Source organism: Podarcis liolepis, assembly GCF_965112155.1.
Source record: "Podarcis liolepis genome assembly, chromosome: 6".
Classification (NCBI taxonomy): Eukaryota; Metazoa; Chordata; class Lepidosauria; order Squamata; family Lacertidae; genus Podarcis; species Podarcis liolepis.
This window is the reverse complement of record NC_139559.1, coordinates 29247904-29392082: the sequence shown is the minus strand read 5'-3', so window position 1 is coordinate 29392082 and position 144179 is coordinate 29247904. Positions and strand designations below refer to the sequence as shown.

The following is a 144179-nucleotide window of genomic DNA, read 5'->3' as shown; positions in this document are numbered from 1 at the left end:
GACGGACAGATGTTACCTCTCCAGTCTCTCATACAGAAACTTATCTGATCTCTGCAACTTAACCTAAACTATGGCCACAATCAGCAGCTCTTCTGTGTAATAAGGAACCTCTCATCATTCTCATTGATACTCCATAGACATTTCTTGCTGCAATTGCCAATCCAGTGGTGAGGTGCTGTCGAGGCTGGGGCAGAGCAGGGCAGTGATGTCAGGGCTGAGCAGGCACACTGGCAGAGCCAATCCAGCACTTCTGCTGGTGCTCCCATGCAGCTCGATCTATCAAATTAGAACGAGTTCATGTCAGAAAGTTGATCTCCATGTTCTCTGTCAGATTATATAACTTGCCACAATGTTCCTTGGTGACATTTTCATTGTTTTTTGCTGACAGAGACCCCACCAACAGTTAACTCATCAAGAAGTGCTTTCCAGCCCACTCATCTGGAAGAAAGCCTCAGCCTGTCCACCCCATAATGTAGCAGCTGTGACAATATTTAAAAGCCAGACTGACATCTCTCTAACTCAGATACACATTCATGTCAACTCCTGTAAAGTTGGTACATCAGGGGATGTGCTTTTATTCTTCTTTGCTTTAGCAGATGATTTCCTTACATGCATATAACTCTTGCCTTTAGTCTCTTACCAATATGATACAAACTCTTTGCTTTTTAAATAGCCATTTGGTATTTTGTTGATTAAGCAGTATATACATCTTGTTATGAAATAAGCAAATACGGTGTTCCTTCTTTTTTCATTCTTGGTTCTTGATTGGCTATTTTGAAAGAAATGGCACCAAAGTTACAGTTCTGCAAGAGAAGCCTACTATGTGGAGGCAACTAAGAGTGAGGAAACTCCAAACAAACATTGGTTTTAAATCAGTTTAAACATGGCTTGAGGAGGAGACAGTAAAGCATCTGCAGGTTAAAAATTTTGGGGATGAATGGATGGATCTGTCAGTTTTGGTTCTCTCAGTTTCTTCCTTTGGTTCTCTCAGTTTCTCCCTTACCAATTTTAATTCATTTCTCCACAGTGAGATGTGATTTTTTATAATTATCATGGAAGCATAGAATTATAGAGAAAAGGATTGTGAGAGGCATTTAGTCTAACCCCCTGCAATGTAGCCACAGCTATCTCTGGGTGGGCTCAAATGACCAATCTTCTACTTAACAGCCAGAGGAACTGTTTTTGTTTCAAATCCATCAGCACTTTAATGCACATTTCACATTGTATACACATTGTTAAAAATAAATTCTCCCTAATACAAAGCATTTTTGTATGTGAGTTTTACTAGCATATTCATTTTAAAACAAATTTTACCCTAATATTTGTATTCTTGAACATATTAATACTTGGTTGGAGAACTGCATTGCAAAATTTGGAGAGGTGTGACTTCTCAAGGATTGAACCGACAACCTTGGCATTATCAGCACCATGCTCTAACCAACTGAGCTATCCAAGAAACAATTGTGGTGTTTTGTGGTTATGGTATCACCCTTGCCAGGTAAGTATAGTCCCTTTTAAATGCTTGTCTTTTGTTTCTATCTGTTTTAAGTTTATGTGAGTTGATAATCACTTTTAACTATTAGCATTTATCCCTTTCTTCTTTAAAGTCTTATGTGCTGTATTTTTTTTTGCATGTTTTTATCTTATGCTATTCTGTGACCGTAACAAAGTCTGATGATGATGGTGAGGATGGTTGTGTTTTGTGTATTGTTTCATAGAGTGTGAGTTTGGTAGCTTTGCATTTAAATGCAAACCAAATCAAATTTCTTCTTCATCCCTAAGAGGAACACAGCCTAAGCCCCCTCTTATGATCATCACTTTTGCAGGAGCCTGAACTTGGATCCTCATGTGCAAGTGGTGTTGTACCTGATATTTTTAGGATTAGCAGGAAAATAGAGTTTTCAGGGGAAAGAAGAGCAGGGCTAGTTCACTAGCTTATCATAGGATGCTGCTTTAAAATTGAAGAACCTGAGAGCGTTATATATAGATTTGTTGTAAATTTCTCCCTAATAGGTTATTTCAAAGCTGAATCTGCTATCTACATGCTGGTGCATGTATGGCAGAAGTAATAGTGGTATGTGTTTAAATCACTGGCAACAAGCAGACTCGTTTATATATATCTCTGTGTAACCACAGCAGAATTAGATTTAGAATTTGAATGAATCAGTGTTGGCTTTAGGTTTTTAAAAATAAACCTTGAGGATTGAAAACCGGCACATTTATTGCAAAGGATTGTATTTCTTTTCAAGATAAATGGAATAGGTCCATGCAAGTTCTCACTCTTCTTGTTATTATGTTAAAATCTGGTCTATTTATATATCGCTTTTTGGCTCTAAACCCTGCAAAGTCGTGAACGGAATATTAGTACAAGAGAAAACAAAAGTATAATGAAAACAGTAAATAAAACTGAACAGTATAAAATAGCAAAACTACCAAATAGCCAAGACTCACGCTGCATCCATGCCCTCATCACAGACCCAGCTCCCCAGCATTCCACCTCCCACCTCAAATACAGCTTAACTCACACCCTGTCTCACCTCTGGCTATTCCAGTCTCCCACCTAGGAGCAAGTCATGGGCAGATGTCCTCACCCCCATCACATCCCAAAGGAGAACCCAAAGGAATGTTACCCCCAGCAGGAACAGCCTTTGTACATGGAGTCATTCAAGGTCCAGCTACACCCAAACCAGGTGGAAATGGCTCAGAGAGCAGGGACCAAATCTTGCAAGACTTCCAACTAGATGGACCCAACTGCCCTCACTCAGCAGCAAATTAATAATAATAATAATAATAATAATAATAATAATTTATTATTTGTACCCTGCCTATCTGGCTAGGTCTCCCCAACCACTCTGGGCGGCTTCCAACAGAATATTAAAATACAACAGTCCATTAAACATTAAAAGCTTCCCTGAACAGGGCTGCCTTCAGATGTCTTCTAAATGTCAGGTAGTTATTTATCTCTTTGACATCTGATGGGAGGGCGTTCCAAGGGCGGGTGCCACTACCGAGAAGGCCCTCTGCCTGGTTCCCTGTAGCTTTGCTTCTCACAGTGAGGGAACTGCCAGAAGGCCCTCGGCGCTGGACCTCAGCATCCGGGCAGAACAATGGGGGTGAAGATGCTCCTTTGGGTATACAGGACTGAAGCCATTTAGGGCTTTAAAGGTCAGTGTCCCATTGTGCCAGAAGTGATTTAGTCATGCTGGCCACATGACCCAGAAAGCTGTCTGTGGACAAACACCAGCTCCCTCGGTCCAAAAGTGAGATGACCGCCGCAACCTCATAGTCGCCTTTGACTGGACTTAACCATGTAGGGGTCCTTTACCTTACCTTACGAAAGTTACTGTATCATAAATGCTTGTACATACCTCCTCTTTTCACTTTGCTGTTTTCTGGATTATTCAGTTCACACAATGAAAAGAAATAAATCTCCACCTGCTATAAGAAACAAAGCAGCACCTGATGAAGCAATGTAATTGTTGATGTCGGATCAGGCAATCATTTCGGGAGCTTGCTGGCAGGCTGACAATGAAAACATGAGACCTTTCAGAGCTGCCATTCATGCTGGACATATCAATAACTAACAAACAAACGTTAGTCTACTGGGCTCCCAGTCCAACACTAAAGCCAAGTATTTCCACTAAATCAGCCTGATCGGACCCACCAGGCTATTTCTTCTTCTGTGGTTGAGGTTTTCTAAAACATTTTGATGTATTTGTATGCACTCCCAGACACATTTGGCTTCTTAGGAAATAATGTCCTTTTTAACTACAGCTACTACTCCTGGCCAATTCTCTACTTTGCTGAACACTGCTTTAGACATCCTGGAAAGCTCTGGGATATTTGGCTCAGGCAGCTGGCATGACAAATTGGTATTGCAGAGCAACACTCAGTCTGGTTCTCCACCACCTTCCAGGAAAATTGATGGACAGAGGAAGGCGAGAGCACAAATAAAACCTTGCTTCCAGTAAAGGAGGTAAACAGGTGGGAAAGAGAGAGGAGGCCAGCAGCAAACTATCAGCAGGGAGAACTGTGGATCTAAGCCACATGTGTCAGCCATCGCCACGCTCTCTCATAGAGAGAAGCTATTTGCACACCTCCTTTTTTCAGAATGGAAGGATGGATGCCAAATCCTGGCATCAAATTAACCGTGGGCATGTTTAAGGCGGTATGCTAAGTCCAGGAGAAGCCAAGCCAGTGCAAAGAGGAGTTCAGCAGGAAGAGCAAACATTCTCTTGTGCAGTGTAGATTTTTGAGGGCAAATAAACTGAGAACTTTCACAGTTGCTGTAAGAAGTACTGGCAAACACAGTGGTGCCTGCAGGCATCATGCTGGTGATCACTGGGTTGGCACACTAAAGCTTGGCATGCAATGGCACTGTGTCTCCTATTTGTTAACTATGCAAATAACTAACACAAAAGTTCTCTGGGCAGCTTACAATAAATATTTATTTTTAGAAATTTCAATGCACAATAAACCATAAAACATTTTTTTTTTAAAGTGCATGCCATCTTTTATTCTTTTGAATGCTTTCCAATAACTAGACACAGAGATACTAGTTTCCTCAAGGAAAATGGGGCTTAAGAGCAAGATATTCACCCACAAACAGAAGTGGGGAAATGGTGAACATTTTATTGCATACTGGACATTTTTAGGAGCAATGGATTCCAGGCACTGCTTAAATGATAGTTTTGTTAACACAGCAGAGAACGTAGCTTAAGAACCCTATTGATTTTAATATAATAATTGATTGAACAGATTGATTTATGTCCTGCATAAAGTTTGCTTCCTAGAATTCTTGAGTCAGAGGTGGGCTGTGATTGAAATAGCAAAGGAGCTTATCTGAAACCTACAGTGTAGAGCCCAGGCAGAGAAGTGCTGCAGCTGTATCCCAAATTTAGTAGACAGAGTTTTAGAAATCAAGTTTCTGATCAGAGAAAGGAAGATTTGTAATTTTGTTTTAAGGAAAGATTTGCAACACTGTATAGGCCTATGGACATTTGTACTTAATACGATGCCTAATAAGGAACTGAACCTGAAAAAGGTGCACTGGAAGGATCTGCACTGATTAGAATTATTTTACAATATTATGACTGTACTGTACAGTTAATAGACTGGACTGCCCATTGCCTCAGGTTAACCCACAACACTGACTAGCCAAATTCCACAGTCAAACTGCATAACAGCATCAATAATCTTGTTTTATGAATGTAAATTTATTGTTGATGCTGTATTGTTCACCACCATGATATTTCTTAATGTTCACCCCAACCTCTCTCTCTGATACATTGCTGAGGTAAGACCAGCAACTATTGAGTTAAAACCATAGAGAAAAAAGTTTCCCTCAGCTGGCAGACAGATGGGAAAGAGCGAGAGATTCATAGAGTTATTCAAGGGAGTTAAAGCTGATGCCAGAAAAGTGGGATGAGGGGAGAAGACAAGAGAGTGGCCCAACTGGGGGGCCACTAGGGGCGCATTGGAAGATGGCCGACAATAACATCTCTCCGGAAGATGGCCGACAATAACATCTCTCCGACCCACACGAGGTAATTAAGAGGCTGTGATGGGAGTAAACAGCCTCCCTGCCCCCCCCAAGGGAGTGGGGGGACTGTCCTTGCCTGTTGTGCCCTATACCACCCCCGAATTCGAGGGGGTGGGGGCACTAGGCAGAAAGCCCTTGTGCGGACTTCAGCTCTCCTGGACGCTGTCTCTGATTCGCGCCTCTAGCTGCAGCAACTTCAAAAGAAACAATTAGGTGGAAGCAAATGCACATATTTCAAGGAAGAATGGGGAGTAAAAAGACTGCTAATTGAAGAGATCTCTGATAAAGAAGATGGGTCGGATAAACAAGAATATATCATGAGAAGACACACCAAGGCTTGGTATGTCGGCAACGGGACTGGATGGGGGGGGGACTTTCCTTTCTTTTCTTTATGTGATTAACCAAGAATCCCCCCCACAAGTCAGAAATGATGCTTAAATGACCTAAGCTGATGATTTAAGACTGTTAGATAATCTCTAACCAAAAGTGTGTTTTAAGGAGATCGTGGAAAGTTTAAGAGCTTTGGGATGACACAGTAAAAAACAGTGTCGCCATTTTGGCAAGTTCTGTCATAGAATCATAGAATCATAGAATCATAGAATCATAGAATTGGAATAGACCACAAGGGCCATCAAGTCCAACCCCCTGCCAAGCAGGAAACACCATCAGAGCACTCCTGACATATGGTTGTCAAGCCTCTGCTTAAAGACCTCCAAAGAAGGAGACGCCACCACACTCCTTGGCAGCAAATTCCACTGTCGAACAGCTCTTACTGTCAGGAAGTTCTTCCTAATGTTTAGGTGGAATCTTCTTTCTTGTAGTTTGGATCCATTGCTCCGTGTCCGCTTCTCTGGAGCAGCAGAAAACAACCTTTCTCCCTCCTCTATATGACATCCTTCTATATATTTGAACATGGCTATCATATCACCCCTTAACCTCCTCTTCTCTAGGCTAAACATGCCCAGGTCCCTTAGCCGTTCCTCATAAGGCATCATTTTCAGACCTTTGACCATTTTGGTTGCCCTCCTCTGGACACGTTCCAGTTTGTCAGTGTCCTTCTTGAACTGTGGTGCCCAGAACTGGACACAATACTCCAGATGAGGTCTGACCAGAGCAGAATACAGTGGCACTATTACTTCCCTTGATCTAGATGCTCTTTTGATCTTCTGGAGGCTATTGCTTGGAGTGTCATTGGTTCCCACATGAACCAAGAGGAAGGGGTATTTGTCAGTGGGTTTTATGATTTCTTGCAGTCGTTCAGTTACATCTTGGATCTTAGCCCTGGGGAGACAGCACACCTCCCGAGACATCTTGTCAGGCCCACAGATCACTGCTTCTGTTCCCCTCAGTAGGGAATCCCCTATCACCACTACACGCCTCCTCTTAGGTTTGGTCGGGGTTCTTCCGTGAGCTGTCCGTACCGAGGTCGCCTGCACATTCCCTGAGGACTGACTTTGCTGCTCGTCTTCATATACCTGATCGACTGTAATGAGGGAGAGATCCTCAAATGGAGTCTGTTATTTGTCTTCCATGCTAGGGGAGAGGACTTCAAAGCGATTGTGTATTTCTAAACAATCAGAGCGAACCCTGGGCCTCCTACTTCTTTGAGTAACGTTTCTCCATATATCTGGCACCTGTGTTGGTGAACTAGCCTCCTTCTCAGGGGTGTCCCCTGTCTCCTCCTTGGTGGAGACGGTGTTCTCTGTTGCTTCCAAGAAGAGCTCCAGCTCTCTAATTCTTTGGAGCGTAGCTACACGTTCCTCCAGTTGCTGGACTTTGTCTTCTAAGAGGGTAATCAACATACAATTGCTGCAGGTAAAGCTGCCTGCAACCTTTGGCAAGATGGCAAACATTGCGCAGGAACCGCAGGCGACTGCAGCTGTTCCCTCACGCTCCATCTTGAGAACGTGTCATTGGGGGTGGCTACAGTGGTCCTCCATCTTAAAAAGCGTGAAGACAGGACAAATAGCCCCCCCCCCAAAAAACCCTAGGTCTCCCCCAACAAACGTTTGAGGCTAGCTCCCCTAAATCTTAAAGATGGATCAAACTGCTCCTTTTTCAGCTGCTGCCCTGCAAGCTCTGATAAGCTGCTCTCACAGCTAATCACCAGACTCAACAGAAACCCTGCCCCCTCTGACCTTTGCACAGGGAGAGCAGCTAATCAGCCACAAAGAAACACACACACAAGAAAACCCTTTTGCTCCTCCTTCAGCTGCTGCCCTGCAAGCTCTGATAAGCTCCTCCCACAGCTAATCACCTGACTCAACAGAAACCCTGCCCCCTCTGACCTTTGCACAGGGAGAGCAGCTAATCAGCCACAAAGAAACACACACACAAGAAAACTCTTTTGCTCCTTCTTCAGCTGCTGCCCTGCAAGTCGAAAGACTTATGTCTGGGAGGAGGAATGGATCTGTTTTCATATTGCAGGCGGCCTCCTCAGGGACTAAAAGAAGGCGACAGATTTGCGAAGATGAATGATGGAAAGAGTGCTTTTATTTATGGAAGTGATGATATATGGAACCATCTCGATATGGTGATTGGACAAACGGAAAAATTCACACATGATTATAACTGGTGTTTATCTGCTTAAGGAGATTATCAGAAGAGATCATAAAGAAAAAAGAAAAATATATGAATAAGATGAGACGTGGGAACAGCAAGATAGGACTGGATAGAAATATGAACATTATTTGGACAGATTTGTGGATATTAACGCAGCAGCAAGAAGATGGTTGGAATCCCCTTCGGAACTTGAAATATGGATACCCCCAACAAAAAATTTAAAATTTGGCTTTGTAATTCGGAACTATGTGATGTGATGTGATTTGATTTGATTGGTCGGTTAATAATTATTATTTTTTTTAAAAAAGAGAGAGAGACTGGCCCAACTGGGAAGACCATGATGCAAATATTGCCTTTCCTAGAATAGGTAAACTGTGAGAAATGGCTTGCTACATGCCAGAAGGAAATGGTGCAAACAATAAAGGAAGAATATAAAGATTTGTCTGAATATTGTAATACAACGTCAACTTTTTATATGTGTTTTGATAAACATATATATGACATGGATTTACTCACAATATGCACTATAGATACCGAGTGGCATTTAAAATGAAAACTTCAAAGTATCAATTGAATGGAAAAATTGAGATTTGTCCAATCATACTGAAAGATATTGGTCAACTAGGGACCTGGAAGATGAAACTTACAGCCTCATATAAGGACCATTTCTTATACGAGTGGAAGCTGGAAGGGATAACTATGGGACAATCCATAGGGTGAAAGGCTAACTGCTGCATGAAGACATCAGCAGTGGTGGGTGGCTGGGTGTGTTGTAGGCAGCAGTAGTGTAGGAAGAAGTCTTGTGCCTCTCTTATTTATCTGGCTAATTTGGTGCTCTAATGAGTTATATTTTAATAAATATAACCTTTTTTACCACATAATAATATGCACGGAGTCTTCTTTTTGGATGTGAGGCCCATTGCCATTGCTTGCTTATACTAGTTCATTTAAAAGTGCATTAAATATAAACCTTTCTCACTGGATGGATATACATTTTGTCTTGCAATGCATTCTGCCTTTTTATTTCTGCTGTTCCATGAATGCACTTCAGCTGTGAAGCCCATTCCCAAAGCTGCTATTCGCCCCAGTTGAGATAAAACAACACACCATGTTTGTCTGTCCCCCCCCCCCCCCGAATGACAAATGGCAGCTTTGAGGAGAGGGAAAATACATAAGATTGGGGAAAACAGTGTGGCATATGCAGTTGCACTGTCAGGCTTCCTGTGATGGGATTTGGGTTTTGCTTAAAGGTATGGTGAATTCTCCTCATTTGCAGAATCGCCACAAAAGTGGAGTGTATATTGCTTATTTTGGGGGCAGTTTTTAAGAAAATGGGGAGAAGATTTTATAGACAAGATAGCTAAGGGTGTTTTCGTAACCTTTCCCCACTCCCCAAGCCTTCTTGCTGTTTTGAACAACAGCTTGTTTACTCCTGGTTGTGTTTCAGGAATGGAATATACCTTGGAAGCATTTCCACAAACAAATGGATTTGTGTGCTCAGTTGGCACTGATATACACATTTTTGCATCTGGGCCATCTGGAGCAAGTGCTAACCCACAGGAAAAGACAAAAGTCATGTCTGAGGAAGCACTTTCGAAAGCACTGAGTAAAATCAATGAATCTTTGGATCAGTTAAAAAAGCAAGGAGCGGAAACAAGTAAACAAGTTGCTGAAACAAATAAGACTGTTGCTGAGATATCAGGGAAAATAGACTTAAATACTAAAAGTATAATTGATTTGGGAAATAAAGTTAACACCAATACAGAATCAATTGGGAAACTACTTGAGGAAGCATCAACTACTCGAAAGATTGCTGAAGAGGCGAAAGAAATTGCAACGGCTACTGACGAAAAATTTTCCCCGGTTTTTAGGAAATTGGGAGAACATGATTTGGCATTGTCCATGATTGAAATGCAGAGGAAGGAGAGGAATCTTAGGATCCGGGCAATACCTGAGAGTGAAGGAGATAACTTAGTGGAATTTCTAACAAAAGAGTTCTCCGATTTCTGGAAACAGGAACTGGAACAAGAAGAATTTAAGATAGAGAGTGCATTTAGATTGGGTGCAAGACAAAGAAAGAACAAAGTAAGAGACTGTCTGGTAACACTAAGATCTAGAGAAGAGAGAGATAAAATTTTGAATCTGCACTACCAAAGAACTCTGCGAATTGAAGATTCCTTTGTGGAAATTTTTAAAGATATCCCTAAACATATTTTGGATGCAAGAAGTCAATACAAAGATTTAGTGATACTACTGAAAAAGAACAGCGTGCCCTTCAGGTGGGAATACCCTCAAGGCCTTTCCTTTAAGTACAAAGGGAAAAAAAGGAAAATAAAGACTGTAGAGGAGAAAGATAAATTTCTAGAGCAACACAAAGAGGATCTCTACAAAGGGGCGGAATCAGGACAAGACTACCCAGGAGGAGGAATTTTGGACAAAGGCAAGCCACGGTTGAGAGGGACACCACCGACAGAGGAAGAAGAGCGACTTGGGGCAGTAGGAGGAGAAGATAAATAATCCCATCATGGCTTTGCGACTGTTAAGCTGGAATTGTAACGGTTTGAACATCCCCCGGAAAAGAAAAAGTGTCTTTCACATTTTGAAAAAAGAACAATTGGACTTGATATGTTTACAGGAGACACATGTGACGAGGTCACACAGGAAATTACTTATAAATAAAAGACTGGGTCAAGAATTTATCTCCTCAGATAAGGTAAAGAAGAGAGGAGTGGTGATTTATGTAAAGGAAAAATGGCAACCGAAATTGATTTTCAAAGATGACCACGGAAGATATATAGCTGTTGAAATTCAAGTTCAAGGAGAAAAATTTTTGATTGTGGGAATTTATGCACCAAATGAGGGGAAAGTGGAATTCTTTAAGACACTTCATGAGGCTTTGATGGACTTTATGGACTTAAATTTAATTTTGATGGGAGACATGAATGGAGTTGTTTCAACCAATATGGACAAATCTCAAAGACAGATAGTTACTAAAGAGGGAAGACTACCAAAAATCTTTTTTGAAATGACTGACAATATGGATTTAATGGACATTTGGAGGATAAAACACCCACTTGAAAGAGAGGGAACCTTCTTTTCGGAAGCTAAAATGACTTGGACACGAATTGACCAAATTTGGATAACTAGAGGAACGGCGCCAAGGATAAAAAAAGTGGAAATCTGCCCAAAAACTTGTTCCGACCATAACGCGGTAAAGATGGTAATGAACTTAACAACAACTGGTACCTTCAGATGGAGGATGAATGACACTTTGTTTAGGGATGAGGAATTTTGTAAGAAGGCTATGAAAATTTTGAAGGACTATTTTGAAATTAACATGAGGACCAATGTAGAAAAAAAGAATAATCTGGGACACATTTTTGAATGCATTATTTCACTGCAGAACTGCATTACAAAATTTGGAGAAGAGTGGATTTTGAAGGATAGCTGTGTTTCAGAAAGTGAAAATTCAGTAATGTAAAGGGACCCCTGACTGTTAAGTCCAGTTGCAGACGACTCTGGGGTTCATCTCGCTTTACTGGCCGAGGGAGCTGGCGTTTGTCCGCAGACAGCTTCCGGGTCATGTGGCCAGCATGACTAAGCTGCTTCTGGTGAACCAGAGCAGCGCACGGAAACACCGTTTACCTTCCTGCCAGAGTAGTACCTATTTATCTACTTGCACTTTGATGTGCTTTCGAACTGTTAGGTTGGCAGGAGCAGGGACCGAGCAACGGGAGCTCACCCCGTCGCAGGGATTTGAACCGCCGACCTTCCGATCGGCAAGCCCTAGGCTCTGTGGTTTAGACCACTGCACCAATCCGAACTGAACGAAATTTCTCCTCCATCCATATCTGGGTGCCATACTCTTAGAAGGATGTAGAAAACTAAATTAGGACCAGAGAACTATCACATGGGGAAAGGCAAAGACTTGTTCTGTTCTACCCCAGAAGATGGCACTTGATGAAATGTTCTTAAGTTACACGAAAGGAATAGATTTTAGCTGAACTTCAGGAGATGGTAAGAGCACTTCAACAATGGAACCAATTACCTAATGCAGTAGGGACCATTCTCTCACTGGAAGTCTTCAAGCCATCTGCTGAGGATGCTCTATCCTTATGCTGGATGGATTTCCTCCATCAAGCAGAGGGTTGGCCTACAAGGTGCTCTCTATATCTGTGTCTCTAAGTTGTCCTGACTCTGCTTTCACTCAGTTGAGACACATTTGGTCTCAGGAGCAGTGTTTGTGGCTAAACTGGCACCCTCAGTATATTGCCCAGATGGCTAGCTGAGACACACTAAGCATTTTTCTCCTAGGAACAAAACCTTGGGGTATGGAAAAGTGGGAAACTGACTAGCTGGAGGACATTGAAACTGCAGCATGTCAGTAAAAAAAGGTCTTAGCCATCTGGTGGGACATATAAAATTGATGCCCAGTTTTTGATGCAAAAAAGCTCTTCAGCTTTCCATGCCTTCCAAAAGGCCTCTGGGTTGCACACATCCAAGCTTTGTGAGTGTCTGATGGTGTGGCAATAATTTTAGCCTTAATATATTAAAGAATATATACTTTTTCACAAGCTGCTTCCCAGCTGTCATTGTGATCCTATCACTAGAGGAGGCCAAGCAATGTAATCATATCTCAGCTGGTTCTTGCTAGGGTGCCAGCACAGTAGCTGCAGTTTAGCTTTATTATGTTGAACATTTCAACTAAGTTATTTCCAAATGCTTGCGAGGGGGCTTCTGATTAGAGAGCTGCTCTAGCTTTTGATCTAGGAAACTATGCATTCATCCCAAACGTCTCCTCATTTGGTGTGATTTATTCTGCCATATAGCTGGTCGTGCTGCTTTACTACTGATGATTCCTGATGGGTTGGACAGATAAAGAGATCCAAAATCATCTGTTTTTAATATCAAGCCTATTTTCCGCAAATGACATTTTTGCAAAGTGAAAAGCAGAATATAAAATTTTAAAATTAAAAATAAATGAACAATAAGAAGTTGCACATTCATAATTTACGCTGCAATCTTAACCCAACTACCTTGGAGCAAGCACCTTTGCAATCAAGTAGACATGTTTGGATAGCAGCCTTCACAGGGCTCTATTTAAATGGTCTACACGGAGCTTGTTAATCTTAAAACTGGAACTAGTTCAAGTTCAACACACCCACAAAACCCTAGCTCATGTTTTTCACTTTACAAAACGAATTAGCTCAGTTCATATTCAATTCACACTACAAGAAAGAATCCTCTGCAATTTTTTCAAGCATTCAGAATGATACAAGCTGCTAAGCTGAAGTATAAAATATACTTAAGGAAACTTAGAAATATCAAAGCACACACAGTGGAGTGTGAATTATTTAATATATTTTCCTCAACAATTATTATTTTTAAACTTAAAGGCCCAAAGAGAAAACACAAGCACACATGTAAGAGAATGAACTTGAAGATGAACTAGACAATGTGCAAAGTTCTATCCCAAAATGAATTTATTTCATGTTCAGTTCACACAGTGATTTTAGGTGTAGTGGGTTTTTGAACTAAACCAGTGAAGTTTATTAAACTGAACTAGTTCATTGCAAACACTGAGGCTATGTGACCAGGGCCAAATTTAGGTTTGATGAGAACCTAAGCTACTGAAGGTAATGGGGCCCTTTATATGTCCAGCTTTCCTTCGTCAACAACAAATTGTCGCTGTTTTTTGTGTTGAATATATGCTATATGGTAATTTATGGACCTAATAGGTCCATACACAACACAAAACACTGTTGCTGTATGTAGGTTTTATTTTATTTGTTTTTTATCTTTTATTTTGGAAATGTACATCCATTGTTTTTTTCTTTAATTTTTTGGGGGGGCCCAAGAGAGTGGGGCCCTAAGTTATAGCTTGTTTAGCTTATACGTAAATTTGGCACTGTATGTGACTAACTGATGAAGGTGCATTTGTTTTGGGGTGACTTGTTGGGTTTAGGAAACTCAGAATCACCAACCCTGTGATACTTGTTATACTGAAATTAGCTAAACTTGGAAGGTAATCAAAACAAGATTTCATTTAGTGCACCCCCCCCCAATTGGGAATGAATCAGGTTGCTAATTTGATCTAGGCCACTATGCTATGTCAGCCTGGAACTGATCCCCCATTCCTGTCTGCCATGACAAGTAGGAACCGGCAGGACAGCGGAAACAATGGAAAATCCACCCTTCTGCCCATCTAGGATTGCTGTGAGAGTCAAGTGATCCTCCTCTTATATCAAGTTACCCGCATGAGTGCATTTTGGGGATTTCGATAGGACTGCTATCTAGGCACATTTCATTGAGAGCATTTGTATTGGAACCCCTCTTTACACATTTGTAAATCTCCTTCTACTTTATTAGCAAGTGAACAGCACTGGCTGCCTATTGCTGGCATAACCCTTGGCAGATGCTGAAGTGAAGGAGCATTGCTCAAGCCCATAATAATAAATGTAACCCCATATTATAACTGCTTCGAATCCCATTTTGGATTTAAGTGGCACAAAGAATAATAACAATAATAGTAATGTCAGCTTATAGCAGAGGTATGGCCCATTGAGCTCAGTAGGCCTCACTCCTGAGCAAAGTGCTTCGGATGGTGTTTACGCAATTGTTGATGGTCAACTGCAAATTTTCAGCTGCTCAATGCAGCACATAAGAAGCACTTTGAAGACATTGTTAACTTTCCATTTTCTGTATCTTTCAGGTGCAAGGATGAGTTCTTTTTGTGGATCTTTCCTATAATTTCGCTAAGATTTTTTTAATGCTGTCACATAGAAGTGCCTGTTGCACTATCCTTAATACATTATTATTCCATTAGGATCACTTCAGCTAACAAATGCTGAGGTGTCCTGGTATGATGCGCATTAAAGAATAATGGGAGTGTGTGTGTACAAATTGTGTTCTATATGAGTGACACAGTATGATTAACTGGGTGCAAAAAGTGCCATGAAGTTATAACATTTATCTCCATGGACGCTCCAGATTACTTTTTCCTGTTGCATGCCTTAAAGGCTAAACATCTAGTCTTCAATTTATGCAGGGCTGTTAAAATTTTTAAACCTTTGTAAATGATGAACAGTTTATCAGTGTAACTGCATTTTTGTGGGCATCAGCCTTGGCTGCGAAGGATAAAGAAATATCGGTAGCTTTTTAGTGGTCATTTTTCCCCCTGTTGAATGTGCAAGCAGACTGGAAACAGAATCCATTATTAACAGATACTGTAGTTGTTTTATTAAATATATCAAGACCATGAAGATTTGTAACTTTAATAATCCATTTTCTTATTTTAAATTCTATAACATTATTATATGCTGAACAACTGAGGATATTTCTTATAGGATTGTGGTCAGGAAAAACCTCAGAAAATTGATAATTTTGCTGTCGGCGGGGTGGGGGGAGGGAATTTCCAGCTGTAAGAGCGCATTGATAGGGCATTTTTTAATAATTCAGGTCTCAATAGTGGAGTCGGCTGTACAGTTTTTATTTCCCATTAGCAAATGTGGTTAAAAAACTTGAAAGCTACATAGGAGGGCCAGTGTGCATATCTCTTCCTTAAGGAAATAGAATTATTACAGCATGCACATTCTGTGTCCTGAGAACATAAGAGGGGCTCCTGAAGGAGCTGTCACTCTGCTCCTTTGGGTATAGACCTGCGATGGCAGAATCTGGAGAAAGATGAGGAGGCATCTGAGGAGGAATAGGGAGGCGAGGCCTAGAAAACAGAGGGAGCCTGCCTGAGGAAAGCCCTTCCCTAAAAGACGGTAATGGTGGAGCAGGAGTCTCACTGCCACTTGCCTCTCTTTGGGAGAGGGAGCACTGATGAAGGCTGTGGAGAGCTCAGAGTACCTAGTGTGGCTGAACAGGACTGAGGGGAGAAGGTGGTCCAACATTGCCTCTCAGGGCTAGATTCTGCTTCCGACACCTCCTCCTCCCAGTCTGCTCCTTCTTCTGCCGCTGAGCACTCATCATTATTCCACCACCGACTCACTGGTTCTGAGCCTAATTCCCCTGGAGGTACCCAGATGGTGCACCCAGCCAGTCCATGAGACAGCCACACCAGTTTTGTACTATGTGGACAAACACTGACTCCCTCGGCCTGAAGTAAGATGTCCAGTTGTCTTGGACTACAAGGCAAACTGCCAGACTGCCAGGGGTCAAAGATGATGGAGATCACTAAGTTGAGGAAGGCTGAATTAGTCTAATCCAGGGGTTACCAGTGTGGCATCCAGGGAGCACCTACAGAGTCCTTCCCTGGTGCCCATAGCATCCCCTTCCTTTGCTGAAATTAAGCTTGAAAGTAGAATTCTTTTGTAGCCTATAGAATAAATGGTGGTGCCTGCTTGGTTGTGATGTTTGTGTGGTGCCCAAAACAGTTTCTCCAGTTTGTAAATGTACACACAGGCCAAAAACAGATAACCTCTGGACTAATCTTTTTAAAATGTCACATAACCTAGTTACTATCATCATGTATTAAAGCAGAGGATTCCATAAGGAAATCAGTGGCATTTGACCTTTCTTTTGGCAAGAGTTTGGCAGATGGGAGCTAGTGCGGGGGGGGGGGATTAGTCTGGGTACAGGGCAAAAGTAAGTGATGAAAAAAAAATTAAAAACTAAGTGATGAACATTTATGGTGGGGTTGATAGACCCTGTTTCCCCAAATGACTAACACCAAGCATAAAAAAAGAACAAGTCTTGTTGAAGAGTAACCACTATGAATTCTGAAGGAGGAAGTCCTGTCACTATGGATGAGGTGATCTGCTCTGGGTATATGACTAATGGTGGATACCACCCTAAATAAAATGGAAGGTAGAACATAAAAATGGATAATACTCTAATTATAAATAAGAATTCATGGAGGGGGGAGGGAGAAACAAGTTGAGGGGCATCTTCTGTACGCTAAATGTCATACCAGTTTGAGGAAGGAAAGGATAACATTGCATTTGTTGATTTCATTTTCTACAAATGGCTTTATAAATGCAGGTCTGGAACAATTTATAAAGTATGTGCCCTATTTGAAAACATTAGTTGTCCTTCCAGCAACTGCAGGGAAATTCAGGACTGGAAATCACTGTCAGACACCTGCCAAGAACATAATTATTTGCTTCCAGCCAGACTAACTAGTCACTGTCATGTCAGTGGAGGATGTCCCTTGAAGATCTGATTGAACATGAACGTAATATGTCTTATAGGTCAGGTAAAATAAATTTGCACTGTCCTGCAAATCCATGTTTAGTGAGGACATAACAATTTGTGCAGACAGTGCACTTTCACATTTAATGAAGGAAAGAAACAATCCTGAAAATACCACCATAAACATTGTAGCACCAGTCACTTATTTAAAGTAAAGTGATGATTTAAGCAAACACCTGTGTAAGGGAAGCCCATTGTGGAAGAACTTTGTCTTTCAATCAGATAGGTTAATTGGCCTGCAAAATTATTCCTCCAGGCTTATCGGCACATCTGTCAAGGGTTTTTGGTTTGCTTTGTTGTTTTGTTGGCCCTTCAGGGATAAATGCCATCAGGATGTGGGACTATCTGGCAGTGATGTAACATCCCTCACACAATCCCAGTAATGATTTCTGGAGCAGGTGGGAGGGATTTAGATATCAGGCCAACCAGCATGTAGCCACTAATGGTCTGAACTCTGGTTCAGAATCTAGACACGTATAATAAAACATTCTGAAAATGCTTTTTTAAAAAAGCATTTTAAAAAATACATTGAATTTTCCATAAGACTCGCTATTGCCACCTAGTGTCACATTGTATATTGCACTTGAAACACACTTAAAACATTTTATTTGCAGCTGTACAGCTGAGTCCTCTGAAGTATATAAATCTCCCAGATGGGGGGGGGGTCTGACCTTTGAGCTTTGGCATAGGCCCATATTGGTAGGGTGCTGCATGCTGTCCTCTGTTGCTTTTTCCTGGGGCTGAATGCCCTTAAAATCTTCCTTCAGACCTTCTTTCTCAATGTGCTCCCAAATACATTCTGCACCAAAAGGAGTTTCTTGGGCCCAGTGACAGCCCAACAAAAAGCATATTACAGCCATCAGTCTCAATATTACCAGTGGCTATATTGGCCAAGTGATTCCAATCTTTTATATTAGAAGCCTATCAGTGGAAAAACAGGAGAATTTTATCCTAAGAATCACGGGGGCACAACGGAAAGAGGTCTTTCAATACATAGACAGGGGGATGAATTTTTGCAGTTTTTAAAAATTCTCTGTGCATTAAGACATTATTAAGACTCTATGAGGCAGATAATGCTCTTTCTAAATATAAAGATCTGTGTCTGCTTTTCCTTGAAGTTGCTTATTATTTATTGGGATTTTTAGGGCTATTAAATGAATCTTATTTAAGGGTCTGTCAGGCACCATTACTGTCATTTATTAAAGTAACAAAAGTATTTGCTTTTGTGCTAATGTCACCTTGCAAAAATACTGCATAGTCTTCTATAGCTGCTTGAGTTTTTCCTAGAATTTGATCCTACAGTGCCTAATTTGACAAACTGTTTAATGCCGTGTTTTCTTTATAACACTCATCAGAATTGCTAGTGCCTTCTGTAATGTCTCCAATGTGAGCCAACATATGTCCCGGCGTTCACACAGGGCCCCCAGTCATTTCACAGACTATGGACCCTGCACCACCACGGCTTATCTCTTCCACTGCCACCAACCAGGTTCCCCCGGTAATATATTCAGACTCAGTCAGGTTGTAGCGTATTAACAAAGATTCGAGTTTATTGTGAACGCAAACAAGTTTTAAATACTTTGAAACACTGTAATTCACTCTCTCTGTCTGCCCTCTGTCTCTAACTCACTCTGACTCCTATGCCTCCCACCCACGAGAAACCAACCGAACTAACTGCCAAAACCCCTGTGTTGAGCCTTAAACACAGTTAGGCTCTGCCCCTGGGCTTTCTTATTGGTCAGCCTATTAAGCCTTTCTCTCCCCCAGTACGACATCTCCATAATGAGTGGGCAAACGCCACAGTCACCTTGCAAAAATACTGCATAGTCTTCTATAGCTGCTTGAGTTTTTCCTAGAATTTGCTGCTACAGTGCCTAATTTGACAAACTGTTTAATGCAGTGCTATCTTTATAACACTCATCAGAATTGCTAGTGCCTTCTGTAATGCCTCCAATGCGAGCCAACATATGTGTCATGTAAAAGTTAGCAGTGCAACTTTTTGATAGACAAACACATGGTGGGAAGGATATGGCAGAAATTATTTCTTCCCAAATAAATAAAAATACCGTAAATAAAGCTGCTTCTAACAGTTTGGATCTCAGCCGGCTATGAAGGCCTCACACTTCAGTTTAATTTCCCCTGCATGTGTGTCTTTGATGTTCCCATGATAAGGAACATTTGTTTTGTTTTTTAATATAAAACATTCTTTACCAGCCATTCTTCAGGAGAATCCAAGGCAGCGTACAAAAGTCTGAAAACATTTCAAACAATTTGCACAACACATATATTTTTAAACAGACAACACGGCAAACCAACGAAATAAAGGGCAGGCAAAAACATGAAACTAAGGCTGCATCTGCACTATATATTTAAAGCAGTATCATACCACTTTGAATAGTCATGGCTTCAGTTTGTTAAGAGTGCCAAGAATTGTTAGGAGGTACAGAGCTTCCATTTTCATAGTGGTTTAGTAGTCAATCCTTCTTTCCAGGGAATTATGGGAATTGTACTGTTTTCTGCGGGAAGGAGGGGGTCTCCTAATGGCTAAGACGTCTTGTGAGGAGAACACAGGTAAAGTGGAGAAAATGGTTTTAATGAGCAAAGCCGGATTTTGTTGAGGTGCCTTCCAGTTAAAACTTATCTGTGCTCTAACACTTGCCTGTGCTTTGAGTTCCTTGGAAATTCAACAAACAGCCTGCAGTAGCTCCAGATTTTGCCACCAGCAGCTGAAGTCCTTTGAGACAAGCTTGCTCTCCGTGAATGTAAAATTCATTCAAATTAGTTATGTACAAACCAGTTTGATTTTTTTAAAAATAAAAGAATAATAATAATTGACCTGAATTTTGAGCATAAACTCAAACAAACTCAGAACATGCCCTGAAGCCTGCTTAAATTGCCTTGCCTTTCTAAGTTATGTGTAATGTCATTTTCAAGTTCTGCCAGCCTGGGATAAATTATTGAAATCCCCCCCCCCCCCGCCACCCACTCTCTTCCTCTCCAAATCTTGGAGCAAAAGCTGTGTGAACTTAGGGCTATTAACAAAACTGTTTGATAATAATTTCTGCAAGTTCATCCAATTCACTTTCAATCTTACATTAAAAACAACCTTGGAGTAAGGTGTTTTGCTTTTTTAAAAACTAAAAATGCAAAATAAACTTTGCATTTTTGTTACAAAGGAAGCCTATAGCTTTAAAAAAAACTTAGCCACTTCCATCAACAATTGTTTCAGGCTAGGTAGAGAACTGCCAAGAGCCAATATATAATTTGCACTGAAATGAGAAAACACTAGATTTTGAGAGAGTGCTTCACATATTGGGATGAGTGGGGGAACATGGCAGAAGTACTATTATACCATTTAGGCTGCAATCCAAAACTCACTTACAGGAAGGTAAGACCTACTGAACTCAACAGGTCTTACTTCTGAGTTGATGTGTACAGTATTTTTTCTTTAAAATATAAGGTGACGTAGAAATTGAATAGCAATCATTATAATTATAATATTTTACTTACCACTGCTGGATCAGCTTTTGGTGCTGCATTGAGCACTCCTAGAGCACTTTTGTATATTATTATTAAAAAAAGAAAAGAAAAATAATTTAATATATTATTATGATAATATTCTGGGTAAAATGCAGGAATGGGAAGAATGGGAAAACCACAGCAGACACATATGCCATATCAGAAGCCGCACGTCTGCTCAGAAGTAAGTTTCACTGATACCAATAGGACTTACTCCTAGGCAAATATGTATATGGCTGTGATCCTTGAGAGACACCCTTCAGCATCTAGAGAAGTTTGCGATTTGGCATAGGGGAGTTATTGCTTGACAAACATCAGCACAGACATTCCTTAAGCATAATATCATAAGAAGAGACCTGCTAGATCAGAACAAAGGCTCATATAGTCTGCTAATCCTGTACCACAGCAGCCAACCAGATACCTATGAGAAGCCCACAACATAAACATGAACTGCGTTTTCCCCACCTGTGATTCTCAGCAGAGACATACTACCTCAACAATGGAGGTAGGACACAGGCATAATGCCTAGTAACTATTGATGGGATTATTCTCTGTGAATTTATCTGATCCTCTTTTAAAGCCATCAAAATTGGTCACCATCACCAATTATGTAGTTTTAACCATCTCATACTTAGGACTTAATTTGTGAGACAATTTGCCAAAATGGTTGCCGATGCCTTCCCATTACAGTTATACCTCTTGTTACGTTAGCTTCAGGTTATGTCTTTTCAGGTTGCGTCCAGCAGGCGACCTGTAAGTACTGAAAAAGGTTACTTCTGGGTTTCGCTGCTCGCGCATGCGCAGATGTACAAAATGACGTCATGCGCGTGCGCAGAAGCTGCGAATCACGACCTGCGCACGTGCAGACGCGGATTGCATTCTCTTCAGGTTGCGAACAGGAACGGATCCTGTTCGCAACTAGAGGTACCACTGTACTGTGAGCAGTGCTATTTTTCTAGTAAAAGAGGTCCGGAACTCACCATGAACTCCTCCCTTATTCTCCTAAAATAGCAGTGGTGCCCGCCTGAGAGGTGCCGGCAAGTTCCAGCTGAAAAAAAAGCCATGACTGGTGAGTAAATAGGTGGCTGCAATCCTATAGCCTCTTTTCTGGGAAAAGAGCCCACTGAACTTGATGGGGCTTACTTCGGAGTAAACATATAGTGGTTAGGAAGATGAAATATCACAAATACAAAGAAAAACTCATCCATGTTTTTTAAGTAGAACATTCTCATCAGGAGATAAATAATAATAATCAAACGTCTCTGCGTCTCTCCCATGTTTGCATGGAGTTTGATGTGTTCCAGCCATCTGTGCTGGCAGGGGAGGAGGGAGAGGGCAGCATCAAATGTTTTGCCAATGTGCTGTTGCATATGTGCACATTAGTAAAATATTGCATTCAAAGTATCTTGATGTAATCAAGATCACATCAATATTGCTTATTGCCTCCCCCCTTTTTTGCAGTGATAAATCAGAAACTCACAGAGGAAAGAACACACAACTGAACTGAAGGTACTGAGACCTGAAACTAACTGCATGCACATGTTCCAAAATTAATTTTATCTTAGTTCAGGAGCAGTGGAAAGCAGATCCAAGTAAAATGGAAAACCCAACAAAGAAACAGAGTTGGTGAAATCCTTTTGTCCTTTCTTTCTTTTGCTCTATATGATATTTGTTGCTGAATTAACCCAAGATGAATATCAAGGTAGGGGGACTATATGCTCTTAATGCAGACTTCACATTGGCTAGGATGAATAACCATTCTTCAAGCCATGCTTGACAGAAAGGGATCAGAGCTGCAGCTTGACTCAATAGTAGGATTACTAAACCACAACAAAGGGCTAGAGGCAACGCAGCAAGCAAATGTCTGATAGCCTGGGGCAGGTATAACAATAAAGCATACATAAATATAGCCACAGAACAATTTTGCCCCAAATAATGCCTCCTGAGTGGGACGGTATTGCTCCAAAATTCCTCTTGCATCAGTAGAAAGCAATGTTACACCAGCATTGTGGATATATGCCAATGCAGTGACACAGCTGCAGCATTGAATTGGGTGTACCAATTCCTGTGCTGATGGGACACTGCCACTACCAAGGGGAAAGTGGGTGGCACTGGTGGCATGTTGAGAGTCAGGTGAATTAGTTGGGTTCTAATGCTTGCTGAGAGGCAACTGAGCATCATATTGTGCCACCAAAACAGGGGCTGTAGTAAATCACTCATATTAGATTTTATGGGAGACAGTACTTCCTTGCTGACTGGTTGATGCTCCCCCTTCTTACTCAGCTCAATGGCCTTCATGATGAGTCACACTATTATTATTATTTGATTGTAATACAGCCTTTCATTTTAATAAGTACCAAGGCAGGCTCACAAAGAAGTAAAAACTGACAGAAGAATAACAAGTATAAAGCTGACGATAAAAATATAACTACCCATAATTATAATACATAGTAAAACAATTTCACCAAAACATTAAAACATCCATAATTAAAATGCATAATAAAGAATCTCATTAAAACAGTGTAGCAGTTAAAGTTACAATTAAAACAGGAGGTTCAAGTCAGGAAATCAGAGGAAACCTTGTCTAAACAGGTGTGTCCTCGAGAGCTGGTGAAATGCCAGTACTGCTGAACTACTCGTACATTTCAGCCGGGAGAGCTTTCCACAGCACTGGTATCACCAGTGAAAAAGCCTACCTCTGTGTTATCACAAGCCAAAGGAGGTACCATGTACAGAGGTACAGTGAGTCTAGTCCACATTTTACCAGCTCTCTGCAGGAAAATCATGGGGGAATTTGTCAAAAGTCTTACTAAAATCACGATAAACTACGTCCACAGCATTCCCATGATCCACTAAGCTTGTAACTTGTATCAAAAAGGGAAATGAGATTTGTCTGGCATTACTTGCTTTTGAGAAACCTGTGCTGGGTTTTATCAATCGCAGCATCCTTTTCTAACTGCTCACAGACTGAGCATTTAATTGTCAGTTCTAGGACCTTTCCTTGTATCAATTCAAGCTGACTGGTCAGTAGTTACCTGGGTTTTCTTTCCCCCCATTTTTGAAGATGGGGACACATTTGCCCCCCTCCTGTCTGCAGGGAACTCACCTATTTGCCAAGAATTCTCAAAGATTATAGACAGAGGCTCTGAGATTACATCCAGAAGCTCCTTTAGTACCCTTGGGTGCAGCTCATTCCATCTTTTCCTATCTTGGGCTGCAGTTTCCTGCTTGCATAATTTGTTCTGTTATCACCAGGAACTCAGCTATACAGCTGCAAATAAAATGTTTTAAGAGTGTTTTAAGTGCAGTATTCAATGTGACACTAGATGGCCTTGTGGAAAATTCAATGTATTTTTGGGGAAATGCTTTGGGGGGGGAGCATTTTCAAAATGGTTTTTATATGTGTGTAGATTCCACCCAGGTTAGGCACTGCTTTCCTTTTTTTTGGTGAAAACAGAAGCAAAGTAGGTGTTGAGCAATTCCACCTTCTCTCTGTCACCCAGTAGCATTTCTCTGTCTTCTCCATGCAGAGGACCTCCTACTTGCTTGTTCTTTCTCTTGCTTCAAACATAGCTGAAGAAACCTACTGTAGTGAAGGACAGTAGAGTAGGGGTAAGAGCCAGCTTCTGTTAGAACACTGGTAAGCCACCAACCATGAGAGATGCTTGCCTTGATGGATGAAGGGGGTTGGACATTGTGAAGGCAGGATTGAGGCAGACAACTGAATGAAGCCCTTGGTTGAGAACAGTAGTTCTCCTAAGCTCTCTATCTGAAACCATCTCCAGTGCCAATGGGATCATGAAAACAATTCTGATAACCATTCAGATAGTGATCCATATAGATAGATAGGAATACTGATGTCATACTACTTAGCTCCTCATAATTCCTGTGCACCTTTGAATTATAGATCTGCACTTTTAAATGCCCTGTTGTGAGGACATTATCCAGCCAAATCCTAATGCAAAGAAACCAAACCAAGCCATTAACAGTTAAATAAATTCTGGAACATTGTTAGAAAATGTGACATGCAAATGCCATTTGCAATCTAATTTAATGCATTACCCTTTAAAAACGAAAATGACGCCAAAATTCATTAATATCTCAAAATGTCAAGATCCTAAAAGAGGATCTTACCAGTGTTTCTTCCTTACAACAACACATGTACCCGAAAGATATCCACAAATTATACCCATGTTCAGCTGCATTCATCCATTTATGATTAGACCCAAACTGTTTAATAAGTGAAGGAAGCTTTTCATTTCCCCTTCTTTTCAAAGGACGCCCAGTCCCCCACTCTCCTTGATTAGGCTCTCCATGCTTGTGTGTTGAGTAGCAGGGTAAAAGCCATTGGAAGCATTATTTTTGGCCAGTCTCCTATTGCTAGGCCTATCTAGTTGCATTGGACACTGTGGAGACTAAAGCAAGCAGCAATGCTTACCTGTTTCCCACACTCCTCACCTTTTCCAGCATCTCTGATTCTGTCCTTCTCATCTGCCCCGTTTCTTACGAGAGAAGTAAATGCCATCCTATGACTCAGCAAGAGCAAAAAATTTGCTAATAGCTTGAGTCTCTTATTTGTCCAGCCATAAACAACCCAATTATTTCCTGTAAAAGAAAGCACATTTCAAGCTGCACTCTTATGGATCAATTCATCTCTTCTAATTAAGTTTTACATTAAAGGCAGAGTTCTGGATTTGATGCCTTCATGGGCTATAGCATTGGCCTTCTGTTACCAGTAGGGATGGAGGAGCAACTCAATTCAGTTCGCATTTAATGGAGAATGTACTTAATTTGCACTTTCCAAAACAAGAGGTAAACTGAAACACAGCCTTCCAAATTCTCACATCCTTGAATTTTCCAGTGCAATTTTTCAGCCAAGCAAAGTGTAAAAAAAAAATCACATACAATGGTAAACTGTGCATAATAATAATAATAATAATAATAATAATAATAATAATAATAATAATTTATACCCCGCCCTCCCCAGCCAGAGCCGGGCTCAGGATGGCTAACACCAGTAAAATTACAATAAAAAATAAAAATAAACCAATTTAAAATTGGTTAAAATATAATTTAAAGTGCAGCCTCATTTTAATAGTAGCCCATAGATCAAAACCATAAGGAGAGGGAAACATAAGGGTCAGACTGAGTCCAAACCAAAGGCCAGGCAGAACAGCTCTGTCTTGTAGGCCCTGCAGAAAGATGTTAAGTCCCACAGGGCCCTAGTCTCTTGTGACAGAGCGTTCCACCAAGTCAGGGCCAGTACTGAAAAGTACATATATATCCATATATTGGAGAAAATAGTGTACAAAAATGGATTCTGTTGGAAAACATGCAGGCAAAAACAGTGTCGGCATGTAGAAAGTAGCATCTGTGATGTACCTGCTGACTCAGATTGTAACAGTGTAGACAAAAACTAGAACAGAGTATGTTTCTCGAGTAAATAAGTGAAAGAAAAGTGAAAATCTAAATAGGGCTTTTATTAAAAACAAAACTTCTCTTTAGTAGCAACTTTTAAGAACATTTTACTTTGGATAGTGGATAGAGTTGTTTCATAGCATAACAAACCTGGTAGCAATCATCCCAGGTGCATCTGGATTCTTAAAAAATATATATCTTTGTTTCTTATAGCATTCTAGGTATAGGAATTAGGCAACAGATGCTTCTGTTTCTCATTTCTACATCATATATTAGCATAGGCAGTATTGAACTGCTTTATTCACTACATTTTTAGGTGTAAATCTAAGACGCTTTAAGTAAGGGCTGGGAAAACTATGGTCCTCCAGATACTGTTGGACTACAACTCCCATCATCCTTGACTACCGACCATGCTGATGGGAGTTGGAATCCAGCAACATCTGGAAGCTCACAGGTCCCCCCAGCCCTGTTTTAAATGTACACTTGAAAGGGTTATTGCCCCAGAGGCACATTTTTAAAGCATGTGAATCGTACAGGTACACTTGCCAGGGTGATTGAAATGACTACACATCAGCACCCAAACCAGGATTTGCTGCTGTATAACTTGGAAATGGTCCCTGTTTTGGTACTTTTCTAGACTACTAGAATCTCAGGTGTCCTCTAAGATCACTAAAGATGATGGCTGGTATTATAGCAAGCACTAAAGTTTGGTTAATGCTTCATAAGTGCAATGGGAATTCCGGGGCAGAAGGCACATTCTGTGATATTTGACTACAGCAGCTTAACTGTGGATCTTAGCCTCACCCGATGCCATAATTAGCACAATCTAATCAAGTGTTCAGGGGGCCTGAGCAAACTAAGCACACACAGCTGGCCTGCCCTCAGGCTCCAAGACAACTGAAGAAGACGACAAAAAGTAGCTTATCCATTTTGTGCTGCCAGAGGCAATTTTTTTTGCCTGGTAAAGTCTGCTCAGAACTCCCCTCTGCTGTGTTTCAAATGGAAGTGTATCAAGCTGGGTATAAAAGCAAGTTCAGTTTTCTTTGCCAGCCACTTCCACTATTTATTTCTGCAAGGAGGCAGCTCCCTTTTCCAAATTGAGAATCCCTATGTAGAAAAATGGTCTTCTGTAGGCCATTTGTTATTTGGAGCTGTGTGAAACTCACAGACTCTTCAATTAAAGGATCCATCTCTGCATTAACTGTCTCCATAGATAGAGGTGATGTATGTTTAACACAGAGAGAAGGAAAGAAATGCATTGTGTGGTGGCAAAGACCCAGCACTTGGCGAGCATGAGAAGCAGATATAACCCCGTACACTTGGCTTAGCTGCAAACCAGTGACTCAACCCATCACACATCTGTGCACCAAGCATGGATCACACATGTGACAGAGGCACCAACAGTAAGTTCTCTCCATATTATTGCCCTCAGCCTTACCAAACCCTCTGTCACATGGTGGTAGCTCCATGTGACCTGGAAGGATGCATGCCTACCAGTGGTGTGCATCCACTTCAGACAAAACTCAGCTCTAGAACCGAATCAGATCAATTTGGAATGATTCAGACTTTGTCCAAGGTAAAGCAGGGCTTCCCTAAAAGATGCTCAAAGCTCATTGGATGGTCTGCCACAGAGATTCAGTCGGCACAGACTGAGTCAGCCTCAGAATGTTTTAGGTCATTCCCAAACTCTCCATAAAAGGGGAACGTCTGGGATTTGGAACAGGGAGTTATTTGACTGACAACTGTGGCTTCCAACTATTTGTGTGTGAGATTTCATTTTTTAAATTATGAATAACTTCCCATGAAATATCACAAAGTGATATACAGTGGTACCTCGGGTTAAGAACTTAATTCGTTCTGGAGGTCCATTCTTAACCTGAAACTGTTCTTAACCTGAAGCACCACTTTAGCTAATGGGACCTCCTGCTGCCGCTGGAGCATGATTTCTGTTCTCATCCTGAAGCAAAGTTCTTAACACGAGGTAATATTTCTGGGTTAGTGGAGTCTGTAACTTGAAGCGTATGTAACCTGAAGCATATGTAACCCGAGGTACCACTGTATACTCAAAGCAAATGCACAGAGGGATTAAAAATCTCCATCTAAAAGGCTTGTTGAAAAAGGAAGGGTCAAACAGACAATAGAGGCAGGACTTGTCTGATATGTAATGGGAAAGAGTTCTAAGGGGTAGGAGTCATCACAAGCTCTGATGATCTCCTAAAGATGAGCTTCTGTCATACCTTCTTTGCAAACTTTTTTTAAAAAAAAAATGGTTTGGGTGTGTGCTGTATGTACACACATGTGCAAAATAGCCACAGGAAAAATCTGTCATATCTGGTTATTGTCTTGTACACCTGCAAAAGCAAACAGTATACGAAAAAAGGAAAATAGTGGTTTTGTTGTTTCATATTCAACCCACAGCAGAAGAGCAGCAGAAAGATTTGTATTCACTGTGAGGCATTCCCTCTAGCATGTTACCTCTGTTTGGTACGAGTTACTAGGTGCCCGAGGGCTCATGCCAAAGAGCATATCTTGTTCCTTGACCTCTTTATTCCCTGAGCCTCTGCTACTTAAATGCCAAACAGGAGTGCATTTAAATTTTCAGTGAGGGATGGACAGGACTGACAGGGGTCTTCCTTACCCTCTCTGCAGGAGCTGGATAAGGTGCTCTGTGCCACTCAACTAGTGTCCAGTTTGCATCCTAAAACTATACACAGAAACAATGTGCTAGAAATCTAATTAAAATTAAATAAAGCCATCTGTGTGGGCAAGAAATCAGGCTTTACAGATCAATGTCTCCCTACCACGGCTCAGCCTTTCCCTTGAGCATTGTAAGGACTAGTTGTGGCCTCCTTTCATATATGGAACACATGAAAGAGGTTTATACGTTTAGCAATTCTACAACAAAGCAATGCTTTCTGCCAATTTTCATTGCACAGTCTGTCATTTCCCAGATACCCCTTGGGTCCCTTAAAAAAAAAAAAAGAAAACTACACTAGCCAGCTTTCAGTCTTCTGGTAAGGAAACTGATATTTATGAGCTGCATCTCTCTTTTTTGATAAAAGGTCAAGAATTTCCCATTTCAGCTTCGAAAGAATACTCAAGAGAATGCCATCTGGCCCCGATGACTTATTAATTTGTACTTTTCAATTAGGTCTAAAACTTCAGCTTTTGGCACCTTTATTTGACATGGCTCCTCAGATCCTATCTCTGAGAACAACGCAGTGAAAATCCATGTGAACAATTCATTTAGCTTGTTTCTCGTCACTGGGATGCAGGTGGCACTGTGGTCTAAACCACAGAGCCTAGGGCTTGCTGATCGGAAGGTCGGCGGTTCAAATCCCCATGACAGGGTGAGCTCCCGTTGCTCCTGCCAACCTAGCAGTTCGAAAGCACGTCAGAGTGCAAGTAGATAAATAGGTACCACTCTGGCGGGAAGGTAAACGGCATTTCCGTGCGCTACTCTGGTTCTCCAGAAGCGGCTTAGTCATGCTGGCCACATGACTCGGAAGCTGTACGCTGGCTCCCTCAGCCAGTAAAGTGAGATGAGTGCCACAACCCCAGAGTCGTCCGCGACGACCTAACAGTCAAGGCCCCTTTTAGCTTTATCTTTAGCCACTGGTATCCAGAGCTTTGCTGCTTCTGAATTCTGAGTCTGGAAGTTCCATTTGACAGTCATATTGAAAGCTATTGATTCATCGAGAATTCTCTGTATTAGAACTATTTTTTGCTTACCTGAGCATTTAGTGCAGGGGTGGGGAACCACAGGCTCAGAGGCCAAATGCAGCCCACCAGGCCTCTTTATCTCACCCTTGGGAGTCTCCTCAGGCACCCCCTACCTCAGCAACACCCCTTCTCTCACAGGCCGCATCCTTACTGGTCTAGCTTTGGACCCTCTTGAGTGTTTTTGAGCCTGTCTGGAATGTGCGTGTGAACCTTGTTAAAACCTCTTGGCTGCCCAAATGGAAGATGGCATGGGCAGTGTCAGAAGTGCGGAAGATATAATGTGGGAACATTGGGGGAGCATTGCAGAACAAATGATAAAGTCAGGTGGTGTGTGGACAGTCCAGTATAAATCCACTTCAGATGTACTGTTAATGCCCATGACATGTTGCTGCATACACCTGCAAAAAAAGCAGAGGTCTGGATGTGTCCTGCATCTGCTGACAATGAATTTCAGTGGGTGAATCCAAATTCTAGTGTTATTGGGGAGTGTGAGGGACTTTATCTCTTTGGCCTTTACAGTGTATCACTGAATGTGGGGAAAAGGGCCTCATATATTAATGGGGTTCTTTTTGTCTTTCTTATCCTAGCTTAAACAGTAACATGATGAAATGTTGAAATGTGATGACATTTAATATCAGAAAGTACGTGTTAGGAAAACTTGAATTGTTAAGTGTCTCGAGCACATTTCCAGGGGGGAGCCCTGCCCTGAGCGTCAAAGCATAAAAATAATTTAATCCTCACCTGATAAAAGGAATTGTTAGAAATAACTCACTTCTTGTCTTATTGCATATAGACTAATTCGGGAGTTCATTATTTATTTGGCAGGTATTTAGCATAACAAATCAATTTAAGGTGACATCTGAGACTACGTAATTTATATTGAAAGTCAAAATCAAGATTAAAAAGGAAGATTAAGCGCTGTGTTTGTATAAGCAGGACGTTTTGATCCATAACAAGGTCTCCAACGGCTGTCTGGCAGCTGCACGACAATGGATGATGGCACAACCACCACAACCATTTGTTGCTTCTGTAGTTGTTTGCAATCTGGAGTGGAAGATTAGAAATAGATGTTAAATGCTGGGAGATAGTTTAGCATACATTCAACGGCTGTCTTTGGACAAGACCAGAAGTGCAGCCGTACATTCTGAAGGCCAGAAGTCTCCATAGCTTTGTTTACAAAGAAAGTCCAAAAATGCAGGTAGGGGTTTTGTGTAGGGACTCCATGTCGGGATTTTGTAACTGCTATTTATGTAATTGCTATTTCTGACTTGGAAATGAGCCAATCTGCGGAAAGAACCATAAAAGAATTACCGTGCTTTTCCATGTATAAGACTAGCTTTGTTTGTTTTTTTACTTTAACATAAGGTTAAAAATCTGGGAGCGTCTTATACACAGATAGTGCATAGGCCCATTTTCTAAATTTGGGGTCCCCAAAAGCAGGGGGTGTCTTATACATGGGGGTGTCTTATACACAGAAAAAATACAGTACCTTTCAATTTGAGATGGTCTGATCACATGCTTTCTACATAATAGTCATTACATCCACATTTCTATGTATTCTGAAGGTTCTGAAATAATGATATTTGACCATAATTCCTTTTATTAGTGTGTTTTGGGGTGAGCAGCCAAAATGGCACCACCTATGAAGTAGAGATCATAGGTCGTGAAGCTAAGGCTACAATACTTTGGCCACCTCATGAGAAGAGAAGACTCCCTGGAAAAGACCCCGATGTTGGGAAAGATAGAGGGCACAAGGAGAAGGGGACGACAGAGGACGAGATGGTTGGACAGTGTTCTCGAAGCTACCAACATGAGTCTGACCAAACTGCGGGAGTGCAGTGGAAGACAGGAGTGCCTGTCGTGCTCTGGTCCATGGGGTCACGAAGAGTCGGACACGACTAAACGACTAAACAACAATGAAGTAGAGGGGGTTTTCAGAATGTTCAGGGGAATTCAGAGGATTGTAGGAGTCCTTTACAGTCATACCTTGGGTTACGAACACTGCGGGTTGTGCGTTTTTGGGTTGTGGACCACACCGAACCCAGAAGTACCAGAACGGGTTACTTCTGGGTTTCAGCGCATGTGCAGAAGCACAACATTACATCACATGCATGTGCAGAAGTGCCGAATCATATCACCCACGTGCACAGATGCGGTGCTTCAGGCTGCGAATGCTGCGGGTTGCAAACATGCCTCCCGCACGGATCACGTTCTCAACCCGAGGTATGACTGTACTATGGATTTTCTTTGCAGCTGATTTTTATGTGGCAATGTTGTTGTTGCTTTTATACTGATGAGGATGCTCTATTGAGTTAAGCTTTATAGAATGTAGAAATTCTCTCCTTTTTGTTTTGGTATTTGCTGTTTATTTAAGTTGTTTTAACCTATGTCGTAAACCACTTAAGAGTTTTCTTTAACTACGAGCAGTATATAAATGGTCCAAATAAATAATAAAATAATAAATAAGTATACTTTTCTAAAAAGTAATGGAACAACAGCAAGAGCAAGAGGAAAACAGACTATGCAAGCTTGTGCTTGGAGAGCGAGGAAGAAAGGAACACAGTCCAATTTGGCTTCACTTGGATTTACTGTACATTTGGCACCAACTGAAGCAGGCTTTACTTGCCCATTGTATTCTGCCAACGTGGGCATGGATTCAGAGCACACATGAAAGCCCAGGAATCAAGTACACACCCTCAGGTTCATAATATTTAATTGCTAATCAGACGATCAGTTTCCTAAAGACTGGCAATTCTTTCTTTTCTTTCTTTTCTTTCTTTTTGTTGTTGTTCCAATGAAAGGAACATGGAGATGGTCTTTCAATTTCAAACATCCAGGTCCTCTCTAGATAACTACACGAGGCAAAAAAAGTTCAACCATTCATTTGTAAAATGCAATAAGTAACTAAAAGGCAAAAAAGGGGGGGCGGTTTGCGGGTCTTTTTATCTCGACTACACTCATTATTTGTGTCCAGAACTTTTGATTAAATTAATATATGAAGGATCAGGGTATGTTATGAATTAATTTAAGTGGCAAATCCTGTAATCAACTGCAATAATCAAAGTGCATCTCCACTTTCTTCCAGCTTTTACTTACATTTCAGCTTCAAAAAGGAAAGGAACAGGGGGCTGAGCAGAGAAATTTGCAGTCTGTCTCCATTGACCAGGCACATAATCCAGAAGAAGTTGTAAAATACAACAATGAGTCTTGCGGCATCTTAAAGACTAACGAATGTATAATGGCATAAGCTTTATCATGCTAATCCACTTCTGAGTTGCAGGTACATATACTGTATATGTTAGGGATAATGCAAGTTGAGAAGTTCATGTGCATAACAGGCCATTGTGCACATTCAGCAGACTTTATGGACAATGTGCACATCACCCAGCCACGAAGTAACAAATGTGCACATTTCTTAGTCCATCTACATAATCTTCAACAAGCCTTAGGGAATGTGCATATCTCAACTGCATTACCCCACTACTTACTGGTTCGTCAGGATTTAAGAGCAGCCTTGTTCAAAGATTTAAATCTCCAAATTGGGAGATTGACTGGGTATTTGATTAAGTTTTTATTAGGGGACAGGTCCCGCTACACCTCTGAAAAGTGGCCTGTTTTGCCTTTAGAGTGACAATTTAAGGAGAGAGGTTTGTGGGAATGATAAGTTATATTCTTCAGGGGAGCAAACTCTTATCTGACAGAATGTCTTGTCTTAATAATTACTTTAACTATGTAATGTCTTTTATTCCGTTTTCATTCTATTTTATGTATTTTATCTTTTGTAATGGCTTTGGCTAGACAAAACAATAAACAAACAAACTGGATTTTATACATTCCCTGAGCATCGTGCAAAATCTCCAACAGGCCTTGGACAATGTACATCACTCCACTTATATTACCTCGAACATATATAGTACGTGGCATGTGGTGGTGGATGGAATTGTAAGCAGTAAAGTTGGAAGAAAACGGGGTGCTGAAAAGAACAGGCAGTGACCGATAATTACATTATTAGTAGTTAGGGATGGGCCAATCCATTGATTTCAGTTGCTCTCCATTTCACTTTTTTTCAACCATAAATTCAGTTCTCCACATTTCCACATCAGGTTGCTTTTAATTTTTTAAGCCTCATGAAAATTCACCAGCATTTTAGTGTGAATTCCTCCGTGTGTGTGTGTGTGTGTGTGTGTGTGAGTGTGTAGTGTAGATCCACCTTCCAGGAAGCATTCTGAAGGACCTTTGCTACCCCGTTCCATTATTGTCATTATGGTTATGATTAAGGTTATTTTATAAATCGCTTAGCTTTCCAAAATGGCTTCTAACCGCTTTACAAGTGTAAAACCAATTATAAAAATATAACTATGCATAATTAAAATACACGGTAAGACCATTTCATCAAAACATTAAAAACCACAATTAAGATGTAAGATAAAATAAGCCCGTTAAAACAGGAGAACAATTAAAATAGTTAAAATTGCAATTATAATGATTAGATCAGGAGGTTGAGGTCAAGAAACCAAAGGAATGTTTGTCTATACAGGTAGGTCTTCAAGAACTGGCAGTGCCAATGGAGCCTCTCACATTTCAGCAGGGAGAGCATTTTGCTGCTCTGGAGCTACCAGTGAAACAGACAAGCTGATAATCATCAGGCCATGGCAAAACTAACTGGGTTCCATTTGCTGACTTTGATGCCCTTACTTTATTATTATTACTTTTCCAGTAAGCAGCCTGGCTGACCACAGATCCTGGGTGTGAGAAAGGTATGTTTTTAGTCATCTTTGGTCTATTTCGTAACTACTACTTCGTAGTTGCATACTAGGTCAAAATGATCCTGGGAAACAGGCTGATTTACAGCTCTTTGTATTGCTGAACTCCTTTCCCCTTCATAAATCATGAAATTAGCTACCCTCGAGTATGAAAAAGAGAGACCAACTTTTTAAACAACTGTGTGTACCCTGTGGAGATCCAAAGATATTCACCATGGCTCCCCACAGTATGTGCAAATGAAGGATTCAGCTTTAACAAATAAAACAAAAATAGTGGAATTTTGTGACCATGATGCAACTAATTTGTGTCATGACAAATCTTTGGCTGGGGCTTCCTTTATTATGGAGGGAGGAAGCTCCCATCAATCATTCTTGTCTAGGGATGAACAAATTAGTCTATCTCTGGACCACCTCACTTTTCCTTATCTTCACTCATAAGTCTGTCACCATAACCTGCATTACACACACACACACACACAGAGAGAGAGAGAGAGAGAGAGAGAGAGAGAGAGAAAGTATGTATTTAAATAAGTTGTTCTTAATCTATTTCTCTCAAAATACACATTCTTAAATGCATTTCACTATGTTTATTGAGGGACACGGGTGGCGCTGTGGGTTAAACCACAGAGCCTAGGACTTGCCGATCAGAAGGTCGGCGGTTCGAATCCCCGCGACGGGGTGAGCTCCTGTTGTTCGGTCCCAGCTTCTGCCAACCTAGCAGTTCGAAAGCACAAAGTGCAAGTAGATAAATAGGTACCGCTCCAGCAGGAAGGTAAACGGCGTTTCCGTGTGCTGCTCTGGTTCACCAGAAGCAGCTTAGTCATGCTGGCCACATGACCCGGAAGCTGTCTGCGGACAAACGCCAGCTCCCTCGGCCAATAAAGCAAGATGAGCGCCGCAACCCCAGAGTCGGTCACGACTGGACCTAATGGTCAGGGGTCCCTTTACCTTTATGTTTATTGAGCTAAGAACAGCATTGGGACATTTAGCATTGGATAGGTAGGTTCCAATATTCACATTAGTTCGGGAGGTCCTTATGTTCCTATGTTTTTCCTTAATATGTCTAAAGCTGCGCTGGGTTACCAACTCTTATTGAAATTAGAAAGCTGTGTGCAGATGATCCTCTAGACTTGTCAGATCTAGCCCAATGCATCTGAACCTTCCTCTGACTAAGAAACCACATGAGAATGACTTTCCAATTACTCATCCCTTGCCATTTATTATAATGGATGTATCAGTACTAGTGTCATTTATATGAAATGAATATACAGCTTTGCTGCTCAGAACACTCTAATTATCATGTCTAGGGTATTAAGGTCGCATCAAGCACACACTCTAATATTAGTGAAATGTACCACACAGCTCAGGTTAATTAGGTGAAAGAGCAGCTCACTGGCCTTTTTATTTACCATGGAAGTATAATAGTGTGACTTCTTAATAATATAAATTGGAAGTCTCATAGGCTTTCAAGTGCCTAGGTTAAGAGTTAGAACCAAAGCATAACACATCACAGGAGGTAACAAATAGCCTATCGAAACATACTACTATTTATCAGCTCACCTGAGATTAAAATATGTTAAGGAATGTTTTAAAAAGAAAGAAAAAATCAGCAGCACATCTGCCGATTAATATATTTTCGTGTAAACCAAATCAAGATCTTCATGGTTCCTTTAATCTGTCAGTTCACCTTCAAGGATATAATGAACTTGTCTAGGTTAAAAATGTTTTATTCAAGGCAAACACCGATGCTATCATTTAAGATGTAAATCCTAAACTAATAGAAGCCGGGGCTGATGTAAAACAGCAATTAATCCACACCGAGAGTAACCAAAATTAACAAACTGCTGTTCAAATATTTATACGGAGAAAGTTCTGTTATACATTCATCACTGTGATTTGGGGGACCAAATTTGTGGGGGAGGATGTCTCGTTTCCCACAATGAAATTTCCTTCCTCTCGGGAGGAACTTCCCCAATGGGGACATGTGGGTGCAATCCTGCTAGTCATACATGCATAAAATCCATTACAGAACAGCCCCAAGTGAGACTCGCCTCACTTCCCAACAGTGTGTTTTCTCTGTGCCAACCTGCCTGCCACCTCTCACCTGGGAACTGACAGTGTCCCAGAGGCCAGGAAGCTACCATAGCAGTTGTGCTCCACTGAATGAGCTGCTTCTGCTGTGCACAAAGACCCTGGCAAAAAAAAAAGGGCTGCTAGATGCTATTCTAGATGCTAGGTTCTGGGTGGGCAGAGTGCTGTTGGACCCAGGTCCTCCTTGCAGGCTTTCCATAGGCATTTGGCTGCCCACTATAATAATAATACAGTGGTACCTTGGTCCTTGAACTTAATCCATTCCAGGAGTCTGTTCAACTCCCAAAACTGTTGAAAACCAAGGTCTGGCTTCTGATTGCCTGCAGGAGCTTTCTGCACTGAAGCGGAAGCTGTGTTGGACATTCGGCTTCTGAAATATGTTCACAAACCGGAACACTTATTTCCAGGTTTGTGGCATTCGGGAGCCAATTTGTTTGACAACTAAGCCATTCGAGAAGCAAGGTACCACTGTAATGATAATAACAATAGCAATTAAAAAGCTTCCCTGTACAGGGATGCCTTCAAATGTCTTCTAAAGGTTATCTAGTTACTTATCCCCTTGACATCTGATGGGAGGGCATTCCACAGGGTGGGTGGTACTACCAAGGAGGCCCTCTGCCTGGTTCCACGTAATAATAATAATAATTCACTATGACAATAAGTTGTTGGATTAGGTGAGCCTTTAACTTGATCCACCCGGACTTCACTTATATCCTTATGGTCTCAGGAAAGTAACTCAGGACACAGCTGGATATTAAAAGATGTTCCACCATTGTTATGAAATTAAAAACAAAGATGTGCTCTCCCATATTCCCAGCATATTCGCACTCCTGTTTCAGCAACATCTCTGCTGGCTTGGCCATGTGCACAGAATGGAAAATGGCAGGATCCCCAGGGATGTGCTCTACGGGGAGCTGGCTTCAGGCACCAGGCCCGTTGGCAGACTATCTCTGCATTACAAAGATGTCTGCAAGCTGGCAACATCAACCCCACCATGTGGGAATGCCTTGCAGGTGACTGCAGTGCCTGGAGACAGACAGATCATGTATCCATAGCAATGACCAGAGGAGGAATGACCGCTGGAAGGAGTACAGAGAGAAGAAACACCATGGTGCATCTGCAGTTGGGTGGGTGGCCAAGAAAGTGTTCCATTTTCATTCCCCCCACCCCAAAGAAAAAAAGACCTGTCCTCTCCCTTCTTAGCCACCCCCCTCCCACCCGTGGCTCCTCCTCAGGTAGTAGCAACAACCCACAATGACAGCCGTCCGGACAACTTTTCTACCTTGTAGGAAGAGGGCACACTGCTGCCCTCTTCGGTTCTCAGAGTGTCTCTGCACCCACTATGAGGCAATCAATCACTAGTGGGTAGCAACTCTCTGGAGCTTTGCTCCAACTGCAATAGCATGCCAGCTTAGTAAAAAGTTTAAAAGGGGGGAATAGAAAAGTAGTGGGAAGTGCCACAGTCCAGGAGGGTGTGTGTGCTGTGGCTCAGGGATTTCCACACTGTGTTCCAGCCTTAGCATTGCCATTGCACCCAGGCCTTCTGCACAACTTGGGTGGGCGACTCAGCAATTAAAACCTGTCTTTTTAATCTTGCAGGTGCGAAAATAGCTTGACATTCTCATGCTCACTTCACTCCCCACTATCAGCCAGCATCTATAAGGGAAGAATGATGCCTACAAAGGATATAGATGTAGAATAGCAGCTGTCGCGGGACAGTTAATTGCCGAGCAGAGGCGATGTCTTGGCTAGCCGCCACACCTAGACTCTTGAATACTTTAAAGGTCTCGCTTAAGACACAGGAGCAATGACTGCATCAGCCTTTCATGCCCTGCACTTCTTTTCCCCCTATGCTGGCCTGCAGCAACATTTCCCAGCGAGGCAGCTAGGAGGATGAACAAAAAATATGCAAACAGGGATCTACAAAAAACAGAATTAATAAAATATTATCTGTACATGCATTATGAAACACATCTGCCTGCAGAGAGAAATGCCAGCTTTAATTTTTGCTAAGGCTGGAACTTGGAAGAGCTGGTAGGGGAGGGAAATCAATGCTTTATGAAAAGTGGCCTCCAAGTGCCCATAGCCATAATGAGGTGAGGAGTGGGAGAACTGTCACTGGCCTGGCTTGAATGGCGGATGGGAAGGAAATTGCAGCTTTATGATCAGGAGGCACACAGGGGGACCAAAATATATGTTCTCTACAGTGCAGTGGAAAAGGAGATGGCAAAGAATTGGGACTGAGAGGATTGCCCGAAGCTGCTTATTGCTGTGTCTCTTCGGAAGGCAAAGCAAGTCATATATTTAATTATTCAGTATACCTGAAGGAGTGTCTCCACCCACATCGTTCTGCCCGGACACTGAGGTCCAGCTCTGAGGGCCTTCTGGCAGTTCCCTCACGGCAAGATGTGAGGTTACAGGGAACCAGGCAGAGGGCCTTCTCAGTGGTGGCTGTACTGTGTTTTTAATATCCGGTTGGGAGCTGCTCAGAGTGGCTGGAGAAACCCAGCCAGATGAGCGGGGTATAAATAATAAGTAGTGTTGTTGTTGTTGTTGCTTTTATACTTCACATTTTTCTCATTGGAGCTCAAGGAGGCATACATTGTTCTCTCCCTTTCTCATTTAATCCCCACAGCAACCTTGTGAGGTAGGTTAGGCTGAGAGGCAGTGAGAGCCAGTGTGGTGTACTGGTTAAGAGCGGTAGACTCGTAATCTGGTGAACCGGGTTCGCGTCTCCGCTCCTCCACATGCAGCTGCTGGGTGACCTTGGGCTAGTCACACTTCTTTGAAGTCTCTCAGCCCCACTCACCTCACAGAGTGTTTGTTGTGGGGGAGGAAGGGAAAGGAGAATGTTAGCCGCTTTGAGACTCCTTCGGGTAGTGATAAAGTGGCATATCATATCCAAACTTCTTCTTCTTCTTTGGCCCAAGGTCACACACCCAATGAGCTTCATGTCAGAGTGAGGATTCAAACTCTGGTCTCCCAGGTCTAACACCCTAACCACTATGAGTTCATTTCTGCTAAGTTCTTGGATGGGACACCAGCTGAGAACCTTCTGTCTGGTGTTACAAGGGTCAAATCGGATGGGATGGCTAGGAAACAAAAACAAGCTGTGTATAACACATTTTTTCTGTGGGCACAGCCTGCCCCCTCTCCTGTTTTCCTAGACATGGGAGCTGAAATCCTAAACCTTCATCATTCCATAGTAACCATGGGAACTCGCCCCTCTGTCCACAGGCAGAGAATCTCTTGCCCTCATGATGGTTTTCACTGAAGTGTTAATGATTTGCTTCCAGCACCTTTTCTCATTCTTAATGACTTCTTTCCCAGGTGAGGTCCTGGCTTGGCACCTTCCCTTTAATGCTCAAAATATTATCAAAAATCTACCATGTATTAATTTCTAACATTCACTAATTCTAGCAGTTAGGATTGCCCTTGCATCCTCAAATTTTGTTGCCCCAGACCTGCAAGAACATGTATTGTGTTGTTAGCAAGCCAACGAAGACTTGGGTGCACAGACATAATATGTAGTAAGGCTTGAACTATACATGATATGGAATTCCATGAGTTTATCTGCCATGTTTTTGTAACCCAAAGCAGCCCTTTCCTGGGTCTATACATGCAGCAGAAAGAGGTAGCAGAAATTCCGCCCAAGGCAGCAGATTAGACAGTAACACTTTGGCTTCTATGTGGGGTATACCAATTTTAATCCCAGCTGTCCCATAAAAAGAACTCTTTGTAAATATAGGCCTAGTAGCAGATCAGGGAGAAACTTGATGAGGCCTTTACCTGTTATGTTTGGGGTGTTTTTCCCCTTCTGGAAATTTTATAACAAAAATGAACATTGGAAAGCACACCTTGAAGTGACACAGCCTATTCTATGAGCTCATTCTACTGCATATGAAGACCAGGGCAAGGGAAATAAGTTTCTAGGGTGGCTCCAATCTATGACAAACACATTTAATAATTATGGGGGGGGGGACACCTCTGCAAGCAACTCTGCCCACATAGTTGTGGGGGTTTAAATGTTACAGCCATGGCATGAGATCAACCCATGGATCCCACTGTGGGGCTGCAATATGTGAAGGAAAAAAGAAATGTCCCAATTGGGAGTTGGTGACTGAATCACAGCATCAGTTGCCTGCACACCAACATCATGATCCCCTGCATCCTGTAACCTTGAGTTCCATCTGCAGATTGTTTAAAAGCACAGCTTCCAAACTCTAGTTTCAAATGGAGCTTCAGCTAATAACTAGCGGACCATTTAGAAACAAATTTAAAATGAGACCTTCTACTGATGCAGGCCTCCTGGGATCTGAATTTATTTAAGCTTGCGGTTGTGGTGTCAAACCTCCCTGTGCATCTGAGGCTGGATGAGAGAATAATAACAAAAGTGGCTATTCGGCAAACAGTATTTCTGAGCCTCTAGTCTAAAATCCTCTGGGGGCCTTTGAACTGTCTGTACAAGAGCAGAGGCTGAATGGACCCGCTTTGGTCCCTTTTTTCACTCATCATGACATTCCATCTGCTTATGAGGTCGGAAGAGGCACCGGGTGCAGCAGCCTAAATGACTTGAACAGAAGCTATCAGAGAGTAAATAAGCAAAGATTAAATCAGTTGCACATGGGAGAGAAGCTGACGATACAGTTGATAACAGAGGGCAAAAAAGGATAAAAAAAACCCCTGTCACATCAGGACGTAGGATTCCAGGATCAAAATTTCCCATGATGCAGCTCAGTGCTCCGAATCCCAAGTTATATTTGCACACATAAGTTCCAGAGTAAATCATTCCACTGTTTTTCAATGACAACTTATATCTAGTACGTGTCTGTGCAGCTGAAAGGTGTAGTGCATTAATGGTACTACTTTTTTTGGTTCAGAAGTTTGGTGGAACCCTGGAGGGTGGGTACACTGGGGGAGGAGAGTGAGATAATGTTTCATTGCACCAGCGCAAATCCTTATGTTCATGGAATGTTTATGGAGCACTGTGATGGATACAGTCCATGGTAAAGCTCATACACTCCCCCCACCAGCTTTTAGAGGCCCATGAACTTTAGCAACAACTGAAAGTCTCAAGTAGACTGTACTGTACTGCTAGTACAGGAACTATACTATCCTAGCATAGGATCTGATTCAGAATAAATACTTTGGAGTTATTTTTTTCCTTTGAGCAGCAGGCTGAAATAAATTACTATGCAGGATATTCTACCAACAGCCATTCACAGTGCTCTTTATGTAAATTCCGTTCATGAGTTTTAATGCTAGATTACAAAACAGATGTAGAAGTAGATAGAGGATGGGCCTCCAAAACAGCCTTCCTGTGTCAGAATTCCCCCTCTTCCTGTAATGTATAGTCTCATGGGGAGAGGAGTCACTGTAAATTGTTGGCAGGAGAGAATGAATTGAAAAGGGATGAATTTTGCATATTGATTCCAGGGAGAGAGAGACTGACTGTTGGCTGTCCCTCTTATTTTGATACAATGTCAGATACAGCCCTGATCCAATAAGAGAAATGAAATCCCACAAGGTGGTATAACAGCCAACATGATTGTCCATTACATCTGCTCTACACCATTTGAGGTTGAAGGCAGGGCTTTTTTCCCAACTGGAACCCAACAGAACTTAGTTCCAGCACCTCTCAGGTTGGCACCATTGTCATTATAAGAAAACAAGGGAGGTGTTCATGGTAAGCTCTGACACATCTTTTTCTAGAAAAATAGCACTGCTTCTAGGGTACCTATCTGGTCAATATTTTATGGGTTTATAACAACATGGCAGCATAAAAACAATATTCCAGGTTATATGGGAGTGAGCCCCACTAAAAGCACAGCACTGTGGTGTACTTCTGATTAGACATGTGTATGAATGCACTGCTTGAGACCTGATCTCTCTCTTTGGACTCAAACAAGGCTTAGTCCAGTCATGTATGTATAATGATGCTGATTATATGGCTGTAATCCAACAAAGTCATCTTGTTCGCACAAACACTTCAGTTTTAGCAACAAAACCTTTCCTTCTCCCCCTGCATGCCCCCCCAAATCGGTTCTGGAGTTCCCTCAACCTTCTGGTGAGGTTTTGGGGACACTCAATAGGGAGAAGAGTGGGAAAGGAATTTCCTTTGCACAATCAGAAATCCTTGCATGAACAGTGCGACATCATCAGATACAATCCTTTTTGTATAATAAATATTCAAGCCCCATACTATAGTATTTTTCTACAGTTGTATGCATTGTTGTAAGTATCTGTTTATCTGCTGGCTACTTGAGAAAGCCAGGAGTGTTTAGGTGTATAATTTGCATATAATATTATGCATATAGTAATACAAATATTACTATATTTGTTTATAGTGGAGTGGGGGCTAGATGCTCAGCAAGATTAAGGAGCGAGAAAGAAATAATAATAAAATTGTGGATAAAGCTTGGCATTGAGATTTTCAGGAAAATGCCATCCCTAAAAATGAAGTTGCTTCTAGCAGCTGACTCATACTGGTCAGGAATGAAAGCTGATCTGATTAACTATTGTGCTTTGCAATGCTTTGAGAAAATTCAATAGCATGCTATCAGATAAGAACATACAGAGAGCCCTGCTGGACCAGGTGAAAAGTCCCATCCAGTCAAGCATCCTGTTTGCACAGTGGCCAACAAGATGCCTATGGGGATCTTGCAAGCAGTGCCTATCACCACTTGTGATCCCCAGCAACAGGTGTTCAGAAGCATAATGCCTCCAACAGCAGAGCTGGAGGATAGCTGTCATGGATAGAAGCCACTAATAGCCTTATCCTCCATGAATTTGTCTAATCCTCTTGGAAAGCCATCCATGTTCATGGCTATAACTACAGCTGGTGGGAGCAGATTCCATATTCTACCAATGTGCTGTGTGGATAAGTTCTTTTGTCCTGAATCTTCCAACACTCGTGATATCAATAGTCTGATGTGCTGGAGCAATATTATCCTACAAACATGCTGCCTGGGTGCTCTCAATTACCTTTGGACAACACTTCTTCTAGCCCATCATTTTGAGGAGAGTGCACAGACCTTTCTTTGGCTGAGTTGTCTCCATTGTCTGATGGCTTTCACTTAGTCCCATTATTAACAGCTAGTCAGTGTCATGCTCAATTTAGCATTATTTAAACAACTGGGACAGAAAGTAAAATGCCCAAGCACTGCCACTAATTGCCATATGCTCATATATTTCATGACTTTGATTACAGTCACAAAAGGTTCACTCTAATAGGAAGGTATTTATTATTTCAAATCTATCTTCAGCTTTTTTCTTTCACACATTTTAATAGTTTCTTCCCTCCCCCCTCTTCCTAATCAGTGATCATGATGAAGAGAAGCAAGGATACATAAATGCCCTTCAGACACATGTCCCTGTATGTCTCGTTCATTTACTCCGGAACTACATACAGATGAATATTTTGTTTTGTTTATTAAATTTGTATACTGCCCTTCATCTGAAGCTCACAGGGCATTTCACAACATAAAAATAGAAAGTGAAACAACAACAACCAATATTCCTCCTTCCACAAACACATTTAAAAGGCCATAGAATGTCAATCTGCCAAAGACCTGTTTATAGAGAAACATTTTCATCTGGTGCCTAAAGATCTATAATGAAGTGCCAGGGGAGCCTTCCTGAGGAGAACACTCCCCAGAGAACCATCACAGAAAAGGCCCATTCTCGTGTTGCCACCCTCTTATGGAGAGGGCACATAAAGAAGGGCCTGAGATTATGATTGCAGGGACTGAGCTGGTTCATATGTGGAGTAATGGTCCTTGAGGTATTGTGGTCCTGAGCTGTTTGAGGCTTTAAAGGTCAAAACCAGCACTTTGAATTGGGCCTGGCGAATAATAGGCAGCCAGTGCAGTCAGGCTAGGATATGTTCAAACTGTCTTGCCCCAGGAAGCAACCTGGCCACAGGATCCTGCACCAGCTGAAACTGTCTCCAGAGACATGTACAATATGTTGCAGTAATCTAACCTAGGGGTTATTAGAGCATAGATGACAAAAGTTGGGCTATCCTTGTCTGCAGGGGCGCAGCTGGGCCACCAGCCGAAGCTGATGCCACCGAGGCCACCTGAGCCTCAAGTGTCAGCAAAGGACCCAAGCTATGTGCCCATTGCTTCAGAAGAAGTGCAACCTCCTAAAGAGCAATAACCACCTGGGAGCTTTCCATGGTTCTGATTTCTGTGAACCTGCTTAAAGCGTCTTTACTGGATTGGAAGCAAATATATCGGACCAGAAGGAAAGAAACTTTGCCTGATGTGACTTTGCATAGCTACAACTTCCCCTTTGGTGGAATAGGATAGTGGAGGCCGCATGGGTTCATTTTCTCTTCACCTCTTCAAACATTCTTAGAGCATCTGATTAGGTATCCCTTGCTCCATCCACTGTCTCTGTGCAGTACAGCCCACAAAATGTGAGTCCATTCCTTTACCATGTGATGGACTTTAAACTTCTGCCACTTTTGCATTGTGTAGATGAATGGATGTAGAATCATAGAATCATAGAATCGTAGAGACCGCAGAGGTCATCTAGTCCAACCCCGTGCAATGCAAGAATCTTGTTGCCCAACATGGGACTCGAACCCACAACCCTAAGATTAGGAGTCTCATGCTCTACTGACTGAGCTTTCCAGGGATGGCTGCCTCTTAAATTAAGACTAGTTAATTTCACAACCATTATTTTCAAATGCAGTGACCACATGTCTATATGTAATGTGAACTACGTTATACGGCAGGGATGAGGAATCTGTGGCCCTCTAGCTGTTGCTGGACTGCAACTTCCATCATCCCTGACCATTGGCCATGCTAGCTAGGAGCTGGAAGCTGGAAGCCAACAACTTCTGGACAGCAACAGGTTCCTTATCCCTATTGTAAGGGCAAGAAGACACAACGTTAAAGCAGCTAGTTATTACACAGCATTAAAGCAGATATTTGCACTGTCCAGACCCAAGGCAGTTTCCTCACATACCTGCAGCAACCTGTCTTGCAAAATGGAAGTGCAATTTTCTGACCAATTCATACGAAAGTTGGTTTCTCACCTAGTTGCCTTAATTTTCATGAATATATGCAGTATAAAAGATCCTCCCTTTCATGCAGAGATATTGTGCGCATTAAGCCTTTGTTTCTTGCGGAGGTCTTTGAACATGACAGTTCTCTTACAATAAGAATTGTAACACTAAATTTGACATTTCCATGACAACATGCTGGGATATTGTAGAGAATTCCAGCTTTCACTGTCACAAAAGAGTCACTGACATTAAACTAAAAGCAGCCCTATTCAGACACAAACATCTTTCACGGAAATAGTGGCGACTGGGAAATGAAACATCTATATTTCTGCTCTACAGTACGCAGGCTATCTCATCAAAAGTGTGTCTGGGGTGAATATCCTTCTTTAAGCAACTTGCTTAGATCATATATCCAGAGGCATAAAATGCTGAAACAGCCTCAGTTCTATTGTGAGAACAAAACAGAAAGCATCCCTCTTTTGCCAATGACAAAAAGATGAATTTTCTTTACTACATTGTTCTGCCACACTCTTTCTCCAAGGAGCCCAGGATGCCATATAGAGTTTTCCCTTCAACCATTTCCTCACAACAAAACTGTAAGGTAGTTTAGGTTGAGAAACAGTGACTGACTCAAGAGAACCTAGTGAGCTTCATTGGAATTTGAACTTGGTCCACAGGAATCTGCCTTTCATCATTTGTCCATCTAGCCTTGTAAGGTTTATGAGTGGCAGTGGGCTTACAACACCTCAAGCTAAGGACTTCCCCATCACTTGCTACCCAGTAGCTGGTGGCAGGATGGGCCATTGGCACTCACCTGACTTCTGGTTGCCTGAAGCAGTGCTGCATCCTGGGACAGAGAGCAGGAGGGGTGAAGTGACGGTGAGGTCAGTGCGGTACAAATGCACCAGCAAGCACAGTGGATTTGCTCTGCCGGTGCATTTGCACTGCACTGACTTCACCTCCTCCTCACCCTTCTCCCTCTCCAACCCAGTGTGCAGCAGTGATGCAAGTGACCAGAGATCAGGTGAGCACTGCCACTCCATCTCACCAACTGCTACTGCAACTACCAGATCCGTTGACCTAAAAATGCCAATGACTGAACCTGGGACTTTCTGCATGATCTCTACCCCCGAGCAATGGATCCTGCCTTAAATCCTATTTTGTTAAGGATCATTTTATCCCATGTCAGGCATTACCAGAGCAAGAACCAAAATCCCCCAGCTGTCTATGGGGTGAGCAAGCGGCTACCATTTCCCCTCACAATGCCCAAAAAGGTGTTAGGCCTGAGGGATTGTGAGGGAATGCAAAATGGCAGCCAAGACTGCTTTTGCATTTGCTGCTGCTGCTGACAGTGGCAGTAGCAGCAACAACAAAACCCTTAGGATAAAAGAAAGATGGCATGTCACTGTCACTGCTACAGGTCAGCTTCCCCCAGCCCACATGGATATATTTCGCCAAATGCCCACCACACAAATATGTTGTCATCTGAGAATGGGGTGAAGAATTTCAGGACACCATTTTCACTCTTCTCTGAATACAAGCACCTTATTTTGATATATTTCAGAATACATCAGACCCTCCAAGTGTTCCTATTTTCCTAGGATGTCCCTGATTTAGAGAAGCCGTCCCAGTTTTTTCTTTGATCCGGGAATGTCCCGCTTTTCCCTAGGATGTCCCTATTTTCATTGGAGAAATATTGGATGGTATGGCACGATGTCCCTATTTTCATTGGATAAATGTTAGTGGGTATTAAGTTATCCGACCCCCAAGCTGTCTGAAGGCAACGCTGTATAGGGAAGCTTTTTTAATGTTTAATGTTTTAGTATGTTTTTATATATGTTGGAAGCTGCCCAGAGTGCTGGGGCCACCCATTAAGATGTGTGGGGTATAAATAGTAAAATTATCTTTATGGGATGGGACATCCCTTTTTTCATCAGAGAAATGTTGGAGGGTATGGGATACATTTGGATAGATTTGTGTGTGAGGGACTTTCATAATCAATGAAAGCAAGAGCTATAAGTCACTTTGTGTGGATTTTAACACTTCAGAAGTAAGCCTAAGAACTAGGCCAAAGTATTTGCCGACAGGGCACAAGGAGAAGGGGACGACAGAGGACGAGATGGTTGGATAGTGTTCTTGAAGCTACCAACATGAGTTTGATCAAACTGTGGGAGGCAGTGGAAGACAGGAGTGCCTGGCGTGCTCTGGTCCATGGGGTCACGAAGAGTCGGACACGACTAAACGACTAAACAACAACAACATCCTTTTAAATATGTATATTTAACAGAAACTTTTTTTATCTGTTTCCATACAAAAGGTCAAAACCTTCAAGGGCTGGGGGAGAGACGGACCTACATATAAACCTTGGATCCAAAGGCCTGTATAGTAATCTCTAAATGTACAGCAGGGCTCCCAGTCTATTACCTCAGAAACAGCCCACCACTCCCAGTGGCTTACATGGCACTCTTAAAAGTTATGGGGAAGACTTTATTCCAGAATACAGTAACAATAACAACAGCTAGATGAACTGTGTGCACTTGTGCATGATAAAGGAGTGGGGGTGTTTTTGTTTTTAATCCTCTGCAGTATCATTTCCCTGAAGAAAATGCCTAACCTTAATTCAAGCATGGTAATTGATGAGGGTGTTGCATATGCAATTATGAAGAAGTGAAAGACCCATTACATTTTATTTGAGAACACATTCATGGCACTGTAATTAAGGAGTTTCAAGAAAGAACTCCACTTTTTAATTGTCAGGTAAACACATAAAAACCCTGCTATTGTACTGTAGAAAACCAGGTGAACTGGAGAGGTGGTGGCAGCAAAGGTTGCTATTTTAAATCTGCTTATCCCAATAGCAATTACTTGGGGAGGGGTGGACTTGTATGTTTTAATTTCAAAGAAACTGTGTCATGAAAAATATGAGTGGCCTTTAGAAATGTGTCAGGTTTCTCTGACTAATCAGTCGGCTGTGCAAAATCCTTTGCAAACAAGTGTCTTATTAGCTGCACATTTAAGTTTGCACAATTAATTTCTTGTAACTGAAGACTGTGTTCAAGGGATGTTACACTCCTCATGAAAAATAGCCACACCTCACCCAAACTTCGATTGCTGAAAATTTATTTTGGTGAACAGGCAGAGTAAGGGCCTAGGGTACTACACATGATATGATACCAATCACATTGTGTGGATTTAAAAATTATACACAAGATTTGTGCCAAATCGTTGCCAACTGGAACTTGCCCCCTAATACTAAATGCTTTGGGGCAGGAGATTTTGCAGCTATTGCAATGGAGAGTGAAGGCTTAAATCTCCCTCCACATGTACTGCAAAGCTGATTACAGCCCCACCCAGCAAAATTGGTTACCTAATACTTAATTTAAGAAATGTAGAGGGAGGTTGCTAACCGTTACTTAGTCTCAAAGATTGTGGATATCATAGAGACATTAGCTACCTTCGGCAGACCTCCAAGTGTCCCTATTTTCCAGGGACAGTCCTGGGTTTACAGAAGCCATCCCCATTTCTGACTGGATCCTGGAATGTCCCTCTTTTCATTAACACACCCCTATTTTCATCAGAAAAAAATGTGGAGGATATGGTAAGGTAAAGGTAAAGGGGCCCCTGACCATTAGGTCCAGTCGTGGCCGACTCTGGGGTTGCGGTGCTCATCTCGCTTTATTGGCCAAGGGAGCTGGCATACAGCTTACGGGTCATGTGGCCAGCATGACTAAGCCGCTTCTGGCAAACCAGAGCAGCACATGGAAACGCCGTTTACCTTCCCGCCGGAGCGATACTATTTATCTACTTGCACTTCATGCTTTCGAACTGCTAGGTTGGCAGGAGCAGATACCGAGCAACGGGAGCTCACCCCGTCACGGGGATTCGAACCTCCGACCTTCTGATCGGCAAGTCCTAGGCTCTGTGGTTTAACCCACAGCACCAAGCGCATCCCTCAGGAGGGTATGGTAGGCTACCCCAAAAGTGGTTGAACTTTTTCTTAGGAAACCACCAAAATGGTTGAGCCCCGATGTTAATTCTGCCTTTGAAATCCCAGACCTTAGACTTGCATGAGAAGAACAAAAAGTCACCCAGGAATTGCTGTGGGCGGCAGACATGCTGCTGCTCTTCACGTGCATTGCTTGCTTCTGCACCCCCACACCTTGTACCAGGTGCACTTGTACACTCGTAACACCCTCCACCTCTTGAGCCCAACCCAGTCCCTTTTCTTCCTCTGTGCTCCCGCCCACCACTGAGTCCTTGAATCAGAGGTTAACCGAGAGAGGAAAATAGGGCAGATCCCTTGGAGAGTGTATGCAATAATTTGCAGAGATGGAGCTTAATTGGGAGAGTAGAGGATGAAGGGAAGAAGGGCAGTCTATGCAATATTTTGCAGCTGGCTCCTGCTGGCCTGAAGCTTCCAAGCTGCATGCACAGTCTTCTTAATAAATTTATTTTATAAAGGCACTCTTGTCCACCTGGAGAGTCAAGCCCTCCACCTGCCACTAGGAGGGGTAAGCAAACCAGGAGACTCCAGGTCAGCTCTGGGGATCTGGCAACCCTAGACTGGAATGTGTCTTTGAACTCTGATAATGCCTTTGAATTCTCTGGATGGAGGATAGAAAGTAGAGTAAGTGTATACAGAAATTAGCCTACTATACAATATTAACCTTTACATTCATGCCCCTGGAAGGTTGCCCAGAAGGGAATGCAGTTCTTGGGCTGAAAAAGGTTCTCCACTCCTGACATAGGCAATGTACTGGTGGAAAAAAGCTGGCAGCAGTGGGTCAGTCTCTGGCTGAGCAACAGAATGCCTGAAACCCACATGTTCCAGGTTCAAATTCAACATGTCACAGAAGGTAGATACTATAAACCTAAATTCATTAACAGCCCTTTAGTTCTGAGGCAGCTTCCTAGAAGCATGGAGGTCTGATTTATTCTGCAAGGTGCCAAACTTCTCAACACATTGAGACACATTCGCAAGATTCTGAGAGATTAACAAGAAATGGAACATGCCATTGATGAAGTGACGCATGTGTCAGTCTGGCACATCTTAACGCTAACATCTGGGCTCACTTTTAACCCAAGTCCCTCATCTACATAGTAAATTGTGTGTCTCTCTTTTATACTGATGCATATACTGGAACAAAACCAGCTTTCCTGTGGATTCAGCAACACTCCCTGCTGCACAAGGCAACATGGTGTTCCTCAAGGTCTCCATAGGGAGAGTTAAATTACAAGAAGCAGCCTTGGCTTCTGTCTCCAAGCTTTTCTCTTGGCTTAACAATAGTAACACAAAGAGAGTGTTGTGGGGGGAGCATTTGTTGTGCATCTGCCACAGCGCCAACTTGTTGAAACTTGTTTTATGCCTGTGGATGAAATAACTAAGCAAGTTGCTCCAAAAGAATATTTTAAACTCTTGTTGTGATCACCACATTTTGAGGGAAAAAATCCTTTCCTTTCATTATCTCCTCACATGTGGTTCAGGTTTATGAGGCAGCATACTGCAGAGCCTCAAAGTCCCATCTCACAAGCAGAAATAGGGCAATGGGAAGTGAAATGGGGTCCTTCTGTTTCCAAAACTGACTCAAGGGTGCCCCACCTTGTCAAGGTGACCCAGTCTCTAGCACCAAATGTGACGTCTGCAGGATGGGGATACAGTCAGGCTTTAAAATAGCTGCATATATCAAAGTCTACTGGTGTCAGTTAATGGCACTGATCCTGAGGGGATAAAGAAAGCAATACCCCACCCCCCAATTGCAGCAAACCCTTCAAATCGGCTTTTATATGGGACTGTCTTCAATACTCCCAGTGCTGAGGATATTATCTTAGAAGAGATCATGGAAGCCACACTCCTGTTCCTCCACTCAGTGGCAGACCTATATTTTTTGGGTCCTGAAGCCCGAGTTGTTATGGGGATCCCTTTCCAACCAGCAGCGAGGTCTGGGTAACCACTGTGATCTTTTTCAATGGGCTTGTTCCATGGCAGATCACCAAAACTTTACAAAATCTATGCTTTGTTGTTATTGCTGTTTAGTTGTTTAGTCATTTAGTCATGTCCGACACTTCATGACCCCATGGACCAGAGCACGCCAGGCACTCCTGTCTTCCACTGCCTCCCACAGTTTAGTCAGACTCATGCTGGTAGCTTCAAGAACACAGTCCAACCATCTCGTCCTCTGTCGTCCCCTTCTCCTTGTGCCCTCCATCTTTCCCAACATCAGGGTCTTTTCCAGGGAGTCTTCTTTTCTCATGAGGTGACCAAAGCTACTGACTCTCAAATATATACATATTTTTCGCTCTATAAGACGCACCAGACCACAAGACACACCTAGTTTTTTGAGGAGGAAAACAAGAAAAAAAATATTCTGAATCTCAGAAGCCAGAACAGCAAGAGGGATCACTGCGCAGTAAAAGCAGCAATCCCTCTTGCTGTTCTGGCTTCTGTGATAGCTGCGCAGCCCGCATTCGCTCCATAAGACGCGCCCACATTTCTCCTTACTTTTTAGGAGGGAAAAAGTGAGTCCTATAGAGCCAAAAATACGGTATATACGATAAAAAAATAATCAAATTATGTTTTCTAGACCCAAATTTTTTAAGTAATGTGGACTGAATTCGCTTCTGGGGCCCCTCCAGGATTAGAGGCCCTAAAGCTTAAGCTGTTAGTTTCATAGTAGATCTGCCCCTGCCTCACTCCCACCCCAGTTTTGGTCCCGACCAGCCATATTTCTGCAGACTCTGCCCCTGACAGGCCAGGTTTGCTGCCACAGCCTTGCCCATCCCCAGGCAGGTATGACTTTTCTGAAAATATCAATGCAAAGCTTATCTGCAGAGATATTTTCTAATTTCTGCCTCACACCTTGATCTTAACAAGAAGCAAGCTTCCCCCCCCCTTCCATCAGACCCAATAAAAATACAAACAACATATGCATCCTAATACATACAATGTTACGCACATATGCACTCCAGGTTGCTTAAAGTAGCCAGCACATTAAGCGATAAATACAATAATGCATATAACTGATTAAAAATGCTTATATATTATTACTGATATAAAATTATGCTGCAGAAATATAGTGCCTCATGGGGGCTTGACTCTTTATAATTGTATAAATTGAATTATGAATAATATATGCATTTGAGGGAGTATAATTTTGCATATAATTACAATGCACGAGCAGTGGGTGCTCAGCACAAGAGGTGTCCCAATGCGGGCAAAGCTTGATTGCCTCAGAAACAGCAATTTCCCGATAAAACGCCATTAAAAATGAATTACTCCTCCAACCCTAACACCAGGCCTGATCCAAAAATCAAAATTTGGTAGCTGTATAATCTGCCTACAAATACCAGAATGCTGCTGTACATAAAGTACAGTTTATGTCACCTTATATAAAAGCAGTTATTCCCAAACAATCTTCACTTGTTGGTTATCTTACTTTACATGGTTAACCATTCTCCCAAGCAATATTTTTTTTTTTTGTCACTGGGGTTTTGCCAGGCCCTGGCACAAGTACAGTGGTACCTCGGGTTAAGTACATAATTTGTTCCAGAGGTCCGTTCTTAACCTGAAACTGTTCTTAATCTGAAGCACCACTTTAGCTAATAGGGCCTCCTGCTGCCGCCATGCCGCCAGAGCACGATTTCTGTTCTCATCCTGAAGCAAAGTTCTTAACCCGAGGTACTATTTCTGGGTTAGTGGAGTCTGTAACCTGAAACGTATGTAACCTGAAGTGTATGTAACCCGAGGTACCACTGTATCTGTAAAACCAGGAGGGTTTCTTTCTTTCTTTTTTACTAACTACAGTTGGGGGCATTCAATTCTAGACCAATATGGGCATTGTGCATAGACAACACTGAGAATATCTACTCTTCCCAGTGCTACACATTTGCTTTAAAATATGGATAATATACCAACTCACGTTGCAGGCATGTTACGAGGCTCAGGTGGTTAATATTCCAGATGCTTTATACCACTGATATCTAATTTCCTGGCCCCATGGTGAGTTTAGAGTATGCCAAGGCAGTTCTCATTTATTCCAGCTGAACTGAATATGATCCTCCGGGGATTCTGCACCGACAGAGGATTGCCAGAGTGCCATGTTACTCTCTTTGCACCTTCTTTGAAATCTCTAGCATGCAGCGTAGTCTGAGACAGGGGAATTGATGGTGTACTAATAGGCCAACTGTATTTTAGTTAGGAGAACTGAAATACAGAAGGGGTTTTAACAAGGCTTATTTAATGTGATCACAACACACAAATAAGGAGCTAGCAAACTGTAAGACTTGAATATCGCATACCCTCCAACAAAACAAAGGCAAAAACCAGGATGCCATCTTCTGGGAAACCATCTTCCCATTTTTCCCCCTCAGTGAGAGGCCAGCGGCCATTTTGGGTTTTGTGATCTTGCTCAATTTCACGCAAAATCACGGCACCCCAAATGGCTGCCGTCTTGTCAAGAAACGGGATGTCCCAGTTTTTCTGGAACACTTGCAGGCTATAAAATTGTTTCAATGGGAAGGAGGGGTGAAGGAATGTGGCATTGCTGAGCAGTGGGAGCCTGCCCAGCCCCTAACTTGGGGCTTGGAGAGAGGTGCGGGGTTCCCATAAATCCCCTATTCAAATGCATATTTTTTCACAGTGTTCACATTTATGAACGCATTTCATCCCAAAATACGCATTTTTAACACATGCTGATATATGTCTTTTTGAGCAATTCAGAGAAGCTCACAATCTGAAGCATAAATGTTCTCATCTGTGTTTTCATCTGGGAGATACAAATTAGGTCATTTCACTTAAAAATGCAGACCGAAGGAAATTCTCTCCCACCCTTAAGTAAGCCGGGGATCGTGGTTTGTTTCTCCTCTGTGTGAGAAGGAAGGAACAAAACAGCCCAGCACAGCACATTCACCATCAGTTGTTAACTACTGTTCACAGCTGTTAAGTCGTGGGTTGACATAGCAGCCGGCACAGCGATTTCTTCAAGTAGCTCTTTATTGTGGTAAGCTGGAATAGAACTGAGAGCGAACAGCTCAGCCGGCCTGTATTTATAGGGAGCCGGCTGTCAACATTGTAACCACAACAGCCCAGAGTTCCCGCCTAAAATAACTGCCGCGGACCTGAGTGAAAACTATCTACAGTATCCCCCTGTTGGCCCAGGGTGAAACTACACTACATAACACCCCTCCCCACCGAGATAAGGCGTTAGTTACAATCGTAATGGTTTCCTTATATACAGCACTACGCGTAATGGTTCAATTAAGCACAAAAGCATATCGGTTACATTTCCCATACTTAGACCAACAGTGATACCTGTCCAACAACATAGTCCTTTAAATAAGTTGGGCGCTTGGAAACTCTGCCAGACCGCCGGGGACTGGTAGCCAAGTCCGGAGGGCCACACAGTTCTCGCTGAGGCTGTGGTGCGACCCTAGGTGGCGTTGGGACCAACTCCCCTGGATCCGCTGCTGTGGGTGGAGCCTCCGCAAGTGGAGTGGTCTGAGTCTGTTCTGAAACGGCTTGGTTCGGCTCCACGCTGGCAGTTTGCGAGGGAGGTGTAGGTGGGGCCTCGCCATCTGTACGTGTCTCTTCTGGAGCCGCAAGCGCAGTTGGGGGCACCTCGGTAGTGTCCAAGTCCCCAACCCTGCGCCTAAGCTGGTCTATGTGCCGTCGCCACAAGCGTCCGTCTTCGAGTGCCACCTGGTACGAGCGAGGTCCAGTGACTCCCACTACTGTGGCTGGCACCCAAGGGATGTCCCCCACATAGTTCCGGGCAAAGACCTGGTTTCCTGGGACAAATGACCGTGGTGCGTTGGCACAGCCTGGGGGTTCAGCCACGGCAAAGTCTGGGTGTAGCCGGTCGAGCGGTGACCTGAGGCGGCGGCCCATAAGCAGTTCAGCAGGACTCCTCCCTGTGGCCGCATGAGGGGTGATGTGTTGCACGAACAAGTATTCGGCGACCCGCTCATGCCATTCTCCCCGGTCCAGGCGCGCCAGTGCCTCTTTTGTCGAGCGCACCATTCTTTCCGCTTGCCCGTTGCTGGATGGATGAAAGGGTGCCGTTAGGGCATGGCGGATGCCCAGTCCCAAAAGATACCGCTCAAACGTGCCTGACGTGAACTGCGGTCCGTTGTCAGAGACAAGGACATCAGGACACCCATGCGTTGCAAACAGGCCTCGCAGCACCCGGATGACAGCTTCGGTAGTGGTGGAGGGCATCAGGGCGACCTCCAGCCATTTGGAATAGGCGTCCACCACTACCATAAAGGTCCGGCCGTGAAAGGGGCCAGCCAGATCGATGTGCACCCTCGACCAGGGTGTCTTTGGCGTCTCCCAGGTGTGTCCCTTAGCTGCCGGTGGTGCAGGCCTCGACTCCTGGCACGCTTGACAGGCGGACACCCAGGCAGTGATGGCATCGTCCATATTAGGCCACCAGACGTAACACCGAGCCAACACCTTCATTTTGACAATTCCCGGGTGGCCAACGTGCAGAGCCTCCAGGACGCGCTGACGGAGTCCCTGGGGAATCACGACGCGGTCTCCCCACAGCAGGCAGCCGCGATGAGCTGAGAGTTCATGTTGTCTGGTTGCGAAGGGCTGGAACTCCGATGCAAAAGGCCCTTGTGGCCACCCCCTCCACACCCAGTTGAGCACCCGGCTGATGGTGCGATCCTGGGCAGATGCGGAGGCCACAGTGGCAGCCGATACAGGCGCTGCCGGAAGATCCTCAATCAGAAGGAGCGATGAAGCTGGAGCCGGGTCTTCCACAAATGCTGGAAGAGGGCAACGGCTGAGGGCGTCGGCATGGCCCATCGATTTCCCCGGGCGATGGATGAGCCGGTAGTGGTAGGCAGCCAGGAAAACAGTCCATCGCAGCATGCGTGGTGAGAGGACCGGTGGAGTTGGACGATCACCGGCGAGGAGGCCCAGGAGTGGCTTGTGGTCAGTGATGAGGTCAAAAACCCTGCCATAGAGGTATTCATGGAACCTCTTCACTCCAGCCACAAGTGCCAATGCCTCCTTGTCGAGCTGGCTGTACTCTGATGTCCATCGATCCCATCCTCGTCGCCAGTGTTAAGTCGTGGGTTGACATAGCAGCCGGCACAGCGATTTCTTCAAGTAGCTCTTTATTGTGGTAAGCTGGAATAGAACTGAGAGCGAACAGCTCAGCCGGCCTGTATTTATAGGGAGCCGGCTGTCAACATTGTAACCACAACAGCCCAGAGTTCCCGCCTAAAATAACTGCCGCGGACCTGAGTGAAAACTATCTACAGACCTGAGTGAAAACTATATACAGTATCCCCCTGTTGGCCCAGGGTGAAACTACACTACATAACACCAGCAAAGTGTAAATTGGGCCAATGTAAAGCTCTGTGCAAATACGATAGTGGGATGGTCAGACACACAATGGACAACACTGCCTCGATTGCAGGTGGTGTTGTGGGTTAAACCACAGAGCCTAGGGCTTGCCGATCAGAAGTTTGGCGGTTCGAATCCCTGTGACGGGCTGAGCTCCCGTTGCTCGGTCCCTGCTCCTGCCAACCTAACAGTTCAAAAGCACGTCAAAGTGCAAGTAGATAAATAGGTACCACTCCAGCGGAAAGGTAAACGGCGTTTCCGTGTGCTGCTCTGGTTCGCCATAAGTGTTGGCTTTTTGCAGTATGGTAGCGCTGCAGAGAGCTTGCTGGGGAGACCATGCATTAAAAAGGGACTCAAAAATAACTTAAAGAAGGTTTTAATAAGAAAAACAAAAACTCCATTTACACTAAATACATCAACAAACCAGACCCAACCACCAACCCATCCCCCAGGGTAATGGGAGAGCTAGGTGCTGCTCCTTATATACTACACCCAGATGCTGACACACCTTAATCAAATACAACTCAGCAGCACCTGCTATGTTTCACAGCTGTAAAGCTGGGTCTCGTTATCTTGCTCTGGCCCTTGCTCTGGCCCCTTAAAGACATACACATGGAGTGGAACAATGATGAACCTTTACATTTAAAGAAACCATTCAACATTTCCCCTGCGGTTCATCATTGTGGAACAAAAACATAAAGCATACTTTGTACATGTTTTTCATGTGTAACCTTTGGAAGTGCTTTAGTAAAAATGTCCGCAATTTGATTGTCACCTGGAACATATTTAAATACAACCATTTCATCAGCAATTAGTTTCTTTACAAACTGTAAACGTAACCTTAAGACTCTAGTGCACTGCGTATTGGTCTCTGAACATAGGATAGCAAGTCCACTCTGGGAATCAAGATAAACTCTTACTGGTAGTGTTACTTGCATCTGTAGGTCTGCAAATACTTGCATATACCATTCCACATCACGAGTGGCCTGAACGCATGCACATAATTCACTCTCTGTTGTGGAGAGACAAATAATGGTTTGTGTCTGGGACTTCCATTCAAATGGACAACCGTTGTAACAAAACATCATACCAGACACCCCCCTGCAATTATTTTGTTCTACTGCATGAGATGCATCGCAGAAAATTTCAAAACCTTTGTCAATACTTGATGTAAACTGCAACCTATAATGTTTGGTATGTTTAAGGTACATTACCACTCTCTTAAGAGCAGAGAAACATTGCGTAGTGGGCTTTTCCACATTGTGATGCATCTTTTAACAAAAGCTTAACTGTTTCATATTTTACACTTGGTGAATAACACAAATCATAATCTTCACCTGGAATTTGTTGAAAGCCCCTAGCAACTAGTCTTGCCTTGTACCTTACAACTTCATTTTTGTCATTCATTTTAACTCTATAAACCCATTTTGAATCAATAAGTCTCATATCTGGGGTTTGTGGTACAAGAGACCAAGTGTTGTGCTCTTTTAAAGAAGCTATCTCGGAGTTCATAGCTTTATACCAATTTACAGCTTGGTGCTTAGGTAAATTCTGAACATCATTGTAGCTTTTTGGCTCAAAAACCGCCTTATTGGCATACACAGTATTAAAATGTTCATCTGCAAAACGTTGTGGTTTCTGCCTCTTTCTATCTGAACGTCTCAGTCCAGAAGGAGAGTCAGACTCCTCAGACTTAATGGGACTAAGTGAACTACTAGTTTCAGGTTGTAAATCATCGTTGTCAAACTGAAGAGATGCCTGTGGGCTAAGCCCACGGTCAGAAAACTCAAGAGAATCTAACCTCCGCTCAGGTGCCTGTGACTTTAAATCCTCAAACAAATTATCAGATTCAACAGACTTTTTGTCTTTTCCCATTAATTCAGAAGCACCATTTCCTGCTCCTGCTGCTCCTGCTTCCTCTTCTTCCTCAGTATCATTTATACCATCAGTATCTTGGAAAACAGCAACTCCATTCCAATTTACAGTTTGTATCATGCTTCTGGCAATATGAAATTTGCCAGTTGCTGGTATGTAAATTCTGTACGCCCCCTGCTGGTAGCCCATTAATTTTCCCTGAACACTACGTTCACCCAATTTCTGCTTAGCGGGATAATGCATAATTACATCTGAACCCCAAATACGTAGGTATTTCAGATTAGGGCGTTTTTTAAACAGCTTCTCATAGGGGGTGACATCTAAACCAGAATGATAACTGCGATTTCTAACATAACAAAAGGCATTAAGCGCTTCGGCCCAAAAGACTTTGGGCAGATTAGCATCGTGCAGATAAGTTTTAACCCCTGCCTGCAGGTCACGCTGCACAACTTCAACAAGCCCATTTTGCCAGGGACTTCGGGGGCAAGATAACTCATGAGTAGTCCCCTGCGCTTCCAGGAATTTCTCAAAATCCTCAGAAACAAATTCCCCGCCCCGGTCAGAAAATAGTTTCTTAATTGGTTTGTTAAAGTGTGTTTTTACCCAGTTGCAAAAAACCTTGTACTTCTCAAATGCTTGGGACTTCTCAGCTATTGCATAAGTCCAACAATATCTACTATACTGGTCTATCAGGGTAAGCCAGTACTTTGAACCTCCTAATGATGGTGGGAGTGGCCCAACTAAATCACAATGTACACGCTCAAATGGCTCAGTTACTTTCCTATCTGAGCACCTACCCTTGCGTGCAACCTTAATCTTATTCTTGCAACAGGATAGACACTGCATAAAGAATTTACATGGTTTTAAGTTGAGGCCATTGACAATATTCTTTGTCTTAATTACATCAGCAAAATTCAGGTGTCCCAGAATTCTGTGCGCCTCATGGACACACCCGGAATGTGGCCTTACATTCCTCAACCCCTGGCTTGACTGTGCTACTGTGCAGTTTATAGGCGATTGGGAGTAGGTGTGAAAATACAGTCTATATAAACCATCAGATTCCCGGGCATACAATAGACGTTTGTTCCCCTCGAAAAACTCACACATTGACTTTATGAAACGCACAGTTATGCCTTGACGGGCAAAACACCTTACTGACAATAAATTGTCCACTGACAGGCAGTAAATGCAGTTCGCTATTGTAATGTTTAAAGAGTCAAGTTTAACGGTACCCCTGCCAAGCGACTGCAGGACTTGTGAATTGGCTAAATGTACATTACCAATTTCCTCTTCGAAAGAAATAAATAAAGCTTCGATCATTGCAAACGTGCTGAGATGCTCCTGAGTCGATAACAAAAGACTTCCACTTGGCATCTTTAATTCTTTTATGATCTGTAGTCCGAGCATGAAAAGCTCGCGGCTCATTTCTGTCTTTACTATACGATGTCGACTGCTGGGCTGACGTCCGCGATTGACGAACAGAAACAGGCTTGGGAGTACTTTGCTTTCTTTTGGATCTGCAGTCCCTTGCAAAATGTCCTTGCTTATTGCAGAACCAATAACGCTTTGCAGCTTTAAATGCAGTTGTATCACCACAGGTTTGCATATGGTGTTCCTCATTCTTTCTGGAAACAGGAGTGCTTATGGCACAAGCCTCCCTTCTATCCAACTCGCCCATTAATCTTGCCGTTACCCCTTCCACAGTTAATTGTGCTGGTGGAACGGCAGATATCTGGCTAGCTATACCATCAAAGTCCTCATTAAGGGAACAAAGGATGATAAAAACATACTGAATATCAGGTATCTCCATGTCCCTTTGAATTAATTCGCCGCGTATTGCCTCCAGACGTCTCAAGTGTGCTGCCAAATCACCACCAGGCTGCAACTTTGTCTGGTACAACTGCTTGAAAAACGTCAATGCAGACGCTGACTCTTTTCTAACATGCACTGCTGCAAGACTGTCCCACATTTCTTTGGCAGTTTTCTTATTTCTTATATAGACTACTTGCTGGTCGCTGACTGCCAAATTAATTATCGCCCTGGCTTTTGCATCCCCTTTCGACCAAGCATTAGTTACAGGGTCAGGAGGGTCATCAGTTACATAGGTCCATACTTCTCTAGAGGTCAAAAGCGCCTCCACCCGAAAAGACCATAAACTATAGTTCTCATCTGTTAGCTGTGGGAAGACCAGAGCCTTCTCAGCTTCAGTAACCCGGTCAACCATTCTGGAACTCTTCCAGACCCACAGAACTACGCTAACAGGAGAAGGAGTTTTCAAACCTTTCTCAGAGTCCAAAAATATGCAGTCATCCACTCAGCATCTGGGCCCATAAATAGGTACCACTCCAGAGGAAAGGTAAACGGCGTTTCCGTGTGCTGCTCTGGTTCGCCATAAGTGGCTTAGTCATGCTGGCCACATGACCCAGAAGCTGTACGCCGGCTCCCTTGGCCAATAAAGTGAGATGAGCGCCGCAACCCCAGAGTTGGTCACAACTGGACCTAATTGTCAGGGGTCCCTTTACCTTTTTCAGGCTTTGTGCAAATATGATCGTGGGATGGTCAGACACACAATGGACAACATTGCCTCTGTTGTTCTACATTCAGCATTTTGCATAAACTATTGTATTTATCAAGCTTCAGAAAGAGTTGAACAGAAAAAAACCACACCAAGCTGAACTATTATAGAAACTTTACAGTACTGCAACAAAGCACTGATAAATTGAGCTAGTAAGAGCCGAGACAACCAGCTTCAGATCAGTAAAATGCCCCTATTTTCTGAGGAATGTTGGAGGGTAGAGGATTGTTCTGCTAAGGTGCTGGTATTGAACAGGAGAGGTGTAAGGAAAAGGCTATGGAAGGGTTTACAAGAGCAGCTACTGCACATCCCCAATAGCAAGAGATGTCCTGGCAGTTCTGCTGTTTAATTCCTGCCCCCTATTATAGCTTGCAACAAGTGCTGCCTCAAGCTTTTCATAGATCCCAGGAGGCCATGCAAATTCTAAACAAGGTTACAGCCTCCCACTGGGGCAAATCTCAGCTGGTTAATTCCCCACCACCATCAAAACATACTGGTGACATACTGGATGCATACAAGGAGATAAACGAAACCCAAGGCCAAACAGGCAGTGAACAGCTTTGCATGCTGGAGGTACTAATTGGCATAATCTCTGTGCAATGTTATACTTCATGTATTGATTCTATTTATAACCGCTTAATGCAGTCAAATCCCCCAAATCCAAGCTTTCATTTATCAATAACAGCAGCTTCATCAAATTTACTCTGTGTCCCCCCTGTCATTGCAGTCAAGTGTGCATAGTGTTCCCTTTTCTGTGAATATCAGGTTAAAAAGATACTCACCCGCACATATATGACCTGTCCAAGAGTATTGGAGCACAACAGAAGGATTTGCACTTAACCATCATCCCCCAACCTTTCCCACAAGCATTATCCCTCTTCTGCCAAATACAGTGGTACCTCAGGTTAAGTACTTAATTCGTTCCGGAGGTCCGTACTTAACTTGAAACTTTTCTTAACCTGAAGCATCACTTTAGCTAATGGGGCCTCCTGCTGCCACCGCACCGCCAGAACACGATTTCTGTTCTCATCCTGAAGCAAAGTTCTTAACCCAAGGTACTATTTCTGGGTTAGCGGAGTCTGTAACCTGAAGAGTATGTAACCTGAAGTGTATGTAACCCAAGGTACCACTGTAAATAACAACTACTAAAAATACTTTCTCCCTGATCCAAGTTAAGTCTGTTTCTGCAGATACTGGGGCCCACCAGAGACTCGCCCATGATTACTTTAAAAGTCGTGCAGGTAGGCAGGCAAGCAGACTGACTCATAAAGGAGTAGGTGATACAGTGTGCATAGAGGATATTGTTATTAGCTTTCTATATACAATTCCAAGGTCCCCATTCCCGATATAATTACTAAGATATCCAATACATTTTGGGAAATCCCAGTATCATGCAAAAATCTAAAGCTTCAGTGTTACCATGACAGCACCATATCCATCAACTGCCCTGGAAAACCAAGGCATCCCATTTTTCCCCACAAGAGCATGGCAGCCATTTTGGGTGCCTTGCTCTTGTGTGATTTTGGGCCAAAATCATGACACCCTCCCCCCAAAAAAAACATTTCCCCCCACAATTGTGCGTCTGTTTGATTCCTGTGGGCTTTCAGACCCAGAAGATTGGTGTTCTGCATTTGGGTCACATCACGTTGAAGGGTATGTAACATGCCCAAACCCACTCCCCTCAACTGGAGAGAGAGAGAGAGAGAGAGAGAGAGTGTGTTATGGATGGGATGATCTACCAATTTCAGTTTTTAAATTCCTTATTTTTCCACTCCTCAATTTTTCACATTTCTACACCAGCTTACAATTTTTTTAAAAAGTCCTCATGAAAATTAATCACCCTTTTAGGGCATATTTCTCCCAATTTCTCCCACATTTTTGTAAGCAGTTTTACCTGACACACACATTTTTTGCAAAACCGTTTTCCTAATGCAACACATTCTGCATCTTATTTTCAGTAATATATGCACCTTTTACCTTAGCATATACATTTATGTGTACTTTACTTGGCTAAGGAGCTGCACTGCAGAACTGGGAGAAGTGCAAATTTTGAAGGAGAGCTGGGTTTTGATTCACGTATCATTTTGGAGAGTGCAAATTAGGTATAATAATAATAATAATAATAATAATAATAATAATAATAATAATAAATTATTTGTACCCCACCTATCTGGCTGGGTTTCCCCAGCCACTCTGGGCGGCTTCCAGCAAAGATTAAAAATACATTAAAACAGTAAGTTCATCTTAAAATGCAAACCACTCTACAAACATCCTGGCCTTCTCTGCCTCTGCAGACGAGAAGACTGAGATGGTGCGTTGCGCAAATAGAACATTAATTTTGCTGACAGGCCAATAAAAGGTTAGTAAATCAATGCTTGGACTACTTAACATTGCATATACTATTAAAATTACATGACATATTTTTATAAATTGCATCCTAGGGAAATGACTAATCAATTGTTTACACATGTGATTTTTCTTAACAGACTATTTGTGATTTTATAATCAGGAAAGTAGGTGATGGCTTTTTTTCTTCGTTTTTTAATCGTTTTTAATGAAAGCAGAAGGCGCAAAACAAATGTGCAGTAAAAATCCAGTTATGCCAGGCCTGAGCCAAAGGTACTTGTTTCCTGACTGTTGAAAACTGCCCCCAACTATTAGCATTTTTTTAAAAAAAAATATTGCAACATATTCACAATTGTTTCAGAGCCATTCATCATGGTACCGGTTCCTTTGTTCTCCATCATACTCCCTGTCCTTGGCTTTATGTGGTCACCTTGTCATTTAGTCTGATTGGCTACAACAACCCTGTGTGATTCTTTTGTCAATGTCACAGTGTTGCACCTGGTGCTGTGTTGTCATGGATGCCCATAAACAAAAATCAAGTGGATCACCCTGGCCAATTGGATTAACAGGCAGCCATGAGCAAACAAGATGGAGGGCAAAGAGGACAAAGAAGAAAAAGGGAATGCCGATGAGAAGAAGAGCAGCTGCGGAAACAAAGAGGCACTCGGCGGCATTGGAATTACATAAATATCAGGCGGAATATTTTTACTTATTTAATTTATTTATTTGTAGTGCAGTAATTATATGCCACCTAACAACATCATGGTGAGTTCCAGCCTTTTTCTTCTTCTTGAAAGCCATCCAAATTTGGTGGCTGCTGCTACATCGGACTATGTAGCTTAACCATAGGTAAAGGTAAAGGTACCCCTGCCCATACGGGCCAGTCTTGCCAGACTCTAGGGTTGTGCACCCATCTCGCTTAAGAGGCCAGGAGCCAGCGCTGTCCGAAGACACTTCCGGGTCACGTGGCCAGCGTGACGAAGCTGCTCTGGCGAGCTGGCACCAGTGCAGCACACGGAAACGCCGTTTACCTTCCCGCTAGAAAGCGGTACCTATTTATCTACTTGCACTTAGGGGTGCTTTCGAACTGCTAGGTGGGCAGGAGCTGGGACCGAAAGACGGGAGCTCACCCCACCGCGGGGATTCAAACCGCCGACCATGCGATCGGCAAGCCCTAGGCGCTGAGGTTTTACCCACAGTGCCACCCGCGTCCCTAGCTTAACCATACACTGTGTGAAAAACTGCTTTGTTTTGCCTGTTATGAGCCTTCCAAAATTCAGCATCATTGGAAGACCCAGGATTCTGCTATTCAGAGAGCGGGAGGAAAAAGTTCTCTCTTGGGGGAATGGAAGAAAATGGCCCAGTGGTTTTCCGTGCAATTCCCCATGAGATTGATGACATGCTGCCAAGTCCCATCGCTCCTAGGGGACTTGCTATGTTCTGTACAGAGCACACTCAGCAGTAGCCCCACACATTAGCCCCTTTTTTTGGTGGTTGGCAGGCAAGACCACAACCCCCATAAGTCCTTTTTGAAGTATGCTTTGCTGCGAAGATATTTTTTTCCAGATTTCTTCTCAAATCCACAATGAAAGTGTGATGTAGTTTCATTGTGGATTTGAGAAGAAATGCAGTTCATTTCTGACACGTATGAAAATGGGATGGACCAGAATCTCAATGAAAGTACATATCTAGCTTGTTGTTGTTTAGTCGTTTAGTCATGTCCGACTCTTCGTGACCCCATGGACCAGAGCACGACAGGCACTCCTGTCTTCCACTGCACTCCCGCAGTTTGGTCAGACTCATGTTTGTAGCTTCGAGAACACTGTCCAACCATCTCGTCCTCTGTCGTCCCCTTCTTCTTGTGCCCTCAATCTTTCCCAACATCAGAGTCTTTTCCAGGGAGTCTTCTCTTCTCATGAGGTGGCCAAAGTATTGGAGCCTCAGCTTCACGATCTGTCCTTCCAGTGAGCACTCAGGGCTAATTTCCTTAAGAATGGATGCGTTTGATCTTCTTGCAGTCCATGGGACTCTCAAGAGTCTCCTCCAGCACCATAGTTCAAAAGCATCAATTCTTCGGCGATCAGCCTTCTTTATGGTCCAGCTCTCTCTTCCATACATCACTACTGGGAAAATCATGGCTTTAACTATACGGACCTTACGTATCTAGCTATAATACAGCAAAGAATAACTTTGTGGTTCTTCATCACGTTGACTTATATTCCAGGGCAACTCTAGTTACCCTTAAAAAGGAAATACTTTTTAATGTTTTAATTTTGTTTTATGCTTAAGTACTTGAAATGTTTTGGAATATTATTATTATTATTATTATTATTACTTGTCGTGGTGGTGGTGGTGGTTGCTGCTGCTGCTACTGCTGTATTTTTTATTACATTTCCCCCCACTAGAACAAGAGAGATAAGGGGAAGTATAAAATCAAAACAAGGGAAAGAAACAAGGCTTCTTAAGACCTTTCAGGTGTCTCCACTTATTATCTGCTTGGTGGCCAAATTCTTGTTTCTGTGAACAGCACAAAGCCACACCATAATCATTGTATTCCTCCCTCACCTTTCACCCACATCAAAGAAAGCTGCAGAGCTTTCAAGCCACTGAAATAATTCTCATTCTGTTTTCATTTGGTTTTTACTATAGAACACTCCCCACACCTTCAGGGATCTCTTAACCAGTTCAGAAAAGCTTTTTGAGGTTCTCCATCATTGAATTCTTAAATTTTTCTAGTTCCAGGTCCATACCCTTCAACATTTCTGCAGTGAAAATAGGGATATCCCATTCCATAGTATAATTTTAATATTTATACCCCAAACATCTTACTGGGTTGCCCCAGCCACTCCCAGCAGCTTCCAACATCTATAAAAAGCATTAAAAAATGTTAAACATTTAAAAAACCTTCCCTATACAGGATTGCTTTCAGACAGCCCAGGAGTCAGATAATTCCACACCCTCCAACATTTCTCCAATGAAAATAGGGACATCCTAAGGAAAAGTGGGACATTCCTGGATCAAATCAGAAGCAGGGTCATCTTCTCTAAATCAGGGATGTCCTGGAAAATAGGGACACTTGAAGGGTCTGCAGGTCTTGCTTCTGATGGAACATTCATTCTTTCATTGTTGGTTAAGCCTATTTTCTAGTGTTAAATCTCCAGCACAATTTACTTGTGTATGATGTAGAGAGACTGCCTGTGCTGTAAATGCCTCTAGATGTGCATAGGGCAAGCCAATCTTTCCCCATATGCAGCTGCCTCCCAAAACACCCTGCAAAGAGATCTCTGTAAAGTCAAAGGAGCTCAAAAAATCAACAAGTTATGTAAAGGATGGCAACTATTAACAAGCAGTATTATTCATGCATAACAAGTCCAATACAATGCATTTCTCTCCCGTGAGCCCAATAAAAGGTCATCCCTGACCACTGGCCCTGTTAGCTAGGGATGATGGGAGTTGTAGTCCCAAAACATCTGGAGGGCCAAGTTTGCCTATGTCTGGTCTTCTTGCTTCCAAAACTCATTTGTAGCAGTTCAAAGTGACACTGATACCGCCAAAGTTGTGACGTTTTGCTACGGGAAAGGCAAAACCTGCCAATGCAGAGGAATTTTTTCCAGCCCTTCAACAGCGACCTTGACGTAGCAGCGCCCGCATACCTGTGAATAAAAGTTAACCTGCAAAATTAGACTTAACTGAGGGTGGGTAGGGTGGGAGAAGCTCTGGAGTCAAGTGAGGATTCCCAGGTAAGATCCTCCCTCTATTGTGTGGGCAGGTAGTCCCTCCCCTACCTGGCCTGGTCTCCTTGGCAACGCTTCTCCCAGGCGGGATTGGACAACTGACTGAGGTAGGCGGAGACCTCCAGGTATCCCACCTGGGGGAAGGCGAAGCCAAGCCAAGCCTGTGCTGATGGAGCCGCTCCAGATCCAGGGGCTGCGCACATCCACGCAAAGGTTGCCCCCCGTTTTATGCGGGGAGCGGTCATTTTGTGACCTTAATTGGAGTCACAAGATTTTTCAGCTCTTACATTACATTACATTACATAGGTCCCCCCCAGTACAATTTGTACTTTGTAAAATACATTTTCTAACAAATACAGCACAAATACTAACAAATGCTGGCCTTTAACAAAAGATGTGGGAAGGCTCTGTTTGGAAAAGAGAGGAAAGTGCCACCAGACCTCCACTTAGCCTGGATCAAATAGTCTGAAAGAAAAGCCATCCTGCTCCAGTTTGCCATAACTCAGCAGCAGGGCATCTGCTTTGCATGCAAGATGGTCCCCAGCTCAATTCCTGGCATCTCCAGGCAAGGCTGGGAGACTGCTGTCGGAAACTCTGGTGAGCCGCTGCCAGCCAGTCTCAACAATATAGGCCCCGATGGACCTATAGTGTGTGATTCAGTATAAGGCAGCTTCCTATGTTCCTATGCATGTCTCCTCTGACGTCAGTCCCCCTGTGTTTAACAGGGTTGCTCTTAAATAAGTATAGAGAGGATTTGTTTGTTTTGGTACAGTAAGTAGTGCAGCTTCTGCTACAGAAAGCAAGGGAAAGTGATTCCTTTCCAGCTTAATGTGCTACACACACACACACACACACACACACACGGCAAAAGCCTACAATTTTCTTCTCACGCAGCTGGGTTAAAAAGCTTCTATTTCCTAAGGCATACAACCTCAGGGGGAGGGAGGGGGCCTCAATTTATTTATTTCACATAAACTACTTCCCTTTCCAAATACTCTGAAAATACATAGAATGAGGCGGAAACTCTTTTCAGTGCCTGGAAAAATAATGAGGAAACAAGCTTGTGAAATGGGGACTCTGATAGAAAGGAAGAATGGGACAGCTTGCTCATAGCCACAACACCTCCTTTTTGATACCATCCTTTTTGCAAGTGATCTCTCAGAAGATCATTTTACTCCTTGAACACTATGGTGAACAATCCCACCTCAAAAACTGGTTATTGGAACAGACCCACTAAACATAATGATTGCCACTCTGAATCAGAGCAGATCAACTGTCTTTAGCTCAAAATATGAAAACTACCCAGAAAGTTGAAATAGACGAGACACTCTGTGTTAGTGTGTTTGGTACACTCTTTCATTACAGGATAACGAAAAGAATATACCACTCTTTTTCAAGGACACTGCTTTTGATACTTCTGACTAGTAACCACTGAGAGCGTATCCTCCATCCAATCATCTAGGTCCTTTCCTTACAGGGCCTGCCACAATATCACGTGGAAATGAATTCCACAGGTTAACGATGAGTTGTAAAATAAAAAATAAAATCCTTTTGCTTATCTTAAATCTACTCCCTATTGAGATCAATAGAGGAGTTGCTATTCCAGACAAGGCATTGAGCTAATCTCCTATGGATTCTTTGAGGATGTTGTCCTCAAAGAATCCTGTTTCACTTCCTCCCCCCTCCCAATCCCTCATGGCTTCAGACCACTGCTTTCATGGCCAAGTTCTTGTCCATGGGGCCGTGAATTCCCTTCTTTTTGTCATCATGCTAGCAGGCTGGCTAACTGCAGAGGAGTTGCAGAGGAATTATCAGTAACCTCTGTGACCACCTCATCATCGTTTCCCTTTGACATTTGACAGGCGCAAATGGAAGATTATAGATGAAAGTTCTGCTGGGCAAAACAAAAGCCGTTTTCATTGCCCGTGGGTTTTCGTAGTCCTGTTTAGTGTAAGTCAAGTACCCTGAACATCCAGAGGGATGCTCTTTCCTTTCAAGCTCCCCATCTACAGCCAGAGTGGAACAATGGGATCAAAAGACTGACCTGACCCAGAGAGATGCACTTTGGGTAAAGGTTGTGTGCCACAATCTGGAGCTGACAAAGAAGGATCTCATGCTCTCTTTTACAGGGCCTCTTCCTCTGCGTGGTGCCTGAAATGTTTGCATTCAGCCCACAGAACCATTTAAAACAGATAATGGCATCTCACACTAAAAGGCTTGCTCTCTGTGTTAATTTGTCTAAACCAACATTGATTTAAAACTTACCGGGGGACTGAAAAGGAGTCACATCCAGGGAAAGAGATTGTAGAGCAGAGCTAAAAGTCAGCTTTGGCCCACATAGAAAATACGACTTCACCTGCACACTCTCTGCCTTCCCCTTCACCTGGTTGTCCTAGCATGTGAGTCCTGCGCTGAGGAAATGAAGGGGTGAGGTGAGACCAGCTTGCCTGCAAAGCACAGAAGCCTAGTTTAAGGGCCAGGTGCATCTGTACTCTAATCTGGCAGCCTTAGGCAGGTGAGTCCGCCAGACAGATTGAATGCACCTTCAAATGTGTTCTATATTGGAAGGATAGGCGTTCTTCATTTCGGCATTGGGCTGCATACTGGAGGAAAGGAATAAACTAGTCTTTTAAAAATGCCTTATTAGCTAAAGCATTCCCTCCAACATCCTATTCAACAACAACAACAACAATTTTATTATTTGTACCCCGCTTATCTGACTGGTTACCCCAGCTTCCAACATATATAAAAATACAATAAAACATTAAACATTTTAAAACTTCCCCATACAGGGCTGCCTTCAGAGGTCTTCTAAAGGTTCTATACTAACTTCTCCACTGGGCCCAGGGCTGCATAACTCCATACCCTCTAACATTTCTCCAGTGAAAATAGGAACGTCCTAAGGAAAAGCAGGACATGCCGGGATCAAATCAGAAACCAGGATGGCTTCTGTAAATCCAGGACTGTCTCTGGAAAATAGTGACACTTGGAAGGTCTTCTAAAGTAGAATGAGAGTAGGAAAAGCAAAACCCAAGTTATTGGAGGAAAGGAATATAATCTAGTTTGTTTTTGTTTTTTAAATGCAGCACTGAATTTTGCTGGCTGATTTCCTTAGTGTGTCTATTCTCTCCCTTTTATAAGTTGCTTATACAAAATGGCAGGTGTTTGGGCCTAGAACAGGGACACTGATATGAACAGGAGTTTCCCTACATCCTACAGTCACCCACTGTATGATAGGTGATGGCTATGAATCTAGCACACCCGAACCCCTTGTCCTCACTGCCCTGCCTTGCATGGTTACTCCACACATTTACAGCCTGTCTGAAGAGGGCTACAGTTTGACAGAAGCATGTACAAATTAAACTGATGGGAAACATGTACGGATTCAGGACTGCTCGCTCTAAAAAAAGGATTGCTTACTGCCTGGCTTGTGACTTTCACACCCCATATTTAAACAAGCTCTTATTTCTGTTTTGTGTGTGTTGTGTTTCTCACACTTCCTCAACTTTGGCTCCAGCGCTTGCTGACATCAGCACCAGCAGGATCTCGCTTCGAAAACTCGGGATCGGAGCTTGCCAGAGTTGTGTCGTGTTACAAACTGAGGCCCTTCAGAAGCACCAGTGTCCCAGCTGTCGGTGGTTTAAAAAAAGCCAGCCTGCTACAACTGGGCTCCCAGCGTCGCTGTTCTCTTTGGCATCTTGCAAGGATGGCAGAGCAATATAAAAGAAAAAGAGAGCAAGGGAGTCCCGTGGGGCTGTGATGCTATTCTTAGCTGAACATTGTAGCAGGGCTAAACTTAGACACCATTTATCACAGTTTTTATGGACCTTTTAAAATGGTATGAAAGATATGGTTTCGCTAGTCAAGGTGATGCATTTTATTATTCTCATCCAACAGCATAACCTTTGTTTAACTTCAAGTTAATGGAACTAAGGGTAGCTCAGCCAGGGTGTGTGGGGGTCTATACTATATTCAGATAGAGTAAAACAGTAAACCATTGCAAATTATGGTTTATGTTTGACCTCCAAAGGACACAGCTGATGAATCAAAAGTGATCAGAGTCACACACGTGGAGGACACTCCAGCAGAGAGACAGCACTTTGGATTTGCGTGAGCCTGTAGCTCTGTAATAATGAGCTTCTTCATTCCAAGGGAAGGAATGGATCCCAAGAATCATCTGGCATTGACTTAGTACTGGCTGCCTATCTACTTTCAGGCCAAGTTTAAGGTTTTGTCACTAACATATGAGGCAGCTTGGGTGCAGCTGACTTGAGAGACCAATGTATCTGTTCTATACCCACTCATAGCTGCAGAGTCTCTTCTTGCAGTTTCTGAAATATGAGGAGCCTGCTTCACAGTAACTCAGAACAGGACTTTCAGTGTGGCTGTCCCTGTTTTGAGGGAAACCATCCCTGCTGAGAAAAAGGGACACGGGTGGTTCTGTGGTCTAAACCACAGAGCCTAGGGTTGCCGATCAGAAGGTCGGCGGTTCAGATCCCCGCGACGGGGTGAGCTCCCGTTGCTCAGTCCCAGCTCCTGCCCACCTAGCAGTTCGAAAGCACATCAAGGTGCAAGTAGATAAATAGGTACCACTCTGGTGGGAAGGTAAACGGCGTTGCTGTGCGCTGCTCTGGTTCGCCAGAAGTGGCTTAGTCATGCTGGCCACATGACCCGGAAGCTGTACACCAGCTCCCTCGGCCAATAAAGTGAGATGAGCGCCACAACCCCAGAGTCGTCCACTACTGGACCTAATGGTCAGGGGTCCCTTTACCTTTACCTTTATCCCTGCTGAGATACAACAGGAACCCACAATATGCACTTTCAAGAAACAATTCAAGACATTTCTGTTTCACCGAGCTTTTTCAGCTGGATGAGAAAGTGGTTATTTTGCGTTGTTTTTAAATATAGCTGGGCTTTCCCCCCTGCAATGGCTGCAGGTTTGTTGTCATTTTTCTTTCTATTTCTGTCTCAACCATGTTAATTTTTGCATGGATTTGATAGCTAGCTATTCCTCTCATTTTATTATCCTTAATGTATTATTACTTTGCAAATAACAACTATATTCCTTTGCTTATGTACTTCCAACTATATCTTTGATGTGGGCTTTAAAAGGTTAGATTTATCATGACAGAACCAGGGTTGGGCAAGATGAAAAACAACCCCCTTGTATATAATATACTAAATATATCAGCGAAATGGTGGAATTTGTGCAAAATCAGCTTATGAATTTTGTTTAAAGGAAAATGGTATAGGAGCGGGAGAGCATTGGCCAAGATGAAGGACATCACAAGATAAAACTGCTGGCAAATTACGGGGGAAAATGTGGTACAGATATCTTTTTCCATAGGAAGTTGCTTTATACCAGGTCTGAACATTATTCCATCCAGCCCAAAATTGTCAGCACTGACCGGCAGAGTCTCACCAGAGTCTCAGGAATAGGTTCTCCACATCACCTGTTACCTGAAATCCTTTTAGCAGGACCTTCTGCCTGAAAAAGCATGTGCTCTGCTGCTACAGCTGTGGTTTCTCACCTTGCAGTACCACAAGTGAAAATGACATGGAAGGCCACTCAAAGATCACCAGTGACTGACTGGACACAAGTAAAGCATTGGAAGCAGCAGTGCTCTGACTGGCAGTAGTTCTCCAGGGTTTCAAGCATGAGATTCTCCCAGCCATACCAGAAAACCTCAGGAATTGAATTGGCAACATCTGCATGCAAGGCAGATGCTCTAACACAGAGCTGCAGTTTCCCCTGCCCCAAGAGGTGTCCTACTATTTTCAGAGACACGAGGGGCAAAATTTTGCTCTAATTTTGCCTAGCAAACAGCTGCTGTGAGATGTACCTCTGTGATATGTATTTCCCAAAGATAGCACAATTCTTTGACTCTCCCCCTTTAGCTTAAACAATAATTAGCCATGAAGACAATCAAAGGGTTGCAATCCCCCTGCTGCCCCCTCCCCCTCTCCCTGTAACATGTAGTTTGGAAAAGGCATGTAGGTTCAAGGTGTGTGTGTGTGTGTGTGTGTGTGTGTGTGTGTTGTGGGTGTTCATGTAACATGACGATATAGATAGATCCACCCTCGTACTGTTGTGTGTGGGCTGCCCATTCCACTTTCCCTGCCAAATGCTTTTAATATAATAGGACACATCCAGAGATGGCTTCTGCAGAGATTGCCCTCTTTTTGGGAGAAGTCTGCATAATAAAGAAAGGAGGGCTTATTATTCCTGCTCGCCACCAGCACCACCCCCTGCCAGAATCTCTAATGCTCACATCTTCTGCCTTTGCTGTACCGCTGTGAGCAAAGCTGCTGTTCTCACTAAAACAGCCAGGATTACCAGGAACGTTTTAAACATACCATCTGGGGACGGCATAATTAGGTTAGATTCATTCAAGTGAAAGTGGAATCCTACTCAGACATGCAAAGACACACTCCACACAGAGCTTGAAGTAAACTGCATGGCAGAGCCTGGAGGCCAGGAATCGTAAATGAGCCAGGGCCGGCTTTATGAAATGGGATCCCACAAACAAGCTGAAAAGGAAAGCAAGAAATGTCAAAATGGTCCCCTCCCTCTGACAGCACAGCTGTGGCTCTTGCTGGTTCTACAGGGAGACCCAAACTCTGGATTCCTTCTCCCACCTACTAGCTAAAATAAACTAACCCTAATCTCTTTCACCTTCTCTTCCCTTACAGTGCTTTCTGTTTAATTAGGGCTGAACTACCCCCTCCAAAAAACACAAAAAAACCTCAATAAAATTTATGTGAGCAGCCTCCAAATTCGGCCTGTAATATTCCAATCCCCTACTGCCATCTCATGCCATCTTATTCAGTGTATGCCAGGTCCCAGTGGGGGACCTGCCATGGTCCCTCCCTGCCAGGTCCCTCCCTGCCATGGAGGAGCAGCTCTAGCCCTACCATTAGGCAGGATAGTGGGTCTTCCTCAGACGGCTGATTTTGGGTTGTCATGGAAGGGCTACAAATGGTTATTTATTTAATTCATTATTATGGTATTTTTACTGCCAGAGAGAAGTGTTTGAGATTTTCTGCCTCAGGTGCTGAAATAACTTGGCCAAGCTCCTATGTACCTCAGCTTGTGGTGGTAGGGAGATCACCTGATGGTCTGCCTCAGGTAGCAAACTATTTTGTATTGAATCTGTTGACCCAGTACATCCTTTAAGTGTGAGTCTTGGCAACCCTTCTTATGGCCTTATAGTACATCTATGTCATGCAGAGTTGTCTGTATGTCTTGTCTTCTTAAATCTTGCAAAAATGGGCAATGCCCAAAAGATATTCCCCACATAAATCATATGTTTCTTGTTCTTTGCATTCTCTCTTAAAATGCATTTTCTTTTTAATTGGATGTTGTATGCCCTGGCTAAGAGCCAACATCTTGTTGAAAGTCTTGAGGCTATTTTGGGCCTCAATTGCTTACAGAGAAGACGACTTTGTTTTCAAGAGAGCAATTGGGATGCTGGAAAGGCAACAGAATCATTCAGCAGAGAGAGAACCATTACATTCAATATGTCCAAGTGGGCCAAACAAGAGGGAGCTGCTAGTTGGCTGGTTTCTCGTATAATGGCATCAAGAATGCTGTTGAATGCTGAATGCATCTGAGCTTATTTTGTGCTCCAGGAACATGGCGGATTTTCCAGCAGCCTTGATACAAACCCACATAATTCCTCCACCTGATTGTGAAAACCCAAGTAGCAGTACTCCAAAATAACTTGAGAATGGAGGCTTGGAATTCTGGAAGGAGCCTGTTGAGTATGAAAATGTTTCTGGAGACAACCAACAAAAAATCTGGTCATTTTCATTGTCTCTTGGTTCTGGGAACATAAGAACATAAGAGGAGTCTGCTGGATCATGCCTATGTCCCTTCTAGTCCAGCATCCTGCTTTCATAGTGGCCAACCAGATGGCTGTGGGGAACCCACGAGGAGAATCTGAGCACAAGAGCACCAAGTGCTACTATTGCCATTTCATTAATTTATTTAAATGCTGCAAAACATCAAGGCAGTGTACAGCAACATAAATAAAACATTAAAAGCATTATGGAACAATAATTAAAGCTCAAGAAAATTGGAAGCTGCATAGGCCTGTCAACATTAAAAAATTATCAAGAGGTACCTGGAAGTCAAAAGAGAGGGCAGCTTTTAAATCTCTGCATGGGACCAGCAACACTAAATGGCCAACTTCTACTACTAGCATGACTAGTAGTAATAGGACTACTAGCAGTACTGGGTGAAATACAGTGGGAGATCTTACAGCACAGATTCAGGGCAGCTGCATCAGGCAGGAGGAATTGCTGAAGATTGCCTCCCTCCAGGCAGGTCTGAGTGGGATTCTAACCTTGAGATTTTGACTCAGCAGTACACTGCGCACAACCCATTGATTTTCCCCAGCTTCTGTGGCTGTCACCATTTTCCCCACCAAACATTGTGTCTGGCTGTCACCATTTTCCCCACCAAACATTGGGTACCCTCCTGCCTAGATGAGTCACAGTAGTTGATCCTATCCAATAAGGCATCACACAATGAATAGATGAATATCTGAGCACTATGTAGCCAATCAGATCTGGCTATGATGATGTCATTTAGAAGAAATGAGCTGAATTGCAAACACTGTTACATGGCATGCAAAATTGCCCCAAAACTAAGGGTTATTTTTGTCACTGTTGAAGATGTTCACTGAAACTGAGTGGTTTTGGTTCAGTGCTAATATTGATATAAAATATATGCCAATTCATAAAATACGCCAAGATATATGTGCCAATATAAAACAATCTGATTTCATCCACAGAAATGTCTACACATTTTGAAGAGAGAGGAGAGTGATGAGGGAGCATAGTAAGTAAAATTAGATTAAGGAGTCACAATGATCCCCCTAATAACATTGTTGTGAGGATGAATAAGGTAAGAGTTATACAATTTGATGCATTCAAAGAACACAATCCCAGATTTCCCAAAGGCTTCCATATGCCCAGTAGAAGTTCTTGATATTTTTAGTAGGAAATAGATGAGCAAAGTCTATACTGACCCTGTGCCATTTTTGCTTGTGTTCACCCATAAATCCATTCCATCAAATTTTCAGGTTAATCTGGGTGGAATTCTTTTAAACTCTCATGAAAACTCAGTTGGATGGTGCCTTGTATGCCACCTTCTGGCAACCTCTGCAGTCAAGCTGGTACCCAATGTATTGCCCTGCTTTCCTTCTGCCACATCAACAAGGTCATGAGGCGGGAGTCTTGTTGTCCGGGCAGTCCAGGACCTCCATCCATACATACTGCCCAGCCTTGCACCCCAGATCACTTTGGTGCTGCTATCAAAGCAAAAACAATGTGGGAGGCAGCAGTTAAAAGGTCTCTGTAGCCACAGCAGGCGCTGTGATTCTCCAGTAGTTTGACTTCACCCCTGGAGGTAAACTCTGTTGTCTCTCAGGACAGATGCCAACAACCTGTGTACTAGAATTCTTTGCCTATTGGCTTTAGGCAGGTGCTTTCGCTGTATTGTTTGAGACACTTGCTGAAAACATTTTTTTTATTTCAACAAGCGTACCCAGATACATGACTAAGTTGCCTATATTCATTTGAGACATCTTGCTGATTTATATCTTTCAGGATACCCATGGACTCACTCTGCCAAAGGATGTGCTTTTGTAGATGACTTCCCATGGAAGATACCTTTGTTAAAGCATTCCCTTTCCCAGATGATAGACCTGCTGAATGCACATTAGTCACAGCTAACTGTAGTGCCAATGACTGCCTAGCCTTTAACCAATGTTAGATTAACTTGTCATTTGTTCGAAAGAGCAGAATTTGGGGACATCAGCATCATTGTCAACTGTAAATCAAACTGTATCCGTATTTTAAGGCTTTATTACATTTTGTTGTTCAGTGATCTTTCTAAGCAGGATGCTGTTATGCGTATTGGCAAAGACAAGTGAGATATGGCTGAGGAAATAGCAGGAAAGTGCTACATTAACTGGTGGCTGATTTTGGAATGGTAGAAACAAATGTTAAGTCAAAAGTAAAAACTCCATATGGTACAGCCCATTTGTAACATCCTTTCATAATGTGGTCATCTTCCTATAATGTCCATTAAAGATTAACACCAGCAGTGTGAACTGAGCTTGGGAACAAATGGCTAACCAAGAGCAAGCTCATATTTGCCACATTGTAATGTGTGGAAAAAGCCCTAGGGATGGGTGTGGATCAGTTTACTTCTGGTCAGTTTTGCATGCGTTAATTCATCCATTCTATCCTGTTTCCACAACTTCTTTTTTTAAAATGTGTGTGTGTGTACATTTTATTCACAAAGTATGCATTTGTATGCTTATTCACAAAGTATGCAAAGTATGTATTTTACCTTAACATTTGCATTTTGCTTGTCTTTTAATGCTAAACATGCATGTTGGTACATGTTTTGAGTCAAGGAGTCCAAACAAGGGCAAAAAATATGTAATAACTATGTTCCAACTGTATATTAGACCAGAAATATATTCCTGGACATTCAGGACCTTGAGTGTTTTTGGCAGACAAAGGCAGACTGATTCCCAATGGCAATGCTTTTCTCGCCATTATTTCAGACAAAATTAGACATCAGAAATTAAGAGAATGCAAAGATGTTTTGTGACTCAGCTGGTGTCAGGAGATGTGAAGAGGGGGAAATCTCCTTGAACATTTCCAAGGTAGACGCTGCCCCTCAGATTGTATAATTCTTTACAAGGTCTCTTGTCTTTCATGGTTAATGTTTTTCCAGGGTGAGACTGACAGGCTGGGAACAAGGTCACTTGATGTGATTGCTGTGTACACCAACCTAGTGCCACTCTTCTGGGGATTATTATTTTTTCCTTCTCCCGATAGATGAAAACTTTCTAGGCTGAATAACATGCTTGAATCAAACTCATTGATCTTCTCCCACTTTCATGCCTGTACTTTCTTTTCTACTTTGTTTTCAAAAACAAAGCAGAGCCGCAAATAACCATGAGGCTGTACTATCAGCCCAAGCATGATCTGAATGTTATGCTGACAATTCTTACAACAGACTTAAAACAGGAAGAAAGAAACTGTTGTCTCTCAATCTGGATAAGACAGAAACGCTGTTTGTGAGAGCTTCGTCTTTCCAGATTCAAGGAATGCAACAAGTGCTGGATGGGGTTCCTCTCCCCTTGCCTGGGGCAGTCTTGGGTCCAACATTGTTACTGAAAGCATCTGTGGCCTCGGTGACTCAGGGCCCTTTCTACCAGCTATGCCAACCTGTGCCAAGCTGCTTATTATGACCCCACTCCCACCCCAACTCGCCCCCACTGAATATAGTTTGGACTGGCTTTTCTCATGTAGGTTTCAAGTGGCAGCATGCATACAAACAGCTTGGCACTGAGAATGCCCTACATTACCAGCAAAGGACAAGGAGGCTGTTGTTTACATAGCACCATCCTGCCAATATGCGTGGATGCCGCTTTACAAAGTGCAAAATAATACCCCCCCCAAAAAAATGTATCTGCCCCTTATGGGGCTATCTGTTTAGCCCATTTTAGTGTTGGCTAAGTTCTAAAATCTTCCTGGATGTTTTAACTGTGTATTGACAAATGTACTTTTTTCTGACTGATGGTCGAATAAAAGGTTGATGATGGTATTTGCCCCCAAAGGACTTGCAATCTGAAAATCAACACAAAGGAGATGACTTAGGATGGGGGAGGAAATGCAGATAGAATAAATGGGATGTCGTTATTTCTGTTAATTCGCATCAAAATGGTTGTGCAGAACCATCTACGTAATTCACTCACCCTTTATTAGCAGGGGGTGTTAGTGTTACGGAAAAGGAGCAATGCAGCAGCGAGCTGCAGCTGGCTGGAAAGCAAAACATGATGGGAATGTTTGGGACTGTACCGTGAGAACAAAGGGGCAGTCTATTCACTGTGCTGAGCACCGGATTTAGCTCAGAGTGTCATTTGACCTGTACAGGAAGTACAGGAGGTGGAGTTTCTCTCTCTACTGTTGATGTCTGAAGAGAGCAGACGCGTTTCTCTGTAATGCTGCAAAGACAGAAATAAAGGCATGTAAATACATTTCTGTCTATCTCTTTCCAGGGAGCAGGGAAGAGTGGTGTGTCCTTCTCACGTTTGAGGAGGATCGCCGATCGCGACCTAGCCTGTATCCTGCCGGGAAACGCAGACAGGGAGGTCAACAAGGAGATCAAGCCGGGTGCCTGGAGCGTGGCCAGTTTCTTCTGATAAGGCTCAGATTTCCTGACAGTTAGCTCATTTTTCATTTAAAAAGTTGCAATGTGAAATAATGACCGCCGGGTGTGGAGCCTCAACAGAGCTAGCTGGCAGCTTGCTTATGCACAGCTCACCTGCATGATCAACTCCTGTCTCATGTCCTTCACTTCAGGAATGTTTCTTCTTCTTGCCTAGCATTCACTAGCAAATGAGAGCACCCAATTCTAATAAGTCAGCAGCTCAGAGAGTTCAGATATTGACCTCTTTGGGCCTTATTTGAACAGAGTGGACCTGAACAGAAGCTACATGAACAGCTCTGCGTCATGGGATGGCTGGCCATTTCTAGGGTTTGATGGTGGTGTCCAGTGGAACACCAGTATATTTGTGGCCCCATGCAGCCCTGAAGCTCACTGAGTAACTTTGGACCAGTTGCTGTCTCCCAGCCTAACCTACCTCACAGGTTGCTTTGAGGATAATAAGGTGCATGAGAGGAAAAACCATGTGCGGCACCTTGAGCTCCTTAGGGAAAATATGGAATAATGATTATTGATTGATTATTGATTGATTGAATTGATATCTCATCTTTCATCTCAGAGAATAATAATAAATAAATTGTCATTATCAGCCGGCAAACCTCCACTGCTCTTCCACATCTATCAGCAGCTTAATCGTCTCGCTGCTTTTGTACGCCTTGGGGAGGCTCCGAGAACTTTGTCGTGATTTGTGAGATGCTGTTGCGAGAAGTTGTGACCGAGAATCTGAATTCCTCCAAATTGTCTCTTGACTCCAAGGACATGCTCTGTGTTTGTTCCACAGCCTGCTGGCGTGTACAGAAGCTTGGTCTGAATGGATGGTGGTGCCTCCAGGTGCGATGAGGTCAGGCTCCTCATTAAGTTGTAAAATGGGGAAGAGAGTGAGGGGTGAATTGATTGAAATGTCAAGCCACGTTGTCGTCTTTTCTTATGAAAGAGCAAGGGCAGCTTTAAAAGAATCAAAGCTAGGTAGCTCTGCAGGCTTTTGCCTTTGCCTGGTCTACATGTGATTAGAATGTGTTTAAAGAAAAGGCCATGTCATTGCAGGGCAGATTTAACACTAGCCCCTGAATATCCCATTATTACAAAGGGAAAACGCATCCACAGTAGGGATGCTTCATTGTTTCAGGAATTTGATCTTTGCAGATTCCAGTGTGAACCAGCTTGGTTTTCATCCTCTGGACTACTGTGCAAATTGGAACTTAATTATATATTGGCTTTCACACTTCTTGGACATTCCAACAGAGTTCTCGCCTCCAAAAACATGCTGAACTATGCTCTTCAAATCATATTTTGAGAGAAAATAAATTTAGAAATGTGTGGGTTTTTAAATTGTATTTCTGTATTTTCAATAAAAAAACCCAGAATACAACAAAACACATTGCATACCCTTTGTACACAGCACCAGTCATATTAATAGTTAAATGTGTCAGATGACAATGAAGGCTACAAGTTCCATGGCAACACATCTTTCTAAAAAGACTTCTGGGCATCTGGTACCATTGCCTATTTATAAATGTTTTGAAGGGCCCCAAGTATCCATAAAGTTACCCAGCGACTTATCCATAAAGAGTACCCAGTTTTGATATCTGCCCTTGTTTCCTGACAGAGATTCTCTGCCTTTAAAAGAGGCATGAAATTGCCCCTGTTGAAATGTTCTAATTTTTGTAAAAAAAAAAAAAAGAATATTTCTAGGATACAGGTATATACACTAGTATAAGCAATATACAGATTATTTATATATTTATTTAGAATATACTGTATTCACTAGCATAAGCAAGTGAATTGCATGAAGGTATTTGAGTATAGATGCTAGAACTAAATTGGACCTGGCAATTCCATGGATTTGGGGAATCAGATTTGCACTTCCACTGTCCCTTGAAGCAATCATGTGAGTTGAGGATAGTATGGACAAAAGTCAAGAAAGCCCAGCAACCTATTGCTACCATTGCCTTATGGGTGGGTTAGAGGATGCAGGTGGCACTGTGGTCAAAACCATCAAGCCTCTTGGGCTTGCCAATCATAAGGTTGGCTGTTCGAATCAGCATGACACAGTGAGCTCCTGTTGCTTTGTCCCGGCTCCTACCAACCTAGCGGTTTGAAAGCATACCAGCATGAGCAAATAAATAGGTACCACTGCAACTGGAAGGTAAACAGTGTTTCCATGCGCTCTGGCATTTGTCACGGTGCTCCATGTGCCAGAATTGGTTTAGTCATGCTGGCCACATGACCTGGAAAGCTGTCTGTGGACAAGCACCGGCTTCCTTGGCTTGAAAGCGGAGATGAGCACTGCACTCCATAGCCGATTTCGAATGAAATTAACCATCCAGGGGTCCTTTACCTACCTTTGTAGGACAGTCAGGTTCAACCTCCCCTCCTTCTTAGTGGCAGCGGAGACATTGTTATCTTTTTACACATAAAACCTAAGGTATCTACATTTCTTTATTTTGTATAACATTTCTCTTCTGCCTTTTAGACTTCTCAAATTGGAGTTCTCAAATTGGCTCCCAACAAAATTAACTAAACAACATAACATAACTTTAATACCAGAATCAGTGTCACCTACAAACACGATAAAAGCAACACAAAGTTAGTGGCATCTATGCAGAAGATAACGTACATTAAAACTTGGTATTATTTCATATAATTACCTTGATCTTGAGTTGCATGCAACCATGGCTCTGCTCATGATTAGTAATGCATGGGTAATAAGAGCCGCACATGGTGGACCCTTTCGGCACACACTCCTGGCCGTATCTTTCTTATAGGGTTGTTTAAAATACTGAGGGGCAGGGAAATCCATTTTTGTATGCCGTTTTGAGACTACAAAACCCAAAAAGAGCAGATACATTTAAAACAAAACAAAAATAATACAGAACAGACACTCAGGGCAAAAACCCATTTCTTCAGGTGGGAACTAAAATGTCTTGAATTGTTTCCAGAAAGTGCAGATAGTGGACACTTCTTGAATCTTGACAGGAACATTACTTATGACTTCCCCCCAGCCAAAGCCAGGAAAAGGAGAAAAAAATAATTGAAAAAATGAGTGTAGTGAATGATTTATGTTTGAAGATTTTCTTTTGATTTGATTTGCATATATTTGTTAATCTTAGATACTTTGTTGTATCCAGTGCTATGTGACTGGGTTCTGCTAATGCAACAGGACTTCTGTTTCCTCTCTTTCACCTCCATGCTCCCCAAATCTGTTCTGGAACACCCACACCCCAGTCCTCCAGAGCTCAGACTTGACCCACTGAAGTGAATTTTGAGGGCACAAAAGGACTGCAGGGGACAGAAAAGGAAAAGGAAGTTCCACATGGAAATCTCTTGCACCAACAGAGTGACAGCATTGGATAGAGCACCTTATGATGATTATCTGTTTGTACAGCCTGTTTGTTTTCCATATGCACAAGCCCAAATTTCAAAGATGAAACATCCTGGGGCCTTCAGCTCTCCTTCAGCATTACAACACGTTTTCATGAGTCTGGCAACTGAATTTGAATTCCGTTATTACAATATTGTCTTAATAGTCTGTATTAAGATGTAGTCTACCAAATGGAGGTATTCAGTCCAAAGTTACCCATTACTCACTCTAGGTTTAACGGAAACTTCTGCTGAGGAGAATAAGAGCTCAGCTAACCTTCCTTTCAAATTAAGTACCAGAATTTGTTGCCTTGAGGAAAATGTTGACAAGAAAGAGCTTCAGGTTCAGCGTTTATCTGGAGAATAAGGAAGAATGAAAATAGCACAGGTAAACATGCATTATTAAACAAAATTTTATGTAAGGCATATTTCAGAACAGCGCCTTGGGTCTGCAGATGACCTTGGATATTAGTATCAGCTCTATGAGTGTTTTGCCAAGCGGCACTTCTATTCAGAGAACCTGTGCAAAGCAGAAGAAGATACCTGGGGTTGTAGTCAACTAACTTTTACTCAGAATTGACCCACTGAAGTGAATGCACCCAAAAGTTAGTTGAAGGCAACCCTATGCCATCTTGAGAGGTTTAAGTACATAAGAACTTAAGATGAACCAACGGACTATTTAGTCCACCATTCTATTCTCACAATGGCTAACATCATCATCGTTTGCTTGCCCTTCACCCAGGGCAGGTCACAACCATTTAAAATACAACATTAAAAGCAATGTTAAATGTATCACAATCACAAGAAAACTGGGGCTGTTAAAAATATACATCTCAGGTGTCAACAACAACCAGGTTAAAGGGCCTTCAGCATTTGATGAAAACTGCAGAGTGAAGGTGGAAGAGCTACTTCTGTGGAGAGGTAGTGCTACTACTTAGGGGCTGCCACAGAGAGTGTCCCTTCCTGGACCACCACCACTCAAGTTTCTACAGATGGTAGAACTACCAAGAAGGCCTCCTCTGTTGACCTTAACACCCAAGAGTATCTGTAGGGAAGGAGGCAGTCTTTCAGATATCTGGGACCCAGATAAAGGTACCCAACAACAATGTAATTTATGTAATTAATTACGTAAGTTACAAAATGTTGCCACAATGGACAGCAGTACAAATAACATCATTTTTGGTGGAAGACAATCTGCAGCAGAATGGAAACAGTGTTGCATGTGATGAATACAGGGCAGAATGGAAAGTGATGCCTTCTTACATTCCTAGCTGTAGCTCAGTGGTGGAGCTCATGGTCTGCATTCAAAAGGTCCCTCGGTCAGTCTTTGGTATCTCCAGGTAAGACTGGGAAAGATCCCCATCTGAAATCCCAGAATGCTGCTGCCAGTTAGTATAAACCAGGGTTTCACAAACTTGGGTCTCCGGATGTTTTTGGACTACAGTTCTCATCATCCCTGACCACGGGTCTGCTAACCAGGGAGGATAGAAGTTGTAGTCCAAAAACAGCTGGAAACCCTAGTTTTGGAAACCCTGGTGTAGACCATAAAGAGTTAGATTGGTCATTGGTCTGTCTTGGTACAAGGTTGCTTCTATGTTCCTCTTTTGGAGCTAAGCTAATATGAGAAACGGGCATGTGAAAAAGAAGCTGAGGAAATGCAAGCTATGAAACTGCGCTCCCATTTCTTGAATTTTGCGATGTGACAGATGAAATGTAACTAGTGTGCCCAGAGACTGGAAGGTCTGTCAATGAAAAAAAGCATATCTTTCATTAAAGTTATCTCTTCTTTCTTGGGTGTCAGCTCTAAATGAGAGAAAGGGTTTTTTCCTTCTCTGATTGTATACATGCCCCTTGATTTATATTCTTTACGGCATTTTTATGAGCTTCTTTAGCACATCATACAGCGTAATAACAGCACAGTAATTGTGTTGGCTCCATGTCCTGGCACTTAATTATAATCCTGTCATTGGCATTTGCCAGCTTGTCTAACAGAATAACCTTGCCATGTGGCTGACATCCAACTTCCAAAAACAAAACAAAAGAGAGAGTTGAGGAATAAAGAAAGTGGGAAAATATACATGTGTTCCTGACAAATAAACCACATGTGCTTGAAGTTTGCGAGGGCACTCCATGAGGACGCAACTTCCTGCAGGCTGCTTGTGCATTTGCTAAGCAGGAATTGTGTTTGACAGCGAGACCCACCTTCAGAGTTCCAAAAAGGTAGAAGGGAGTCAAAACATGTTAAGTAGTCATCAGTTGTTTTCAAGTACTGTTTTGACTTTTAAGGGGCAAAAGCTCATTAGACCCACAAAGATTCAAGGCTGGAGCAAGACAACATTTCAATGTCTATATCTGATGCCTTTATGATTTGCTTCAAAAAATTGAGTTCTTTCCACTTTGCTTTCTGTATATTCAAATGTTTTGAAGACATGTATAGCAAGAGAAACAGCCATAGTTTAAAGTAGGAAGAATGACTTCCAGATTTGAAATTTGTCGGTCTATAAGATGATCCTCTCTCCCCTCATAATTATTTCATCTCCTTTCCTAAGTCAATTTTTAGTAATTGTGTGGTTTCATAACTGCGCTCCTTTGGGCAGAAGGGTGGGATATAAATAATAAAATAATAAAGAAAATAAATGGTAACGACATTGTATAGTTGGGCAAAGAGGGTTGGTTCGTAAATGACAGCTCAAGTGTGGCTGTGTGAGGTACTGAAATGGACAAGGAGAAGATGAAAGGGACTTGCAAATACAGTCCAGGCCTCAGCCTTGAAGTGGACAACTGAGAGAGCCCAAAAGGTTAAAAATTAGATGTGCATGTAGACTGAGAGAAGGTGTCATAGGAGAGGAGAAAAATAGTTTGTAAGACATAGGGAGGAGGGAAAAATCTCTGATGTGCACAGTGGCAGGATTTATGGCAGGCAAAATGAAAGAGCAACTCCCCATTGAGTTCTTACTAGCATGTGTGTCATGGGCTAAGAGTCAGCTTCACCAGCTGAACAGCAGCCTGAAGGGAACTGGAGTAATTCCACCTGCAGCTGATTAGCCTTCAAGGACACAGAGGAGAAGGCACTGATGAGAACCAGCTGGCTTCAGCCTTCTTAAGCAGAGCTTCCAGCAGCAGTCAGAAGCCGGTAACAACGTCTGTAGTTCCTGGTACTACCTTGCTGCTTCCTGCTCATCTTGACCCTTGAACTCATGGTCATTGGATTCCCTGACCCCTGGAATTGCTGTTTGCCTGACCCTAAGACTGGACCTGACTTTGGATGCTGACTCAGCCTCCAGGCAAGTACACCTCAGAGTCTTTTCCGGTTAGTTGGCCTCCTGTTCCACGTGCTCTGCACGTTGTCGCTCAGCAACAGGACTATGACAGTGTGCTTTGCAGCTTAAGCAAAGTTTTAAAAAGTGGGGAAGGGGGAGGAGAAAGAGGAAGAGTGGCAGGACATCTATGGCTAGACACAAAAGTTGTGAGGCTCTGCGTCCCCCCCGCCCATGCAACACCCCTAGCAATGCATTCCTGCTGGTATCTTTAAACTGAAAAGACATCGCCCTTGAGGGGGGAAATTGTCAAGGAGAAAGGAAAGAAGACAAATGGAAAGCAAAAGAAAATCTGGCCTAATATGTAGGTCCCATGCCCACCATGCTTCTAGAGCACTATTATGCCCAGCTGTGGAGACTCCCAAGAACTGGAGTTTAAGGTTGTAGGGAATTGCAGCGGTGAGTGATGCACCTGCAACAAACTACAGTCTCCAAGTTTCCTCGTGACTATTAAAGTGACTCATTAGTGCTTTCAGTGTGTCGTGTGGAAATGACCTTAGCCCAGTTAGAACAATTGTGTGTTGGTGGAACCTGAACCAGCCACACAGAACTGTACTCCACACAGCTGTCTCCACAGCAAGAGTCAGTAGGAAGTGGCATGGAATGAAATGAGGGAAAAGTTATGTGAATCCTGAAAGGCCTTGCTCTCTCATTCAAACATTTCCACCAGGCCTGGAAGGCTAGGGGTCTGATTGACTCCAGCTGTAATATGCAGCTCTGAAGGCTAAGACTGCTGCTGTTGAAAGTACCTAGAGAGCGCTGAATCGGACAAGATCTGGCCCCTGGTTGTTTCTATCAAGCCTAGGAAGATAGGGTGAAGACTGACAGCAATTTCCAACGCTCTTGCTGCAGAAGATGCCAATAATACTTTTCTTGTGTTTAGGGCTTGCCTTTTAACATCAATGGTTTTGTAAGGATTCAAAATCATGTTTATTATTTAGGACTGTGTCGATCTATTTATGACTATATTTAATTGGCACTGTATAATGATGATTTGTTAGTATTCTTGTGAGCCATTTTGCACATATCTTGGGAAAGTGGTATGTAAATAAAGGGGATGGCGATAACCATGAAGGAATAGGGGAAGAGGCAGGAAATAGTGGGAAGGGAAAGGATCCTAGCAAGCTATCTTATATTGAGTCATCTTATATTGGTTGATCTAGCTCAGTATTGTCTACATTGAATAGCAGTAGCTCTCCAGGGTTTCAGGAAGAAAAAAATCCCAGCCCTACCTAGATATACTGGGGATTGAACCTGGGACCTGCTGCATGCAAAGTAAGTGTTCTACCATTAAGTTATGGCTCTTCTTCTTTTCCTGAACAATCTTCACTACTTCAGAAAGTTCAATCTTGAATATTAAGAAAGCTGAAATCCTGCCCTCGGCACCAAAGTTCTCTGGGACTTAATGCATGCGGAATGAATATGTAAAATGTCTGTAGTGCTGCCAGGAATGAGATCACTTAAAGTGCTTTCTTCCTGACTTTGGCTATTCTAAAGACCAGGGTGAGGGTCTTGAAGATAAGAGGTAACAGAATGATAATCATCAATACTGGAATACCAGCCTTTGGTTTGAAGTGACACCTATTCAATAACTCCTGCTTTGACCAGGGACAGGGAAGAAATTTATTTCCGCCTACATTTGAAGGTGAACTTCCCGAAACAATGTGCAAACTGAAACACAGCCATGAAATTCAAACTTCTCTAAATTTTGCAATACAGTTCTCCAGCCAAGTACAAAAATGTATATGCTAGTGTAAAGTGTGTATTGAGATGCATATATTGGTGAAAACAGCATGCAAAGATGCATTATATTAGGGAAATTACTTTGTGAAAATATGCATAGTGGGAGAAATTCACACTAGGATACTGATGAATTTTCATGAGGACATTTTTTTAAAAAAATGCAAGCTGATGTTAAAGTTTAGAGAACTGAACATGAGACTAGAAAAATGAGAAACAAAGAAACTGAAATTGATATTTTTACCCATCCTTAGTTTAAAGGTAAAGGGATCCCTGACCATTAGGTCCAATCGCTGATGACACTGGGGTTGCGGCACTCATCTTGCTTTATTGGCCGAGGGAGCTGGCATACAGCTTCCAGGTCATGTGGCCAGGAGCAGGGACCGAGCAATGGGAGCTCACCCCATCGCGGGGATTCGAATCACCGACCTTCCAATCGGCAAGCCCTAGGCTCTGTGGTTTAGACCACAGCGCCACCTTAGTTTAGAGAGACGCTAAAACTCTTGGCATAACAACTGGAACTGAATTAACAGTGTCCGCCTTTCCCCTCTGTTGCTGCTGTTGTAGCTGCTGCTGTTTTGTTTTTATAAAAAAAAATTACAAAGTTAGTTCCTTTTCCGAAGTAGCTAAAATATTTGAGTCAACCTACAGATTGGATGGGCTGCAAAGAGGAGAAACCCCCACAGTGAAGTGATAAGACCCAATCAACACTCTTGAGCACAACAGAAAGATGAAGGGTTTGTTTTTCCTCTTTCTGCGTAAAGGGGGGAAAAAACATCAAGGAACAAAATCACTTTGTAAAAAAATCAAACTTGTCATATACTCGAGATCTAAGGGAAAAGTGCAGATAGAGAAAAGGGCAGGTTGTATCATTGGCGGGCGCAGTCTGTGCCATTTGTATATGGGAGGGCTAAGAAGGGCTGCCCTCTTGGGCTTGCTTTGTAGCTATTGTGCATCGTATAATCAAGGTCCGTGGAGTTCGAGGGAAGGGTTGTCCCACTGTAACAAGGACATGTGCGATGCTACAGACAATATGCTGTGCATTTATTTAACATTTGCTGCCATAGGCATTCCAAGTTATTTCCACCATCACATCATGCTAATGTAAAGGAACTATTTGGAAACAACAGAAAGCCAGCTCACCCAATATCATGATACAATGCAGTCACAATAATGACAGCCCTTAAAATAATAATGCAGTGGAGCCAGAGCAGCAGTTCAGTGGGTAGAGGTAGTATCATACAGTCCAGATAACATGTTCAGAGAATCTTAGGCTGCAATCTTATACTTGCACTTACCTAGGAACAAGTCTCATTAAACTCAGAGGGAATTACTTCTGTGTGCACATCTATTTGGCATTAACCTGCATTCAAAGTGGCCACTCTGCCTCATACTCATCTCCTCTGCTTTGGCAGGAGGAGGAGGTGTTTCAGCTGCACCACCTTAGAATACAGGTAAAGGATCTCATTTCTCAATGTTAAACAATAACCCCTCCAAGCAGAAATCCAGCCTAGCAGGCAAGGGGGCTGGCTAGAACATTTATCTCTGTTGTACTATCATATCTGAAGTGTGCAGGCACACAAAAACTTATACCCAGAACAAACTTAGTTGGTCTCTAAGGTGCTACTGGACAATTTTTTAATTTATTTCGACTGCATCAGAACAACACGGCTACCTACCTGAATCTCTGTTGTACTAGTTTCCCATTTGCAGGGACATAGTTTCTTTCTTTGTTTTACATGTGGAACATTCAGAAGTAGTTCTCCCATCTTTAAGTAGCGCAGTCTATCCACCCAGCATCGGGGATCATTGGGCCCACAACCCTGCAAGGAAACCAATGCCAACCCCCAGAGGCTCCTGGCATCTTCCACTTGCCTCGCACTGTCTCTCTGGGGCCAAAAGGAGAATGGAAGCAATGGGCAACAGTGGCAGCTGTGAGTCAGATACAGAGCAGAGCACTGGAGGCATCTTGCCCAAGAACCCACCCACCAAAAAACCTGGAGTCAGATCTGAAAGTCGAGTATTATTGTGAGAGGCATTGGGGGAGAGGCTAGGAAATAATGGTGTGTTTTTTTGTAGGCTGCTTGCAAGTTCAAAGCCAAGGTTCAATTTGAACCAGGGACTTTCTGGCTCGGTTTATAGCAACCATACCACACCATCTTTGGGTGTGTCTGAGTGCAATAAATCACCGTCTAACAAATAGGACAGTGTTACCTTTACCTGTCTGAAGATACCCCATACTATAAAGGTACTTATGTGTATTCCTTAGCAGAGACAGCAACAGTGCAGTTGATGCACTGCTGGCAATGGATTAATCTTTCATTCCTGATCACTGTTCCCTCCAACCGGATTGTTTTTAAGTGTAACTGAGAATTTTGCTGCTGCTGTTCTCATTTAAGAACTGAAACAAGAAGAGCTGTTAAAACACAGAAAACTCCCTCAGTTGCTGTGATAGCATGATCTAAACCACTTCATCGTATGTATTCTGAATTGTTAGTACCTGTCAACTTGCAACTTACCAAAAAAAGAGGCTAGGGTCATATTGAGGTTTTGTTGTTGTTTTTCTGTGGTGAAATCCTTCTGCATTTCATTTTATGATTGTATACTGGAATTTTATTTAGAAAGTTCGACAAAGTGTAAAATGTCTGGAAATCACACAACTCGAGTTGATATGCCAGTTCTCTTCTCAGACAAGAGATGACACAAGGCAATTGATCAGAAAGGCTGCATTTGTTCTGAGTTGGCTCTAGTGAGTTTCACACTGCAGCTAAGAGACGTAATGTGACTAGAAACTTTCCATTTCCAGGCTTGAGTATGACCATGTTACTCAGTAGCTAAGCTCAGTATCTTGTAAACAGTGTCTACTGATAGTTGGCCAGTTCTGTGGCCATTTTCAGGAGATTCCTTCCATGCAATTGTAACTGTGTGGAGGGTAAAATTGGGTGTTCGTCACCTACTGACTCCACCCCTGGTGTTCATCCCTCTCAGGACTCCTCACTCCCCCCACCCACAAACTCCAGGAACCTTGATTTCTTTTATTTACATGCTTTGCCCCAAAGTATGGATGTTTTGAGGCAGGGGGTAGCAGGGGATGTGGAGGTCTGGCTGATCTCTCCCTTCAATGATTATGGAGAGCAGCAAGGGCAATCTCATCCTAGGCAGAGAAGTGTGTTCTGCAGAGTTGGAATGGCTTGAGCACAATTCGGGGGGATAGAAGAGGCAGATGCAGCAAAAGGGAAAGGTGTTAGGAAGGAGTTGCTCCATTGCAAAATTTAATAAACCTCAGATTGAGGAAGAATTTCCATTAGCAGCCAGAATATGAACTGTATAGTTGTTATATATCATTGCTTTTTGTTAATATCATCATCCAGCAAATTACATCAGGGAAAGACAAAAGCCTGTTTAATAAAATATAGCAATTCTGGTGTCTACATCAATTTTCTATACATGCTATTTCCTTTATTACCTTTCCTTTCTACTGGTATCATTAATTAGGGCATCTATTGAAAGCAGTTTGCATTAGGTTTTTTAGTACAGAAATGTTCATCATAACGTTTTGTTTGATCCTTTAGAAATTCAGATATATTTTAATTTTCTAAAAACCTCATTTAATGTGATGGAAAATACCTAGCCACCAAAGATTGACTCTCCCCCGCCCCACTTCAGTTGGTTGCTAGTGAGACTGACATTTCTGTATGATTCATGTGTAAAACTGAACATCATTTGGATGTAGCCAAAAATAAAATAAAAAGTGCAGTACAGATCCCCTCGAAAATTAGTTTGTGTGTAGGAGATATAAGTCTTTGAGCTGTTTTAATTAAAATTGCACTTAAAATTGCAAGTTTGATCTCTGCAAGTGTGTGATGTGTAGTAATAGGATCAATATCAAAACTCTGGGGAATGCTGTGTACAGGATGTGAACTTTTATAGATCGCCAAAGGACATATGATCTGGTCATGCCCTGTAGTGGAGAGCCAGTGTGGTGTAGTGGTTAAGAGCGGTAGACTCGTAATCTGGGGAACCGGGTTCGCGTCTCCGCTCCTCCACATGCAGCTGCTGGGTGACCTTGGGCCAGTCACACTTCCCTGAAGTCTCTCAGCCCCACTCACCTCAGAGTGTTTGTTGTGGGGGAGGAAGGGAAAGGAGAATGTTAGCCGCTTTGAGACTCCTTTGGATAGTGATAAAGCAGGCTATCAAATCCAAAATCATCATCTTCTCTTCTATTCTGGGCAGAGGTCATTGCCAATATTAACTTGGTCGTGGAAAAATCCCTAAACTTCCCAGATGCCCATGCTATACTCAATTATATTCCAGAGCTGTGGCCCTTGATGGAGGGGCAACATAATTGGACTCTGCGTGGCCTGTTGCTGGCCAAATGGTTGGTCTTACTACACTGGAAGAAACAATTGTCCCAGCCGGTTGCTCAATGGGCAGAATACCTAACTCATTTTGCAGCATATAAAAAAAGATGCTTTTAGCAGGCAGCACTAAGAGTAAACACCATGGCATTGGGGATCAGTACTTAGAATGATAGAATTTGAAGGGACCCTGAGGACAATGGGATAGCTATGTTGGTAAGGGTAGAGGTAAAGGGTAAAGGGTAAAGGGACCCCTGACCATTAGGTCCAGTCGTGCCTGACTCTGGGGTTGCGGCGCTCATCTTGCTTTACTGGCCGAAGGAGCTGGCGTACACCTTCTGGGTCATGTGGCCAGCATGACTAAGCTGCTTCTGGTGAACCAGAGCAGCACACGAAAATGCCGTTTACCTTCCCGCCAGAGCGGTACCTATTTATCTACTTGCACTTTGACGTGCTTTCGAACTGCTAGGTTGGCAGGAGCTGGGACCGAGCAACGGGAGCCCACCCCGAGGCGGGGATTCGAACCGCTGACCTTCTGATCAGCAAGTCCTAGGCTCTGTGGTTTAACCCGCGTCCCTAGGAGACTCTTAATCTCAGGGTCATGGGTTTGAGCCCCACATGGGGCAAAAAGAACCCATCACGGCAGGAGGGGTAGACCCTTGTGATCCCTTCCAACTCTGTGATGCTATGATCTTCTAGTCCAACTCCCTGAAATGCAGGAATATTTTGACCACTGCTGGGGCTCAAACCCACGACCCTGAGGGAGAGAGTCTCATGCTCTACCATCTGAACTATCCCAGTTTGCATAAAGTATATGCTCAGTGAGCTCTGCTGGAGCCTATCTCCTCCCTTTTCCCCTTCTATCTCCCTCCCCCCACCAAACTCCCTTCCCCCTTTTAGTGTTGTTTGCACCGTATTTACTCTGTGATACTGCACAACGAATTGATGGCCATTGCTGGTCTTTCTCTTTCCTTTTATTGTTTTTATTCGTAGACCGTATTAAGGAAGAACAATCAATAACATAAATAAATGAACAAAAGGGACTGGCAGATTGGGTTGGGGGGGGGGGCTTTATTCATGGGTAACATCTCCATGAAGCCACATGGGAGACTACCACCAAAGCTTGGGGTAGAATCTTCATTTCAAAGCGGGGTCATCTTAAACACCAACAAATATTAAGCTGGCTCGATGGGACCACAAGGTTTGCCAAACACACACACACACACACAAACATATATATATCATACATATATGTGTGTGTGTGTGTGTGTGTGTGTGTGTGTGTGTGTGTGTGTGTAGGGAGGGAAAACCCTAAAGGGTAAGACCCCAAAACAGGCCAATGAGAACTCGGTGACTACAGAATGCTAATGGACTGAAAAAATGGGTGGGAGAAGGAACAGAATGAAGTACCCTGGGAGCGAGGATGGTTGGTTGATCAGGAGCAAGAACAAAGATATGGATTTGGATAGATGAATGCCTTTAGCATTCTTGTGCATTTTTAAAAGTTTGCTCTATGGTTTCTGAGTTTATTTTGGAAAACTGCCTTTAAAAAACAACAACAGTATTATGCACAGACAATGTGGTGTAGCGGTTCATGTTTTGGTCTAGGACCTGGGAGAGCAGGCTTCACATCCCCACTCATTCATGAAACTCATTGAGTGACCTTGGCCAGTCAAACCCTCTCAGCTTAACCTACATTGCAGGTTTGGTATGAGGAAGAACTATATTTCCGCCTTCATCTTCTTAGAGGAAAGGTGGAGGAATTGGAAGATGTATTTTAAACTGCAACTTTTTTTAGCAAAAACTGGGGTCCACTATTATTATTTTTGAAAGCCTTCCTTAAACTTCATACTGAGCATTTCATTCACAACATGTACCAAGTTAAGATGACTCCAAGGACCCAGAATAATGACTATCCAGTCCTTTGTCAGACACACATTTCCTGCTCTGCTCTGAACCATATCATACATTTTTGGAGTTACTGTATTCTGGGTCACTGGCCAATGAGTTCTGTAGACCTGATGGTATATTTAGAATGCACAAACCGGTGCGGATCTCTCATGAATAATGCATCGGGCAGTTATCACACATCAGCAATCACTGCAGAGGCCGCTACTCCATTTCCAAGGTGTATTCACGTTATGCCTTCGCAAGGCAGGCAAGCGAGCCAGAGCTAGCTAGGAGAATGTTTCTGCCTCTCAATGAAACAGATTTTTAAAGGAGATATCAGGGCTGAAAAGGAGCTCTTGAGTCAACTTTAATGACCTGCCTGTAGCTGCCTCCAGGGCCCTAGAGGAGTGAGTTGCGTGAATAAAACTGACACGATCAGCTCTCCTGTGATGCCAGGTGGGGCATGGTGGATGGTGTGTTCTGGAGCATAGCAGAGCCGAGAAGCAGCAGCTCTTTCGTTTCCAGCGGGAAGAGGGAAGGCCTGGGGTGCCAATGGGAGCTTCTCTCCTGCTGCAAATGGCAGGTGTAGTAGGAAAATTCTGAATGGGACTCCATTACACAGTTCAGATCCAGCTCTCACACAACCCTCCTGCACCATCTCTCTCTCTCTCTCTCTCTCTCTCTCTCTCTCTCTCTCTCTCTCTGTAAAGAGATGCTCTACCACTGAGCTAAAGCACTCCTCCAAGCTCCTTCTCCCCATAGGTAAAGCATATCAGGTGCCACTTTAATCAAATTGAGGAAGTGAATGCTTTTGTTTTTTTATGATTGCTGCTGTTATGTTTTACAGTGACTGCTCTTAAGTTTTATAGCTGCCATTTCAATGTTTTACATGCTTTTTTGTTTTGTTGTTCAGCATACTTTCGCAGTTTGTCTTACTTGCTTTCATTTTGGTAAGCTGCTTTGCTAGGTGGAAAATAGGAGGGCGAGGGTGATTGGAATACAACTGCTGCCTTGTTACTCAGAGAAGGGCTTTTCATACCCCCCCCCCGCCGCCGCCATTGCAGCCCCCAGTATTTCCCTCAAATGTGAATCCAAACAGTTGGAGGATAAAGTTACCGTGGTTCTATCTTTATACTCCCTTCAAGCTTATTTCATGTTTCACTTGTGCTGGTATTTTATGCGTAAATGTGTTTGTAAACATTTATTATACTGGATGATAGCAAGTAGGTGCTTTCAGCGATGTGACATTTACACCTACTTAGAACTTATTAGATATTTTCATAAAAGTGATGATGAATGTCAAACCATGACATCTTGTATTTTGCATATCATTTAAGTTCCCTTTTGTTGCCTGTGAACACAGTACCTCTCTCACATCTGTTTGGAGATGGAAGAGCTGGAACTCTTTATTTAAATGGATAATCATCCCTGTAGCTTCCCGGATGCACGTTCAGTTGCAGTTATTCTCAAAGTGTACAGCACAATGCTATGCACCTTCACTCCAAAGGAAAGTTCATTGAGTTACATGGGGCTGATTACAAAGTTGGGGTGCACAGGAATCTTAGGCGGAAAGGAGGGGAACCTTTTTTCAGTCCAAGGACCAACTTTCTGAGCAGCCTTCCAGGTGTTGCAGATATTAAGATTGTGCAGTTCAAAGTGACCGGAAGCATAAGAACTGATTCCTTTTGGAAGTAATTGTCCAGGCCCATAAAAGTATTATTCAAAAACTCTTTAAAAACAGAACATAAGCAACAAAGATACATCCAAAAAACATTCATACAATATCTTGTACTGTCCAGCACAGGCTTACAAAATATGAAATAATCCAAACAGACCTAGAAGCAGAGGTCTGTCTCTCCCCACACTCTGCATTTCAGCCTCCATTGAAAGGGGAAGGATTTTGTCTGTGTGCCCAGATGGCTGACAGACCATAGAACTTCTCACTTGGGGCTGTGGAGCAGTAACCCATATTTGATGTGGTCATATGGGGATCCTTAACCCAGGATTGACCCTGATGAAGTTATCAGCCAGCAACTGAGTTGGCTGATCTCGGATACTTACCCAGTGCCCCTAAGCCAAACCTTCTTACATCTGTAATCCATAGAGTTGTGGCCATTTCGACCCCCAAAATGATGTCATGTCACTTATTGCTTCCGATGCTCCTCCCCCAGTGACCCGAGGCCAACTGCACCTGAGCCCACAAGTGATGTACTTCAGAATTCTGTCATCTCAAGGGCCTCATTCTGTAGAACTATACCCTGACTCCAATATAGAAAATAGAAATCTTATGCAAATACTGTGTGCGCAGATGTCACACACCACCCCCCGACTGCAATATTACTGTGAAAGATACAGACTAGGCAGAGGAAATGATTAGAGGATGTCAAAGGCAGTGGTACATGGAGGGACTTCAGAAAGTAGGATAGTTGAGCTTACAAAGGAGAGATGAATGGGAGGGGATGATGAATGTCACAAACTTATATCTGACACTGTGGCAAAACCTTTATGAAATACATGGAGGAAACTTTTATGTTCACACCAAGCAGACAGCACTTCATTTTATCAAAATCTTGTAAAGAAAGTGGGCGGAAAGGGGCAGGGGAAGAGAAGGAAGCTTCTTGAAGCTACAAAAGTGTTGAATGAAAATTCAGGGCTGAATTGCCATTTGCATTATTTGAAGTAGCAATTTCAAGGAGTTTGAAAGATTATGCTGAAATTATTTCTGGAGATGATTGGAAGGTGCGATGGAGCTGAGGGAGTCTTTCCCTACTGGAAGACCAAGTCAGGCTGAACCTAGGTTGTCCAGCTGCCGGGCAGGAGCAGTTTTTATTTTATTTTTTATTTGCATTTTTTAAAAAAATCAAATCTACAACTGACAACATCAAGCAAAAATACCATGGCAGCGAACAGCAAAAATCAACATTAAAATTAAACTGACAAAAAAGTAGTACAAAAGGCATCACTTTTTTTTCTCCCTAGGGAAGAAAGGAGCTCAGAGAATACAGACTTAAGCTAACCACTGTGTTCATAAGAATTTGCTAAACAACTGTGCAGTCTTAACACATGGAGACAACTTTAGCGAGAAAACTCCAGAGTGTGGAGTGATGGAGGAGGAGGTGGGCAGCCGGGTCAGAAGTGGAGGGCAGTGGCCCATCAGGGGATGGTTCCCTGCATAAGAGGCAGCTGCCAGATGCTGGGCCACAAAGCTGCTTGGAGCACTACAGTAAAAGGAGTTTGGAGGGAGACGGTGTTTGCAGGGGATTAATTAAAACGACCCCCTCCAAATCTATTATCTGTCCCATTGTGAGAACATAATGAGTACGCTTGGTATACACAATGGGTACACACAACATCGGTATGTTTTCCCCTCCTCCGTAAGCATGAAGGAAGGCACTGACTATCCAGAGTAATAGCCGACCACTGTATCCATCTGCTATAAGTGCATGAAATCTCAGGTCTTCCTGTTGTAGAGGAACAATGGTTGCTGAGCTCATTACCGTTAGTTTACTCATGTTATCTGATTCGTAACCAGCCACTTCCAACAGCTTTTGAAATGCAGCACAATTACTTCCTAGGAAATCTATTATTAAAAACAGAACAAAAGAGTATGATTTTTTTATTATTATTACTTGTTGTTTTTTAAAAAACACCCTTAGATAAAACTGCAGACAATAAACAAAGAAGTCGGGAGATGAACTGCAGCAGGATTTGCCTGGCCTGAATCTTCCAACATTCAGCTCATTGGATGACCCTGAATTCCATCATTATGAGGGAAGGAGAAAAATGTATTTGAATCTACTTTCTTCACATCTTGCATAATTTAATGCACCTCTGTTTCCTCCCTTGCTCACATTCCTTTCTAAATTAAAAAGCTCCAACTGTTGCAAGCTTTCCTCGTAGGAGAGCAGTTCCAGCCCTTTGATGAATCTTGTCCACCTGTACAATGTCCTCCTTGAGATCCAGTGAGCAGACCTGTACACAGTATTCCAAGTGTGTTCAGAGCATAGATTTTCATAAAAGCTTTGTGATATTGGCAGTTTTATTTTTAATCTCTTTCCTAATGATCCCTAACATGGAATTTGCCTTTCTCATAGCCACCCTATACACTGCTGATGTTTTCACTGAGTGGGAAGGTGAAGGTTAGCCCTTTTTTCCTGACTGTAGTCTTAACAAATAATGCTCTCCAAAGCTACTTTTTGGTACTTAAATGGCATTCTTCCAGGTTGAGTAGCATGGGGAGGGTTAACCCCACCCTCCCAATTGTGATATCCCCGTCACCTTTTTAAAAACAAAAACAAAGAATCCACATTTGTGAGAGATCACTTATTTCTCATAACGTCCAGTTCAGCCTTTTTATAAAAAGGCATAAAGGAAGAAATTAGCAAGTTGGTACTTACCAGGAAGAACATTAGGAAGCCGGGAGAAATTAGTAAGAAAGTACTTGGGAAAATGAAGTGGCATGACAGTGAAATGCAATGTGAAAGGACTGGAGATGGAGAAACTATTTAAATGCTAAAAAGGAAGGGTGGGCAGAACAAAGGTCTACGCTTAGAGTCTTGTCCATGGACAAAGGCAGGGAAGATCTCCAGCTGCCAAATAGCCATAAGATGCACCATTGCATTATTCATGCAGGAAGCAACATAAAGGCAGCAAGAGGTAAACGAAGAAAGCAAGAAGAATTGTGTTGCTGCCAGGTGATGATCAGGGCCACCATCTCCACAGTAGACAGAGGCTGTGTACACACCAGAGTGCTAGTGCCCACATCATTGCACAGATCCCATTTTCCCATATGCACTTTTGTACACATCTGTCCACGCACGAGCATTTTTGAAAGAACTGTTTCTCAGTGTTTTTCATCCACATTAGCAGGCAGGTGGTGATGGGAGATATTTGCGCTATTTGATATCCCGCTTTATCCCTACCCAAAAGAGTCTCAAAGCGGCTAACATTCTCCTTTCCCTTCCTCCCCCACAACAAACACTCTGTGAGGTGAGTGGGGCTGAGAGACTTCAGAGAAGTGTGACTAGCCTAAGGTCACCCAGCTGCTGCATGTGGAGGAGCGGGGAATTGAATCCGGTTTACCAGATTACAAGTCTACCACTCTTAACCACTACACCACACTGGCTTCCATCCAAATAAGGGTTTCAATCACCCTCCCTTACCTCTGGAAAGCTGAGGCCCATTGTGAGCATGCATGCAGGTATTTTTTAAGGCATGGTCCAATTATGTTTGTGACGCAAGTTTCCAACAGACCAAACTCGCACAGAACAGTGGGTTAATAAGTGTGTGTGCTGTGCTGTGCCTTTTCCCACCAGCAGTCCACCAACAAGCTCCTCGCCAATGAGAGTAAGGCAGGCATGACCAAACTTGGCCATCCAGCTGTTTTGGAACTACAATTCCCACCATCCCTGACCACTGGTCCTGTTAGCTAGGGATGATGGGAGTTGTAGTCCCAAAACAGCTGGAGGGCCAAGTTTGGCCATGCCTGATAAGGGGTGTGGTGATCAATGGTACCAAGCAAAATGTCACAGCACATGTTAAAAACAATATAAAATGCCCACGCAATGTGCTTCAACATGTCTGCTGTTGGGTAACATTTTATGTTGGGTTTTTCCCCTTATCACATTATTCACATTTGGGGGGGGGGTGTAATCAAGCTGCAGACCTTTTCAATAGACACACACTACAAATTACACATTATTCGTAAGCATTTTCTCACATCCCATTGGGAAATGTGTTAAGCCCAGAAAAATAAGCACAACAGAAGCATTCTGTTAGAAGTTTGACAAGCTTTCTAAGTGCAATCAATGGTGAAGCTATGTATTCAAGAATAATAGCATTATCGTAAACATCTGTTTCAACACAGCAGTATGAGCATGATCATACAATATATGTGGATATGACTGATATGGGAAAATTTGATTATAAGCTCTGCTGTGAAATTATACAGTGACTACTCTAATATGCTCAGCTGCAGATGTAAACAGTACAGACAATGTTCCTTTGCATATTCCTTCAATTTAGCAGCAATTTACAGAATTAGCCATTTTCATGTAATCATTTTAAAATTATATTTAACAAAGCTCTTTCAGTTCTTTTCTTACTCATACAGCTTGAACCTCTCTGCTTGAATCTATTACAGAGAGAGCTTAACTCAAGTTGTCATTGAAGCTTGGGAGAGAGAAGGCCTATCTTGTTTTCAATAATCTCTCCCCACCTTTCCAATACAGTTGTTAAAGAATCTGGCAGAAAATTAGTGTCAGGCAGTGCATGATTTTATTTTATTTATCCAAAAAGTTGGAGCTGTCCACCCTCTTTGATTTGCTCATTCCAGATTGTGATTTGATTTCTTTGAGAGTCACAGAATGGCCTGGTTCGTGAAAGTGCTAATTAGGGATGTTCACCTTTAAATGCAAAGTGAATCGAATTTCTGCTCCATCCCTAGACTGTCAAGTAAGGGGGTCAAGGAATGGATGACTAGAAAAAGCTAAGGCCAGAGTGAAGCAGAGAGGGAAGCAAAGCTAACTGGGGTTACAAAAGCAAAGCTGGAGGCAGCATTTACTCACCAATATGGTTAGAGCCCAACTGTGTCTTCAAAGGCCTTTACTGAGCATCTCTCCATTGGCAATCAAACAATATACAGTGGTACCTCGGGTTAAGTACTTATTTCGTTCTGGAGGTCTGTTCTTAACCTGAAGCACCACTTTAGCTAATTGTGCCGCCGCTGCACAATTTCTGTTCTCATCCTGAAGCAAAGTTCTTAACCCGAGGTAATATTTCTGGGTTAGCGGAGTCTGTAACCTGAAGCATCTGTAACCTGAAGTGTATGTAACCCGAGGCACCACTCTATTAGGATATGAAACTTTATTCCATACACTTCCAGGTAATTCCAGGTAAATCTGCCATCTTGACCAAACACTTCGGGTAATGAGCTCCGCTAACCAGGAAGTAGATGCTCCTGGTTGTGAACTTTGCCCCGGGATGTGAGTGGAAGTCACATAGCAGCGGGAGGCCCCATTAGCAAAAGCGTGCCTCATGTTAAGAACGGTTTCGGGTTAAGAACGGACCTCCAGAACAAATTAAGTTCGTAACTGGAAGTACCACTGTACTTTCCTTGGTAGTATTCTGTGAGTTTTCTTTCTTTCCTTCCTTCCTTCCAACTTAATATAATTACTAGGGACCTATTAGGCTAGCAGGGCAAACCTTAAGTCAGCCTGACAACATTACGCACATGACATATCAGTTTTAGCACAGAAATAACCTGCAGTGCTGACAGCTGAAGCAAAATATGTCAGTCAGAGAACAGGCACCTTTTACTTTCAGACTGCTGCAGCAGCTCTTGTTATGATGAACCGTGGAAGTTGGTGAGCTGCTCATAGCATTTGACTGGGGAGGAATTCCCCCCTAACATTTTATCATCCATAGATGAACTGCTTCAAAATAGGCCTGTTTTGGTGATCTTCTTGTAGGCAAAGGCATAGCTGCCCAAACTCTTTGCCTAAATTAAACATCAAGTCATCTTCAGTTTAGGATCTTCACTTATCTGATCAGTGGGAGTTTCTTGGAAAGTATTACACACCCTCCAAGTGTCTCTATTTTTCAGGGGCATCCCTGATTTAGAGAAGCTGTCCCGGTTTCTGATTTGATTCTGGAATGTCCCACTTTTCCATAGAATGTACCTGTTTTCATTGGAGAAATGTTGCAGGGTATGGTATTCTAGAATCAGGTCCCTTTTGAGAAATCAAGTTCTCCTCCTCGAGAGCATGTGTTGCGGTGAGGTCACCACAACCGAAGGGGTGGAGGGAAGTCCGATGCTCGGCAGAGCTAAAGATAAGTATGTGATTTATTTGTATAATGAATGTATGTTTAATGAAAAAATAATAAAAAATTATTGGCAACCCTCCCCCCCCCCAAAAAAAACCAAATCAGAAATCCGAGACGGCTTCTCTAAATCAGAGACATTCCTGAAAAATAGGGAGACTTGGAGGGTCTAGACTATGACCTGGGAGACTAGAGTTCGAATCTCCCCTCAGGTGACCTTCTCTTAGCCTAACCTACCTCACAGGATTGTTTGTGAGGATGAAATGGGGAGGAAGAGAACCATGTAAACCACCTCAAGATCCTTGGAAGAAAAAGGGGGTATATAAATGTAATAAATAAAACAAATAAACAAAACTCCCTACTAGCAGAGGTTCAGCAGGAATTGTCGTCTTCTGGAAATTGTATTATTTAAACAACGCTTTGCAATATATATTATTTTTAAATGACCACTATTTACTGATATTTTTACTGATTTTTATTATAATCTTGTATGTTATATGCCACCTTGCTTCACTTTGTAAAAATGCAGATTATAACTACTCCAGTGACTAAATAAACAAACATCACCGTATGCTATAAATGGGGAATGCTTAGAAATTCCAATATATAGAGTGCCAACCAGGTTAGTCTCCCTTGAATATTAATTCACCACCAGTACTGTGCCTTAACCCTGCTTTTCTTTGGGATGGTTAATGCTTATAAAAATTACAGTAATTAATACAATATAATTACAGTATAACCAGCCTGATACTTGGGAAGTAGATAAGGAAAGAGCTCTCTTGTTGAGCACGCCAACTATGTGAGAGAAAAATTAATTCTAAGTTTGCTTAATCATTTTTGTGACAGAGAAGCACAGGTTATTTAAAACATTTCTCGCAAAAAGAAAAATACAGCTGGAGCTGGGCCCAATGTAACATGTCAATATTACAATGTAAGGTGTTAAATGACCCAGGCCTCCTCCCATACCAACTTGCCTCTTTTAACAACAGCAGGAGAAGCTCTGCTGGTGGTCCTCATGCCTAATGAGATATCTTGGGTGAGAGTCCATGACTGGGTTCTCTCTTCAGTGGCCCCTTTGCCTTCCAAATGAACCTTCTGAAGTGCTTCCAACCATGATATTGATGCCATTTTGATCACAGCGAAGACATACCAGGCTTTTGAGAAGGAGTGAGGTGTTTTGGATATTTGAATTTCTATTTCTGCCGCTTGCTTGCTTGCTTGCTTGCTTGCTTGTAAACGAGGTCTGCGTTTTGTTGTTGTGTAAATATGAATATCAAACTAATATATTTATTGAAATGGAAACCCAATATTTTGGGAGGTAGCAGGTGGCACCTTGATTCCCAGAGGAAGGAACTTCATGCAGATTTAAAAACCAGTCTCACAAATGGGGTATGGTTGGTCTGTATTGTTTCCTCTTGAACCTACGTGGAACTTGATTCTTTTTTCTCTTTAAAAAAAAAAATAAAAGGAAGAGGAGAAGCAACAAAACCTTCCTAACACCAAGTAGAAGTGTTAAAGCAACAACAAGTTGTGGATCACTAGATTATATGTTGGAATGTAAGGCTCTCAGTTTATCTCTAATCACTCCCCCTTTGATAACACACACAAATTCACCATGTCACCACAATGTTCATGGTTTCACTTTCCAGCTGCAGTGGGCTTCTAAACAGCAGCGGGAAAACAATGGTCAATGAATTATGAATATGCCTTGGCAGATTGGGTTTAACCCCAGAAAGATTATTACAGGGATGATGGCTTCTTGTGCATTTTAATTGGTGTCGAATGAGTTGCTTTGCTAGATTTCTCTGCCATCTTCCAGCTACGTTGGCTTTCCCTTGGTTTACCATTATAGCCGATTGCTTATACAGAGGCTACCCTGCTGTTACAGTGGAAATCTCCAAATAATTAATATTTCCCTCCCCACTACCCTGCCAACCTTCTTGGTTATGGAGCTCAGGAAATCAAATGAAGCCAGCAGTGTTGTTATGGCATCTTAGGCAGGAGTAATGCTAAACAGCCAGATCCCACAGAAAAGGAAGTTAGGTTCAAAGACTGGTGTGATTGCCTTCTTCTTTTTTTAAGTTCCTACAAAAGTGAATTACCTACTTTACCAACTCAATTATCTAAAGCAACTCTCTTACTTCAAGGGATGGTTGAAGAACCTCTTCACATATGCAGTTTCTTCAGTCTTCACCTAAGCTGCCCATCTGGTGAAATTCTACTCATGGCACACCGCATAGGGCGGTGACCCAGAGGACTCAGCTACATAGGTCAATTTATAGTGTTTAAAATGTGTTATAAACATGTGACAGCAGATGGAGCTATAGAGCAGAATCCAAAATCAATGGCAGATTGCCTTGGGAGCTTTTTTTCTATAGATTTTTTTCCGTAGCGTTTTCTTTTCTGTATAGATCCAGCCAGAAACAGACATTTTCCACTGTTGCCCCTGTACTGTGGAATGTCCTTCTGCCGTATGTGAAGCAACAACCATAAGTTGCTTCAGACACCCTGTAAAGGCTTCTCTCTTTGCCCAGATTTTTCAGACCACGTTTTATGTGTATGAATCCACGGAATCATTTTTTAAATTTGTTTTTATATGTTTTTACATTGTTGTTTTATTGGTTTTTTGTTCTATTTTTGGTTTAATGCATGTCGCTTTTATATTGTACACTGCAAAGACATTTTCAAACTATTCATTGCGAACCGACCTGTGTGGCAAGCCTCAAATGATTCACTGCTTGTAGCAGTTGTTGTGCAGAAGCCATTTTGAGCAGTCTGCATGAGGCAGGTTTTTTGTGAAGCCACCATACCTTTCTCACTGGTGATCTAACCTCCCTACCCCTTTGAAAACTCATCCTTTCTCCTCTTTCCCCCTCTTCTTTTCCAGTTTTATTGAGATTCCCTAAACAATGCCAATGGAAATTAAGGAAAGCCTTGCAAGAGCTGAGCTTGCACGTTCAAAGTGCATTGTAAAACCTCAGCTGATCTTCAAGTTAATTAAAATAAAGATGCCAAAGTTGCTGGGCAGACTGATTTCCCTGACTTTATCTCTTTTGGTAGCAGAATGAGCAAAACATGCCTACTTCGGAAGTTATAAATAGAGCAGAATAGCAATGACTTACAGCCCGCTCTGCAGTGTTAAAGCATGGTGGTGTGATGCATCTTCATGTTTCTGCTTTTAGTATACATTTAGGAATATGATCCAAATGACTGCCAACATTTAAAAATCTACTCTGTAGTTTTGTTTATTGTAGTCAGATAATGGAAACTGCAGATTTGAGGATCATAAAGATGAAACTTAGGCGGCTGAAATAACAAAGGCAACAAAATTCTCTCTTGCACGTGGTGCCTTTGGTGATGCATAGTGCCACTTAATACACAGTTCTTCCAGATGCCATAGAGAGAGCTTTGTACATGGCTGCCAGAGTTTCCTGGCATGGAGGCATATCATGGAGGCTCTCCACCCATTCTCAGGTTTTCAAAAATTATGACAATTTCAGAGTTTCAAACATTATGTAAATTATTCTAATCACAGATATCTATTGTTAAACCATGCAGATATAATTCCTGTTCCTGTAAATATTTCCTTGCTTAGCTCAGATTTGTTGGGTGCTTTTCATTACAATAAAAACATAAGTACTCCCCCCCCCCCACAGCTCAGCTGCTAAGCAAATAGATTTTGTTTTGGCCTTCCATGAAAGGCTCCAACTAATTCCACTTGGGTTTTGGTCATTTTCCAAATCTGCTTCCGAATTCATACAGGGTATTCCGCTCCTGGAAGGACATTGGAAGAGGCAAGGGAGTGCACTGTGTTCCTGATGTGAGATTGCTGCAAAACGCCTATTCCCTCACACCCTCCCCCAATCCCTATTTATGCCTGACCAGTGATGGCAAGTGACCATCAGGACTGGCAGTGCAGAAGGCAGGAAGGCCAAAAGCAGGTACAACCAATGAGAAGTGGACCTAGATTCAGTGACAAGCAGAGACAACTAATTCTAGTTTTGTCCCCATCCACCTGCTGAGTTCTACAAGGGCACCACAAAGGCCACATCCACACCATACTGTTAGGAAATTGGGCTTGTGTGGGGGCCCGATTCACCTAAATTCCAGGATGTAGTAAAAGTTAGAATCAACTTTGCCAAACATGGAAACCCCCTGGATTTAGTTATGCTTATGAGCCAATCTAGCAGTTCAAAAGCACATCAAGTGCAAGTAGATAAATAGGTACTGCTCCGGCAGGAAGGTAAACGGTGTTTCTGTGCATTGCTCTGGTTCACCAGAAGTGGCTTAGTCATGCTGGCCACATGACCTGGAAGCTGTACGCCAGCTCCCTCGGCCAATAAAGCGAGATGAGCGCCGCAACCCCAGAGTTGGTCACGACTGGACCTAATGGTCAGGGGTCCCTTTACCTTTACCTTTACCTATGAGCCAAGCCAGTTTATCCATTAGCATGGCCCAACGAGGAAACCATCAGTACGCAAGCCAGTCAATGGGGGTGAGGCTCCTTCTTTCCTGGTGCTAGTGGGCAGAGGCAAAGGCCAGGTTAAGGGTTTCAACACTGGATGATGTAGGCTGCGGGGAGGTCCCTGGAGTTGTTTAGCAGTGAGAATCGGAAGGAAGGGCAGAACTCCATGGGAGCTTGGAATGGTAGGCTGGGACTAAGAGACACAGAGGATGGCTTTTTGCTAGCCTTTGAATCTAATGCTGCCCTTAAGGAGAAAGCCAGACCTGCATAGGATGTGAATGCTCTACAATCCCTCCTTCTAGGTGCAGGTTGTATATATGTGTAAATAGAACTCTATATCATAAAGACACCCAAGTCTCTGTGGTGCTTCGCTGTTCCAAAAGGAACTCTGGCAGGTGAACCTGCAACCCCTCACATCACTTGGAAATTGGGATGGTGTGTAACAATACATGTAAAGCACTATGATACCAATTTAATCAGTCAAGTTCCCCCCACCTGAATCCTGGGAAGCATAGTTTGTTAAGAGTGCTGAGAATTGCTTTTGTTGTTGTCGTTTAGTCGTGTCCGACTCTTTGTGACCCCATAGACCAGAGCACGCCAAGCACTTCTGTCTTCCACTGCCTCCCGCAGTTTGGTCAAACTCATGTTGGTAGCTTGGAGAACACTGTCCAACCATCTTGTCCTCTGTCGTCCCCTTCTCCTTGTGCCCTCCATCTTTCCCAACATCAGGGGTCTTTTCCAGGGAGTTTCTCTTCTCATGAGGTGGCCAAAGTATTGGGGCCTCAGCTTCAGGATCTGTCCTTCCAGTGATCACTCAGGGCTGATTTCCTTCAGAATGGATAGGTTTGATCTTCTTGCAGTCCATGGGACTCTCAAGAGTCTCCTCCAGCACTATAATTCAAAAGCATCAATTCTTCGGTGATCAGCCTTCTTGAAAAGCATCAATTCTTCGGCAATCAGCCTTCTTCAAAAGCATCAATTCTTCGGCAATCAGCCTTCTTGAGAATTGCTAGGAGATCCCTATTCCCCTCATGGAGCTACAGTTCCCAGAGTGGTTTAACAGTCAAACCCTCTGCCCTGAGAACTCTGGGAATGGTTGCTTTGCAAACTACAAAGAATTCATTGGGGGAGGCCATGCCTGTTTAAATTGGCATCACAGTGCTTTAAATGTATGGTGCGAACATGGCCTTAGAATAAGGAGAAAGACGCTGACAGCAAGGGCTAAAGGCAGGCAGGTGGTAGCTGGCTGAGGACAGAATAACATGGGTGGAGCAAGGCTCCGCTCATCCTAATGGACCAGACTCCACTGTGCCTCAATATGTTGTTGCTTGTAGCATTCTCTCTCTCTCTTTTGTCAGATGTGGAAAACAATGGCACTCTTCATAACATTGAACAAAAGGAGAACAAAAGAAAAGAGGAAATGAAGGAGGGGAAATTATTGAGAATTGCACAGAAATGCCATTTTGTTTTCTTTGTGGGATCAGCACTCCTGCGTCTCAACTAATTGCACTGCCCATGAAAGCTCATTTGTAATAATTACTCAGTGATAAGGTTAGCTGAGCTACAAGGTCAGTACTCTACAAGTCTCTCCTTGTAACACAGGCAGACATTAAGGGGAAGGCAATAATTCCTTACAGCTATAAAAATAGAGTAAGGTCAAGTCACTTTCCTTGCAGTTCAGTATGGGCTGTTTGAGCCAACACTGTGTGCTCCTCCCTGCAAGATTTGCTTTATTTTCTTGTCAACATCATTCAAAAACTTTCACAGCAGTTTAGTATCAACAGTTGTGGCAGTACTTTCCCCAGAGAATCTGGAAAAGAAAGAAAACACACACACACACACACACACACACACACACACACACAGTTGGGATTGTGAGACAGAAAAGGGTTTTTCAGAGAATTGAAGATGGTATGGTGAATTTCCGGTAAAATTTTGGGGGAAATAGATTATTATTTTTTTAAAGTGTCAGAAGATAGCTGACAACAGCACCAACCAAATCTCAGGGAACAGAGTTCATAGTTGGGGTGTCACCATGGAAAAGGCCCTATTCTGTCCTTTACCACCATTCCATGTTCCCCACCCATAGGTGAAACCATGAAGCCACCCTGCTAATATTAATACATGGTGTCAGGGGTTCAGAGACAGAGGCACAGGTGAGGGAGGAGACGGAGAGCGATGAGGAAGAATCCCAGGACAGTGAGGAAGAGGATGACAATGACTTAAGGTCTTCCATGAGTCTCTCAAGTGAATCGGAGGATTCCCAGGAGGGGGCGCCCCTAGTCAGGACAAGGGGGTCACAGGGGGGACCTGCCAGGAGCAGGGAAGCAGCAGGGAAACCCCGAGTGGGAGTGAGAGATCGGGGCCGGCTTCCCAGCAGGAACGAAGGGAAGAGAGGGGAGTTCCCAGTGTGACACACGGAGCGGAGCAGGAAAGAGACAGGGGAAGGAGATCGGGGCAGGACATCCTGCCGGAAGAGGCGGAGAGTAGTACAGGGAGTAGTGTAAGTGTCAAGAGGAAGGTCAGGGGTAGCGAACGCGCGCCAAGTTCAAATGTGGAGGCGCGCGGAAATGGAGAAAGCCCGGAGGAGGAGCCTAGCCCCAAAGCACGAAGGAGGGGGGAACAGGCATCTGAGGAATCCGCTTCAGGAGAGAGCAGGAGGGAAGGAACCCAGGGGGGCAGAAAGACCCTGCGGAAAAGGAAAGACAGGAAGAGGTGGTCTAGCACAAGCCTCTTAAGCTGGTGTAGAGGCGGGACCGACTCAGAGGGGACTTCAAATGTCTGACGTTAAGAGACGCGGGGCTGCGCGCCTCGGTTGTGGAACCAATAATGAACTGCAATAAACATCCTTGTATATAAGAAGAGCTTGGCGTTGGTCTTTTGTGAGCTGAGACCTGAGGCAGCCCCTGACACATGGGCATCTTAATACAGTGGTACCTCGGGATGCGAACAGGATCAGTTCCGGAGCCCCGGTCACATCCTGAATAGAAAGTAAGACGTGACTGCGTACGCGCGGGTCGTGTTTTGCCGCTTCCATGCATGCGTGTGATGTCATTTTGAGCGTCTGCGCATGCGCGAGCGACGAAACCCGGGAGTAACGTGCTCTATTACTTCCAGGTTGCTGCAGAGCATAACTTGAAAATGCTCAACCTGAAGCACATTCAACCCAAGGTGTGACTGTACAGTGAAAGAAGTTCCTTTAGGTGTCTGGATCAGACTTGTTTAAATCTTGTCCTCTAGTCCAAACACTGTTTTCCCTGTCATATCTGAGCAAACAAAATGTGCAAGGTTTTGAATCCCGACAAAAACCTGAAGAACCTTTGTACCATGTTATCACTGCACCATTTTGCAAATTTTAAAAAGGGGCAGGGCATAACATAAATCATTATTCGTTTCTGACTTCCGGGTGAAGATGGCGGCAATGAAGACTACTTGTCCTTTAGCTCCACAGTCTGATTTAATTTGTTTTTGTTGTTTCTTGAATAGTTTTAAAGTCAGTTGACTCAGCTGTTATTGATAATTGCAACAACAGGCAAGGAGCGCATTTCTTTTACATGGACTTAAAAGCCATATATTTTAATTGGAGGACAGGCACTGGGAGAGCAGCTGTTTTGACTCAGTGTTCAGCATTTAGCTGATAAGGAAAGAATAGAAGTTCATCTCGACTGAAGGAGACTCTGCAGTTATATCAGTCTTGATATGGTTACCACACAAGCACAGACCCGCAGTGCTTCAAATAAATCATCCAGAACTCCATTAACAAATTTAGTCCAGAAATATATACTGGACTGTTGTGAATCAGTAACTGGAGCAACTGGAGCAAGGTAAATGGAGCTAAGTGAAAAGCATTTGCGGCAAGATACAATTAATTTATCATATATGAATTGCCCTAGTTCCTTAAATGGCGATTGTGCAAGAAATGTAACATATGTAATATGTTCCTGTAATGAAAGCTTAGCCTAAATAGTTAGTTTATTTGGACTTGTTAGGAGTTGATACATAGGCTTCCAGGCAACTGCAGCTTCCTCCATATAACAAAACCTCAACAATTTGCAATAACAATTGTAGCATAATAGACTTGGCCACAACAAAATGAAACTTTCACCACGGGAACTTTTACGTGACCAATTTCCTTGACACAACAAACAGCGGAGGGAATCCTTAGCAGAATCAATGCTTTGGAAAAGGAAGTTTATGATTTGAATGCCATAACTGGTGCACTAGTTGGGTTACTGGAGACAGGAATTCTGTCTGTAGCCTGCAGATGGGACCTACCAGCAAAGAAACTGAAGTTTGGAAGGATATCAAGGAAGCTGGCTTGAATTCCTGCTTGCAATTCAGATTCTGTTTTCATTATTCTGCTAGATTTCTTCACTTTATCTGTACAACACCTCTTTCTAGAAGAATCATCATTGGAATTTGGACTCCCCCCCCCCATTCACTGCTTTTCCAAGTTGTTTTTATGAATCCATCATTTATTGCCTTTTTCTCCCACTTGCACTGTGGGGCTGGGAATGTGGAGTGTCTGCCTGTAGCCTCCTGAGGTCCATCAAAAGATGCTACATAGGGGCTTGAACAAATTAGGTGTCGGACTGAAATTATTTCCTTGGAAGTTAGCAACTGGGTTATCAGCATACTCATCCACGATCAGTAGCCTTGGATCTGAAGGGGTTTATTCAAGAATGGAAAACTCCTCGAGTCTATCTCCTGATCATTCATATTGGTGTAAAAGCAGGTCTCCAAGTTCCAATCTCGATGTCATTCAATTCTTTAGCTACTGAATCTGTTACTTAGTGAGCTCAGAGCTATCGCTGTCTTGATATGCCCACCTTGTTTCTGCATTACACATTTTTGCATTTATGTTTTTAAATGAGCAACTTGGAAATGTTTTCACTAAAAATGCACAATTTCAATATTTTTTTGAGCCAAGAACTGTGCTGCAACATACGAAGAAGTGAAAAAGGTGGATATCCCGCCTGTGTGTTAGTCCAGGATGTATGACTCAGGTCAGTTGAAAACATAAGACATAAGAATGTAAAATGTACCTGTTGGATCAGGCCAATGGCGTCCTGTTCTTACAGGTGGCCAACCAGATGCCTGCAAGGTGGACATGTGATCATCACCACTCTGCCCATCTGCGATTCCCAGCACTGCTATTCAAAGGTAGAAAGCCTCTGATAGTGGAAGTACAACATAGCCTCATGGTTAGTAGACAATGATTGCCTTGGCCTCCAGATCATATTGGAGGTAATAAAGATCCAGTTCCTCAAGCATCCCTAGTTGACTAACATTCTTATTTTCTAATGAATGCAAAAGCTGATATTTGCATGACCTTTAGTGATGTTAATGTTTAGTGGCACTTTCTCATGAAGATGTTCAATAGGAACGGTGCAGAAATCAATAAATGTGATTATGATCATGGCTTTGGAAACAAAGGGTCACCGATTAAAATAATGTTTGTTCAGGAACATTCTGACTTCTCAGAGAAAGCTCAGCTACAAAAAGCACTGTATGTTTTTGTTTATATTTAAATATTTAGAAACTGCACTTTCATTAAAATTGTAGCAAGGCGGTATACAACATAAAAGCACAATGTTACAATAACATCAATAAAAAACGTGGTTGGTTTTTGTTTTGTTTCTTTCATTTTAAATCGCATTCCAACGTTCTGTCTAAGCAGTAGAGTTTTCAAAAGTTGTGGAAAAGAAAGCTGGGTGACTGCTGCCCAACTTCTATAGGGGAGGACTTGCACAGGGCAGAATCTACCACACTAAAGGCTCTAGTAAACAAAGGGATATATGAGACCATCCAAAGTGCCCCTTCAGAAGATCTCAGTGATCAAGATTGAGCTCTAGGAACAGGGTATACAGGGAATAGGGACGTGGGTGGCACTGTGGGTTAAACCACAGAGCCTAGGACTTGCCGATCAGAAGGTCGCGGTTCGAATCCCCAGGACGAGGTGAGCTCCCATTGCTCGGTCCCTGCTCCTGCCAACCTAGCAGTTTGAAAGCACGTCAAAGTGCAAGTAGATAAATAGGTACCACTGCGGTGGGAAGGTAAACGGCGTTTCCGTGCGCTGCTCTGGTTCACCAGAAGCGGCTTAGTCATTCTGGCCACATGACCCAGAAGCTGTACGCCGGCTTCCTCGGCCAATAAAGCGAGATGAGCGCCACAACCCCTAATGGTCAGGGGTCCCTTTACCTTTTTATACAGGGAATACGGTGAGGTGTGAAGAGAAGAGAGGAAATAGGATGCATGGTATGAAGCACAATGATAGGAATGTCACAAGTTCTTGATCACAGGAGCCCGATCCTGAAATATACTGGGCTGATGTAAAAGAAAATTATGGAGCAGTTGTAAGCTCCCAGGAAGTGTGTTTATTGGTTATTGGATCACTTTCTCTGCAAGCAGAGAGGGAGCTGTTAGGTAGAATGTTTAATTGTACAATGAAATGGAAAATGATTCTGAGACTTCAGATAGCCATGCAACCATCACTACTCCACTGTCCAACAGTGGTAGGGAATGAAAAGGGACGTGTCAGAAGTGGGTTGGGAAATGTCTTTGATCCATGTGATTCAAGGCCCTCTCATTCCCCATACAAGCCCCCCAGAGAGAAAAATGATGGCAGCCTCCAGAGCTGGCATAGTTCCTTTACCCTCCATTGAAACCAAAAGGGGGGAGAATGTGAAAAGGACAACCAAGTACCAATAGTGTGGGGATAGAGGTGGGGGAGAGCTGCTCCACCAGTTTCCGCTCTCGCAAGCAGCAAGTCCAATGTGGTTTAGGAAATGGCATTTCCTTTGCAACTGACTCTCCCCCTGCCCTCCATAGGCTCTGTAAAACTGGACACAAGTCAAAATCAAAGCTGGGCAATCTGCTATTTATCTTATTCACAATACAAAAGGGCTCAGAGGATGTTAAAAGAGCAATTGGAATAAAGCAGAGAGAAAAGAAACTGACAATACTTTACTGAGGAAAACTGATTAAGAACAGCATATAACTCTAGAAGAAATAGCCAGAGATTTTTCCTTCTTTACAGGGTTCAGGTCTACCCTGGGTGTGGGGTATGGACTCCTTCAGAACCACTTTAACACGCCCCCTCCCCAGCTCCTAGATCTCAACTGTCTTTTTCACTGACAGCTAACTCACAACTGACTAGAATCTCCATACAATCAGAGCATGCTGTCACCCAGACTAATAGCAAAAATAGCCCTTTAAGTCATACACTGAATGGTCTCTGTTGTACTTCCAACACTAGGAACACCACATTTGGTGGCTTTATTGTAGCTGAGCAGGTGAGGCATTGGAGGGCAAAGTATATAGCCAAGAGCTAAAGAGAATTATGGGAGGCAGGAGAGAGAGGAAGGAGGGAGGCATAATTCCCATCAGGAGACAATCTGACTGAAGGAACAATAACCAGAAATCCCTTCTAGAACAGCAAAGGTGCAAAATGATGCTTGAAATTATTGGCCATCCTGATGCGCAGCCCAGAATATTTTTTAAGGGGGGAAAGAATTTCTTATTTGGTGGAAAGAGGATTACAATTCTTTAACACAGCAGTTTTAAAAAATAGTTCCTGTTGGAAACTGCTCGGTGAACTGGATTAATGGAGAGAGTGCAAGGAAGGCTGTCAAGAGACCTTGAAAAATACAGCATATCACATCTGGATCTGTAATCTATCACATAGATGTCACCAGTCACAGCACACACTCACAGTGAGATTTTCAACGCAGTTTAAGATAGATGCTATAGGCAATCAATCCCTTTTTCATTTGATTTCCTGCGAAAAAGCTACACAGAATTTAAAACAGATGAAAGCTAATGGGTCTTTTATGCATTACACCCAAGTCCTATTTAATTTAACTGAAAATGAGATTCCACTTCTGCAAATGTTTGAAAGTCATAGAATTGGAGAGGTAGGTGTGATCCCCATCAAAAGATATATTGCAAGTATGGCACACTAGCAGACCAAGTGTCCTTATTTACTCCAGAATTTGGAAGTGGGGCATTGGCGTAACATTTGCATGAGAGGCATGTGAGCAGTTTGGGGTTGTGGCTTTGCTCCAGTGTTTGGTTGCCCTTTCTAAAAACAACAGCCAACTCTTTAATGCACATTTCTCATAATATGCATATATTTGTATTCAGTTTTGCTTAATATAATGCATTTTAGTGCTTTTCTCCCATGAATACATTTTTTTCTTATGCACACGTTTCCCCTATGTACAGCTTTGTGTGGCCATTTTGTTTTCACTGGAGAGCAGCATTGCAAAATGTAGAGAAGGGCAACATTCAAAAGAATGCATTTCTTTCAGGAGGTGCAAATTTTCCCCCATGCCAAACCTGTGGCCCTCCATATGTTGGACTACAGCTCCCATCATCTCTCATCAGTGCCTGTGCTTGCTGGAGATTATTCCTGCATTGCAGGGGGGTTAGACTAGATGTCCCTCGAGGTCCCTTCCAACTCTACAATTCTATGATGGGAGTTCAGCAGCTGAAAAGCCACAAATCCTGCCTCCCTTGTTTTATATACCCTGTGCCACAGAGCCTCACTTCTCATCCTTCTCATTGCTTGTTCAGTGTTCCTGTTGCTCTGCTCTTAAATGTGGCGTGCACTTACCCCGATGATGCCAGACTTCTCAAGGTGCTGTGCAAGTACTCTTCTCATAGTCCTTTATAACAATCGCGTATGACAGAGCAACTGCTGAAATCAATGGAGATACAGCTGTGAAGATTTTTACCCAATTCACTTTGCTGCTACCCTTTGATTATTACAAATGCAGCCTAAACAAACATTAAACATTGATGCGCGAACTGAAATGTGTCTGCATTGTTTGCTACAGCTGCTCTGGAGAGGGAAAGAAATCATTGGTTCAAAATGCCTTAGTTATGTCAATTATTGTCACGAAGGAGCTACTTGCCGCACTCATCGTTTCAGTAGCATATCCGAGATCTGTCCCACAGATCAGAGGAGATCATTTCCCCCTGAAACACTGATTTAATTCAAAACCCGACCGTTTTAAACTTTGAATGATGTGTTATACTGAGCATGACATCCCAGGACTCGTGAAGGAGGCTTGGGATACGTTGTTTTCTGATCCAGTGCTTTGAATAAGAATAAGAACAAAAAAGACTGTCTGCCATGAAATGCCTGCTAATATTATGTGAGTTTGCAAAAAAAATAAATTCTGACTCAGATGTTTGGCCTAATCATCCTTCAAGTCAAGTGAAAGGGGCAGAAGCAGCCACTGTGTGTATGAAAATCTAATAATTGCAGTAGCCCTTTTCAGGTGAAGTGCTCACACAATCTGTCAATGCATTATTAGGAAGTGGAGCTGTGCCAATTAGGCCCCTCCCCTGACATTCAATGGTTCCCTCCGTTGAAAAAAATAAATGTGTCTCGGCACAATAGAAGCTGTTGGGTCTATTTGGTGCCTTGTGTTCTAATGGTTTCTTAATATTTTCCCAGGACATTTGCATCTTTTAGGACAAGGCTTACTGTTCCCCTTTCAGGGTATCAATGTTACTGACAGGGCAGGTTTTTATGCAATGCCACATTGTTGAATAAATCATGGATATGTTAGCATGTAAAATAGAGCAGCATGGGCCGACTTATAAATAATTAAATATTCATTTGCATAAAGATGAAGAGCATATTAAATACCAGAGGAAACGGAACGAGATAGGACTGTATGTCCTGATGAAAGCAGGGAAAGAGGGAGGTCATCACATACACAGACAGCTGCAGAGAGGCACACAATCTCAGGTTGGGGTGGTGGTAAAATTCACTGCAAGTTTCAAAGGCCTGCTCCTGCACACATTTACCAATTTCATTTTTTAATAGAACAGCTTATTTTAAGAGAGTTGTTGCTTTCATAACCAGGGATGAAGGCATTCTTGAGAAATAATTGTAATGCAGTAGTGACAAAAGAAGACACAACGGGAAGAATTCCTTTCTTAAGGCCTAAGACAAGGGTGGGGAACCTGTAGCTCTCCAGATGTTAGACTGTCATCCCTGACTATTAGGCACAATGGCTGGGACTACTGGAGCTTGGAGTCCAATAGTATCTGGAGGGATACAGGCTTCTGTCCCTGCTGCAGACATAGTGGCCACTTCCTTTGATCACACCGTGCCTTGACCAGCTTCCCTAGCACTGTTGTTTCCCACCCTCACTCTCCACACATACTGTTCCTCTTGAATTTAAGCAGCGGATGAAGATAACCTTCTCTCGGATTGGTCTCTTTTTGCCTAAACCCCTTTCTCCGCTGCCCTTTTAATCAGGTCACCTTCCTTTGAGCTTTTTTTAAAACCCAGTCCACTTCTGATTAGTCTGTACCTTTTGTTTTGCTCTGTGACCTCTTCCTAATCCCCAATTTACATTTAGCTTGGTGTATTTATAATCCCAACCAAACTGCCTTCCCTTACATAAGTTGGACTGCCTGTTGTTTATAAGTTTGTTTTTTGAGCAGTCGACTTGGCAAGGCTGAGGACCTAAGGACGAGGATGAACCAGGATTCTCAGGCAAGGCTTCTGGGAGGTCATCAGCACATCAGGAGCATTCAGCCTCTGAAGCAAAATCTGAGGTTGAATAGGACCTGAGCCTACATGAGCAACAGCACCTTAAACAGCAGGTGGAATCCTACTCCATAATAAAAAATTACAGGAGTCAATCAAAGACTCCTCAGGAGTCAATGTCTCCTCACAAGTAAGGTCCTTCTCATGAGGAGAGCTCTCATTGACAACAGCTGGTGGAATTCAGCTTGAACCTGGGTGTGGCTCCAGCAGCTGCAGCTCAAAAGCCTCAGTGCCAGGCTGGAAGAGCTACTGGAATAATGTTTTTCTACTAGCATTGTGCCTTGCACCTGACCTTTGTTGCCTAGAAGCAGAACTCAGGTTTTCCCTTGACTTGCCTGAGCCCTTCCTTGAATCTCTGCTTACCTGGACTGCTCATCAATTTGCTTCTTGCTTGAACCACTGTTTGCCTGAGAATGGACTTCATTCAGACTGGCCTTGGATATTGCTGCTGTCTGTGGTAGCTCTGCTGTCTGAAAGTTCCCCAGCAACTTGGGACCCAACTAGGACAGGACACGATTTTGTGTAAAATGTCTTCCTCTAAACACAGCACAATTTCCCAAGGTCTGAAACCCCCACAGTTTGAAAAGAAAAAGAAAAAAAGACTCCAGTTAAGCCTGTGCAGTTACCAAGCACACTTGAGCTCCAGGATTTAGAAATTTAGGACAGGTGAGGAAATTGGTTGTTTTTCAGTCATTGTGAAGTCATCCCATGGGAACAGCACACTGTGCCACTAATGGGAGATAACCTGTGTTAATGAGAGGCTTAATGAGGCAGTTTGCTGAGAGGTCAGCAGATTTGTCCATGACAACAGTGGAAAGAAATGTGGAAATGTACAATCACCCCAGAGATGCTGGTAATATCACCAGAGAGGCTTGAGTCTGAGGCTGCAAGTCTGAAGAATAGCCAAAAGCCAAATCTCTTAACAAAGAGAAACCTTGTGGGTTTACAAGGCCACCTTTGAGTGCTTGCCTCTTAATCCTTGCCTCTTAATGAACCTTCTGTTAGTCAGAAGGATTTACTATTGATAATTCATGTACACTTTTGACATTGTTTCTCATAACAGGTTTTCTGCATGCCACATTCCCTGCCTGAGTGGGACCATAATCCTGTTAGTGATATCACTGTCTGTTGCTATGGAAATGTACCTGGTGATACAAATTCAGCACAATAATGCCTTCTCTGCTTGATCAACAGTCAAGAAGACATATGCATGTGTATCTGTGAGTGACTGTAACTGTTGTATTATGTCTTTCACCAGAGTCGACAAAGGCACTGTCTTTAAGTACTTGGAGTCCTGGGCATGCATTAGGGACTAAGTAACTGTGAACGTAAAGGGTATTGAGAAACCTTTACATGATAAATACATTTATTTGTCTAGAGTCCATGTAAGCGGAAATAAAACATTGACTAAACAACATAAATGGTAGGGCTGTGCATGGGTCCCAAGATTCATCTTGTATCTATATTTCTGTTTTGGTCAGTTTTGGGGTTTGATTTTTTTACAATTTTCTGCGATCTCTTCAGTCTGTGTTTCTCTGAGTGGCAAACCATCAGGGAATTTATGCAATGAAGTTGATGCAGACCATGGAGTCACTTCTAGTTCTTGGATTCAGATGGCCCTATTCAATAGGGCCTATTGTGGACAGTGTAGTGCTCTGGAATCCTAGAGTTCGTGGTCCAAGGCTGTGGTACTGTATATCTGGACCAAGAAATGATCTGAAATGAAAGTGTGAGCTGGACCATAAAGAAGGCTGATCACCGAATAATTGATGCTTTTGAATTATGGTGCTGGAGGAGACTCTTGAGAATCCCATGGACTGCCAGAAGATCAAACGTATCCATTCTGAAGGAAATCAGCCCTGAGTGATCACTGGAAGGACAGATCGTGAAGCTGAGGCTCCAATACTTTGGCCACCTCATGAGAAGAGAAGACTCCCTGGAAAAGACCCTGATGTTGGGAAAGATGGAGGGCACAAGGAGAAGGGGACAACAGAGGACGACATGGTTGGACAGTGTTCTCGAAGCTACCAGCATGAGTTTGACCAAACTGCAGGAGGCAGTGGAAGACAGGAGGGCATTGCGTGCTCTGGTCCATGGGGTCACAAAGAGTCGGACATGATTAAACGACTGAACAACAACAACATATACCAATAGCGCATAGGCCGAAACCATTGAACTAGTCTGGAGAAGGTGACAGATAGCACCTGTCTCAGATGATCTGCATGTAGTCTCCATATGTTCGATTACCTAGTCAGGCATTACAGAGTGAGCAGAAGGACATTCTGTTATAGTTGAAAACACATCAATATGCAAGTCTGCTTTCAGTCACAGAAATAAAGACAGGCAAGACTGAATGCAGCAGCCTACTGTCTAGCCTAGGCTACAAGCAGGCATACATTCTCTGTGATCAGATGATGGTAGAAGCTCGACTCCCTTATGTTACAACTTCACTGGAGCCTGATTGCTGGAATGCGGGTCACTAACCGATTTCTGAGTGGTAACATGTTTTCTTCCCCTGAATATACTGACGTTTTTCATTTCCTAAAGTAAAAAAGTTGCATTTTGAAGGAGCAGAGCAATAATTCTGGTTACACTTCTTATTACAGCTTGTTGACTGAAGCAACGAAAGGGGGGAAGGGGAATGAAATTGGTACATGACAGGCAGCTATTCCCTTCCATAATGCATTTAGGTTCAGACTGCATTTTGAACTTTGATGTGAAGGCTTTGGAATTAAAAAGCTGCCCCTGGAGAAATGCAGAATGGTCTGCAAATATGACATATTCCTGTCATCCTCCCCTCTCCCCAAACTAAGCATTGCTAAGTTTAGCTGCAACACTCCCAACAGGAATTGCTCAGCAAAATCCCAGGGCACTACTTTGAACATTTCAGGGGATGTGCTGTCTTGCACTATCAAAGGCTCATCCTTGCTGAATATGCCTTTGATCATAGCTGGGAGAAAGATTTGCAACCATGTGAAACTTGACTCATTTGGGGTTTCATTAAACACTTTGACCATTTTCACTAAAGCCTTTGCTAAAGTTCGCAAACTATTTCAGTTGCACCTTTGATGGGTTTCTGGCACAGAATTTTGCGAGAAATTCATAGATTTGCCGGGAAGCTAATGGGAAATGTTTCAGAGTTCTAGGCCCATCTGACTGCGCAAAACTCACCATATGCTATAGAGAGATTTAAGAGTGCAGAAGTTATTTTGAAAGATCTCCCAAAAGAGAATAAGCCAGTGGTCCATCCAGTCCAATTTTGTCAGCTGCAGTTCTTGGGCCTATACCTGCTTTTGCTTTAAGGGAATGGAAGATGTAAATATTTTAATGCCTTAGCAGCAAGAAGCTGGTTAGGGATGCAGCAGGACCTTTGGATTGCAAGCAAGGAAGATGTGCTAAAGAAGGAAAAGGAGGTTTAGAGAAGCTGAATGTATTCTTCGTGGCTGTTTTTGTTGTGGAGGATGGGGTGATAAAAAAAAAATCAGTCCTCTTGTCAGATGGGGAACATCCCCTCACTCACCCACTTAAGGATATTCTACCATTCTCAGCAGAGTTTATTTTCTTTCAGCAAAGTAAGCTGCTCACGTAGATGTCAAACAAAGCTTTAAAAATAAAGAAAACTGTAGCACAGTAACATACTGTCTGAGAGAAACTAAAACAACATGATGAGGCAAGAATGACAGTTGGCCTCTCTAACTGAACGTAACTGAACTCCCGAAGGGAGGGGCCGATTCCAGAGCACAACACAAACGCCCTGCCCACCAGATGGCAGACATTCTATTAATCAAAATAATAATAATAATAATAAAATTGTCCAGTAGCACCTTATAGACCAACTAAGTTTGTTCTGGTATAAGCTTTCTTAAGAAGTGTGCATGCACATGAAAGCTTATACCAGAACAAACTTAGTCTATAAGGGGCTACTGGACTATTTTTTATTTATTTATTATTTCAACTGTGTCAGACCAACACTGCTACCTACCTGAACCTACTAATCAAATTAGGCCCCAGTGTTTTTCTTACAGTTTTCACAGCAGAAGACACAGAGAAAATAATTGTGCCTGAAAACTGTAGAGCCAAGGCAAATGATGGTGGCAAGAGATGACATTCTAGGCCTTATTGATAAATGAATTTATTTATTTATTAATCCCTGGGCCAAGATGATAACCACCTGAGAGTTTTTAAAGAACACACGTATGAAATTACTGATCTTCTAATGAAGCTATGTAACTTATCCCACAGCAATTAAAGTGGCCAGCAGGGGTGCAGGAACTCACTGCATGGTGGTCCCAACATGTGGCCTGTTCCACTTCACAGTGGAGGTGAGAGGTGGGAAACAAGCTGTCCTAGGAATAATAGGATTGCAGCCGCAAATACCAGGTATTCAAGCTCTGAGGAAATTGCTTTAATGCTGCTGATTTATTTCTCTTTTGATTGCTGTTTCTTTTACTCTGTTTTACAATCTTGTTGTAAGCGAGCTTGGAAATGTTTTATGTTGAATGGTCAAGATACAATTTAATAATAATATTTATGAATTAGCCTTAGAATTGCCCCAAAACTAATGATGTGTCATTAGCAAGCATGTGGATGAAACCCTAAAAAGCTGAAGTACAGCATTATTACTGATGGGCTAAAGAACATATTCAGGAAGATACTAGAGCATAAACTAGAAAGGTTATTGCTGAGTTACCTCACAAACGGTGTTGTCTGCCAAGCTTCCATTGTCTGGAATTGGGCAACTGTTTGTCAACACCTCTTCCACTGAGTAAATTAAAAAGAAACTGATTGATCATTTCTCTTTATACCTAGTTCTATTCATGAAAGAATTGTTTTGTTTCTTCCTCATCCCCACAACATGTTGTTCAGTATAAAAAAAAAGAATCACTTCTCAAAAGCATATCCTTCTTAATCAATGTTCACCTAGTCTTACAAAGAAAGATGAGTAAATCTGACTGACCTCTTCCTTATGCTATTCATGTTATAAGAAAAGATGGAGTCAGAGTTTGCATTCCAACTGCTTTTATATGAGAAATATGAATAATTAAATTACTCATGTATAAACAAAGCAAACCCTCAGGCACTCCCTCAGACATCAATGCTTCAAGCATTTCCCACACTTCTCAGTTTAAGTATTTAAACCTAAGCTAGAGGAATTTATTGAAGATGTTTTCAGATGCAGTTGTGGCACCATTGAGGTCCATGGTTTTTTTATTATTCCCATCCACTTTAGTGGGCACAAAATTGCACTTCTTGCTGCTTCCTGATTGAGCAACTGTTCACTAGGGAAGGACTTGACCATACATACCCTCAGTGAAGCACTTTGCTCTTTGTGAGAGCTAAATGAAGCTATAATTTCAGACTGACAATATGGCTTGGGAAAGCCCAGCATGAAGTAGGTATCTTTCATTAAACCAAGAAAGCATTTCCTAGGTGTGAGAGAAAACAATGTTTTGTGCTCTGAGCACCAAAACCCATCCCTCATGGAAATAAAGACACAGTGGAGACAGAATTTAGTTTAAATATTAATGGGCAAATTTTGGCCACAACTTTATTGAATACACAAATGGGACTGGTATTGACTTAGGCAATGGTATCAAAACTACAACTGGCTCCTGCCCCACCCTGCAGAAAGCCTGTAAGGGTAAACAACCAGCAGGGGGATCTCCGTCAGTGTATATTGACTGGTGCTCACCCCTGGGGTTCCTGGGGGTCCTGGCATGGCCCTAGCCCCTCTCTGGGCTACGGACGAGATCCAGACCCCCGGATTCCTTTAACAGAATACCCTATTCATTGGAGGGGCAGCTGATGGCTGCACCTTCCCTCCCCACATTCCCCTAAACCAATGCCTAACCACCAAACCTTACAAAGTTGTGACGATTGCTAAGAGGTAGGCAAAAACCAAGTGGCCACAGCCAATCTGCCACATTGGGGAAAATTCCTACCCGGCCCCCATTCCAAAACAGGCGACCAACTGAAGTCCAAAGCAAGGCCAAACACCACCTAATTAATGGGTGGGTGGGCGGGTGTTTGGCAGCGCAAAGCAAAAGGAGGTCCCTACGTCGCGCTGCCAACCCCCAACCTTTGCCATGATGCTAAAGGCCAGTGGCATAACTGTGGCACCGCTGGCTTGGAGCAGGGCAAGCCCTGCCCACAAGCCGGTTGGGGAAGAGTTTCAGGGGCCGAGCACAACATGGACCCTCTGTTAGGAGGATCCAACTTATGAAACATGGCAAAAACTTTTTTATACAGTGGGGAAGTGCTTCTTTGTAGGCCACAACTTGGTACAAGATCTAGGAAATGTTTGGGATCTGTACCAGTTGGCTCTGTACATGGAACCAGTGGCTAACTTGGAGCCTCCTGGCTTTCAGCATCCTACCCAACAAACTAAATTTCACTTCTAGAACCTCACAACTATATTTTCCCTTGCCTTTGGTGCCAGCATGGACCACAACCACTGACTCCTCCCTGGCACCATCTACCAGGCTGTCTAGGTGATGGGCAACATCTGCAGCCTTTGCACCTGACAGGCAAATAATCCTGTGGTCTGTACACCCATCACACACTCAACTCCCTATGTTCCTAATAATCAAATAACCCACTGCCAGTATTTTCACACACCCCAGAGAAGTATACTCAACATGGGAGGGGTGTTATCATCTCCCAAGGAATAGGTCCTTCTAAAGGACCATTTCCCTCTTCCTCAGAGTGATGCCTTCTTTCCCCAAGATCCTCATTCTCTATGACAGTGGGGGAGCTCTGAACCTGGGAGTGGGACACAGCTCTAACGTCCCTGAAAGCTTTGTCCACCAACCTATCTGCACCTCTCAGCTTTTCCAGGTTAGGCACCTTGGCCTCAAGGAAAGAAACTTGTGTCTAGACAGCCAGGAATTCACTGTGCCGAGTGCATACCTACACTTCTATCCAACGGGCAGGCAGTGCAAAACACTGGAAAGCCCCCCACCCTACCCTACTGAGTTGTATTATTATTAGGTTTTGTTTATGTCAAGGAATGCAGGGGTAACTAACATGCTTCCTAACTTGCTTGGCTGTTCAGCTTCAAACAATCTATAGTTTGGAGAAAGGGTTGTAGCTCAGAGGTAGAACACTGCTTTGCATACAAATGAGTTCAGATTCAACCCCCAGCATCTCCAGGTAGGACTGGAGACCCATATCTGATATGCTGGAGAGTGCAAGAAGTTGCTGGCCAAGAGGACCCTAGTTCACCTAGTGAGTCCAGCTCAGGAGATGCTATTTATGAGATTCCAGCGGCTCTGGATTCCAGTGGCTCCCAGCTGTCAGGTTCAGGCTTTCCATGAAGACTTGAGTCCAGTGCCTTCATAAGAAGGCATCCTCCCTCATCTGTCCAAGTCCTGGCTATTTTTCAAGGTCAAAGTCTTAAAAGCCCACAGCAGAAGCCCAGGTGGGTATAGTTATGTGGCCCTCTGGCTAATGGGAAGAATATTGTCTAGAGACATGAATAATGAACATGGCCATGGTGAGGCTAAGCTACTTGTGTACTATTGAAAGCTGGCATAGCAAGAACAAAAAATATATATCATTGGGTGGTGATGATGGAGAAAGAGGTACATAGCATTATGGCTTACTTAGTTTAACATTTAACTGTAAAGTATTGATAGAATTCTGCATTCTGTTTTTTATTGTGACCTTGGCTCATCTCTCTATTAGCTTTCACACAAAATGAGGGAGCAACTCATATTTCATCCCCTTGTGTAGTAAAAGGAGCATGGCCTTGTTAAAAAATGTAAGATGGATGAGGTGTGCAAAAACAGAAAACAACTGCCACAGTGCAAGTAATATTCAAATGCAAAGCTGCCTTTTTCTCTAAGCTTGGGAATGTTTCTACTATGGCAGTGGAAGAATTTCTCTTGCGACATTTATCTTCATTGCTCCACCCATTTTTGCCTCTGGCTCCATCCACCACTGGTATGTGACCCTTGAAAGTTTGCCCAGAAGAGAATGCAGCTCTTGGGCTGAAAAAAAAGGTCCCCAGCCCTGACACACATGAAATCCTTTTGCCTTAGTCTTAGCCTCCAACCCCAGTGAATGGAAGCTAATGGAATCCAGGCAAGTTGTTTCTGAGAGGCAGGCAGAGGGCAGGACCACCCTCGGGTAGGAAGAAAGGGGCAGCAGTGTGTAATTTGGCTGTTAGTCTCTGGTCAATAATTGAATCAGTGGTGGTTCCAAGTTTCAGGAAGCCCAGAGCCGAGCATCCTTGTGGAGTTCCATGACAATGGCAGGCTTAACAGTTGGCAGCAGTGCTCACCCAGTATTTCTGGGCCTACAACATTTGCTCACCAGTGCAACCACTACTAATTTCCCTAGTAATTTCAGCGTCTCAAAGACATACCGTGGGTGCTGTGTTGTGGGAAAATTGACATGACACTAGCAAGTCTGCCTGCTAGGACCAGGAGCTCCAGGATCGGCGTTTCTGCCCAGTTTCTACCTGCCACCACCATGAAAGAGCTCAGGCATCAGTGGCATGGTGGCTTTGCTGCTGCACTGACAGGAGAGCAGTTAGACCTGTTGGTTCTATGTTAATTGCCCCACAGTTCAGTTCCTGCGGTGTATACATTGCATATAGTAAATTCAGCTGCCCAGACCTGATGCTTCTGTCAGCACCAGGCCCAAGAAAATTTGAAAATAAGGAAAGTAAAGTAGTCTCCAGAGGCTCAGTATCAGCCGCATGGAGCCCTGGCGCTCTCCGAGCTATGCCATGTGCTAGTGCCAGGCCTGAGTTGAAATGAAGATGTGATTTGTAAGGTAAGCCAGAGTTCCAATAAGAACAGAGATTGCATTAATTTCATATAATGGGACAATTGTCATTCCTGTGGAGAAAGTTCTGGGGGGATCTAAATCACCCCATTACACTTTTGTTCAAATTACTCATTCAAGTTCAAGATTTTTAATATATATATATATATCTGGGAATGGATGTAAATTAAGCAGAAGCATTTTTAAAAAAATAATAAAAAAGCAGCCAAACTACAGAAAAGAATTGAAATATTGAGGCACAGTCAACACAACACAAACCATGTTTTAAACAAAGGAAGATGCTTAAAAGCTATCACTCACAAATCATTATTGGGGAGGAATGGAGAATCATTGCCTACAATGAAAAAAATGTGAAAAACAGAAAAACAAATGCAAGATACTCAAAGCGATAATCTAGTGATGCATTGTATTAAGGACATTATTTGACTTGAAAATCAACTACATGCACATTATCCAAATGAATTAATTGCCTTAACTCATATGGGGAGCATTTTTTAACATCTGAGCCTTTGTCAGAATTGCTGGTAAATAATGCCATAATAGCACACTTAACTAGATTTTGTGTGTTACTGCAAGCTTGCATGTCATTCCCATATAATTAGACTTAGGAAGTAGGAGAAAGAAATAATAATCAAAAAATTATCCATAATAACAGGAAACAAACTCTGTGTGAGTTCCCAGTTGCTCTCATTCTCCTATAATTGGTATTGATGGAGGTGGGTAACTGCTTCAAGGCTCGCAAAAAAATAAAATACTTACATGGTAGCCAGTACAAATCTGAATAATTTCCTCAATATTTCCCATCTGTTTTCTCTCAAAGGAATTTAAGCAAGAGATGTGGCTGGCTTTTCCACATAATCTGGCCAGATATAAAGTATGCCATAACTTAATTTCTAAAAAGTGAAATTAAATGCTGGTTTCTGTGCAGACCCAAAGGTTTTGCAATCTAAATGAGACAAGCCAAGCAGGGATGGGATGGAGATAGAAGTAGTACTTAGGGACTGGCTGGTGAATAGGGAGCCAGAATGATGTAGTGGTTAGAGTGTTGGACCAGGACTTGGGAGGACAAGGTTCAAATCCCTGCTCAGCCATGAAACTCAATGGGGGACCTTGGGCCAGTCACAGTCTCTTCGCTTAGCCTATCTCAGAGTTGTTGTGGGAGGAGCAGCTCCAACTGCTTGTTTCTTGCTTCCCTCACCACCACCACCACCTCAGTGAAAAAGAAAAGTTTTAGACAGTGCCAGCATAGCAGGGATGCAATTTCCCTTTGTTTGCTACGTGCCAAATGAAACAACGGATGAGGCAAGAGGGATGGAAGAGATGAGAGGCAGCCAGGAAACTGAGGTTTTGTTGGCAGAGCAAAATGATGTTCTGTATTAAGGAAGTCTCAGAGGTCACTAAGGTCTGAGAAGTGCAATTGAAAATTCTACACAAGTTGTATATCAACCCAGGCCCAAGGAAGACATTTGTCCAAAAGATGAGACCTCTGAGTGCTAAGCCAATAGTTGAAAAAGGCAACTTGGGTCCTTTGGTGATGGTGAACCCATCAGCTGATTAATTTCTTTGGGGATGTGTTCTCATCTTTATGGTCAGATTGCCTCAAACCATTGTTCCTTTCGGCCCTGTGCAGCTTCCAGTAGAGGCCCCTCTAATTTATCTTCTGTTGCAAGGAAACGCTTCAGAAACATTTATTTCTAGCTGGTATGTTTATTTTTATTGACTGGATCAACGGCAATGCTGCCCGCTTTTGCTTTCGCATCCTTTTCGCTTCCTCTACTTCTGAGATGGTTGGCAATCTTCCCCCTCCCTAAATATCACTTGAAGCTTTGAACTAAAATGAAGCATTGGATTGTATAGTGCAGCCATGCTAAAAAGGCCATTTTTGAGCATATTGGTTGTTAAAACAAAGACAACCTCTTTGTCTCACTTTGGTGGGATTTCATTGAATACATTAAAATTTACATTTCTCTCTTCCACAAGTCTCAAGAAATTTGGGATAAGTAGCATCTAACTGATTTGGGAAGGGAGAATACTTGATGTAAAGAGAGCCTTTTATTCTTAGTATTCATTGTTTCAGTGATGGGTTTATGCTAGTAATGTGCACCACACCTAGCATTCTCTCATTTCTTATGAAGGTACTCTCCATTTACCTGTCTGTATCTTATTGCAAATATGTGGATAACTAGCTTTATCATTTATCCTTGTGAATGCAGCATCCGATGCCAGCCTTGGGTTGTGTTGAATTCTTTTGTAAGTGTTTCCTTCATGAAGTTTTGTTTTGTTATTGGGGCTATATGGATAAAATTCAATAAAAAATACTTTCTCCCCCCAAATTGTAACGAGTAGGATTCTGGTTTTTTGTTTCTTTTGTTTTTGTAAAGTGCATTACAGTTTACTGTTGCTGTTGTAAAATATGTTAGATATTGCAATGGATTATGCTATTATGCTATTTTTTTATCATACTTTGAGTAGTGTTCCTTTCTCTTTCACGCTATTATATGATTGGTGAAGACCTTTGGCTAACCAGGTAAGCTTTGTGAATTGTGATCAATCTTATCCAGTTGTTTTGTGGTGCAGAATGAAAAGGAAGCTCTAATATGGATGCCTGGATGTTGCCCTTCTTGGCTTAATATTACCAATGGGGTGGGGTGGCAGACAGTACATAGAACAACCCTTAAGAATCAGGATAAGCCTCTTAGCATTGATTGAAAGCCTTGTGATTAGGCATAAAAGCAGCCTCTGCAATCTCCTAGAGATGAATTTGAAGAGATTATTATGAAATAATGAGGAGGAAGATGGGAACTCAGGTGCCTTTTTGTACTGTGTGGGAACTGCTTATTCATTAGCTAGTCCCATGCAGTTGGGAGAACATTAAATGACCCAGTGACGTGGTGTGAGCAAATTGTGTGTGCTTTCCAACAGAATCCACCCCATGTTATGAAGCTGGTTCGTTTAAATGTTCTTTTGGCGCTTTTTAATTGATACTCCACTCACATATGGTTGGAAGGATCTTCAAAGAACACCTTGGGTCCGGAGCTGAATCCAGATGTCTTATGTTGAAGTTCCAATACAAATTATATTCCCTTCTAGAGATGCACAAGCATCTTTTGTTCAGCCCCCAAAAGGGTTGAGCTTTTGTAAATGCCCCTATTCAAACCCTTGTGATGTCCCCAGTCTCCTTCACTCTAGTCCTCTAAGCATTTGCAGACCCTCCAAGTGTCCCTATTTAGAGACGCCATCCCATATTCTGATTTGATCCTGGAATGTTCCACTTTTCCTTAGGACATCCCTATTTTCATTGGAGAAATGTTGGAGGGTATGGAGTTATCTGAGCCGCTAGCTGTCTGAAGGCAGTCCTGTATAGGGAAGGGTTTTTTTGTTTTGTTTTTTACTGTTTACTGTTTTATTGTGTTTTTATATATGTTGGTAGCTGCCCAGAGTGGCTCAGGCAACCCAGTAAGATGTGTGTGCTATAAATAGTAACATTAACTTTATGGAATGGGATGTCCCTATTTTCATCGGAGAAATGTTGGCCACCATTAATGCCTCCTTTGGATTCAGCTCCTGACTGAGGTTGCCTCAGATAATCCTGTTAAAAGATACAGGATTATCTGGTATTCTGAGGCCTCTTTGCACAATTCTACTATGATATTGTTAATGTATAAGGATCTGTGCATGCAGAGAAAAAAGGAAAAGAAAGAGTTAAGTTAGGTGTGCTGGTTAATTTTGGGGGGTGTTTGTCCTGCACCTGCATGTGAGAGTGAGTCAGCACAATCTCAAGTATAAATATACTTGTATTTGAAGTAAGTTTTCTCTTGGCTCGTGTCCTTGGCAAGAGCCTACTCTGTGTTGGGACACTGCTGGTAAGACTGTTTATTACAACTGTATGTAACACGGGTGGTGCTGTGGGTTAAACCACAGAGCTTAGGGCTTGACAATCAGAGGGTTGGCTGTTCAAATCCCTACGACAGGGTGAGCTCCCATTGCTCGGTCCCAGCTCCTGCCAACCTAGCAGTTTGAAAGCACGTCAAAGTGCAAGTAGATAAATAGGTTCCACTCCGGCGGGAAGGTAAACGGCATTTCCATGCAATGCTCTGGTTCGCCAGAAGCAGCTTAGTCATGCTGCCACATGACCCAGAAGCTGTACGCCGGCTCCCTCGGCCAATAAAGCGAGATGAACGCCGCAACCCCAGAGTCATTGGCGGCTGGACCTAATGGTCAGGGGTTCCTTTACCTTTACCTTTAATGTAACCCATAAGCTGTGGAACTGCATTATACTGTCAGTAAAGGGACTTACCCCACCTAGAACAGTCTGGTGTTTTTCTGTTCCATTGGCACACTCCACTGGCATGTTGAATGGGCACTCTGCACACACCCCAACAGATATTACACACACACACACACACACACACACACACACACACACACCACACACACTGCAGGACTACGCCTGAGAAGTACCTTAGCGTGAGGCATACTCACTATCTGTGTATGCCTACTCCTCAGAGTCCTCTTCAGTCAACAAAGCAAGAAGAGGTGCAGTTTCCATGCAGCATGGCCAGTCATTCAGGCAGCAAATGCTGGAGCGTATAACCTCTCCCACTCCACCCCATCTGACCCGCCATTTCTCCTGAGACCCTCTAACGACTGCTGCCACCAGGTGTGGTGGATTATGTGATTCCATCACCAGCATTGAGTAGCCCTCCAGGAGAGCTATTCTGGGTGGTGATAGGTGACATCTGACTGGAAGGAGCATTTTTTCTGGTAACATCCGTAGCCTGTTGTGACAATATTGCAAGCCACTTCATGGATATAAAATTGTTCAGATTTCCACGGCGTTAGATGCCACTGGTAGGGATCAGTGTGGAGGAGGTGTTCAGAGCACTGTCTTTTCCTGTTGTCTTTGATGACGGTCAGTGGTTTTGGCCTGCTAATGTGGAAAAGCTGCTTGAAAGGTCAATCACTTGTCCTCTTGACTCTTGCCCATTACGGCTCATAAGAGCAACCCAAAGGGGATTGTCTGAGTGGCTCCAAGAAGTGGTGAATGCCTCATTGCAGGAGGAGAGGGTACCATCAACCCTTGTAAGAGATAATGATGACACACCCTTTCCTCAAGAGAACCTCCCTGGACCTGGATGGGTTTAATAACTATCGCCCAGTTGTTAATAGTGGAGGAACTCTAGAGGATACGTTAACCTCTTCAGATCATATGGTTCTGCCAGCCAGGTCAGCTAGAATACATATTGGCCAAAGCACTTTTCTGGAAGAATACCTTGTCTTTACTGTAGAACTGGGAGCTTTGGAAGTGTACTGAAAAGATTTGCTTTTTCGGACTGCCAATCTGCCATGAACCTCTTGTCAGTGGCTTGTGTTTTAAAATGAAAATGTCATCTTGACAGATTAATTGAGCTGTATTCTCTATGTGTAAGGAAATTTAAGAAGAAAACAGTTATTCTTTCAATAGGTATTTCCCCCTGCATCTCAAATTCAAAAGGATTACATTTCTTTGTGCATGAAATGTAACATTTTAATGTAGAGGAATGCCTCCAAGGCTGAGAGGAGTCATATCTAGGACTCTTTTGGAGAGAAAGGGACATGTATATTTGTCAGTTTTAGTAACAATACATAGAACTAGAGCTCACAAAATATCTCCCAACCAACACAAGACGAAAAAATGAGATCTGGTGTAATTTAGTTTCAATTAGTGCACTGAAGCTTCTTCAAGAATGGATGATATATACTTTTGACGTTACTCTCAGACTATTAAGCACAGCACTGGGAAATTATTATGTAAATGAGAATTATCTTATTGGCTTTAGTGTCATTCTTTCTCCTTTTTCCTTCCAGGTAATTGGTGGGGTTGATGTGGGAACCAAATAAATGAAGGCAGGGTGAGTAATGTAATGTTGGTGGTATGCGCTTCCTTTAGACTGTGCTGGCTAAAATATTTGTGCATGTCACTTTAATTGAATCCCCTCTTAATTGGTTTAAATTGTATTCTGGGTGTTGTTCTATTTTTACTGCAGAGCCTCAAGCTCTGATAAAGCACGTGCTTGCAAAATATATCATAAATGCATATTTAGAAAGTAGGTCTTGACCACACACATAGTCTTTTTCTCCTGAATTCTCTCTCTCAAACACATGCATACGCATACACCGTCCCCTGATGCAAAATATATGAGAGGAGCATTTCCTAGAATTGGAAATGGATAATGAAACACAAGCCATCTTCAAAGCAGTACAATTAGGTTAAAGTAAGCATGTGAGCAGGGATGCGGGTGGTGCTGTAGGTTAAACCACAGAGCCTAGGACTTGCCGATCAGGTCGGCGGTTCGAATCCCCGCGACGGGGTGAGCTCCCGTTGATCGATCCCTGCTCCTGCCAACCTAGCAGTTCGAAAGCACGTCAAAGTGCAAGTAGATAAATAGGTACCACTCCGGCGGGAAGGTAAACAGCGTTTCTGTGCGCTGCTCTGGTTCACCAGAAGCGGCTTAGTCATGCTGGCCACATGACCCGGAAGCTGTCTGCGGACAAACACCGGCTCCCTTGACCAATAAAGCGAGATGAGCGCCACAACCCCAGAGTCAGTCACGACTGGACCTAATGGTCAGGGGTCCCTTTACCTTTAAGCATGTGAGAAGGGACAATGGGAATGAATGTGCCAGCTCTGTCCCCCTCCATCACCATTCCAGACACCTTCAGACTTGTGAAAGATGACTGTCTGTAGCAGAGAGCCTTTTGTATCTATGGCGGTTCCCCATGCATTTTTGAGTAGTTGTGGGCTGTAGCTCAATGGCAGAGTATCTGCTTTGAAAGCAATGTGTACCAGGTTCAACCCTTGGCCTCTCCAGTAGGGATGGAAAGATCTGTCAATTTTGGTTCTCTCGGGTTCTAATTTTTCTAAGCTTTAATCCAGTTCTCCACATTTCTACAGCAAATTTGCATTAAAAAGAAATCCTAATGAAAATTCAGCAGCATTCTAGTGTGAATTTCTCCTAATGAAACAGCAGATAGCAGAGAAGCATATTCAGGTGTTACACACTGTATCCTTAAATATTAATACAAAACAATGGTATAAATAGAAACAAGCACACTTGTGAGTCTAATAAGCAAGAAGGAATAATTCATAACCAGCTGGAGCAAGAAGTGTTTCCCAAACTGAAGGAAATGCTAAATGAAACAGTTATAGTTAAAAAGCCAAATATGTGCGTGGAACCAGCATGCACATGTGTTTTGATTAGCTCCCAAATGGGCACGTAACAATTTTTAAATGGCTCCTGTTTTGAAAAAGCTGTAGTGCAGGCAACTCCCCACTTACACAGAGGCTACTTTCTGGGAGCTCGTGCGCATAAATAAAATTACATAAAGTGGGGAGCACCCTCTAAACACCCTTTAAACACCCTCCCTGCCACTCTCTCTTCAATCCATCCCAAAAATACTGTATCCACAACAAGAATTGAAGCTCTGGGGCCAGCAGGGGGCTGGAGGACGCATGGGCAAATGGCTGCTGCTGCTGTGGTATCCCACATGTCAGCTGTTAGGTGGGGAGGCTGAGCAGCCTAAACAAAGCCCTACTGTGCCTCGAGTCTCTTCAGGGCTTCCTCTGCCCTCATTTACATGCTTTTGGGGTCCAGCGAAGGGTCTCATCACTCTCCAACTCTCTCCCATCATTTCCAGGTTTGAACTGAATTGTTTAAATATTTCCTGGTGCTGTGCATATATACAGTTGTATGTGAGTAGAACACACGTATGTGTGTGGGGGCACCTGTTTCTTCACAACACTTTTAATGGCTCCTATTTTTAAAATGTTGTAAAAAAAAAATTATGTATACCTTGCCTTTATTCATAAAGGGAGGGCAGCTCCTGGCTTCGGGGTGGTTTGGATAAACTGCTCTCACTGTGTCCTGCCACCAGTGTCTGCCCCTGCCAGGGGTAGCTGTCGGAAATCAAGCCTTTAACAGGAGAAACTGGCAACTCTCCCAGGTACCCAGCTTGGTCTCCTGTTGACCTCCCTGTCTGCTTTCCTGGCAAGATCCAGGCAGAGGTCGCGATAGGCGATCCTTCTCAGCGTAAGAAGAACACACCACTCTTTCCTGGCCCCCCCCCCCAGGCAGGGGAAAGAGATAGACAGAAACGTATTTACATGCCTTTATTTCTGTCTTTGCAGTGTTACAGAAAACACGACTGTTCTCTTCAAACTCCAACAGCCGAGAGAGAAACTCCTCCTGTACTTCCTGTACAGCTCATATTACACTCTGAGCTAATTCCGGTGCCCTCTGCACTGTGAATTGACTGTCCCTCTGTTTCCCACGGAACAGTCCCAACATTCCCATTATGTTTTGCTTTCAAGATACCAGTAGCTCGCGGCTGCATTGCTTCAATATCGTAACAGTAGCTTGTGCCCATTGGGACTGGTTTGACACTAGAGCTGAGACAATTTATTATTGGTTTTTTTATTTAAAAAAATAGGATGCTTTTCAAATTGAATGTTTGCCAAAGTGGTTTATAAGTTAGGTTGTGTCACTAAAGGGAAGGCGTGTATATACGTAGTTAGTTCCTGGGTCAATGGGAAGTATTTGAAAAGGGAGTTTCTTTTAGAGGTGAGTTGGAGGAGGAAGGCATTGTGAGCCAATGTGGAAGCCAAGGAGTATGCAGTTTGCGTTTGAGTTTACCTGAAGTGCTTGGAGGCTGTTTCTAAGAAAGGCAGCCCTGTTGGGCAGCTACACAAAAGGTTAGCATCACCAGAACCATTTGGGCAGACACTTTGTGTGGAATAAGTCACAGACAGCAAAATGGGTGTTTTAATTTTAACAACTCGTATATAAAAAAAAGGGAACAAATGGTGGTGGAAAGTGAATTTTCTTTCATCTCTAAATGGGGTCACATGCACACATACACACACACACACACACACACACACAAACAAACAAACAAACACAGAGGCCTGTTCTGAAAGTTACTTCTTCAAAGTCCACCTGTTTCCTAGGACCTTCCATAATGGTGGTTTTAAAGAAAAAGAGGCTATTAGTATGGCCATGTGGCCTACTTTAGGAAGACAGTTCTCTATTTGAAGGATTATCCAGTTTCTAGATAGGGGAGAAAAGGAGAGGCTGTAAAATTGTCCATCAAGAGTTAGCACTCAGACAACAGATTGGATGGTCATCTCCAAATACACCACTTTCAGGCAGTCTAAGTTTTCCAGTTCTCCTAATTCACGTGGTCCATTTGACACCCCTTATGTTTTCACATTTCTTCCTGAATGTGATCCTGCCCTCTCTTCTTTCAAATCCTCCCTCCAAATCCACCATCTGTGAAGGTTTTAGCCTAATGGTTACTGCAAAATGAAACCTAGGTAATTCAGGTACCGTATACTGCTGCCTTCCAAAGCTTGCAAGGAAGAGTACACTATAAGTTCTTTACTCGGTTTCTAGAAATTGAAACTCCAAATCCTCTAATACTGAGAAATTCTCAGTTTTCCGAAGCCAAGTACTAAGTGCATTTGAAAAAGCCTTGCCGGTTCTAGAGATATCTCAAGTAATTATAAAATCATCAGAAGCGTAGAATAAAGTCTTATACGCTTAGGTGTTGCTGAGCGGAGCGATTCCAGGTCTCATTTAATATGCAACACCCTGCCTCCTCCGTCAAGCCCAATTTCAGGTGTAACAGGTCTATTTGCTCACTCTTCCAGAGCAAGCTGACTTCATACACTGGATACAGAAGGAATACTCTTTCCCCTTGAGCAGTTTTATGCACTTTGTGGCTATTTGAAAGGACTTAGCTATATGCTTGCTACATGTTATTTTGAAGCTGCTGGAAGATCAAGGATGTTATGTGAATCCAGAGAGAAAATTAGATTCTGAGTTCTAGGCATCTGCTTTGTACAATAATTCAGAGCAGCCTTGTGTGCTTTCTGCATTTTCTTAAAAAAATAAACCATTAATGTCTCATTCTTTAAAAAAGAAAGAAAGAAAGAAAAGAAATCCACAGACTATTATGCAATTAAGTATTCATAAACATTATTGATTTCACTGGGACATAAGTGTGCATAATAGTGTTCTTGAGAGCAGAAAATGTTTTTGGCAGTCAACTTTCCAAAAGAATAAGAGGAAAGGGTGGGTTCATTATTTCACTCTTGGTGATTGAGCCACCATGGGGCCCAGAAGGCAACAAGAAATGGGGAACCAGATCTTCAGTAGAGGCACTGCAGCCGTTCATACCCGGAACAAATTGGCAATGAAGAAGGACTGAATCCTCTCAATAAACTTCCCAAATCATGCCACCTTAATCTTTAGAAATCCCCTGTGACTTTCTCTGCCTTCTGAAGTTAGGCAGGTGGTGACAAGAGAGAGGACCTTTTCGTGGTCCTGTCTGGATAGGACTTTGGTCCAGTATACCTGAAGGAGCATCTCCACCCCCATTGTTCTGCCCAGACACTGAAGTCCAGCGCCGAGGGCCTTCTGGCACTTCCCTCGCTGCAAGAAGCCAAGTTACAGGGAATCAGGCAGAGGGCCTTCTCGGTAGTAGCACCCGCCCTGTGGAACGCCCTCCCACCAGATGTCAAAGAGAAGAACAACTACCAGACTCTTAGAAGACATCTGAAGGCAGCCCTATTTAGGGAAGCTTTTAATACCATTGTATTTTAATATTTTGTTGGAAGCCACCCAGAGTGGCTGGGGAAACCCAGCCAGATGGGTGGGGTATAAATATATGATGATGATGATGATGTCAGAATATGACTTTCAGGGTCCCATTCAACAAAATGAGCAGAAGTGCCTCCAAATATAGCAGCCCTTCAAATCATAACATGGTTTGACGTGCTTTCGAACTGCTAGGTTGGCAGGAGCAGGGACTGAGCAACGGGAGCTCACCCCGTCGCGGGGATTCGAACTATGACCTTCCGATCAGCAAGTCCGAGGCTCTGTGATTTAACCCATAGCGCCACTGTTTAACCCAAGGTACCACTGTATTAAAAAACTCCTTGCCCACCACTAAAGTATGTCTGGGGGCCTGGTAGAGGGTGTTAAGTGGTGGCACTGTCACCACAGCCAAAGCAGCAACAGCAGCAGCAGAGAAAGCACCACAAGCAGTACTAGGCTTGAGTGTATGTTTGGAGGATGGCACCAGCCCTGGCCATAGCAGCTGCACTTCAAGATCAGTGTGCTTTAGCACCCTCTTATGGTTTGAAGGGCTGCTATATTTGGAGGCACTTCTGCTCATTTTGTTGAATGGGACCCTGAAAGTCATATTCTGACATCATCATCAGTTCGAAAGCACGTCAGAGTGCAAGTAGATAAATAGGTACCGCTCCGGCGGGAAGATAAACGGTGTTTCCATGTGCTGCTCTGGTTTGCCATGCTGGCCACATGACCTGGAAGCTGCACGCCTGCTCCCTCGGCCAATAAAGCGACCCCAGAGTCGGCCACGACTGGACCTAACAGTCAGGGGTCCCTTTACCCTTTACCTTACCTTGGGTTAAGTACTTAATTCGTTCCAGAGGTCCATTCTTAACCTGAAACTGTTCTTAACCTAAAGCACCACTTTAGCTAATGGGGCCTCCTGCTGCCGCTGCATCGCCGGAGCACGATTTCTGTTCTCATCCTGAAGCAAAGTTCTTAACCCGAGGTACTATTTCTGGGTTAGCGGAGTCTGTAACCTGAAGTGTATGTAACCTGAAGCGTATGTAACCTGAGGTACCACTGTATTTTGAATGAGAACTAAGCTTGGTTTCCATCTCTGGTGACACTTTCTGCAGCTGTGCTGTTCTTTCACACATGCAAGTCACCACTTCATGACTGACGTGCATGAAATTATTAACTTGCTCTCATCTTTATTGAAGTGCTAACACTGAGAACTTCTTTTCCTCTCCATCTGAAACCGCAATAGCTAGTGATTGAGATAACAGACAACTGTTTTATTAATTTTCTCTCCAAGGCTTTATGAAGGCTAGAAAAGTGTGTATCATTCATATACACACAGAGAGATACACGCATACATGTGTGTGCGTTGAGCAAAGTAGAAAGTCCTGCAGGGTCATGGATAATTAGGGTTTTCATTATACTGGCAAGAAGCTGGCAATTTTTATATCTTACTCTTTTATGGTATAATATAAGCTAATATACTCTTAATAAAAGAGAGCTCAGAGGAAGGCCATGTCCTATCCATTTGAACTGCAAGTAATAATATTCATTTCCAATGCAGACAAAAATGAGGAGCCAAACAATTTATCTTTTCCTTCCTTTTCTTTCCCTCCTCCTCTCGACAGTGATTTGTTGAATCGCGAAGATGCCATTATTCTGCGCATTGCTCTTTCTATTGTTGTTGCTGCCGCTTTTATTTTACACTTTATTATCATGGTGCTTTTTGGGGATGAAAATATTCCAACTTTAATAAATTACCCGAGGTGTTTCTTATTTTCTCACCGTTCCCTTGTAGATTGGCTACTTGCGTTCCTGCAAAAATTCAAAGCTCCGCTGCAATATGTCTTTCATTAGGAAGAGGTTGTGTGGGTGTCTGTTGTTCTAATAGTCGTACAACTTTGCCGCACCTCTGCAGCGGAGGACGTTGTGCATTAGGTGTGGTGGGGGCAGGGAGCCAGAAGACGTTGCTGCCAGTATCTCCAGAGGAGCCACTCAGCAAATCTGGCAGGCTCTGGGGAGCAAGGGGTGCACCCAACTCCAGCAGCCCCCTTCTGTCCCACACTGCTTCAAAATGACCCACCCACATTCCCACAGTTAATAGCATTTTGCAGAGGACTAGTGCTGTTCACTGTTCCTCACGGCCAGAAAAGGAATTTTACCCACCATCAAATTGGCCTGGGTTTTCTTGCAGGGGGAGGTTGCCATCCTCACATCAAGCTATTGCTTCCCAATCCGTCATTGTCAGGTGCTGTTGCGGTTGCTCAAGAGTAACCAGGCAGGACTCCGACCTGTCTTTTACAGGCTTTATTTTGGTGCAAACTATTTAGAGTGAAGGGACGTGGGTGGCGCTGTGGGTTAAACCACAGAGCCTAGGACTTGCCGATCAGAAGGTTGGTGGTTCGAATCCCTGTGACGGGGTGGGCTCCCGTTGCTCAGTCCCTGCTCCTGCCAGCCTAGCAGTTCCAAAGCATGTCAAAGTGCAAGTAGATAAATAGGTACCGCTTGGGTGGGAAGGTAAATGGCATTTCCGTGCGCTGCTCTGGTTTGCCAGAAGCGGCTTAGTCATGCTGGCCACATGACCTGGAAGCTGTACGCCGGCTCCCTCAGCCAATAAAGTGAGATGAGCACCGCAACCCCAGAGTCGGTCACGACTGGACCTAATAGTCAGGGGTCCCTTTACCTTTACCTATTTAGAGTGAAGAGCGTCATAAGTTCATGTCTGGCTCAATCGCTAGCAGAATCCGGGAGTGGTCTGTTTTTGTACCTCCACCAACATAAAAGTTTTGTCACCCCCAGCCTTTTCCACCCCTCCCTGTGCCTCAAACTACTGTGCATGATGGGCGTTGGCAGGGACATGCTTCCCTCCTCTCCGGCTTGCTCAGGGGCGGTGTTAAGGCTCTTTCTAGCATCCTCTGGTCCTTGTACCTCTTCCCCACTGGAGGTGGGGCTTTCCTCCTCGCCGGAAGAGGAACTGCTTCGCAAGATTTTCAGAGGCTCCCTGTAACACAACTGCCCCACTACCTCTCGCCTCTGAGCCAATGGCAGTTCCCTGACAGTCATGCTCTCAGTTGTCACAACTTAGCAGGGGAGGGCATTGAGTAGAATCCATAGACTGTGATAATCTATGGGCTGATGTGGAAAACCTTGGCCCTAGATGAGGGCTGGAGGTGGGGAAGGCGAGATGGCATGCTCCCAAGTTGCTAAGTGCCTCACCACTCCAGTTCAAACTGAGGTACAAATATGTCCTGCCATGATGCACTGCCTACAGGCAGACAGTGAAGAGCATCTAATCAGCAGACAGTCTAGTGGTCACACCAAACCCCAGCATAATCAATAAAGTTGCTGCCATTTTTCACCCGCTTGCTGTGTCTTGTTCATGGCTCCCACGTGCCTGTCATGCAATCGCCATTGTAGCACACTGCCTCTGACCCCCTTGCTCACCAGGGCAAAAACTGAGAGGACAGCAGTTTTGGACATTTCTTCCCAAGCATGCTCACGAGCCCCATTTGACAACACAGGCTGGCATGTGGGAAAGGGGAAACTGTTTTCCTTTGGCAGCTTGAGATCTTAATTGCCACACACATGGTTAGAAGAAGTTACTTCCATTTACCTGGGAGGAAAGGGGAGGCAGGATTAGATACTGCTTACTCATTAGAAAAAATGTCACCGTTCTAACCCCCTCCCCCACGGTTTTTCCGTCTAATGTTCTTCTGGTTGAGCAAGCAAGTTCGTAAAGTCAGTTTTAATTAAAGTGCGTAAATCTGGCTGCAGCTGTGCACCTAATGAGGGGGCTAAAGGGTCACTGACAAATGTTTGCATAAGCTCTCGCCCTTCTTTCCCCGAGAAAGTGGTGCTCATCTCGAATCCTTCTCACGGTTAATGGATGTTGCTCTTTTCAGCACCAAGCCACCTTTGTTGTTGATTTGCTTGTTTGTATGAAAGCTCATTAAGAAACAAAAATTAAAGCATGGGCAGGGAGGGTTATTCTCGATTTGCAATGAACACAAGCACTAAAACACCCCTTACAAGTGGTGCAGATGGAAAGTGTTAAGACTCAGCCACACTTGGCTTCCCCTTGCCCCATGCTTTCTAGGTGCAGGTCATAGAATTCTAGAGTTAGAAGGAACCCTTAGGGTCATCTAGCCCACCCTCTGCAATGCAGGATATGCAGCTGTCCCTTACGGGGATCAAACTGACAACCTTGGCATTATCAGCACCACGCTCTAACTCATGGGTAGGCAAACTAAGGTCCAGGGCCGGATCTGGCCCAATTGCCTTCTAAATCCGGCCTGCAGACAGTCTGGGAATCAGCGTGTTTTTATATGAGTAGAATGTGTGCTTTTGTTTAAAATGCATCTCTGGGTTATGTGTGGGGCATAGGAATTCATTCCCCCCCAAAAATAAAATAGTCCGGCCCCCCACAAGGTCTGAGGGACAGTGGACCGGCCCCCTGCTGAAAAAGTTTGCTGACCCCTGCTCTAACCTACTGAGCTTTCCAGGTCCTTTCTAAAGCTCCATGTCCGACCTCTCTCCCCCCCCCCCCTGCTTTCCCCAGGAAAACTTTCTCTTTAATGCTGAATTGGAACTCAAGTCCCATCAATTCAAGTTTTCCACAGATCACCTTTTGCTCCAATTCAGTTGTAGAGAGTGGAGAAAGTGCCAGGGGGAAGAAAGTTCTTGAACACAGAGCCCTAAAGCACAGACCTGTGCCTAGAGACATGGCACAAAAGGAAGTATGACTCAGGCTTTGCTTTGCACACCATCTGTGAGTGCTTATATCACACCATCCTTCCTTAAACTTCACCATTTTCCTGTAGATCCCCATATATTGCTCCCTCCAAACCAAAGGCTTGGCTAATGCTATCCAGGAGGCCAAACCTATGCTATGTTTAACTGGCATGGCTTCCTTCAAGGAATCCTGGGACAGACAGTCTGGGAATCAGCATGTTTTTATATGAGTAGAATGTGTGCTTTTGTTTAAAATGCATCTCTGGGTTATGTGTGGGGCATAGGAAATCATTCCCCCCCCAAAAAAAAAATAGTCCGGCCCCCCACAAGGTCTGAGGGACAGTGGACCGGCCCCCTGCTGAAAAAGTTTGCTGACCCCTGCTCTAACCTACTGAGCTTTCCAGGTCCTTTCTAAAGCTCCATGTCCAAACTCTCCCCCCCCCACTGCTTTCCCCAGGAAAACCTTCTCTTTAATGCTGAATTGGAACTCAAGTCCCATCAACTCAAGTTTTCCACAGATCACCTTTTGCTCCAATTCAGTTGTAGAGAGTGGAAAAAGTGCCAGGGGGAAGAAAGTTCTTGAACACAGAGCCCTAAAGCACAGACCTGTGCCTAGAGACATGGCACAAAAGGAAGTATGACTCAGGCTTTGCTTTGCACACCATCTGTGAGTGCTTATATCACACCATCCTTCCTTAAACTTCACCATTTTCCTGTAGATCCACATATATTGCTCCCTCCAAACCAAAGGCCTGGCTAATGCTATCCAGGAGGCCAGACCTATGCTATGTTTAACTGGCATGGCTTCCTTCAAGGAATCCTGGGACTCATGGTTTGGTTAAAGGTACTAGTAATGTTCCAGAGAGCTCTAGTCCCCTCCTTTCATAGAATTGTAAAGTGGGAAGGGACCCCAAGAGTCATCTAGCCTGACTCCCTGCAGTGTTAGGGAAGTGAGAGAATCTCAGTTAAACCTGCTTGATTGACTGGGTGGATGGGAGTTGGAGTCCAAACTGATTAGCTGGAATCTACAGGGTTGGAGTGGGCTGCTGTAGTATGTATGGTCAAAACATTAAACGGATGCACAGGTAGGGAGATTGTGGTATGTCTGGGTAATCCTCCATTACATAGGTGATTTATAGTTGGTCAGTTTCATGTAGATAACAGAAAAATCAGAATTCATGGAAAGATAGGCACCTATCAATTTGAACTGTTGCCTTTATATATATTCATTGATAGGACCACCTTCCTCATACACTATCTGTGTTTATGTGCTTCTTTCCCTATCTCTATCTTTTGGGGGGAAAGGAAAGTAGAATGTGTGTATGGAGTTTCCCCAGTGCTTTCTCTAAGATGCTACAGCATATTCCAGTATTGTACCCCAATGTAAAAGTTCAATAAACTTTTAATAATGACAAGAAGAAGATTTAGAATTGGTTGACAAGTGTGGGGTCCTGTTTGTTTGCAATACAGACAGCTACGTACACCACTGGGTATAGATTTGTTGTGCAGACTTAGCAATAGCACCTGCAGATCTCTTCTGGGAGATCCCAGCCAACCACTGGGAAATGGGAATCAGTCCTAAATGATGGCTTTGTAAATCACCCCCTTATGCCATAAGCCAAGGTCATCTTCTTCTTTGCTGTGTCCCGTGACATTTTTCTGTTCCCTTTTTATTAGAAAAGCCACTTCTGTTGGGCAATCATTTTTAGTCACTCCCTGGAGTGATTTTGCTGTTCAGGAAGTACAAATAACTGTAATGTGTACTTGAGTTGGGGGGAAAAACAAAATTTTCCCTTTGAGTTTGTTTTATTTTTATTTTCGTGGCAGATTTGCTGCTGTGTAATGTTTGGGAATGAATTCCTTGGCTTTGACATTGTTTTCTTCATTGTTATTCTTTCTGTACCTATAGAGAAGAAAATAAAAAATTCATTAAAAAGGAAGGAAGGAGAAAGGATTGTGTGGCCATTGTGCCTCTGTTATGTGGCAGAAGAATATAGACAAAGGAGAGACTGAAGTCACAAATAGTTTTTGGCTTAAAAAAAAACAAAAAATGTTGTGTTTTGATTTACTTCTCAGTACTTGCATGAAGAAAAGGAAGTGTAACAGGTAAGGACAAGAAATGAAGCTGCAATTCAAAGATCTTCTCCCAGAATGACTAACACAACCTTGAATGTTACTTGCTGTGATAACCTCTTCACATTAATATGTGAAACTCTATATGTACAGGTATATCTTGTGAACCGCCCTGAGACCTGTGAGTATAGGGTAGTATATAAATTGTAGTAGTAGTAGCAACAACAACAGAGCTCTTACAGGTTCCCAAAGCTAAGCCAGAGGATTGGGAAGCTGGGTGATCTATGCTTCAGCAATGGTGGGTCCTGGCAGAGTGCTGGGACCTGGGCAGATGTCCAACTCCGCTGATACTGCCTCTGAGCAGGAGTGAGCAAAAGGAGGCAGGGAGCAGTAGCAGGACTGTTGCCAGCTAGTTGGTAATGCCATCTTAGCCTTCCCAGCCCTTTTCTACAGCAC

The 144179-nt window shown here is 43.0% G+C and overlaps 2 long non-coding RNA genes across 6 annotated transcripts; one reads left to right on the top strand and one right to left on the bottom strand.

The window, feature by feature from the left end:
* Positions 1-82881: 82881 nt before the first annotated feature.
* LOC310709130 lies at positions 82882-121258 on the bottom strand. 5 transcript variants are annotated; one of them, XR_014527333.1, is made up of 5 exons: positions 121013-121258; positions 117856-119208; positions 115537-115620; positions 111965-112093; positions 97603-98213 (listed from the first exon to the last, which is right to left on the bottom strand). It is a non-coding gene; the product is annotated as an uncharacterized lncRNA (long non-coding RNA). The 5 variants fall into 5 exon arrangements; XR_014527332.1 differs by lacking the exons at positions 97603-98213; positions 111965-112093 and adding an exon at positions 82882-83684; XR_014527334.1 differs by lacking the exons at positions 97603-98213; positions 111965-112093 and adding an exon at positions 105674-106228.
* LOC310709140 lies at positions 118680-143687 on the top strand. Its single transcript, XR_014527347.1, has 4 exons — positions 118680-118712; positions 121735-121872; positions 132133-132176; positions 143560-143687. It is a non-coding gene; the product is annotated as an uncharacterized lncRNA (long non-coding RNA).
* Positions 143688-144179: the final 492 nt, after the last annotated feature.